This window comes from Somniosus microcephalus, chromosome 10 (genome assembly GCF_052327205.1).
Source record: "Somniosus microcephalus isolate GS21.2 chromosome 10, FLI_Smic_1.0, whole genome shotgun sequence".
Lineage (NCBI taxonomy): Eukaryota > Metazoa > Chordata > Chondrichthyes > Squaliformes > Somniosidae > Somniosus > Somniosus microcephalus.
This window is the reverse complement of record NC_140996.1, coordinates 234,655,342-234,791,990: the sequence shown is the minus strand read 5'-3', so window position 1 is coordinate 234,791,990 and position 136,649 is coordinate 234,655,342. Positions and strand designations below refer to the sequence as shown.

Here is a 136,649-nt window from a genome sequence, read left to right as displayed (position 1 = left end):
TATGCTGCCCCAAAAAGCTGTAGAAGCTACATCATTACATAAATTTAAAACAGAAATAGACAGTTTCCTAGAAACATAGAAGATAGGAGCGGGAGTAGGCCATTCGGCCCTTCGAGCCTGCTCCGCCATTCAACGAGATCATGGCTGATCATCCAAACCCTAGCACCCGGTCCCTACACCGACAGCCATCCCACCCAAGCCCTATCCCCGTAACCCCACGTATTTAATCCCCCCTAACACTAAGGGTCAATTTTTTATCATGGCCAATCAACCTAACCCGCACATCTTTGGACTGTGGGAGGAAACCCACGCAAACACAGGGAGAATGTGCAAACTCCACACAGACAGTCACCCGAGGCCGGATTTGAACCCGGGTCCCTGGCACTGTGAGGCAACAGTGCTAACCACTATGCCACCGTGCTGCCCGGAATTAAGGGAATTAAGGGTTACGGGTTACGGGCAGGAATTTGGACACGAGTCTAGGTTCGGATCGGTCATGGCCCTGTGGGTAGCGGAGCGGGCCCAGGGGCCGTGTAGCCTGATCCTGCTCCTATTTCGTGTGTCTAATTCTGTTAGATTCAGGAGATGGTTCTGTGATAGTGGATTGGCGGTTAGGGTCAGATCAGCCATGATCTTATTGAATGGTGGAGCAGGCTCGAGGGGCCGATTGGCCTACTCCTGCTCCTATTTCTTATGTTCTTAAACTCAGCTTGTGGAACAGAATCAACAACTTGATCATGGTATTGGTTCCAGGCCAGTCACAACAGAAAACCATTAACACAACAAGCCACTCACTGGATCGACAAAGTCGGGGTTCAGGCCGTAGCACAGTTTCTGTATCCGGGAAGTAATCTTGTCAAACATGACTCGCTCCTGACGACCATCTGCAGAACAAAACATTCCAAGTTTCAACACTTTACCTTCCGTCAGGCACTCAACAACAACAACAACTTGCATTTATATAGTGCCTTTAATGTACTAAAACGTCCCATGGTGCTTCACAGAAGCCCTCAAACAAAATCTGACCCCGAATCACTGAAGGAGAAATTACGGCACCCCAGCCCATCGTTCCACTACAGGTTTGCCTGCCAATCTTTGATTCCAGTTTACCCAGGCCAGATCCATTCTCATCCCACTAAAACTGACCTCTCTCCCTCCCTCCACCCCCCAAGTTGTACCAACTTTTAGAAAAATGCCAAGTAATTTGCAACGCAAATGTAAAGAAAGCCACCTGACAGATGGGAAGACAAAGAACTGGAGAGTGATCCCTATACACGGGAGAGGAGCCAGCTCTCCAATCTCACACATTCATTGCGCACTTTTTAAAACTGTTAATTCTCATTTATTCAAAATCAGTCCATTTGTACAGTATGGGGGGGGGGGGGGGGAGGGATTCAGCAACTGTACAATTCCCAATATATCCCAAGAATGCTGGGACCCGTCCCCGAGAGAAGGGCGTGCGAGTGTGAAGAGGATCACAGGGGCAAAAGTTCACTGCGTGACCTGCATGGAGGTAGAATCATAGATTGACACAGCACAGGAGGCCATTCAGCCCATCGGGCCTGCTCTTTGCTAGAGCTATCCCACTAGTCCCAACCCCCCCCACTCTTTCCCCACAGCCCTGTCATTTTTCCCCCTTCCAGTATTTATCCAATCCCCTTTCGAAAGTTACGATTCAATCTGCTTCCACTGCCCTTTCAGGCAGACGTTGAAATCTCCACTCCCAGGACCAGAGCGAAGGCACAAGTCCACGTCCTGTAGCAACTACCAACCTCTACTGCCCGCAGACACCAAGCAAAACACCTCTGCGGTGCCCAAACTTTGCCGGATTCTCAGACCCGCCACCGATTGCCCGCCGTCACAAAGGGTTTGCTTTTGGCAGTTCTCACAACTTGGTGCACCTGCTGTATCTCCATGGCCACCTTCCAGTGGACAAAGGGACCATTCATTATTCACCAACCTCTGTGCTGACCGCTCCAATCTGAAAGCACTTTCTTTAGAATTAAACTTCATGCATTCTGACCCCAGTTAAAAGCTTTTCCTTCATATCATCTCAGGTTTGAGCCAGTTTTAAAATCTTTCTATTCACTTTTTCCTGGATCTGGCTCATTTTTTAAAAACCCTATGCTTACGTTAAAGGCGCTATATAAATACAAGTTGCTATTGCTATGCTTGGGTCTGACTGTTTAAACCCCGATTGTTAGATTACGTTTCCCCAGTGTTTTAAACTTCTAGTTTTAACCTTTCTATCTATTCAGCTTCTCTGGGGCCTGACTCGGTTTGATTTGAAAGCTCTGATTGACACCAGTACCTACCCAGGTCTGACAGCGCTGGAGAGGTTGTGTTCTTTGTTCAGTGCCCCCCTGATGCTGTCTCTCTCTCTCTCTGTGTCTGTCTCTCTGCAGCTTCCCGGGCAGTGACCCAGTTTAGAATCGGTTGGTTACTCACAGTTCCGGGTGTAATTGGCTCGCCCACTTCCCGCCATTCTGTGACAACCCAATGATTCGGCGCCAAATTGAAACTCGGAACAGGCGGGAGAGGGGCCGCGCGGGAAATCAAATACTGCCCGAGAGAAAACAGAACCGGGCAATACATGGAACCGGCAGATCCCCACGGAGAGCCGACATATCAAATCTGCAAATCAATCAATGGGTGATCGCAAACAGCGGCGGCATCACCGCACCTTCCCGCCAGCGCCTCAGAGAAGATTAGAATTAAAATATAAACCATCCAGAAACTAACCGAGCCCCAGTGTAACTGACAGCAGGCAATAAAGACAAGCAGAACCCAACAGATTGGCACAAACTAAGTGCCTTCCTCAGCCCCAGAATAGAGCAGAAATTAAACCAGCAATAGAGACACCAGGTCTATAATCTTCCCAAGGCCAGGAACCGAGGAATTGCCACTCAAAACACGACCAAGGTCCCTCCAGTTCACCCTCTACCAGCAGCCCCACCATCCAGTAATAGAGTCACTGACTGTTCACAGCGATCAGTCTCCATCAATGAGTCTACAACAGACCCAGGCATGAGGCGAGGAAACCTGCCAGTGCTGGAGAGCTTTGGGAACCACAGAATCACAGAAACTTAAGCCACAGCGGGAGGCCATTCGGCCCATCATGTCCGTGCTGGACCCAAAAAAAAACCAATCCAGTCTAATCCCACTTTCCAGCTCTTGGTCCGTAGCCCTGTAGGTTACAGCACTTCAGGTGTATATCCAAGTACTTTTTAAATGTGATGAGGGTTTCTGCCTCTACCACCCTTTCAGGCAGTGAGTTCCAGACCCCCACCACCCACTGGGTGAAAAAAGTCCTCAACTCCCCCCTAATCCTTCTACCAATTACTTTAAATCTCTGTCCCCTGGTTATTGACCGCTCTGCTAAGGAAAATAGGTCCTTCCTATCCACTCTATCTCAGCCCCATAATTTTACACACCTTGATTAAATCTTCCCTCAGCCTCCTCTACTCCAAGGGAAACAACCCCAGCCCATCCAATATTTCCTCGTACAGCACAGGAGACTGCCATAGGTCCAAAGTCACCTGTCCCTCCCGAGCATGCTACACTCCCCACATATCATGCCTCAAACTACTCACATACTGTGTCCCATAGAAACATAGAAGATAGGAGCAGGAGTAGGCCATTCGGCCCCTCGAGCCTGCTCCGCCATTCAATGAGATCATGGCTGATCATCCAAACTCAGTACCCTGTCCCTGCTTTCTCTCCATACCCCTTGATCCCTTTAGCCTTAAGAAATATATCTAACTCCTTCTTGAATATATTTAATGAATTGGCCTCCACCGCCCTCTGTGGCAGAGAATTCCACAGGTTCACCACTCTCTGGGTGAAGAAATTCCTCCTCATCTGTGTCCTAAATGGCTTACCCCTTAGACTGTGACCCCTGGTTCTGGACTCCCCGGCCATCGGGAACATCCTTCCTGCATCTAGTCTGTCTAGTCCCGTTAGAATTTTATAAGTGTTCCCAAAATGTTATTCACTGAAAGAAAACTAACTTGCATTTGAATGAATCAATGCTATTGCTTCCACTGTCTAGGGAGCTTGTTCCATAGATTGATCAGATCACTGGTAATTCTGAAAGTGAGGATGCATTGCATTCTGTGAGAACTAAGTCTCCCTGAGGGGGTGAGGGCTGACAGCTTAAGTGGGCCTGGCAGTCTCCTGAGCTTTTCTGCACATCTAAACGCACTTGGCACCAAGTGGCAGTATAACTACAGTCTAAAAAACACCTGTACCGTTCTTCCTCTGACAAGCTATCAGGAGAGCTGGGATCAGAGCCCCATACTTACAGGGGTCCTACTTCATGTAATCTGTATGGGATTATATATCTGTACATCCTACATACACAAATACAGTCAAAATATCTGAACACAACTTTTTTCCCATTCTAAATATCTGTGCCCACATTTATAATGGAGACTGTATGTAAACATGTCACACCAACACCCGCCCCCCCGAGGTACAGCACCACCACCGGCAGCAGGGGGGTGTTACAGCGTGACAGGTTGACATAGGAGTTTCCAATTTAAATCCAGGCATAGAAATTTAGAATGGATCTATTTAGAAACAAGGACGGATAACATGACTTTAAAATGGATTCCGAATCACATCTGAACACTCCGGCCCAATAATCCCTCGCCTCCAGCTGAAAACTCCAGATCTTCACTCACAGCAGGGGGATTAGTGTAAAACAAAGCAACTTCCCCATCCCTACACCGTCCTGGAGCGGTGTCCGACCCAGTACCGCAGGCCAGTCACACAGGGCATTAGCTCAGGCCCGGCACCCACAGGGGCAGCAGGCATCCAGACTGCGGATATCCCCACTCCCCGCGGTACCCCATCCCCGGCCCCCCACTCTCCCACACTCTTTCCGCGGCCCCGGTGACTCGGGCGGTACCTCTTTTGATGACGAACATGGCGCTGAATGGCGGACCGAGCGTCTCGGGCCGCTTGTCTGCTCCGGGCTGATGGGAGGTCGGGGTCTGGTGCGGGGCTCGGGCCTGGTACCGGGCTGGGGGCTCGGGGCTCGGGGCTGTGTGGGCCGGGGACTCGGGTTCAGTGCCGAGGTTCAGACCTGGTACCGGGCCGGGGACTCGGGCCTGGTGCTGGCCTGGGCGGGGCGGGGCGGGGGACTCGGGTTCGGGCCTGGTGCTGGGCTGGGCGGGGGGACTCGGGTTTCTCCCACTCGCTCTCAGACCAACACCGCGCTCCTCTTTCCCGCCGGAACATTTATAAGCGCCTCATCCGGTAGCGGCTAATCCCTAGATCGGCCAATCAACGTCAGCGTAACATCGTATCGACCAATTAGAATGCGGCTTCAGGCGGCACTAGGGGTGGGTGGAGGGCCAAACCCTCAGCCAATCAGAGCAGAGCCCGCTTGGCAGCGGTTGCCATGGCAGCGCCAGGCCTGCTGGTGCCCGTGAAGCCTGAACCTGGCTTTAGAAGAGTTGCTCAGAGGTAGCACCAGACTGGCCTGGCGAGGGAAACATGCCTTTTTAATCTTGTTAAAGGCTTTTGACCCGAAACGTCGACTCTAATTTCTCTCCACAGATGTTGCCTGGCCTGCTGAGTTTTTCCAGCATTTTCTGTTGTTATTTCAGATTTCCAGCATTTGCAGTATTTTGCTATTGTACTAGTCTTAGATGGAATACTCTGCCTGGATGAGTGCAGCTCCAACAACACTCAAGAAGCTCGACACCATCCAGGACAAAGCAGCCCGCTTGATTGGCACCCCATCCACCACCTTAAACATTCACTCCCTCCACCACCGGCACACCGTGGCTGCAGTGTGTACCATCTACAAGATGCACTGCAGCAACTACGCCAAGGCTTCTTCGGCAGCACCTCCCAAACCCACGACCTCTTCCACCTAGAAGGACAAGGGCAGCAGGTGCATGGGAACACCACCACCTCCAAGTTCCCCTCCAAGTCACACACCATCCTGACTTGGAAATATATCGGCGATTGTTCATCGTCGCTGGGTCAAAACCCTGGAACTCCCTCCCTAACAGCACTGTGGGAGCACCTTCACCACAAGGACAAGGCGGCGGCTCACCACCACCTTCTCGAAGGCAATTAGGGATGGGCAATAATTAGTTAATTAAATAAATCTGGAATAAAAAGCTACTATCAGTAATGGTGACCATGAAACTACCGGATTGTTGTAAAAACCCAGCTCGTTCACTGATGTCCTTTAGGGAAGGAAATCTGCCGCCCTTACCCGGTCTGGCCTATGTGTGACTCCAGACCCACAGCAATGTGGTTGACTCTTAACTGCCCTCTGAAATGGCCGCTCAGTTGGTCACCTTCTCAAGGGCAATTACGGAGGCGCATTAAATGCCGGTCTTGCCAGCGACGCCCACATCCCGTGAATGAATTTTAAAAAACAGGAGGCAGTTATTCAGCCCCTCCAGCCTGTTCTGCCCTTCTATTAGATCTTGGCTGATCTGACAAAAACATCAATTAACAGTCTGCAAGCTAACATCTGAGAAAGTGAGAGGCAGTGGGCAATTTTCTGCAGAGAAATTGTAGGAGAACAAATCTGGCCTTAGATCCACAGTTCGGAGCCGGGGCAAGAACATACTGGCACAGCGTACCATGGGCTACAGTTCAGAGCAAGGCTCCAGCAGCGTTCTTCAAAAGGGTTAGGGTGTTAGAGTTAGATGCATCTGCACTGTCCACATCAGACAGAATCACAAGGAATTCACGAGTATTGTAGTTGGGAAAAATAAGTGGACAGCAACATCCTTACACAGTCACAACTGTCCCAACCGCAGCACTGCCCCTGCAAGTAAGAGAGAGACTGGCAATGCAACTTCTAAAACTGCTGCTGATCTCTGGTTGAGGCTAAGGAAAAGAAAAAGAGTGTATGCAAGAGCAAGTCCCAGGAGAGGTCCGCCCGATGAGATGATGGCCGTGAGGTCTTCTCCAAGTTGTTAGTGCTGGGCTACTTTATAAGATTCTAGCAATCAGCTGTGGCCACAATGAACCATAAACCAGGCAAAGGCCCCAGTGACACGAGTAACTACCAACCTGTCAGCTTGGGAAAGCATCTCCAACATCACTTCAAGGGCATTGCCTTTAAACCAGGCCCAGCAAGGTTCACTGGAGGAAGAAGTACTGGTGGCAACTGCTACATCTGTCAGAGTGCCAACTCCGAGCTGTTAACAAGAAAGGGTGTACATTGATGGTGAACCAGGATGTGGAAAAGGCTTTTGAGAAGGTTTGGCGCAGTGGGCTGAGATTTGCCATCTCCCAGCTTAACATTCCTATTTAGCTGATTTTTTTAATTTGTTCATGGGATTTGGACGTTGTAAGCAAGGCCAGCATTTATTGCCCATCCCTAACTGCCCTTGAGAAGATGCTGAGCCAATGGATAACAAAGTTCCTGTCAGAGCGCACAATTGGTGTCAAGAGTGGGCACATCAATCTCCACCATGTTTTTCCCAAGGATGTGAGTTCCCCAGGGTTTGGTACTCAGCCCACTCCTGTTCCTCATTTACGTCAATGATATTCCCAAACAAAGGATCGAGGTTTCTCACAGTTTGCTTGTGACACCACCATTTGTGAAGCATCAGGAAAGCTCCAGAGAGGTCTGGGTCGTCTGGAGGAATGACTGGCCAATGGGGAATTCTGCTGAGCCCCAGAACATCATAGTGGGAGTTACTCGCCAAAAGAAGTAAAGCACGAAGAACAGGTTGGCAGGATTGAGCTGTTGTCAAAACCAAGCAGGGAGCACAAGTTCCTGGGTATAACTTTACAGGTGTCAGCTGTGGCTCAGTGGGTAGCACTCTCGCCTCGGAGTCAGAAGGTTGTAGGTTCAAGTCCCACTCCAGAGATTTGAGCACGTAATCCAGACTGACACTCCAGTGCAGTACTGAGGGAGCGCCGCACCTTCAGAGGGGCAGTACTGAGGGAGCGCCACACTGTCGGAGGGGCAGTACTGAGGGAGTGCCGCACTGTCGGAGGGACAGTACTGAGGGAGCGCCGCACTGTCGGAGGGGCAGTACTGAGGGAGCGCCGCACTGTCGGAGGGGCAGTACTGAGGGAGCGCCGCACTGTCAGAAGGGCAGTACTGAGGGAGCGCCGCACTGTCGGAGGGGCAGTACGGAGGGAGTGCTGCACAGTGGGAGGGGCAGTACTGAGGGAGCAGTGCACTGTCGGAGGGGCAGTACTGAGGGAGCGCCGCACTGTCGGAGGGGCAGTACTGAGGGAGCGCCGCACTGTCGGAGGGGCAGTACGGAGGGAGTGCTGCACAGTGGGAGGGGCAGTACTGAGGGAGCAGTGCACTGTCGGAGGTGCCGTCTTTTGGGGTGAGACGTTAAATCTAGGCCCTGTCTGCTCTCAGGTGGACGTAAAAGTTCCCACGGCAGTATTTGGAAGAAGAGCAGGGGCGTACTCCCCAGTGTCCTGGGGCCAATATTTAATCCCTTAATCAACATCACTAAAACCGATTATCTGGTCATTATCACATTGCTGTTTGTGGGAGCTTGCTGTGCGCAAATTGGCTGCTGCGTTTCCTACATTACACCAGTGACTACACTTCAAAAAGTACTTCAATGGCTGTAAAGCGCTTTGGGACATCCGGTGGTTGTCAAAGGCGCTGTACGAGATGTTTTTTTTTAAACCAGTACGTTGAGGAGCCAACTAGGGAACAGGCTATCCTAGATTGGGTATTGTGCAATGAGAAGGGGTTAATTAATAATCTTGTTGTGCGGGGTCCTTTAGGGAAGAGTGACCATAACATGATAGAATTCTTCATTAAGATGGAAAGTGAAGAAGTCCAAGCCGAAACTCGGGTCCTAAATCTAAACAAAGGAAACTATGATAGTATGAGGAAGGAGTTGGCTATGATAGATTGGGGAGCTTCATTAAAAGGCATGACGGTGGATAGGCAATGGCTAACATTTAAGGAACGAATGCATGAATTGCAACAGTTATACATTCCTTCCTGGCGCAAAAACACAAAAGGAAAAACGGCCCAACCATGGCTAACAAAAGAAATTAAGGACAGTATTAGATCCAAAGAGGAGTCATATAAAGTTGCCAGAAAAAGTAGCAAGCCCGAGGATTGGGAGCAGTTTAGAGTTCAGCAAAAAAGGACCAAGAGATTGATTAAGAGGGGAAAAATAGAGTATGAGAGTAAACTTTCAAGGAACATAAAAGTGGATTGTAAAAGCTTCTACAAGTATGTAAAAAGGAAGAGATTAGTGAAGACAAATGTAGGTCCCTTACAGTCAGAAATGGGAGAATTTATAATGGGGAACAAGGAAATGGCAGAGCAATTAAACAAATACTTTGGTTCTGTCTTCACGGAAGAGGACACAAATAACTTCCCAGAAATGCTAGGGAACCAAGGGTCTAGTGAGAAGGAGGAATTAAAGGAAAAAGGACTGAAAGCTGATAAATCCCCAGGGCCTGATAATCTGCATCCCAGAGTACTAAAAGAGGTAGCCATAGAAATAGTGGATGCATTGGTTGTCATCTTCCAAAATTCTATAGATTATGGAACAGTTCCTGCAGATTGGAGGGTGGCAAATGTAACCCCACTATTTAAAAAAGGAGGGAGAGAAAAAACCGGGAACTACAGACCGGTTAGCCTAACATCAGTAGTAGGGAAAACGCTAGAGTCTAATATAAAGGATGTGATAACAGGACACTTAGAAAATATCAACAGGATTAGACAAAGTCAATATGGATTTATGAAAGGGAAATCGTGTTTGACAAACCTACTGGAGTTTTTTGAGGATGTAACTGGTAGAATAGATAAGGGAGAACCAGTGGATGTGGTGTATTTGGATTTTCAGAAGGCCTTTGATAAAGTCCCACATAAGAGGTTGGTGTGCAAAATTAAAGCTCATGGGATTGGGGGTAATATACTGGCATGGGTTGAAAATTGGTTAATAGACAGGAAACAGAGTAGGAATAAATGGGTCTTTTTCGGGGTGGCAGGCGGTGACTAGTGGGGTACCGCAGGGATCAGTGCTTGGGCCCCAGCTATTCACAATATATATCAATGATTTAGATGGAGGAACCAAATGTAATATTTCCAAGTTAGCTGACGACACAAAACTAGGTGGGATTATGAGTTGTGAGGAGAATGCAAAGAGGCTTCAAGGCGATTTAGACAAGTTGAGTGAGTGGGCAAAGACATGGCAGATGCAGTATAACGTGGATAAATGTGAAGTTATCCTCTTCGGTAGGAAAAACAGAGAGACAGAGTATTATTTAAATGGTGATAGATTGGGGAATGCTGATGTACAAAAGGGACCTGGGTGTCCTTGTACACCAGTCACTGAAAGCAAACATGCAGGTGCAGCAAGCAGTTAGGAAGGCAAATGGTATGTTGGCCTCCATTGCAAGAGGATTTGAGTACAGGAGCAAAGATGTCTTACTACAGTTGTACAGGGCCTTGGTGAGACCACACCTGGAGTACTGTGTACAGTTTTGGTCTCCTTACCTAAGAAAAGGATAAACTTGCCATAGAGGGAGTGCAGAGAAGGTTTACCAGACTGATTCCTGCGATGGCAGGACTTAGAAACATAGAAGATAGGAGCAGGAGTAGGCCATTCAGCCCCTCGAGCCTGCTCCACCATTCAATGCAATCATGACCGATCATCCAAATTCTGTACCCGGTCCCTGCCTTCTCCCCATACCCCTTGATCCCTTTAGCATTAAGAAATATACCCAACTCCTTCTTGAATATATTTAATGAATTGGCCTCTACGGCCTTCTGTGGTAGAGAATTCCACAGGTTCCCCACTCTCTGGGTGAAGAAATTCCTCCTCATTTCTGTCCTAAATGGCTTACCCCTTATCCTTAGACTGTGACCCCTGGTTCTGGAGGGGTCTTAGACTGTCTTATGAGGAGAGATTGGGTCGACTAGGCCTGTATACACTAGAGATTAGAAGACTGAGAGGGGATCGCATTGAAACGTATACAATTCTGACAGGGCTAGATAGACTGGATGCAGGGAGGATGTTTCCCTGGCTTGGGGGGGTCTAGACCAAGGGTGGTGAACCTGTGGAATTCTACCACAGAAGGCTGTGTAGGCAAGTCACTGAATATATTTAAGGAGGAGATAGATAGATTTCTAGACACAGAAGGCATCAAGGCGTGTGGGAGAGAGCGGGAATATGGTATTGAGATAGAGGAGGAGGCTGTGGTGAAGAGGAGGACGGAGCGGCTGAGGGACATCATGCTCCCACTGCCACGGGAAGCCATTGTATTGACTCTGAACGCGGCGCTGTATGTATAGCTGACGCGTCCCAACGGGGAACAAGCATTCCATTGTACTTGTACTGGTTACATATGGCAAATAAAGCTGAACTGAACTGAACGATCATACTGAATGGTGGAGCAGGCTCGAAGGGCCGATTCCTGCTCCTATTGTTCTATGTCGAAATGCAAATTCTTTCTTTAATTCTTAGATGCTTAAATAGTGAGTGTCAGGAGGCTAATTAGCATCCCATCTTCATCCACCCTGTACACATGCATCTCCCAGCAGGGATTCGTGATCAGCAGTAGAAAATCTCACTGATTGTCCCACCCCTATTCGTGGACCAGAGAAGCCAAGACCAGTTGTAACGCTTCTACAGACACCCTCACCAAGATCAGCTAATCCACCGTAGACCAGGGACTGCGTGGTCTGTATAGCCCATAGAACGATTACAGCATGGAAGGCGGCCATTCGGCCCATTGAGCTCATGCTGACTCTCAGCTAGTCCCACTCCCCCGCCCTTTCCCCGTAGCCCTGCAAATGTTTTTCCTTCAGGTACTTACCCAGCTCCCTGTTGAAAGCCGTGATTGAATCTGCCTCCACCGCCCTTTCAGGCAGCGCATTCCAGATCCTCACCACTCGCTGCGTCGCCTTTGTTTCTTTTGCCGATCACCTTAAATCTGTGTCCTCTGGTCCTCGACCCTTCCGCCAATGGGAACAGTTTCTCTCTATCTACTCTGTCCAGACCCCTCATGATTTTGAACACCTCGATCAAATCTCCTCTCAACCTTCTCTGCTCCAAGGAGAACAACCCCAGCTTCTCCAGTCTATCCACGTAACTGAAGTTCCCTCATCCCTGGAATCATTCTTGTAAATCTTTTCTGCACCCTCTCTAAACCCCGTGTGCTGAACCAGTAGTGCTGGCCTCTGCCAGAGAGGGAGTGCATGTAGAGACCGTTCAATTCACCACAGCCAACATTGCCTTACCCTGACACTCAGTCGCTCCGCTGCAGATCTGCCCGCCCTCTACAATCATAGAATGATACAGCACAGAAAGGAGGCCATTCGGCCCATCGTGCCTGTGCCGGCTCTTTGAAAGGGCTCTCCGATTAGTCCCACTCCCCCCCGCCCTTTCCCCACAACCCTGCAAATTTTTCCCTTCAAGTATTTATCCAATTTCCCTTTTGAAAGTTACTATTGAATCTGCTCCCACCGCCCTTTCAGGCAGCGCATTCCAGATCACAACAACTCGCTGCGTAAAGAACATTCTCCTCATCTCCCCTCTGGTTCTTTTGACAATTATCTTCAATCTGTGTCCTCTGGTTACCGACCCTCCTGCCACTGGAAACAGTTTCTCCTTATTTACTCAATCAAAACCATTGATGATTTTGAACACCTCTATTAGATTGCCCCTTAACCTGCTCTGCTTTAAGAATAAAATTGAAGGTAAAAATAAAATTTAAGGTTAAAATTGAAAAGACAAGATATAACAATTGAAGGTAAATTCTCATATCCAGCTGAGGTGCATTGTCACCAGTGGAGTCTGCTGAGCTTCAATCATTTAGGTATCTTGCTGAACAAAGTTTGCAATTGGCCCCAAGCAGCAGCAGGCTCCAGCAAGCACAATAAACTGGGCTTTCTGGTGAGCCATTAATCCGGGACAAAGTTAATTGGTCTTGGAAAAATATGGGTTGATAAATGAAAGCCAGCCCGGATTTGCTAAAGGCAAATCGTGTTTGATGAACTTGATTGAGTTCTTTAATGAAGTAATGGAGAGGGTTGACAAGGGTAGGGGGACATTTAATAGAGGTGTTCAAAAGCATGAAGGGTGATTGGCAAAAGAGCCAGAGGGGAGATGAGATGTTTTTTTACGCAGCGAGTTGTTGTGATCTGGAATGTGCTGCCTGAAAGGGCGGTGGAAGAAGATTCAATATTAACTTTCAAAAGGGAAATTGGGTAAATACTTGAAGAGGAAAAATTCACAGGGCTGTGGGGAAAGAGCAGGGGGGGGAGTGGGACTAATTGGAGAGCTCTTTCAAAGAGCCGGCACAGGCACGACGGGCCGAGTGGCCTCCTCCTGTGCTGTGTCAGTCTCTGATTCTATCTCACTCTCTCGACACTTTTAAGAAATAAATAAGAGCAAAAGAACTTGCATTTCTATCAGACCTTTTACGCCCTCATGACATCCCAAGGTGCTTCACAGCCAATAAAATACTTTTGAAGTGTTCTGATGTGTAGGGAGACACGTTAAACAATTTGCACACAGCAAGATCCCACAAATGAGAGCAATGACCTGTTTTATTGGTTTTACCCATCTTCCTTGACTTCTTTGCACCTTTGACACGGTCGACAGCATCATCCGCCAACTCCTTTCCTCCGTTATCCAGCTCAGTGGGCCTGCTCTCACTTGGTTCCACTCTTACCTGTCCGAGCATGGCCAGGGCACCTCCAGCAAAGGCGTCTCTTCCCTTACCTACACTGTTACCTCCAGAGGCTCCCAAGGGTCTGTCCTTGGCCCTCTCATCATCTTTCTCCACATCTTCCCTTGATGTCACCATCCACGGACATGAGGTTCAGCTTCCACATTTACGCTGACAACACCCAGTTCTACCCCTCCACCGCCTCCCCTCGACCCCTCCACCGCCTCCCCTCGACTGCCTCCCCTTGACCCCTCCACCCGACTGCCTCCCCTCGACCCCTCCACCGCCTCCCCTCGACTGCCTCCCCTCCACCGCCTCCCCTCGACTGCCTCCCCTCGACCCCTCCACTGCCTCCCCTCGACTGCCTCCCCTCGACCCCTCCACCGCCTCCCCTCGACTGCCTCCCCTCAACCCCTCCACCGCCACATAGAAACATAGAAGATAGGAGCAGGAGTAGGCCATTCGGCCCCTCGAGCCTGCTCCGCCATTCAATGAGATCATGGCTGATCATCCAAATTCAGTACCCTGTCCCTGCTTTCTCCCCATACCCCTTGATCCCTTTAGCCTTAAGAAATATATCCAACTCCTTCTTGAATATATTTAATGAACTGGCCTCCACTGCCTTCTGTGGTAGAGAATTCCACAGGTTCACCACTCTCTGGGTGAAGAAATTCCTCCTCATCTCAGTCCTAAATGGCTTACCCCTTATCCTTAGACTATGACCCCTGGTTCTGGACTCCCCGGCCATCGGAATATCCTTCCTGCATCTAGTCTGTCCAGGCCTGACAGAATTTTATAGGTTTCGATGAGATCCCCTCTCAATCTTCTAAACTCCAGTGAGTACAAGCCCAATCGACCCAATCTCTCCTCGTACGTCATTCCTGCCATCCCAGGTATTAGCCTGGTGAATCTTCGCTGCACTCCTTCCATAGCAAGAACGTCCTTCCTCAGATAAGGCGACCAAAACTGCACACAATACTCAAGATGTGGTCTCACCAAGGCCCTGTACAACTGCAGCAAGACATCCTTGTTCCTGTACTCGAACCCTCTTGCTACGAAGGCCAACATACCATTTGCCTTCTTAACCGCCTGCTGCACCTGCATGCTTACCTTCAGCGACTGGTGCACAAGGACACCCAGGTCTCGTTGCACTTCCCCTTCTCCCATCTATTGCCATTCAAATAATAATCTGCCTTCCTGTTTTTGCCACCAAAGTGGATATCCTCACATTTATCCACATTATAGTGCATTTGCCATGTTTCTACCCAATCACCCAACCTGTCCAAATCATACTGGAGTTTCACAACATCCTCCTCACAGCATACCCTCCTGCCCAGCTTTGTGTCGTCTGCAAATTTGGAGATACTACATCCAATTCCCTCGTCCAGATCATTAATATATATTGTGAACAGCTGGGGTCCGAGGACCGATCCCTGCGGTACCCCACTAGTCACTGCCTGCCACTCGGAAAATGACCCGTTTATTCCAACTCTTTGCTTTCTGTCCGTCAACCAGTTCTCTATCCAAGCCAATACCTTGCCCCCAATCCCATGTGCCTTAATTTTACAAGCTAATCTCTTATTAGCCTCCCCTCCACCGCCTCCCCTCGATCCCTCCATCGCCTCCCCTCGACCGCCTCCCCTCGACCCCTCCACTACCTCCCCTCGACCCCTCCACCGCCTCACCTCGATCCCTCCACTACCTCCCCTCGACCTCTCCACCGCCTCCCCTCCATCGCCTCCCCTCGATCCCTCGACTACCTCCCCTCGACCCCTCCACCGCCTCCCCTCCATCGCCTCCCCTCCATCGCCTCCCCTCTCGACCCTTCCATCGCCTCCCCGCCATCGCCTCCTCTCCACCACCTCCTCTCGATCCCTCCATCGCCTCCCCTCGACCCCTCCACCGCCTCCCCTCGACCCCTCCATCGCTTCCCCTCGATCCCTCCACCGCCTCCCCTCGATCTCTCCACCGCCTCCCCTCCACCGCCTCCTCTCCACCCCTGCACTGCCTCTTGTGTTGCCAGGCTGCTTGTGTGACATCCAGTCCTTGTTGAGCCACACTTTCCTCCAGTTAAACATTGGGAGGACCAAACCCATTGTCTTCAGTCCCCAGCACACACTCCGTTCTCTCGCCACTGATTCCATCCCCCTCCCTGGCCAATGTCTCAGGCTAAACCAGGCGGTTGACAACCTCAACGTCCTACCCCACCTCAAGCTGAACATCCGAGCGCATAAAATCTCCATCACAAAGACCACAAACTTCCACCTCCGTAACATCGCCCCCTGCTCTACTCCGAAATAGGGACTGAAAGACGGCACCTCCGACATTGCGGCGCTCCCTCAGTACTGCCCCTCCGACAGGCGGCGCTCCCTCAGTACTGCCCCTCCGACAGGCGGCACTCCCTCAGTACTGCCCCTCCGACAGTGCGGCGCTCCCTCAGTACTTACCCTCCGACGGTGCGGCACTCCCTCAGTACTGCCCCTCCGACAGTGCGGCACTCCCTCAGTACTGCCCCTCCGACGGTGCGGCGCTCCCTCAGTACTGCCCCTCCGACAGTGCGGCACTCCCTCAGTACTGCCCCTCCGACGGTGCGGCGCTCCCTCAGTACTGCCCCTCCGACAGTGCAGCTCTCCCTCAGTACGGCCCCTCCGACAGTGCGGCGCTCCCTCAGTACTGCCCCTCCGACAGTGCGGCGCTCCCTCAGTACTGCCCCTCCGACAGTGCGGTGCTCCCTCAGTACTGCCCCTCCGACAGTGCGGCGCTCCCTCAGTACTGCCCCTCCGACAGTGCAACGCTCCCTCAGTACTGCCCCTCCGACAGTGCGGCGCTCCCTCAGTACTGCCCCTCCGACAGTGCGGCGCTCCCTCAGTACTGCCCCTCCGACAGTGCGGCGCTCCCTCAGTACTGCCCCTCCGACAGTGCGGCGCTCCCTCAGTACTGCCCCTCCGACAGTGCGGCGCTCCCTCAGTACTGCCCCTCCGACAGTGCGGCGCTCCCTCAGTACTGCCCTGGAGTGTGGGCCTGGATTTTGAGCTGAAGTCTCTGGAGTGGGACTCTAAGGGCTGAGTGGCCTCCTTTTGTGTTTTGTATTTTCACCCTCCCACCACAGAATTAAAATGTTCCACAGACACCAAACACATAACTAATCCAAAAGAGTTGGCGTGAGAACAGTTCTGCCTCTCGTGCTCTGAATTATAATAGTGTGATAAACACAGTGGCCTCCAGGTGTTTTATTACTGTCTCCGTGGAGACAGGTAAGGGGTCATTTTACAGGTGAGACACTGGTGTCAGTCTCAGGGTTGGTGCTGGGAACAGTTCCTGTCAGCACTTCGCTCTCTGCCTGTGGACTGTGCCTTTACTCCAGCTCCATCTTATTTATCTCTTCATGTCAACCGGGAGCAACTTACAGCCGTTCTAAATGAGACTTCTTGAAAAATGGGCAATTACATGAAGAACACAGACAGCATCGGCCAGGAAATAAAACCGTCGGGAGCTCAACAGGTGAGACGGGCTTGGGGGATGGTGGGGAGGGAGAGGGGGGTGGGAGAGAGGGAGGGGGGTGGGAGAGAGGGAGAGGGGGGGAGGGAGGGAGAGGAGGGAGGGAGAGGGGGGTGGGGGGGGGGGAGAGACGAGGGGGGTGGAGAGAGGGGAGGGAGAGGGGGTGGAGAGAGGGGAGGGAGAGAGGGGAGAGAGGGGAGGGAGAGGGGGGGAGGGAGAGAGGGGGGAGGGAGAGAGAGGGGGGAGGGGGGAGGGAGAGAGGGGGGAGGGAGAGAGGGGGGTGGGAGGGAGAGAGGGGGGAGGGGGGTGGGAGGGAGAGGGGGGGGTGGAGGGAGGGAGAGGGGGAGAGGGGGTGGAGAGGGTGGGAGGGGAGAGACGGAGGGGGTGGAGAGAGGGGAGGGGAGAGAGGGGGAGGGGAGGGAGAGAGGGGGGGAGGGAGAGAGGGGGGGAGAGACGAGGGGGGTGGAGAGAGGGGAGGGGAGAGAGGGGGAGGGGAGGGAGAGAGGGGGGGAGGGAGAGAGGGGGGGAGAGAGGGAGGGGAGGGAGAGAGGGGGGGAGGGGGAGAGAGGGGGAGGGGAGGGAGAGAGGAGGGGGGAAGAGAGGGGAGGGGGGAGGGAGAGGGGGTGGAGGAGAGGGGGAGGGGAGGTGGAGGAGAGGGGGAGGGGAGGTGGAGGGGGGGGAGGGGAGGGAGAGGGGGGTGGAGGGGAGGGAGAGGGGCTGGAGCGAGGGGGTGGGAGGGGTGGAGAGGGAGAGGGAGAGGGGAGGGAGCGCTTCGACAGAACTTCTGTTCTAGCTATTGATTGTGAACCCGGAGAGAGTGCTGACTGGCTGTTGGAGGGGAAAGAAGGGCTTTCTATGCCATCAAAAAATCAATCCAAATAGAAATCCCAATTAGCACTTGGCTCAAAATTTTCAAATCAGTAATTGAACCAATTGCACTCTATGGCAGTGAAGTATGGGGACCGCTAACTCAACAAGAATTCGCAAAATGGGACAAACACCCAATTGAGATCCTACATGCAGAATTCTGTAAAAGTATCCTCCGGACTCAAAGGAAAACAGTAAACAATGCATGCAGGGCGGAACTAGGCCAATATCCATTACTAATCACTATCCAAAAAAGAGCCACCAAATTTTGGAACCACCTACAAGTGAGCAACCCCCAATGCTATCACTATGACGCCCTGAAATGCCAAGAGCTGACCATAAAGAAGAATACCCTCAGTCAACTAGTCCTGGGACTCAGTGAAGTAACTACTAACAATACTAACAATAACCAGCCCCAGGACAGTGACAGGGTAACACAAAGAATTCGACCCAACACAATCGTCGCTAAGCAAAAGGAAAAATATCTGACATATTGGGCAGAAACAACAAAAACCCAAAGCAAACTCAATTGCTACTTGGCCCTAAACAGACAATACAACATAGCTGATTACCTGACCATGGTAAAGGATAACAAACTGAGAAGAACCTTGACAAGGTACAGACTTAGCGAACATAGCCTAGCGATCGAAAAAGGCAAACACAGGCAGACCAGGCTGCCAAGAGAAGACAGGATATGCTCTCACTGCAGTCAGGGAGTAGTGGAGACAGAGATGCACTTCCTCACAGCCTGTGGAAAATATCAGGACATTAGGGAGAATTTCTACCAAAAATTCTCACAAATATGCCCTGAATTCAGAAATCTGAATGACAACCAAAAACTCCCATTCCTACTGGGAGAGGAGAGAAGCTGTGTAACACTGGCGGCACACTATGTTACAGCTTGCCATGAACAGAGGGACAACCAGTAAACTAAGAAATGAATATATATAAACAATGCGAATGTATATTTATACACTCAGGGATATACCTGTTTATACACTGTATGAATAGAACCGCGTTTATGTGCTCAACCATAAATGTATTTTGATGCTTTGGCAACATAAGATGTAACTTATCATGCCAATAAAGCGATTTGAATTGTGAATTGTGGTAGAGGCGAAGCGGCTGGTGTTGGAGGACCGGGAGATCACCATTCCTTGTCACACACAGAGGATTAATTTATCTCCTAACCTGTTGTTGGCACCTGATGACTGCCGGATGATCAGGGCGGGGTTAGGGGAAGTGTTTGGAGAGCACGTCACAGGGAGTGACTCACCGGGTGGAACTGAAGTGATGAATGTGAACCGATCAGATCACTGGCCTCTGCTCATTCCTGTGCGTGACAAAAGAAAAACTAATCTGATTTTTTTAGTAACTAGTAGGAACAAGCAGGTGACCTTACATCAGCACATTCCTGCGGCTGTCATCTGCTCACAAGAGAAAGAAAGACTTGGATTTATAGAATCAATAGAATGATGCAGCACAGAAGGAGGCCATTCGGCCCATCGTGCCTGTGCCGGCTCTTTGAACGAGCTCTCCAATTAGTCCCACTCCCCCTGCTCTTTCCCCACAGCCCTGTGAATGTTTCCTTTTCAAATAGTTATCCAATGCCAGTGTGAATGTTATTATTGAATCTGCTCCCACCGCCCTTTCAGACAGCGCGTTCCAGATCACAACGTAACGCCTTTCACAACCTCAGGATGTCCCAAAGTGCTTCACAGCCAATGAAGTACTTCTTGGAATTCTAGTCACTGTTGTAATGTAGGAAACGTTGCAGCCAATCTGTGCACAGCAAGCTCCCACCAACAGCAATGTGATAATGGCCAGGTAACGGCTCTCATCAAAGTCACAAATGACATCCTTTGTGACTGTGACAAAGGTAAACTATCCCTCCTTGTCCTTCTTGACTTGTCTGCAACCTTTGACATGGTTGACCACTCCATCCTCCTCCAACGCCTCTCCACCATCGTCCAGCTGGGTGGGACTGCACTCGCCTGGTTCCATTCTTCTCTATCTAATCGTAGCCAGAGAATCACCTGCAACGGCTTCTCTTCCCACTCCCGCATCGTTACCTCTGGTGTCCCCCCAAGGATCTATCCTTGGCCCCCTCCTATTTCTCATCTACATGCTGCCCCTTGGCGACATGATCCGAAAACACAGTGTCAGTTTCCACGTGTACACTGATGACGCCCAGCTCTACCTCACTACCACTTCTCTCGACTGCTCCACGGTCTAAATTGTCAGACTGCTTGTCCGACATACAGTTCAGGATGAGTAGAAATTAAATATTGGGAAGACTGAAGCCATTGTTTTCGGTCCCTGCCACAAACTCCGTTCCCGAGCCACTGACTCCATCCCTCTCCCTAACATCTGTCTGAGGCTGAACCACACTGTTCACAACCTTGGTGTCATATTTGACCCTGAAATGAGCTTCCGACCACATATCCGCAGCATAACAAAGACCGCCGACTTCCACCTCCGTAACATCGCCCGTAGAGTCATAGGGGGAGAAATTGGGTGAGTAGCGCCACCTGTTAGCGCCTAAAGAGGCAGCTAGTGGCTGTAGCGCCACTGGCTGCGCCTCCCGCGCACCTCTGTCCCCGGCCTCCAGATCCCCGCCCCGCAGCATTGCCAGCTGTTTCCCGAGAGCCCGGCACTTCTCCACGGTGCCGGGCTCTTTTGCCGGCACTCGCGATCGGGGTTCGCGCTGCTGCAGGCCCCTCCCCCTTAACAATGGGAGGAAGGCCTGCAGTACCGCAGCGTACCGTGCTGCAGCGTGTGGCGCTGCGGCACGTTGCGCTGCAAAATTCACTTTCAGCGCCTTAAGAGGGACGCGGAGCGCCTCGAGCCGCGCCCCGTCTCCCTCTAGGGGCACTGAGGCTGAATATCTGACGCTCGCTACTGCTCCGAGCGCTGCGCAAAAATCTGCGCTCAGGCGAACTTGGCGCCAGTTTGGCGCCTCACCCCAATTGCTAGGTCATAGAGTTATACAGCACAGAAAGAGGCCCTTCGGCCCATCGTGCCCGCACCGGCCAGCAAGCCCTGTCTATTCTAATCCCATTTTCCAGCACTTGGTCATTAGCCTTGTATGATAACCGTCTCCGCCCCTGCCTCAGCTCATCCGCTGCTGAAACCCTCATCCATGCCTTTGTTACCTCTAGACTTGACTATTCCAACGCACTCCTGGCTGGCCTCCCACATTCCACCCTACGTAAACTTGAGGTCATCCAAAACTCGGCTGCCCGTGTCCTAACTCGCACCAAGTCCCGTTCGCCCATCACCACTGCGCTTGCTGACCTACACTGGCTCCCGGTTAAGTAGCGCCTCGATTTCACAATTCCCATCCTTATTTCGAAATCCCTCCACGTCCTCGCCCCTCCCTATCTCTGTAATCTCCTCCAGCCCTACAACTCTCCGAGATCTCCACGCTCCTCTAATTCTGGCCTCTTGAGCATCCCCGATTTCCATCACTCCACCATGGGCGGCCGTGCCTTCAGCTGCCTGGGCCCTAAGCTCTGGAATTCCCTCCCTAAACCTCTCCGCCTCTCTCCCCTCCTTTAAGATGCTCCTTAAAACCGACCTCTTTGACCAAACTTTTGGTCACCGGTCCTAATATCTCCTTATGTGGCTCGGTGTCAAATTTTTTGTCTTTTAACACCCCTGTGAAGCACCTTGTGATGTTTTACTACGTTAAAGGTGCTATATAAATACAAGTTGTTGTTGTAATCTGTTTTAGTGATGCTGATTGAGGGATAAATAATGGGCAGGACACTGGGGAGAACGCCCCTGCTCCTCTTCGAGATAGTGCCATGGGATCTTTTACGTCCACGTGAGAGAGCAGACGGGGCCTCGGTTAAGTGAATACTGAGGGACTGCCGCACTGTCGGAGGTGCCGTCTTTCGGACGAGACGTTAAACCGAGGCTCTGGTCATTATCACATTGCTGTTTGTGGGATCTTGCTGTGCGCAAATTGGCTGCCGCATTTCCCACATTACAACAGTGACTGCGCTTCAGAAATATTGTTAAAGGCTCTGTAGAAACGCGAGTCTTTCCTTTTATTGTCCTTCAGGGAAGGGAATGTGCCGACCTGCTCGATATGTGACTCCAGTCCCACACTACATTGTTCAAAGAAAAGAAAAACTTGCATTTATATAGCGCCTTTCTCGACCACCGGACGTCTCAAAGCGCTTTACAGCCAGTGAGCCACAGCTCTCTGAACACCCTCTGAAGTGGCCTAGCAAGCCACTCCGGGATGGACAATGAAGTGTTGCTCACATCGCAAGAATAAATAAAAAAAGCTACTGGTTGTTTTTGTTGCTGAAAGGTCCCTGTGTTGGTGAGGACAGGAATCTGCTGAAAGGTCCCTGTGTTGGTGAGGAGGGGAATCTGCTGAAAGGTCCCTGTGTTGGTGAGGACAGGAATCTGCTGAAAGGTCCCTGTGTTGGTGAGGAGGGGAATCTGCTGAAAGGTCCCTGTGTTGGTGAGGACAGGAATCTGCTGAAAGGTCCCTGTGTTGGTGAGGAGGGGAATCTACTGAAAGGTCCCTGTGTTGGTGAGGAGGGGAATCTGCTGAAAGGTCCCTGTGTTGGTGAGGACAGGAATCTGCTGAAAGGTCCCTGTGTTGGTGAGGAGGGGAATCTGCTGAAAGGTCCCTGTGTTGGTGAGGAGGGGAATCTGCTGAAAGGTCCCTGTGTTGGTGAGGACAGGAATCTGCTGAAAGGTCCCTGTGTTGGTGAGGACAGGAATCTGCTGAAAGGCCCCTGTGTTGGTGAGGACAGGAATCTGCTGAAAGGTCCCTGTGTTGGTGAGGACAGGAATCTGCTGAAAGGTCCCTGTGTTGGTGAGGACAGGAATCTGCTGAAAGGTCCCTGTGTTGGTGAGGAGGGGAATCTGCTGAAAGGTCCCTGTGTTGGTGAGGAGGGGAATCTGCTGAAAGGTCCCTGTGTTGGTGAGGACAGGAATCTGCTGAAAGGTCCCTGTGTTGGTGAGGAGGGGAATCTGCTGAAAGGTCCCTGTGTTGGTGAGGACAGGAATCTGCTGAAAGGTCCCTGTGTTGGTGAGGAGGGGAATCTGCTGAAAGGTCCCTGTGTTGGTGAGGACAGGAATCTGCTGAAAGGTCCCTGTGTTGGTGAGGAGGGGAATCTGCTGAAAGGTCCCTGTGTTGGTGAGGAGGGGAATCTGCTGAAAGGTCCCTGTGTTGGTGAGGAGGGGAATCTGCTGAAAGGTCCCTGTGTTGGTGAGGACAGGAATCTGCTGAAAGGCCCCTGTGTTGGTGAGGAGGGGAATCTGCTGAAAGGTCCCTGTGTTGGTGAGGAGGGGAATCTGCTGAAAGGTCCCTGTGTTGGTGAGGACAGGAATCTGCTGAAAGGCCCCTGTGTTGGTGAGGAGGGGAATCTGCTGAAAGGTCCCTGTGTTGGTGAGGAGGGGAATCTGCTGAAAGGTCCCTGTGTTGGTGAGGACAGGAATCTGCTGAAAGGTCCCTGTGTTGGTGAGGACAGGAATCTGCTGAAAGGTCCCTGTGTTGGTGAGGAGGGGAATCTGCTGAAAGGTCCCTGTGTTGGTGAGGAGGGGAATCTGCTGAAAGGTCCCTGTGTTGGTGAGGACGGGAATCTGCTGAAAGGTCCCTGTGTTGGTGAGGAGGGGGAATCTGCTGAAAGGTCCCTGTGTTGGTGAGGAGGGGAATCTGCTGAAAGGTCCCTGTGTTGGTGAGGACAGGAATCTGCTGAAAGGTCCCTGTGTTGGTGAGGAGGGGAATCTGCTGAAAGGTCCCTGTGTTGGTGAGGACAGGAATCTGCTGAAAGGTCCCTGTGTTGGTGAGGAGGGGAATCTGCTGAAAGGTCCCTGTGTTGGTGAGGACAGGAATCTGCTGAAAGGTCCCTGTGTTGGTGAGGACAGGAATCTGCTGAAAGGTCCCTGTGTTGGTGAGGAGGGGAATCTGCTGAAAGGTCCCTGTGTTGGTGAGGAGGGGAATCTGCTGAAAGGTCCCTGTGTTGGTGAGGACAGGAATCTGCTGAAAGGTCCCTGTGTTGGTGAGGACAGGAATCTGCTGAAAGGTCCCTGTGTTGGTGAGGAGGGGAATCTGCTGAAAGGTCCCTGTGTTGGTGAGGACAGGAATCTGCTGAAAGGTCCCTGTGTTGGTGAGGACAGGAATCTGCTGAAAGGTCCCTGTGTTGGTGAGGACAGGAATCTGCTGAAAGGTCCCTGTGTTGGTGAGGACAGGAATCTGCTGAAAGGTCCCTGTGTTGGTGAGGACAGGAATCTGCTGAAAGGTCCCTGTGTTGGTGAGGAGGGGAATCTGCTGAAAGGTCCCTGTGTTGGTGAGGACAGGAATCTGCTGAAAGGTCCCTGTGTTGGTGAGGAGGGGAATCTGCTGAAAGGTCCCTGTGCTGGTGAGGACAGGAATCTGCTGAAAGGTCCCTGTGTTGGTGAGGAGGGGAATCTGCTGAAAGGTCCCTGTGTTGGTGAGGAGGGGAATCTGCTGAAAGGTCCCTGTGTTGGTGAGGAGGGGAATCTGCTGAAAGGTCCCTGTGTTGGTGAGGACAGGAATCTGCTGAAAGGTCCCTGTGTTGGTGAGGAGGGGAATCTGCTGAAAGGTCCCTGTGTTGGTGAGGAGGGGAATCTGCTGAAAGGTCCCTGTGTTGGTGAGGAGGGGAATCTGCTGAAAGGTCCCTGTGTTGGTGAGGACAGGAATCTGCTGAAAGGTCCCTGTGTTGGTGAGGAGGGGAATCTGCTGAAAGGTCCCTGTGTTGGTGAGGAGGGGAATCTGCTGAAAGGTCCCTGTGTTGGTGAGGACAGGAATCTGCTGAAAGGCCCCTGTGTTGGTGAGGAGGGGAATCTGCTGAAAGGTCCCTGTGTTGGTGAGGAGGGGAATCTGCTGAAAGGTCCCTGTGTTGGTGAGGACAGGAATCTGCTGAAAGGTCCCTGTGTTGGTGAGGACAGGAATCTGCTGAAAGGTCCCTGTGTTGGTGAGGAGGGGAATCTGCTGAAAGGTCCCTGTGTTGGTGAGGAGGGGAATCTGCTGAAAGGTCCCTGTGTTGGTGAGGACAGGAATCTGCTGAAAGGTCCCTGTGTTGGTGAGGACGGGAATCTGCAGAAAGGTCCCTGTGTTGGTGAGGACAGGAATCTGCTGAAAGGTCCCTGTGTTGGTGAGGAGGGGAATCTGCTGAAAGGTCCCTGTGTTGGTGAGGACAGGAATCTGCAGAAAGGTCCCTGTGTTGGTGAGGAGGGGAATCTGCTGAAAGGTCCCTGTGTTGGTGAGGACAGGAATCTGCTGAAAGGTCCCTGTGTTGGTGAGGAGGGGAATCTGCTGAAAGGTCCCTGTGTTGGTGAGGACAGGAATCTGCTGAAAGGTCCCTGTGTTGGTGAGGACAGGAATCTGCTGAAAGGTCCCTGTGTCGGTGAGGAGGGGAATCTGCTGAAAGGTCCCTGTGTTGGTGAGGAGGGGAATCTGCTGAAAGGTCCCTGTGTTGGTGAGGACGGGAATCTGCTGAAAGGTCCCTGTGTTGGTGAGGAGGGGAATCTGCTGAAAGGTCCCTGTGTTGGTGAGGAGGGGAATCTGCTGAAAGGTCCCTGTGTTGGTGAGGAGGGGAATCTGCTGAAAGGTCCCTGTGTTGGTGAGGACAGGAATCGGTTCAGCTGTGCTGCCCCCCACGGTTGAGCAGCCTGTTAACGTTCAGCATTTTTGAAGGATGGCCACATGGAGGGGGAGTGACCAAAGGGCAACCAGTGCCTGTGGAACTGTGCACCAGCACCTTCAACAGAGAAATAAGGAGATGTATGATCAAAAAAAATGAGATAGATTGTGAAAAGTGAGATACGAGCTGATTTTATAAAAATCAAAATGCAATGCTACCCGGACTCCAAGGGTTAAGTTACAAGGCGAGATTATACAAACTAGGGTTGTATCCCCTGGAATTTACAAGGTTAAGGGGTGATCTGATCGAAGTTTTCAGGATATTTAGGTGAACAGAGAGGGTAGAGAGAGAGAAACTATTTCCGCTGGTTGGGGAGTCTAGGACTAGGGGACATCGTCTAAAAATTAGAGCCAGACCTTTCAGGAGTGAAATTAGGAAACACTTCGACACACAAAGGGTGGGAGAAGTTTGGAACTCTCTTCCGCAAACGGCAATTGACGCTAGATCAATTGTTAATTTTAAATCGGAGATTGATAGATTTTTGCTAAGCAAAGTTATTAAGTGATATCGAGCAAAGGATATGGAGTTAGGTCGCCGATCAGCCATGATCTCATTGAATGGCAGAACAGACTCAAGGGGCTGAATGGCTTCCTCCTGTTCCTATGTTCCTATGTGAGAGATGACAGATTTGGCTTACACATCTACTGGGGGTGCTGGCTCACCTGTGTGATAAGTACAGTGTCACCTGTGTGGTGCCTGATTGGCTCAGTTCAGTGCTCTCTATCCTGTGAGCCAAAACAAGGACAAAACAGCCCGCTTGATTGGCACCCCATCCACCACCTTAAACATTCACTCCCTCCACCACCGGCGCACCGTGGCTGCAGTGTGTACCATCTACAAGATGCACTGCAGCAACTCGCCAAGGCTTCTTCAGCAGCACCTCCCAAACCCGCAACCTCTTCCACCTAGAAGGACAAGGGCAGCAGGTGCATGGGAACAGCACCACCTCCAAGTTCCCCTCCGAGTCACACACCATCCTGACTTAGAAGTATATCGCCGTTCCTTCATCGTCGCTGGGTCAAAATCCTGGAACTCCCTCCCGAACAGCACCGTGGGAGCACCTTCACCACACGAACTGCAGCGGTTCAAGAAGGCGGCTCACCACCACCTTCTCAAGAGCAATTAGGGATGGGCAATAAATGGCGGCCTTACCAGGGACGCCCACATCCCATGAATGAATTTTTTAAAAAGAGGCTATGGGTTGGAGCCTTACTCTGGGAGCTGAGCGTGTAATCTGGGCAAACCTGTGGCAGATGGAGTTCAGTGTGGGGAAGTGTGAGGTCATCCACTCTGGACCGAAGAAAGATCGATCAGAGTATTTTCTAAATAGTGAGAAGCTCGGAACTGTGGGTGCGCAGAGAGATTTAGGGGTCCATGTACAGAAATCACTAAAAGCTGGTGGTCAGGTACAAAAAATAATTTCAAAGAATAATAGAATGTTGGCCTTTATCTCGAGGGGGCTTGAATACACGGGAGAAGTGATGCTTCAGTTGTACCGAGCTCTGGTCAGACCCCACCTGGAGTCACTGTGCTCAGTTCCGGGCCCCGCACCTCAGGAAGGATATATCGGCCTCGGAGGGGGAGCAGCGCCGATTCACCAGAATGATACCGGGGCTAAAAGGGTTAAATTATGTGCACAGGTTATATAGAATGGGCTTGTGTACCCCTGAGTTTAGAAGATTAAGGGGTGATCTGATCGAGGTGTTTAAGATGATTAAAGGAGTTGATCGGGTCGAGAGAGAGAAACTCTTTCCTCTGGTGGGGGGAGTCCAGAACAAGGGGGCAGAACCTCAAAATTAGAGCCAGGCCGTTCAGGGGTGATGTCAGGAAGCACTTCTTCACACAAAGGGCGGTGGAAATCTGGAACTCTCTCCCCCAGAAAAGCTGTTGAGGCTGGGGGTCAATTGGAGCTTTCAAGACTGAGATTGATGGATTTTTGTTGGGTCAGGGTATTAAGGGTTCTGGAACCAAGGCGGGTAGATGGGGTTACGATAAGTGAATGGTGGAACAGGCTCGAGAGGCTCAGTGGCCTCCTCCTGCTCGTGTGTTCTACAACGGTTGTGAAGTAGAATCCTGCAATGTTACAGCGCTGGAGGAGGCCGTTCAGCCCAGGTGTCTAAAGGGCCGTTGGGGGTGGAATTCTACACCGGCGGGGGACACAAAACGGGTGGTAATGGACCAGCCGCCCGTTATGATACCGGCCAGACATTTGTTTCCATGGATCAACAGGGCGGGGGATGTGTAACGGGCGCTCCCACTGAAGTTGAATTTCAGCCCCCATCACCCCTTCCCCCACCCCCTGTATGGATTCTGCTCCCTCCCACTACTTCCGTCCGGTCTGGCATTCCATGTCCTAATGACCCACTGCCACTGCCTAACGATAACCCTATCATACTGCAGGAGTGCTGCATTGCCAGCGATACCGTCCTTCAGGTGAGATGTTTGGGCCGAGGCCCCTGGCCCTGGTGCAGAGCTGCTAGTTTTTCCACTGTCAAGACCGACATGCTTCCCTTCACCACTCTCATTGAAACTTATCAAATTCTAACAGGACTAGAGAGACTAGATGCAGGAAGGATGTTCCCGATGGCGGGGGAGTCCAGAACCAGGGGTCATAGTCTAAGGATAAGGGGTAAGCCATTTAGGACTGAGATGAGGAGGAATTTCTTCACCCAGAGAGTGGTGAACCTGTGGAATTCTCTACCACACAGGGCAGTTGAGACAAATTCATTAAATATATTCAAGAAGGAGTTGGATATATTTCTTAAGGCTAAAGGGATCAAGGGATATGGGGAGAAGGCAGGGACAGGGTACTGAATTTGGATGATCAGCCATGATCTCATTGAATGGCAGAGCAGGCTCGAGGGGCCGAATGGCCTACTCCTGCTCCTATCTTCTATGTTTCTATGGCCTAGAAATTCAGTTAGGGGCGCCCAGCTCGCCTGGGTGCCGGAACTACCGCTGCGCGCGGAGCCACTTGCGCCAGCGGGAAATTCAGTTTCAGTGCCCCAAGTTGAAGCCGGCCGCTAAACAAGGGTTTCGGCACCCCGCTTGGGGCGCTGAAACTGAATATCGGCGTGTAAAGTGCCGCAGCGCCACCCGCTGCGGCACGGCAGCCTGCGGTACTGCAGGCCTTCCTCTAATTCTTAAGGGGGAGGTGCCTGCAACAGCGCGATCCCCGCTCGCGAGTGCCGGCAAATGAGCCCGGCACCAAGGAGAAGTGCCGGGCTCTCTGGAAACAGCTGGCAATGCCGCGGGGGGGTGGTGTACGAGGCCGGGGAAGGAGGTGCGGGCAGGCGGCCGCCGAAAAAGCGGCCAGCCGCACCTCCACCTTAAATCGCCCCAGTACCGGCACAGGCAGGCCCCGTGTACCGGTCGCTGTTTGCGGGCGAGGCGGCAGCAACCAAATATGGCCAGCGGGGCGATAGCGGGGCACTGCGCACACCGATGACGTCATCGGTGGCGGCGCAGCGCTAATGGCTAACGCTGCCATTAGCGCCACGCTAAATATCGCGGTAGGTTTGCACAGTGGCGCAAAAGCCCTCTTTGGGCGCAAACTGGTGGCGCAGGCCCCTGAATTTCTAGGCCTATGTTTCTACACTGACTCATCAAAAACTCCCAGGGCAGGTACAGCACGGGTTAGATACAGAGTAAAGCTCCCTCTACACTGTCCCATCAAACACTCCCAGGGCAGGTACAGCACGGGTTAGATACAGAGTAAAGCTCCCTCTACACTGTCCCATCAAACACTCCCAGGGCAGGTACAGCACGGGTTAGATACAGAGTAAAGCTCCCTCTACACTGTCCCATCAAACACTCCCAGGGCAGGTACAGCACGGGTTAGATACAGAGTAAAGCTACCTCTACACTGTCCCATCAAACACTCCCAGGGCAGGTACAGCACGGCTTAGATACAGAGTAAAGCTCCCTCTACACTGTCCCATCAAACACTCCCAGGGCAGGTACAGCACGGGTTAGATACAGAGTAAAGCTCCCTCTACACTGTCCCATCAAACACTCCCAGGGCAGGTACAGCACGGGTTAGATACAGAGTAAAGCTCCCTCTACACTGTCCCGTCAAACACTCCCAGGGCAGGTACAGTACGGGTTAGATACAGAGTAAAGCTCCCTCTACACTGTCCCATCAAACACTCCCAGGGCAGGTACAGCACGGCTTAGATACAGAGTAAAGCTCCCTCTACACTGTCCCATCAAACACTCCCAGGGCAGGTACAGCACGGGTTAGATACAGAGTAAAGCTCCCTCTACACTGTCCCATCAAACACTCCCAGGGCAGGTACAGCACGGGTTAGATACAGAGTAAAGCTCCCTCTACACTGTCCCATCAAACACTCCCAGGGCAGGTACACCACGGGTTAGATACAGAGTAAAGCTCCCTCTACACTGTCCCATCAAACACTCCCAGGGCAGGTACAGCACGGGGTTAGATACAGAGTAAAGCTCCCTCTACACTGTCCCATCAAACACTCCCAGGGCAGGTACAGCACGGGTTAGATACAGAGTAAAGCTCCCTCTACACTGTCCCATCAAACACTCCCAGGGCAGGTACAGCACGGGTTAGATACAGAGTAAAGCTCCCTCTACACTGTCCCATCAAACACTCCCAGGGCAGGTACAGCACGGCTTAGATACAGAGTAAAGCTCCCTCTACACTGTCCCATCAAACACTCCCAGGGCAGGTACAGCACGGGTTAGATACAGAGTAAAGCTCCCTCTACACTGTCCCATCAAACACTCCCAGGGCAGGTACAGCACGGGTTAGATACAGAGTAAAGCTACCTCTACACTGTCCCATCAAACACTCCCAGGGCAGGTACAGCACGGCTTAGATACAGAGTAAAGCTCCCTCTACACTGTCCCATCAAACACTCCCAGGGCAGGTACAGCACGGGTTAGATACAGAGTAAAGCTCCCTCTACACTGTCCCATCAAACACTCCCAGGGCAGGTACAGCACGGGTTAGATACAGAGTAAAGCTCCCTCTACACTGTCCCGTCAAACACTCCCAGGGCAGGTACAGTACGGGTTAGATACAGAGTAAAGCTCCCTCTACACTGTCCCATCAAACACTCCCAGGGCAGGTACAGCACGGCTTAGATACAGAGTAAAGCTCCCTCTACACTGTCCCATCAAACACTCCCAGGGCAGGTACAGCACGGGTTAGATACAGAGTAAAGCTCCCTCTACACTGTCCCATCAAACACTCCCAGGGCAGGTACAGCACGGGTTAGACACAGAGTAAAGCTCCCTCTACACTGTCCCGTCAAACACGCCCAGGGCAGGTACAGCACGGGTTAGATACAGAGTAAAGCTCCCTCTACACTGTCCCATCAAACACTCCCAGGGCAGGTACAGCACGGCTTAGATACAGAGTAAAGCTCCCTCTACACTGTCCCATCAAACACTCCCAGGGCAGGTACAGCACGGGTTAGATACAGAGTAAAGCTCCCTCTACACTGTCCCGTCAAACACTCCCAGGGCAGGTACAGTACGGGTTAGATACAGAGTAAAGCTCCCTCTACACTGTCCCATCAAACACTCCCAGGGCAGGTACAGCACGGCTTAGATACAGAGTAAAGCTCCCTCTACACTGTCCCATCAAACACTCCCAGGGCAGGTACAGCACGGGTTAGATACAGAGTAAAGCTCCCTCTACACTGTCCCATCAAACACTCCCAGGGCAGGTGCAGCACGGGTTAGATACAGAGTAAAGCTCGCTCTACACTGTCCCATCAAACACTCCCAGGGCAGGTACAGCACGGGTTAGATACAGAGTAAAGCTCCCTCTACACTGTCCTATCAAACACTCCCAGGGCAGGTGCAGCACGGGTTAGATACAGAGTAAAGCTGCCTCTACACTGTCCTATCAACCACTCCCAGGGCAGGTACAGCACGGGTTAGATACAGAGTAAAGCTGCCTCTGCACTGTCCTATCAAACACTCCCAGGGCAGGTACAGCATGGGGTAGATACAGAGTAAAGCTCCCTCTACACTGTCCCATCAAACACTCCCAGGGCAGGTACAGCACAGGTTAGATACAGAGTAAAGCTCCCTCTACACTGTCCCATCAAACACTCCCAGGGCAGGTACAGCACTGGTTAGATACAGAGTAAAGCTCCCTCTACACTGTCCCATCAAACACTCCCAGGGCAGGTACAGCATTGGTTAGATACAGAGTAAAGCTCGCTCTACACTGTCCCATCAAACACTCCCAGGGCAGGTACAGCACGGGTTAGATACAGAGTAAAGCTCCCTCTACACTGTCCTATCAAACACTCCCAGGGCAGGTACAGCATGGGTTAGATACAGAGTAAGGCTCGCTCTACACTGTCCCATCAAACACTCCCAGGGCAGGTACAGCACGGGTTAGATACAGAGTAAAGCTCCCTCTACACTGTCCTATCAAACACTCCCAGGGCAGGTACAGCACGGGTTAGATACAGAGTAAAGCTCGCTCTACACTGTCCCATCAAACACTCCCAGGGCAGGTACAGCACGGGTTAGATACAGAGTAACGCTCCCTCTACACTGTCCCATCAAACACTCCCAGGGCAGGTACAGCACGGGTTAGATACAGAGTAAAGCTCCCTCTACACTGTCCCATCAAACACTCCCAGGGCAGGTACTGCACGGGTTAGATACAGAGTAAAGCTCCCTCTACACTGTCCCATCAAACACCCCCAGGGCAGGTACAGCACGGGTTAGATACAGAGTAAAGCTCCCTCTACACTGTCCCATCAAACACTCCCAGGGCAGGTACAGCACGGGTTAGATACAGAGTAAAGCTCCCTCTACGCTGTCCCATCAAACACTCCCAGGGCAGGTACTGCACGGGTTAGATACAGAGTAAAGCTCCCTCTACACTGTCCCATCAAACACCCCCAGGGCAGGTACAGCACGGGTTAGATACAGAGTAAAGCTCCCTCTACACTGTCCCATCAAACACTCCCAGGGCAGGTACAGCACGGGTTAGATACAGAGTAAAGCTCCCTCTACGCTGTCCCATCAAACACTCCCAGGGCAGGTACAGCACGGGTTAGATACAGAGTAAAGCTCCCTCTACACTGTCCCATCAAACACTCCATCGCAGTACTGAGGAAGCACTGCATTGCTGGAGGTGTGAACTGGTTTGGTTGAATAAAAGATCCCACCGCACTATTTGTAGGTGAACAGGAATCTCTCCTGGTGTCCTGGCCAACATTCATCTCCCAACCAACAGCACCAAAAACTGGCCGTTCTTCCTGTATGCCGTTTGTGGGCTCTTGCTGTTCACAAATTGGCTGCAGCATTTACTTAACAATAGCAGTGATTGTGCTTCAAATGTAATTCTTCAGCTGTGACGGGCTTTGGGAGGTCGTGAGGATTGAATGAAGCACTGTGTACTTCTTTACCCAGAGAGTGGTGAGAACGTGGGACTCGCTGCCACAGGGACTGGCTGAGGCGAATAGTATAGATGCATTTAAGGAGACGCTGGATAAACACATGAGAGAGAAAGGAATAGAAGGATATATTGATTGGATGAGATGAGGCTCGTGTGGAGTATAAACACGGCACGGACCAGTTGGGCCGAACGGCCTGTTTCTGTGCTGTACGCTCTATGTACATTCTATGGGCCGATACTCTCTGGAGTTTAGAAGAATGAGAGGTGATCTCATTGAAACATATAAGATTCTGAGGGGGATTGACAGGGTAGATGCTGGAGGGCTGTTTCCCCCTGGCTGGAGAGTCTCGAACTAGGGGACATAGTCTCAGGATAAGGGGTCGGCCATTTAAGACCGAGAAGTAAAATACTCTTGTGCAGCGCTGTAACCGGTTTCTGCGGTGGCCAATTTCCTACGGCCCCTGCCGCAATCGCCAATTATTGTAAGTGGTTTCGCCCCGCCCGTAGCTAGCACGCAAACCCCCTTACTACAAGTTCTGGACGATAGGGATTACTGAGGACAGATTTGAACACGGACAGCGTTTTCAGGCTCGCCCGTACAGTGTTTATTAAGGTTGACAAAAACCACTGCACTCGCATACAGTACGAGCAGTACAAACACAAGAGTACAGTTTAAAACAGTACAACCCTGACTTGTCCAACAAGCCCCTGCCGTGCTGACTTACCACGGTCTAAAAACACCCTCCCGTGAACTAAACTCTCACAGGACCCTTCCAATGCTAAACCCCCTCTGGTTTGGTAGGAACACACAGGCACCCCCTCACACAGCTAAGTGATCTTGTGGGTGTGTAGGCTTGGCAGTGCTCACCTAGATTGCCCTTTTGATCTTGCTTGCAGCTTCCTCCCGTACGTCTTGGCTTCCTGGTTCCATACCAGCCTTGCGGCATGCGAGTCCCAGCCTCAGTCGAAGTCAGTCTCGGTTGGAAGAGCAAGGCTCTGCTCCCCTTGACGTTCCGTTGTGTGGAGGGCAGGAGAGAGAGAACGAGCTATCCAAACTGCTCTTTTTATACGATAGCAAAATACTGCGGATGCTGGAAATCCGAAATAACAACAGAAAATGCTGGAAAAACTCAGCAGGCCAGGCAACATCCGTGGAGAGAGAAATAGAGCCAACATTTCAGTCCTGACGAAGGGTTTCGACCCGAAACGTTGACTCTATTCTCTCTCCACGGATGTTGCCTGGCCTGCTCAGTTTTTCCAGCATTTTCTGTTGTGATTTGCTCTTTTCATACCCCTCCAATACACAGACCGTTGTCTGTGGTTTTAATGGACACATGGCCTGGGGGAATGGGTTTTCGATCTCTTGAATGGTTTGAAATGGTTTTTGATCTCTTTTCGATCTTCCTGCCGATTAACTTAATGAGTTTATCTTGACTAGAACAATGAGTCGTCAGCCTTTGTTAATCAAGACTTGGGAGTGGGCCGCTCGGGCCATTGTTCACAGGACAGTTCGTTTCCATATGAAGGAGTCATCTCCAGCTTACACTGCTCCCCCCCCCCCCCCCACCAAACAGCCTGTCCAGTTTGTAATAGGGGTTAAAAATCCCAAAATCCATGAAGTCTGCGTCGACTGCTACAGTGCCTTGGGACGTTTTACTACAGACTAGGCCTGTATTCACCAGAGTTTAGAAGAATGAGAGGGGATCTCATTGAAACGTATAAAATTCTGACAGGGCTAGACAGACTGGATGCAGGGAGGATGTTTCCCCTGGCTGGGGGGGTGGTCTAGAACGAGGGGTCACAGTCTCAGGATACAGGGTAGGACATTTAGGACTGAGATGAGGAGAAATTTCTTCACTCAGAGGGTGGTGAACCTGTGGAATTCGCTACCACAGAAGGCTGTGGAGGCCAAGTCACTGAATATATTTAAGAAGGAGATAGATAGATTTCTAGACACAAAAGGCATCAAGGGGTATGGGGAGAGAGTGGGAATATAGTATTGAGATAGAGGATCAGTCATGATCATATTGAATGGTGGAGCAGGCTCGAAGGGCCGAATGGCCGACTCCTGCTCCTATTTTTCTATGTTTCTACTATGTTAAAGGCACCGTATAAATACAAGTTCTTGTTGTTGTTGTTGTTGAGATGAGGAGGAATTTCTTCACTCAGAGGTTTGTGAATCTTTGGAATTCTCTGCCCCAGAGGGCTGTGGAGGCTCAGCCGTTGAGTATATTCAAGGCTGAGATCGATAGATTTTTGGACTCTAGGGGAATCGAGGGATATGGGGATTGGGCGGGAAAGTGGAGTTGAGGTCGAAGATCAGCCACGATCTTATTGAATGGCGGAGCAGGCTCGAGGGGCCGAATGGCCGACTCCTGCTCCTGATTCTCATGTTCTGATGTAATTCTATATAAATGCAAGATCTTTCTTTGATGAGATTAATGGTCTTTTCATGTCCCTACCTTCTTGCACTCAACCCACTTCATGAGTGCTCAATTTACCCACCCCCTCCCCTAGGCTAAAGAACACAAGCCTTTGGTTGCCATAACGCTGATTTTCATAGATCCTATTTCCTTCTCAATTCCCGTGAGTGGGAGAAGCTGATTTACTTCATCCGTCGAATTCCAGTATTGGTGGCCAGGATAGTTTTGACAGTTTCACACGCGCTCCATCAGTCAGAGACTGGACATTAAAGGTCGTTGTGTAAATTGTCTTTGTTGAGCAGTGACTGTCCAAACACGTCTGGACTGTGAGAAGCACAGTGCTCGCCCAGAGTGTGCACCTTCAAGGAACACCCGCTCAGCGTTGTCTGAGCTGCATAACAGATATGGCATTGTTGTGGTTCTGTTACTGGACTAATAATCCAGGGAGCGTGAGGTCAAGTCCCACTAGGGCAGTTCAAGAATTCAAATTCAGTTTAAAAGTTTGGAACTAAAAGTTGGTCTCAGTAAAAAATGACCTCGAAACTGTCGGACTGTAGTTAAAAACTCACCTGGTTCACTAATGCCCCGTCAGGGAAGGAAACCTGCCGGCCTTGCCAGTGACACCCATATCCTGAGAACAAAACAAAACACTTAGGTAGGCCTGTAAACCATCTCAGAGAAAGTTAAGGGGAGATTTAATCAAGGTGTTTGAAATTATGATGTGTTTTGATGGAGTAAATAAGGAGAAACTGTTTCCAGTGGCAGGAGGGTCGGTAACCAGAGGACACAGATTGAAGATAATTGGCAAAAGAACCAGAGGGGAGATGAGGAGAATGTTTTTTACGCAGCGAGTTGTTGTGATCTGGAACGCGCTGCCTGAAAGGGCGGTGGAAGCAGATTCAATAGTAACTTTCAAAAGGGAAATTGGAGAAATACTTGAAAGCAAAACATTTGCAGGGCTGTGGGGAAAGAGCAGGGGGAGTGGGACTAATTGGAGAGCTCGTTCAAAGAGCCGGCACAGGCATGATGGGCCGAATGGCCTCCTCCTGTGCTGTATCAGTCTATGATTAAATGATTCACAGGAGGCCATTCAGCCCCTCGAGCTGTTCTTAGATTTCATGGCTGATCTGTATCTTAACTCCATCTACCCGCTTTGGTTCCTTAACCCTTAACACCCTGACCCAACAAAAATCCATCAATCTCAGTTTTGAAATTGTCAATTGACCCCCAGCCTCAACAGATTTTTGCAGGGAGAGAGTTCCAGATTCCCACCACCCTTTGTGTGAAGAAGTGCTTCCTGACATCACCCCTGACCGGCCTGGCTCTAATTTTAAGGTTCTGCCCCCTTGTTCTGGACTCCCCCCCCACCAGAGAAAATAGTTTCTCTCTCTCTACCCGATCGAATCCTCTAATCATCTTAAACACCTCGATTAGATCACCCTCTAAACTCGAGGGAATACAACACCCTTGTCATTAAACCCGCTGACAAGGGTGGTGCTGTTGTTGTTTGGCGAACCGACCTCTACCTAGCGGAAGCTGAACACCAACTCTCCTCCTACCTCCACCTGGACCATGACCCCACTACCAAACATCAAACCATCGTTTCCAAGACTGTCACTGACCTCATCTCCTCTGGAGATCTTCCCCCCACGGCCGCCAACCTCATAGTTCCCCAACCTCGCACAGCCCGCTTCGACCTCCTTCCCAAGATCCACAAACAGGACTGCCCTGGTAGACCCATCGTTTCAGCCTGTTCTTGCCCCACGGAACTTATCTCTTCCTATCTCGACTCTATATTTTCTCCCCTTGTCCAGTCTCTTCCCACCTACATCCGTGACTCTTCGGACGCCCTCCGCTACTTTAACAGTTTCCAGTTTCCTGGCCCCAACCGCTTCCTTTTCACCATGGACGTCCAATCCCTCTACACCTCCATCCCCCACCAGGATGGCCTGAGGGCGCTCCGCTTCTTCCTTGAACAGAGGCCCAATCAGTCCCCATGCACCACCACCCTCCTCCGCCTGGCTGAACTTGTTCTCACATTGAACAACTTCTCCTTTGACTCCACTCATTTCCTCCAAATTAAAGGTGTTGCTATGGGTACCCGCATGGGTCCTAGCTATGCCTGCCTTTTTGTGGGATATGTGGAACACTCTTTGTTCCAGTCCTACTCAGGTCCCCTCCCTCACCTCTTTTTCCGGTACATTGATGACTGTATCGGTGCCGTTTCCTGCTCTCGCCCTGAACTAGATAATTTCATTCACTTTGCCTCCAATTTCCACCCTTCCCTCACCTTCACATGGTCAATCTCCGACTTGTCCCTTCCTCGACTTCTCCGTCTCCATCTCTGGGGATAGGTTATTGACCAACATTCACTACAAGCCCACTGACTCCCACAGCTACCTGGACTACACTTCCTCCCATCCCGCCTCCTGTAAGGACTCTATTCCATTCTCCCAGTTTCTCCGTCTCCGCTGCATCTGCTCCGACGATGCCACCTTCCACACCAGTGCTTCCGACATGTCTTCCTTTTTCCTCAACCGAGGATTCCCCTCTACCGTGGTTGACACGGCCCTCGACCGTGTCCGTTCTGTCTCCCGCACTTCTGCCCTCACCCCTGCCCCTCCCTCCCGGAACCATGATAGAGGTCCCCTTGTCCTCACCTTTCACCCCACCAGCCTCCACATTCAACAGATCATCCTCCGCCATTTCCACCACCTCCAACGTGATCCCTCCACCAAACGCATCTTCCCCTCGCCTCCCCTTTCAGCATTCCGTAAGGACCGCGCCTTCCGAGACACCCTAGTCCACTCCTCTATCGCCCCCAACACCCCTTCCCCTTCGCCCGGCACCTTCCCGTGCAAGCGCAGGAGTTGCAACACATGCCTTTATACCTCCCCCCTTCCCACTGTCCAGGGCCCCAAACACCCCTTCCAGGTGAAACAGCGATTTTCTTGTACTTCTTGCAATCTAGTATACTGTATTCGCTGCTCACGATGTGGTCTCCTCTACATTGGGGAGACCAAACGCAGATTGGGTGACCGCTTTGCGGAAAACCTCCGTTCAGTCCGTAAGGGTGACCCCGAGCTTCCGGTCGCCTGTCACTTTAATTCACCGCCCCATTCCCACTCGGACCTCACCGTACTCGGGCTCTTGCATTGTTCCACGGAAGCTCAGTGCAAGCTCGAGGAACAGCACCTCATCTTCCGATTAGGCACTTTACCGCCTTCCGGACTCAATATCGAGTTCAACAATTTCAGATCATAACCTCGGCCCCTATTACATTTTTATATATTTTTTATCCACACTTTTGGTTTGTGCCTTTTCCTTTTTCTCTCTCCCACATGGCAGCTGTCTCTCACTCTGCCAGCGCATTTCACACTTCATCCAGAGCCATTCTTTGTCTCTTTACCTGTCCTATTACCATCTCGTCTCACCTTGAATATCTCTTAATGTCTCTTCACCTCTCCCAGACCTTCCCTTTTGTTCTTTTATCCCCTTCCCCATTTCCCAGCCCCCAAACTGGCTTCTTAATCTGTTTCATTTCCTGCTTTTTTCTCAGTCCTGACGAAGGGTTTCGACCTGAAACGTTGACTCGGTTTCTCTCTCCACGGATGTTGCCTGGCCTGCTGAGTTTCTCCAGCATTTTCTGTTGTTATTTCGAGGGAATACAAGCCCAGTCTGTGCAACCTGTCCTCGTAATTTAACCCTTTCAGCCCCGGTATCATTCTGGTGAATCTGCGCTGCTCCCCCTCCAAGGCCGAGATATCCTTCCTGAGGGGCGGGGCCCGGAACTGAACACAGTGGCCCCATGGGGTCTAACCAGAGCTCTGTACAGCTGTAACAGAACTTCCTCCCCTCTGTATTCCAGTCCCCTTGAGATAAAGGCCAACATTCTATTAGATTTTTTAATTAGTATGGTTGTATGATGATATTTCAGCCTGAGGCTGCATTACTAACGTTCATTTAGCTCTTTTTTTTCCCCGCACAGTCTCCTGCGACTCTAAGCAGCGGAAACTTGGAGAACAATGTCAGGGCCCAGGAGGGTACCGAGCCGCAGCCCCCCTCTGATACCCCAGCGCCTGCTCCCAAGGAAATGCCAGCCCGAGGCACCTGGGGCGGAAAGCACGAGTTCTTGCTGTCCTGTATCGGATACTGCGTGGGACTGGGCAACGTCTGGCGGTTCCCCTACCTCTGCTATCGCAACGGAGGAGGTAGGAAACGGGCGGCCTTCCATCTGGGGGATGGCCGACACAGTTTTTAACTCTCCCTACTTTTCCTTTCTGCTCAGTGTCAAATGTTCCCTCCACAACCATCCCCCTGCCAACGCCTTGTAAATCTCCCTGAAAAGTCTCTGTAGGCGATGAGCACTACAGAAATGTAAGAAACATAGAAACATAGAAGATAGGAGCAGGAGTCGGCCGTTCGGCCCCTCAAGCCTGCTCCGCCATTCAATGCGATCATGGCTGATCATCCAAATTCAGTACCCGGTCCCTGCCTTCTCCCCATATCCCTTGATCCCCTTAGCCTCAAGAAATATATCCAACTCCTTCTTGAATATATTTAATGAATTGGCCTCCACTGCCTTCTGTGGTAGAGAATTCCACAGGTTCACCACTCTCTGGGTTACCGTTACAAGCTAATGCAGATCCACAAGCCACCGAGCAGGAGAGGTTGGTACCCAGGCTCACTCTCTCCAATCCCCTTTATCTCCAGTGGGGCTGGACTACAAGGGGGAGGAAGTGATGCTCTAGTTGAACAGAGTCAGACCCCATGTGGAGTAACTGTGTTTAGTTCTGGGCCCCGCACCTCAGGAAGGATAAGAACATAAGACGTAGGAGCAGGAGTCGGCCATTCGGCCCCTCGAGCACTGCTCCACCATTCAATAAGATCATGGCTGATCCAATCTTGGCCTCAACTCCACTTTCCTGTCCGCTCCCCATAACCCTCGACTCCCCTGTAGCTCAAACATCTGTCTATCTCCGCCTTGAATATATTCACTGACTCCGCCTCCACAGCTCTCTGGGGAAGAGAATTCCAAAGATTCACGGCCCTCAGAAGAAATTCCTCCTCATCTCCGGTTTAAAAGGGTGCCCCCTTATTCTGAAACTATGCCCCCTAGTTCTAGATTCCCCCACGAGGGGAAACATCCTCTCTGCATTTACCCTGTCGAGCCCCCTCAGAATCTTATATGTTTCAATAAGATCACCTCTCATTCTTCTAAACTCCAATGAGTATCGGCCCAACCTGCTCAACCTTTCTTCATAAGACAACCCCTTCATCTCCGGAATCAACCTCGTGAACCTTCTCTGAACTGCCTCCAATGAAAGTATATCCTTCCTTAAATAAGGAGACCGAAACTGTACGCAGTACTCCAGGTGTGGTCTCACCAACGCCCTGTACAGTTGTAACAGGACTTCCCTACTTTTATACTCCATCCCCTTTGCAATAAGGGCCAACATTCCATTTGCCTTCCTAATTACTTGCTGTACCTGCATGCTAACTTTTTGGGCTCGAATTTCCAAGCCCCTTGGAGGCGGGAGTGGGGGGAAAATTGCAGAATTGGGGGGCATGAACCCTTCCCGCCCCCAACCCGCCTCCATACCCGTTTCCCAGGAGGCGGGTACCCGACCTGTGCTGGGAGCCGCCTCCCCGAGGCGGGAAGGGGATTAGTGCCAATTAACTGCCTGTTAACAGGTAGTTAACAGGTAGTTTTTAGTCTAATCCCTATTTTTAGCCCTGAAGTGTGGGCTGCCCAACGGCTCAAAACCACGGCAAGTTAGCGAGGCGGACCGTCGGGCTGAAGGGCTTGGAGGGGTCGAGATGTCCGGTGTTCAGGTGAGTGATGGGTGCATGAGTGCAGAGGTAAGTGTGTTTGGTGTGTGTAAAGTGTTTAAATAAGTTTTACTTACCTTTACTTACTAATGCAGGCTTCCTTCCTTCAGGTCTCAGGAGTCCCTCATCTCACCGGCACAGAAAGCAGAATGGCTGCGAGCTGTCAAAAGCTGCAGCCTCTGCTTTCTGGTCTGGAGAGATTTCTAACTGAGTCTGTGGAGAAGGACTCAAGTTAGAAGACAGATTGTCAGTGTTTGACAGCTTCACAGAGCTGTCAAACGCTGATATTTCATCTGTCAAAAGCTCTTGACAGATGAAATGTCAATCACTGACGTCACCAGTAACCGGGTGTCCCTTAATTGGCCTGCTGAGCCTGCTGGGCGGGCCCAACAAGGTCAATCAAGGGAAAATCGCGTGGGTTGGCCACAAATCGATGGAGGCGGGACTACAACCCAAAAGGTGGGAGTCCCGCCTCCATCACGTCCCCATTGACAAAATCCAGCCCTTTGTGTTTCATGTACGAGGACCCCCAGATCCCTCTGTACCGCAGCATTCTGTAATCACTCTCCATTTAAATAATTATTTGCTTTTTTATTCTTCCTACCAAGTTCGATAACCCCACATATTTTCCCACATTATACTCCATCTGCCAAATTTTTGCCCACTCAACCTATCTATTCTCTTCTCTTCTCAGGCAGTCCCTCGGAACCGAGGATGACTTGCTTCCACACTAACAATGAGTTCTCAGGTGACTGATGAGTCCAATGTGGGACCGACAGTCTCTGTCACAGGTGGGGCAGACGGTGGTTGAAGGGGCGGGTGGGTGGGGTGCTTGGGTTGACGTGCGCTCCTTCCGTTGTTTGCGCTTGGCTTCCGCTTGCTCCCGGCGAAGAGACTCGAGGTGTTCGGCACCTTCCTGGATGCTTCTCTTCCACTTTGTGCGGTCTTGGGCCAGGGATTCCCAGATGTCGGTGGGGATGTTACACTTTTTCAAGGAGGCTTTGAGGGTGTCCTTGAAACATTTCCTCTGCCCACCTGGGGCTCTCTTGCCGTGCCGGAGCTCCGAGTAGAGCGCTTGTTTTGGGAGTCTCGTATCGGGCATGCGGACAATGTGACCCGTCCATCGGAGCTGATCGAGCGTGGTCAGAGCTTCGATGCTGGGGATGTTGGCCTGAGCAAGAACACTGACATTGGTGTGCCTATCCTGCCAATGTATTTGCAGGATCTTGTGGAGGCAGCGTTGGTGGTACCTCTCCAGCGCTTTGAGGTGCCTGCTGTACATGGTCCATGTCTCTGAGGCATACAGCAGGGCGGGTATCACTGCTGCCCTGTAGACCATGAGCTTAGTGCCGGGTTTGAGGTCCTGGTCTTCAAACACTCTCTTCCTCAGGCGACCGAAGGCTGCACTGGCACACTGAAGGCAGTGTTGGACTTCGTCGTCGACATCTGCCCTTGTTGACATTAGGCTCCCGAGGTATGGAAAGTGGTCCACGTTGTCCAAGGCCTTGTCGTGGATTTTGATAATCGGGGGGCAGCACTGTGTGGAGGGGGCAGGTTGGTAGAGGACCTTTGTCTTACGGATGTTTAGTGTAAGGCCCATGCTCTCGAACGCTTCGGTGAAGGTGTTGATGATGGTTTGGAGTTCGACCTCCGAGTGAGCGCAGACGCAAGCATCGTCTGCATACTGTAATTCGACGACAGAGGATGGGACGACCTTGGATCTGGACTGGAGGCGACGGAGGTTGAACAGTTTCCCGTTTGTTCTGTAAATTAGCTCCACTCCAGTGGTGAGCTTACTGAGGGTGAGATGGAGCATTGCAGCAAGGAAGATCGAGAAGAGCGTTGGTGCGATGACACAGCCCTGCTTTACCCCGGTTCGTACTTGAATTGGGTCTGTGGTGGAACCGTTGGTCAGGATCACGGCTTGCATGTCTTCGTGAAGCAGGCGGATGATAGTGACAAACTTTTGAGGGCAGCCGAATTTGAGGAGGACACTCCATAATCCCCCATGGTTGACAGTGCCGAAGGCCTTTGTGAGATCAAAGAAGGCCATGTACAGTGGTTGGTGCTGTTCCCTGCATTTCTCTTGTAATTGACATGTGGTGAAGATCATGTCCATTGTGCCCCTTAGTGGGCGGAATCCGCATTGCGACTCTGGGAGGAGCTCTTCGGCCACTGGGAGATGGCGATTGAGGAGGATTCTTGCGATGACTTTCCCTGTGGCAGACAGCAGGGAAACTCCTCTGTAATTACCGCAATCGGACTTGTCACCTTTCTTGAAGATGGTCACAATTACGGCATCTCTTAAATAATAATTTGCTTTTTTATTCTTCCTACCAAGTTGGATAACCCCACATATTTTCCCACATTATACTCCATCTGCCAAATTTTTGCCCACTCAACCTATCTATATCCCTTTGCAGACTGTGTCCTCTTGCTTTTCGACCTATCTTTGTATCATCAGTAAATTTGGCTACAGTACTCTCGGTCCCTTCATCCAAGTCATTAATATAGATTGTAAATAGTTGAGGCCCCAGCACTGATCCCTGCGGCACCCCACTAGTTATAGTTTGCTAACCTGAAAATGACCCATTTATCCCGACTCACTGTTTTCTGTTAGTTAGCCAATCCTCTATCCAGTCTAATATATTACCCCCAACCCCGTGAGCTCTTATCTTGTGCAGTAATATTTTATGTGACACCTTATCGAATGCCTTCTGGAAATCCAAATACACCACATCCACTGGTTCCCCTTTATCCACCCTGCTCGTTACATCCTCAAAGAACTCTAGTAAATTTGTCAAACATTCCCTTTCATAAAACCACGCTGACTCTGCTTGACTATATTATGATTTTCTAAATGTCCTGCTATCACTTCCTTAACAATGGATTCCAGCATTTTCCCAATGACAGATGTTAGGCTAACTGGTCGATAGTTTCCTGCTTTCTGTCTCCCTCCTTTCTTAAATAGAGGCGTTACATTTGCGGTTTTCCAATCCGCTGGGACCTCTCCAGAGTCCAGGGAATTTTGGTAGATTACAACCAATGCATCCACTATCTCTGAAGCCACTTCTTTTAAGACCCTGGGATGCAGACCATCGGGTCCAGGGGACCTGTCCACCTTTAGTCCCATTATTTTGCTTCGTACTTTTTCCCTAGTGATAGTGCTTGTTTTAAGTTCCTCTCTCCCTATAGCCCCTTGATTATCTATTATTGGGATGCTTTTAGTGACTTCTACCATGAAGACTGATACAAAGTATTTGTTCAATGTCTCTGCCATTTCCTTGTTTCACATTATTAATTCCCCAGTCTCATCCTCTAAGGGACCAACGTTTACTTTAGCTACTCTCTTCCTTTTTATGTACTTGTAGAAGCTCTTACTGTCTGTTTTTATATTTTTGCCAGTGTACTCTCATAATCCATCTTCTCCCTCTTTATTACTTTTTTAGTCGTCCTTTGCTGGTTTCTAAAAATATCTCAATCCTCTGGCCTTTCACTATTCTTTGCATCATTGTATGCCTTTTCTTTCAATTTTTGACACCATCCTTTACTTCCTTAGTTAGCCACGGATGGTTCATCCTTCTCGTAGAGCCTTTCTTTCTCACTGGAATAAACCTTTGCTGAGAGTTATTAAATATCTCCTGAAATGTCTGTCACTGCTGATCTACCGTCTTACCCTTTAATCTATTTCACATAAGAACATAAGAAACAGGAGCATGAGTCGGCCATTCGGCCCCTCGAGCCTGCTCCACCATTTAATAAGATCATGGCTGATCTGATCTTGGGCTCAGCTCCACCTTTAGTCCCATTACTTTACCGAGTACTCTTTCTGTAGTGATAGTGATTGTTTTAAGTTCCTCTCTCCCTATAGCCCCTTGATTATGTATTATTGGGATGGTTTTAGTGTCTTCTACCGTGAAGACTGATACAAAATATTTGTTCAAAGTCTCTGCCATTTCCCTGTTTCCCATTATTAATTCCCCAATCTCATCCTCTAGGGGACCAACGTTTACTTTAGCTACTCTCTTCCTTTTTATGTACTGTAGAAGCTCTTTTTCCAGTCCACTTTAGCCAACTTTGTCTTCCTACCCTTGTAATTCCCTTTATTTAAGTTTAAGACACTAGTTTCAGACCCAAGTTTCTCACCCTCAAACTGAATTTGAAATTCTATCATGCTGTGATCACTCTACCCTAGAGGATCCTTTACAATGAGATCATTAATTAATCCTGTCTCATTACACATTACCAGATCTGAAATAGCCTGCTCCCTGGTTGGTTTCACAACATATTGTTCTAAGAAACCATCCCGAATACACTCTATGAACTCGTCCTCAAGGCTACCCTTTGCCAATTTGATTTGCCCAATCTATATGAAGATTAAATCACCCACGATTATTGCAGTACCTTTCTTACAAGCCCCCATTATTTCTGCAACATATTGACTTTGGAGGGGGGCAGCACAGATTCACCAGAACGATACCGGGACTAAAAGGGTTAAATTACAAGGACAGGTTGCCCAGACTGGGCTTGTATTCCCTCGAGTTTAGAAGATTAAGGGGTGATCTGATCGAGGTGTTTAAGATGATTAAAGGAGTTGATGGGGTCGAGAGAGAGAAACTATTTCCTCTGGTGGGGGGAGTCCAGAACAAGGGGGCAGAACCTTAAAATTAGAGCCAGGCCATTCAGGGGTGATGTCAGGAAGCACTTCTTCACACAAAGGGCGGTGGAAATCTGGAACTCTCCCTCAAAAAGCTGTTGAGGCTGGGGGTCAATTGGAAAGTTCAAGACTGTGATTGATAGATTTTGTTAGCCAAAGGTATTAAGGGTTATGGAACCAAGGCGGGTAGATGGAGGTAAGATACAGATCAGCCAGGATCTAATGGAATGGTGGGACAGGCTCGAGGGGCTGATTGGCCTCCTCCTGTTCCTATGTTCTACCTGTCCTAATATCATCTTCTGTGGTTCGGTGTCAAATTTTATCTGATAGGATATGGGAGTGTTTGATGGGACTGTGTAGAGAGAGGCCTGGTGTGTTCCTGATCACGTACTCTGTGTAGAAACATAGAAACATAGAAGATAGGAGCAGGAGTAGGCCATTCAGCCCCTCGAGCCTGCTCCGCCATTCATTGCGATCATGGCTGATCATCCAAATTCAGTACCCTGTCCCTGCCTTCTCCCCATATCCCTTGATCCCTTCAGCCTTAAGAAATATATCCAACTCCTTCTTGAATATATTTAATGTATTGGCCTCTACTGCCTTCTGTGGTAGAGAATTCCACAGGTTCACCACTCTCTGGGTGAAGAAACTCCTCCTCATCTCTGTCCTAAATGGCTTACCCCTTATCCTTAGACTGTGACCCCTGGTCCTGGACTCCCCAACCATCGGGACCTGCATCTAATCTGTCCAGTCCTGTCAGAATTTTATAAGTTTCAATGAGATCCCCTCTCATTCTTCTAAACTCCAGCGAGTACAAGCCCAATCGTCCCAATCTCTCCTTATACGTCATTCCTGCCATCCCAGGTATCAGCCTGGTGAATCTTCGCTGAACTCCTTCCATGGCAAGAACATCCTTCCTCAGATAAGGTGACCAAAACTGCACACAATACTCAAGATGTGGTCTCACCAAGGCCCTGTACAACTGCAGCAAGACATCCTTGTTCCTGTACTCAAATCCTCTCACTATGAAGGCCAACATACCATTTGCCTTCTTAACCGCCTGCTGCACCTGCATGCTTACCTTCAGCGACTGGTGCACAAGGACACCCAGGCCTCGTTGCACTTCCCTTTCTCCCAATCTATTGCCATTCAGATAATAATCTGCCTTCCTGTTTTTGTCACCAAAGTGGATAACCTCACATTTATCCACATTATATTGCATCTGCCATGCTTTTGCCCAATCACCCAACCTGTCCAAATCATCCTGTAGTTTCTCGGCATCCTCCTCACAGCACACACGCCCACCCAGCTTTGTGTCATCTGCAAATTTGGAGATATTACATCTAGTTCCCTTGTCTAGATCATTAATATATATTGTGAATAGCTGGGGTCCAAGGACCGATCCCTGCGGTACTCCACTAGTCACTGCCTGCCACTCGGAAAAAAAACCGTTTATTCCAACTCTTTGCTTTCTATCTGCCAACCAGTTCTCTATCCAAGTCAATACCTTGCCCCCAATCCCATGTGCCTTAACTTTACACGCTAATCTCTTATGTGGGACCTTATCGAAAGCCTTCTGAAATTCCAAATACACCACATCCACTGGTTCTCCCTTATCTATTTTACTAGTTACATCCTCAAAAAATTCCAGTAGATTTGTCAAGCACGATTTACCTTTTGTAAATCCATGTTGACTTTGTCCGATCCTGTCACTGTTTTCCAAGTGCTCTGCTATTACATCTTTTATAATGGACTCTAGCATTTTCCCCACTACCGATGTCAGGCTTACCGGTCTGTAATTCCCCGTTTTCTCTCTACCACCTTTTTTGAATAGTGGGGTAACATTAGCTACCCTCCAATCCATGGGAACTGTTCCAGATTCCATCGAATGCTGGAAGATGATCAGCAATGCATCTATTATTTCTAGGGCCACTTCCTTAAGTACCCTAGGATGTAGATTATCAGGCCCTGGGGATTTATCGGCCTTCAATCCCATCAATTTTCCTAACACCATTTCCCTACAAATACTGATTTCTTTCAGTTCCTCCCTTTCATCAGACCCTATGTTCCCCGGCATCTCTGGGAGGTTATTTGTGTCCTCCTTTGTGAAGACAGAACCAAAATATGTATTTAATTGGTCTGCCATTTCTTTGTTCCCCATTATAAATTCCCCTGATTCTGACTGCAAGGGACCTACGCTTAACTTCACCAATCTTTTTCTCTTCACATATCTATAAAAGCTTTTACAGTCAGTTTTTATGTTCCCTGCAAGCTTACTCTCAGATTCTATTTTCCCTTTCTTAATTAATCCCTTTGTCCTCCTTTGTTGAATCCTAAACTGCTCCCAATCATCTGGTTTACTGCTTTTTCTGGCCAATTTATATGTCCTCTCCTTGGATCTTATGCTATCCCTAATTTCCCTCGTTAGCCATGGTTGATTCACCTTTTTTGTTTTATTTTTATGCCAAACTGGGATGAACAAATTCTGTAGTTCATCCATGCGGTCTTTAAATGTTTGCCATTGCCTATCCACCGTTAACCCTTTGAGTGACATTCCCCAATCAATCCTACCCAACTCGCGCCTCAGACCATCGTAGTTTCCTTTATTTAAATTCAGGACCCTAGTCTCTGAGTCAACTATTTCATTCTCCATCTTAATGAAGAATTCGATCATATTATGATCGCTCTGACCCAAGGGGCCTCGTACAACAAGATTGCTAATTAATCCTTTCTCGTTACATAATACCCAGTCTAAGATGGCCTGATCTCTGGTTGGTTCCTCAACATATTGGTCCAGGAAACCATCCCGTAAACACTCCAGGAATTCCTCCTCCACAGTATTGTTACTAATTTGGTTGGCCCAATCTTTATGTAGATTAAAGTCACCCATGATGAATGCTGTGCCCTTATTGCACGCTTCTCTAATTTCCCTTTTAATGCCATCCCCAACCTCCGCATTACTGTTTGGAGGTCTATATACCACTCCCACTAACGTTTTTTCCCCTTGGTATCTCTCAGTTCTACCCATACAGATTCCACATCATCAGAGCTAATATCCTTCCTTACAATTGTATTAATCCATTCTTTAACCAGTAATGCTACCCCACCTCCCTTTCCTTTTTGCCTATCTTTCCTGACTATCGAATACCCCTGGATGTTGAGTTCCCAGTCTTGGCCATCCTGGAGCCATGTTTCCGTAATCCCAACCAAATCGTATTCGTTTACCTCTATTTGCGCAGCTAATTCATCCACCTTATTACTGTGTCTGTTCCAGGTGTGTTCCTAATCCCGTACTGCATCATGATGCTGTTTACAGGATTGCCGCTGTTCCTGATGGAGCTGAGTTTGGGACAGTACGGAGGAGCTGGGCCGATAACCGTGTGGAAATGCTGCCCTCTGCTGAAAGGTTCAGTATATTGCAGCCTGTCAATTTTCATTCCCAGTGTTATTTTGCGCTTGTGTAGATACTGACCCCTCCTCCTGCTGGGTACAGTTCCACAGGTCAGAGGTCAGCTCTCTCGGACAAGAACAAGCTTAGAAGGTCATGGTTCAAGCCCCACTCCAGAGACTTGAGCAGATGAGGGAGCACGGCACTGTCGGAGGGGCAGTACCGAGGGAGCGCCGCACTGTCGGAGGGGCAGTACTGAGGGAGCGCCGCACTGTCGGAGGGGCAGTACCGAGGGAGCGCCGCACTGTCGGAGGGGCAGTACTGAGGGAGTGCCGCACTGTCGGAGGGGCAGTACTGAGGGTGCACCGCACTGTCGGAGGGGCAGTACTGAGGGTGCACCGCACTGTCGGAGGGACAGTGCTGAGGGAGCGCCGCACTGTCGGAGGGGCAGTACTGAGGGAGCGCCGCACTGTCGGAGGGGCAGTACTGAGGGAGCGCCGCACTGTCGGAGGGGCAGTACTGAGGGAGCGCCGCACTGTCGGAGGGACAGTGCTGAGGGAGCGCCGCACTGTCGGAGGGGCAGTACTGAGGGAGCGCCGCACTGTCGGAGGGGCAGTACTGAGGGAGCGCCGCACTGTCGGAGGGGCAGTACTGAGGGAGCGCCGCACTGTCGGAGGGGCAGTACTGAGGGAGCGCCGCACTGTCAGAGGGGCAGTACTGAGGGAGCGCCGCACTGTCGGAGGGGCGGTACTGAGGGAGTGCTGCCCTGTCTGAGGGGCAGTACTGAGGGAGCACTGCACTGTCGGAGGGGCTGTACTGAGGGAGTGCTGCACTGTCGGAGGGGTAGTACTGAGGAAGCGCCGCACTGTCGGAGTCTTTTGGAAGAGATGTTAAACCGAGAGTCTGGCAGTTGCCTGCCAGGAGTAATTTCTTCACTCAGAGGGTGGTGAATCTTTGGAATTCTCTACCCCAGAGGGCTGTGGAGGCTCAATCGTTGAGTATATTCAAGGCTGAGATCGATAGATTTTTAGACTCTAGGGGAATCAAGGGATATGGAGATCGGGCAGGAAAGTGGAGTTGAGGTCGATGATCAGCCGTGATCTTATTGAATGGCGGAGCAGGCTCGAGGGGCCGAATGGCGGAGCAGGCTCGAGGGGCCGAATGGCCTGCTCCTATTGCTTATGTTCTAAAAGCCAGCTGCCAGGTTATAGGAGGAGGCCATTCAGCCCCTCGAGTCTTTCCCGCCACTCGATTAGATCATGGCTGATCTGTACCTTAACTTTAGTCTTGGAAAATCTCAATTGACCCTCAGTATCCACAGCGTTTTGGGGCAGAGAGTTCCAGATTTCCACCCCGCTTTGTGTGAAGCACCTCTACTCCAGAGTGGCCAGGACCTGCAGGGCTGCTGATGCGAGAGCATTCGTTGCCCATCGCCAGTTACCCTGAGGGCATTAAGCACGATGGTGTTACCCAGTGAAGCTTGACGTTCGTCCCCTTCCTGCTTTCCCAGGGATTGGAATCGGAATGCTCGTTGTCGCCTCGCTAGTCTCACTTTACTACAACGTGATCATCGCCTGGACATTCTACTACCTGGGAAACTCCTTCCAGAACCCTCTGCCCTGGTCGTGTGAGGCCCCAGCAAACATTCACCTGTGTCAGGTGAGGAGTGGCCCCGGTCCCGGGTCCCGGCCATCCCAGGAGGGTGGGGCTATCTGTGGGGAGTGAGGGGGGAATAGAGAGTGACAGGACCTCCTTCTATAGAGACAGCCTACCGCACCACACAGTGCTTCACACACACAGCGAGCAGGGGAATGACTGCCGAACTGGCTTTTGTTGGTTGAGGGAGGACAGGACACCGGGAGAGCCCCCAACTCGCCTTCCAACACTGCCGTGGCATCGCTAACAGCCACCAGGACAGGTAGCTGGGACACCAGTTTAACGCCTCATCCAAGAAACGGCACCTCTGACACTACAGGGCAGGGCCAAGGGTCACAGTGCAGGACAGGGTCATGGGTCACAGTGTAGGGCAAGGTCAAGGGTCACAGTGTAGGACAGGGTCAAGGATCACAGGGCAGGGCCACAGTGTAGGACAGGGTCAAGGGTCACAGTGTAGGGCAAGGTCAAGGGTCACAGTGTAGAACAAGGCCAAGGGTCACAGTGTAGAACAAGGCCAAGGGTCACAGTGTATGACAGGGCCAAGGGTCACAGTACAGGGCAGAGTCAATGGTCACAGTGCAGGACAGGGCCAAGGGTCACAGTGCAGGACAGGGCCAAGGGTCACAGTGCAGGACAGGGCCAAGGGTCAGAGTGCAGGACAGGGCCAAGGGTCACAGTGCAGGACAGGGCCAAGGGTCACAGTGCAGGACAGGGCCAAGGGTCACAGTGCAGGACAGGGCCAAGGGTCAGAGTGCAGGACTGGGCCAAGGGTCAGAGTGTAGGAAAGGACTGAGTATGGAAAGGTAAGAGTGATGAGATGAGTGGATCAGTGATTCGATGACGCTAAGCTTGGGATGTAAACGTCTGGATGTTGTGGACTGTAACCACTCTCTCATTTTCTGCAGAATCTGACTGCCAACCAAACTCATCAGAGTGCCAGCGAAGTCTTCTGGAAGTAAGTTGTATCTTTCCTTCCCTGTTGCTCCAGTTTTATCACTGATCGTGTTACTACCGCAGTATTAGACTGATAGAAAGCCTTGCATTATACAGCACCTTATCACATCTCAGAAACATCTCACTTACATCGAATAACCTCGAGTGTACAGCACAGAAACAGGCCATTTGGCCCAACTGGTCCGTGCCGGTGTTTATGCTCCACACGAGCCTCCTCCCACCCCTCTTCATCTCACCCCATCACCATATCTTTCTATTCCTTTCTCCCTCAGCAGCAGCCAGTTTGCACACAGCAAGCTCCCACAAACAGCGATGCAGTAATGACCCAGGATGCCCCTTCGCTGGCTTGCTGAGCCATTTGTGTTGGTGCTGAAGCACTTTTCCCCTTTTTTTTTAAGGAGTGGAAGGCAATTCAGCTTTAAGAGCTGAAAACTGCCATTTGGGAATTCTTTTTAATGTTAATGTTTTCCCCCCAGAAGGCAGTTGAGATGCAAGGGCTAAAAACTGCCCATTTTTACATGATTTTTATTTTTTTCATTTCAGAAGGCAGTTCCCCTTTGAGAGACCGAACTGCTTTCTGAAATGGCAGCCTCGCTTTAAGAGCAGGCTGTTCTTGCTGCAGTGACGCTACGGCCGCGCGACACTGGGGCCTCCTGCCGGGACCAACGCCACCAGGACGGCCGTGCACGGTGAGTTTAGCGCCGGGTTAATCCCCAGCATCAATTTACCGGATCCGACGGTGGCTCCATTCTCGGCGGCCATACTTTCTTGGGTTAGGTAGCGAGACCGGCAGCCCGTTTTACACTCCATCTGGTTTTCTTTTCCGTTGAGCGGGCGGCCGATTCGCCCTCGCGCATTTTGTGCTCCCGCCTGTTATAAATCTCATCATCATCAAGAAACTACTTGATTGTGGATGCATTGGTAATAATTTTCCAAAACTCCCTGGACTCGGCAAAGGTCCCGGCAGACTGGAAAACTGCTAATGTAACGCCCTTATTTAAAAAGGGCAGTAGACAGAAGGCTGGAAACTATAGACCGGTTAGCCTAACATCTGTGGTAGGTAAAATTTTGGAGTCCATTATTAAGGAGACAGTAACAGGACATTTGGATAATCATAATTTAATAGGACAAAGTCAGCATGGTTTTATGAAGGGGAAGTCATGTTTGACAAATTTGCTGGCGTTCTTTGAGGAAGTAACATATAGGGTGGATAAAGGGGAACCAGTGGACGTAGTGTATTTAGACTTCCAAAAGGCATTTGACAAGGTGCCACACAAAAGATTATTGCTTAAGATAAAAAATCATGGGATTGGGGGTAATATTCTGGCTATCTAACAGAAGGCAGAGAGTTGGGATAAATGTTTCATTCTCAGACTGGCAACCAGTAACTAGTGGTGTTCCGCAGGGGTCAGTGCTGGGTCCCCAACTCTTTACAATCTATATTAACGATTTGGAGGAGGGGACCGAGTGTAACATATCAAAGTTTGCAGATGATACTAAGATGGGAGGAAAAGTAGTGAGTGAGGAGGACATAAAAAACCTGCAAGGGGACATAGACAAGCTAGGTAAATGGGCAGAGATTTGGCAGATGGAATACAATACTGGAAAGTGTGAGGTTATGCACTTTGGCAGAAAAAATCGTCGAGCAAGTTATTATCTTAATGGCAAGAAACTGGAAAGTACTGAAGTACAAAGGGATCTGGGGGTCCTGGTGCACGAAACTCAAAAGGTTAGTATGCAGGTGCAGCAAGTGATTAAGAAGGCCAATGGAATGTTGACTTTCATTGCTAGGGGGATAGAATATAAAAATAGGGAGGTATTGCTTCAGTTGTACAAGGTATTGGTGAGACCGCACCTGGAATACTGCGTACAGTTTTGGTGTCCATACTTAAGAAAAGACATACTTGCTCTTGAGTCAGTACAAAGAAGGTTCACTCGGTTAATCCCGGGGATGAGGGGATGGACATATGAGGAGAGGTTGAGTAGATTGGGACTCTACTCATTGGAGTTCAGAAGAATGAGAGGCGATCTTATTGAAACATATAAGATTGTGAAGGGGTTGGATCGGGTGGATGTGGGGAGGATGTTCCCGATGATGGGTGAAACTAGAACTAGGGGGCATAGTCTTAGAATAAGGGGCTGCTCTTTCAAAACTGAGATGAGGAGGAACTACTTCACTCAGAGGGTGGTAGGTCCATGGAATATGCTGCCCCAAAAAGCTGTAGAAGCTACATCATTACATAAATTTAAAATAGAAATAGACAGTTTCCTAGAAGTAAAGGGAATTAAGGGTTACGGGGAGCGGGCAGGAATTTGGACATGAGTCTAGGTTCGGATCGGTTATGGCCCGGTGGGTAGCGGAGCGGGCCCAGGGGCCGTGTAGCTTGATCCTGCTCCTATTTCGTGTGTCTAATTCTGTTAGATTCAGGAGATGGTTCTGTGATAGTGGATTTGAGGTTAGGATCAGATCAGCCATGATCCTATTGAATGGCGGAGCAGGCTCGAGGGGCCGATTGGCCTACTCCTGCTCCTATTTCTTATGTTTTTATGTTCTTATGAAATAACGCTGGGCGGCCAGCTGGTGGCGCCGTCCAAGGAGTATAAATACTCGGGTGTTGGCCCCAGCTTGACCAGGGACATTTTGTAAGACAAGGAACTAGTGAAGTACAACTAGCCCTCCATGTTCTGAAACAAGTTGATTCAAGCCTTGCTTTATACTCAAACCAAGTGCGTAGTGAGGTTTATTACGTCAACGCCCATGCTTGAATGTCTACCCCATTGTGTGGCGGCTGGAAGATATCACATAGAATATTTTTGAATAGAATTTACAACACAGAAACAGGCCATTTGGCCCAGCTGGTCCACGCCAGTGGTTGTGCTCCAGGTGATCGTAAATTAACAGGAGAACGGGACGTTGAACCGGTGATGGTGGTGAACCAGCCTGGTTTAGTGATTCCCTGTAGACACCGTGACTCTTTGCCCAGATCTCAGTGTCACTCTCTGCTGCAGTGATGGCCGTGGCACAAACGTCTGATGCGGTGAGCTCCTTGTTTTGCAGCGAGCGTGTCCTGGGACTGTCGAGGAGCTCGGGCCTACAGGACCCAGGCCCTGTCCGTTGGCAGCTGGCCATTTGCCTTCTGGTCGCCTGGTTCATCATCTTCTTGTGCTGTCTGAAAGGGATACGCAGCTCAGGCAAGGTGAGTCGACCACAGAGAAATCTGTTTCATGGGAAGAACCCCAGAGAAAGAACATGGGCTGTGCAGCTGACGAGAAAAGACCACACAGCCCATCGAAGCCCATCCCTCCAGTCCCCTAACTCTCCCATCGAAGCCCATCCCTCCAGTCCCCTAACTCTCCCATCGAAGCCCATCCCTCTAGTCCCCTAACTCTCCCATCGAAGCCCATCCCTCCAGTCCCCTAACTCTCCCATCGAAGCCCATCCCTCTAGTCCCCTAACTCTCCCATCGAAGCCCATCCCTCCAGTCTCCTAACTCTCCCATCGAAGCCCATCCCTCCAGTCCCCTAACTCTCCCATCGAAGCCCATCCCTCCAGCCCCCTAACCCTCCCATTGAAGCCCACCCCTCCAGTCCCCTAACTCTCCCATCGAAGCCCATCCCTCCAGTCCCCTAACTCTCCCATCCAAGCCCATCCCTCCAGTCCCCTAACTCTCCCATCGAAGCCCATCCCTCCAGTCCCCTAACTCTCCCATCGAAGCCCATCCCTCCAGTCCCCAACTCTCCCATCGAAGCCCATCCCTCCAGTCCCCTAACTCTCCCATCGAAGCCCATCCCTCCAGTACCCTAACTCTCCATCGAAGCCCATCCCTCTAGTCCCCTAACTTTCCCATTGAAGCCCATCCCTCCAGTCCCCTAACTCTCTCATCAAAGCCCATCCCTCTAGTCCCCTAACTCTCCCATCGAAGCCCATCCCTCCAGTACCCTAACTCTCCCATCGAAGCCCATCCCTCCAGTCCCCTAACTCTCCCATCGAAGCCCATCCCTCCAGTACCCTAACTCTCCATCGAAGCCCATCCCTCTAGTCCCCTAACTCTCCCATCGAAGCCCATCCCTCCAGTCCCCTAACTCTCCCATCGAAGCCCATCCCTCCAGTCCCCTAACTCTCCCATCGAAGACCATCCATCTAGTCCCCTAACTCTCCCATCGAAGCCCATCCCTCTAGTCCCCTAACTCTCCCATCGAAGCCCATCCCTCCAGTCCCCTAACTCTCCCATCGAAGCCCATCCCTCCAGTCCCCTAACTCTCCCATCGAAGCCCATCCCTCTAGTCCCCTAACTCTCCCATCGAAGACCATCCCTCCAGTCCCCTAACTCTCCCATCGAAGCCCATCCCTCCAGTCCCCTAACTCTCCCATCGAAGCCCATCCCTCCAGTCCCCTAACTCTCCCATCGAAGCCCATCCCTCCAGTCCCCTAACTCTCCCATCGAAGACCATCCATCTAGTCCCCTAACTCTCCCATCGAAGCCCATCCCTCTAGTCCCCTAACTCTCCCATCGAAGCCCATCCCTCCAGTCCCCTAACTCTCCCATCGAAGCCCATCCCTCCAGTCCCCTAACTCCCATCAAAGCCCATCCCTCCAGTCCCCTAACTCTCCCATCGAAGACCATCCATCTAGTCCCCTAACTCTCCCATCGAAGCCCATCCCTCCAGTCCCCTAACTCTCCCATCGAAGCCCATCCCTCTAGTCCCCTAGCTCTCCCATCGAAGCCCATCCCTCCAGTCCCCTAACTCTCCCATCGCTCTAGTCTCCGAACTCTCCCATCGAAGCCCATCCCTCTAGTCCCCTAACTCTCCCATCGAAGCCCATCCCTCTAGTCCCCTAACTCTCCCATCGAAGACCATCCCTCTAGTCCCCTAACTCTCCCATCGAAGCCCATCCCTCTAGTCCCCTAACTCTCCCATCGAAGACCATCCCTCCAGTCCCCTAACTCTCCCATCGAAGCCCATCCCTCCAGTCCCCTAACTCTCCCATCAAAGCCCATCCCTCCAGTCCCCTAACTCTCCCATCGAAGACCATCCCTCCAGTCCCCTAACTCTCCCATCGAAGCCCATCCCTCCAGTCCCCTAACTCTCCCATCGAAGCCCATCCCTCCAGTCCCCTAACTCTCCCATCGAAGACCATCCATCTAGTCCCCTAACTCTCCCATCGAAGCCCATCCCTCTAGTCCCCTAACTCTCCCATCGAAGCCCATCCCTCCAGTCCCCTAACTCTCCCATCGAAGCCCATCCCTCCAGTCCCCTAACTCCCATCAAAGCCCATCCCTCCAGTCCCCTAACTCTCCCATCGAAGACCATCCATCTAGTCCCCTAACTCTCCCATCGAAGCCCATCCCTCCAGTCCCCTAACTCTCCCATCGAAGCCCATCCCTCTAGTCCCCTAGCTCTCCCATCGAAGCCCATCCCTCCAGTCCCCTAACTCTCCCATCGCTCTAGTCTCCGAACTCTCCCATCGAAGCCCATCCCTCTAGTCCCCTAACTCTCCCATCGAAGCCCATCCCTCTAGTCCCCTAACTCTCCCATCGAAGACCATCCCTCTAGTCCCCTAACTCTCCCATCGAAGCCCATCCCTCTAGTCCCCTAACTCTCCCATTGAAGCCCATCCCTCCAGTCCCCTAACTCTCCCATCGAAGGCCCATCCCTCCAGTCCCCTAACTCTCCCATCGAAGCCCATCCCTCCAGTCCCCTAACTCTCCCATCGAAGCCCATCCCTCTAGTCCCCTAACTCTCCCATCCAAGCCCATCCCTCTAGTCCCCTAACTCTCCCATCGAAGACCATCCCTCTAGTCCCCTAACTCTCCCATCGAAGACCATCCCTCTAGTCCCCTAACTCTCCCATCGAAGCCCATCCCTCCAGTCCCCTAACTCTCCCATCGAAGCCCATCCCTCTAGTCCCCTAACTCTCCCATCGAAGGCCCATCCCTCCAGTCCCCTAACTCTCCCATCGAAGCCCATCCCTCTAGTCCCCTAACTCTCCCATCCAAGCCCATCCCTCTAGTCCCCTAACTCTCCCATCGAAGGCCCATCCCTCCAGTCCCCTAACTCTCCCATCGAAGCCCATCCCTCTAGTCCCCTAACTCTCCCATCGAAGCCCATCCCTCTAGTCCCCTAACTCTCCCATCCAAGCCCATCCCTCTAGTCCCCTAACTCTCCCATCGAAGACCATCCCTCCAGTCCCCTAACTCTCCCATCGAAGACCATCGCTCTAGTCTCCGAACTCTCCCATCGAAGCCCATCCCTCTAGTCCCCTAACTCTCCCATCGAAGCCCATCCCTCTAGTCCCCTAACTCTCCCATCGAAGACCATCCCTCCAGTCCCCTAACTCTCCCATCGAAGACCATCGCTCTAGTCTCCGAACTCTCCCATCGAAGCCCATCCCTCCAGTCCCCTAACTCTCCCATCGAAGCCCATCACTCTAGTCCCCTAACTCTCCCATCGAAGCCCATCCCTCCAGTCCCCTAACTCTCCCATCGAAGACCATCCCTCCAGTCCCCTAACTCTCCCATCGAAGACCATCGCTCTAGTCTCCGAACTCTCCCATCGAAGCCCATCCCTCTAGTCCCCTAACTCTCCCATCGAAGCCCATCCCTCTAGTCCCCTAACTCTCCCATCGAAGACCATCCCTCCAGTCCCCTAACTCTCCCATCGAAGACCATCCCTCCAGTCTCCGAACCCTCCCATTGAAGCCCATCCCTCCAGTCCCCTAACTCTCCCATCGAAGCCCATCCCTCTAGTCCCCTAACTCTCCCATCCAAGCCCATCCCTCTAGTCCCCTAACTCTCCCATCGAAGCCCATCCCTCTAGCACTCCCAGATCCTGCACAACAACCAGTTGCTGTTTCCGAGCAATCTACCTCCATTCTGACCTCAGAACTCCGCGCCCTACTGCACCAATGAGATTGGCAATTTAGTGCCAATTGGAGATAGGTTTGTGCTGCAGGACCGAGTCACTAGGATTTAGTTTGAGGTTGCCTCACACTGATTCCACACAGACCTCTTACAGCCGGCAGACAGATGAGGTGTTCATTCCATCAACCTGGGCTGGCTTGGACCCAGGCCCCAAACATGAATGGCCAGTGTCTCACTCCGCCACTTGGTCACTGCACACTGTGTATTGTGTGGGAAAGAATCAGCCGGACTCCTTCCAACACTTCCCTCAGCTCGATGCCGCGTGCTTGCCGTTCTGGTGTTGGTTTGTCCTGATGTCCTCCTGTCTCTGTGCGTTTCAGATCGTTTACGTTACTGCGACGTTCCCCTACCTGGTCCTGATCGTGCTGATTATCCGTGGTGCCACGCTCAAAGGCTCCTTACAGGGGGTGAAATTCTACCTCAGCACCAACTGGAAGCGTCTGGGAAGTGCTCAGGTACAAAGCAGATCTCGAATCCACAAACTCTTCCTCCCCCCAACACCTTCCCTGTGTTAAAGTCGAGGCGCCGCGCACGCTCTCCCACTCAAACTCTTTCTCAACCTGGCTTTCAACACTCTGAAACTCTTTCAGACTCAGTCTTCCTCCCACAACCTACTGGCTTCTAAAACCCATGTTTGGCATCAAAAACACACTACTTGTCTTCGCTCCAACTCAGGAAGGATATATCGGCCTCGGAGGGGGAGCAGCGCAGATTCACCAGAATGATTCCGGGGCTAAAAGGGTTAAATTATGAGGACAGGTTGCACAGACTGGGCTTGTATTCCCTCGAGTTTAGAAGATTAAGGGGTGATCTGATCGAGGTGTTTAAGATGATTAAAGGAGTTGATCGGGTCGGTAGAGAGAAACTATTTCCTCTGGTGGGGGGAGTCCAGAACAAGGGGGCAGAACCTTAAAATTAGAGCCAGGCCGTTCAGGGGTGATGTCAGGAAGCACTTCCGCACACAAAGGGCGGTGGAAATCTGGAACTCTCCCCCCCAAAGGCTGTGGGTGCTGAGGGTCAATTGAAGCTTTCAAGACTGAGATTGATGGAGTTTTGTTGGGTCAGAGTATCGAGGGATATGGAGCAAAGGTGGGTAGATGGAGTTCAGGTGCAGATCAGCTGCGATCTAATTGACTGGCGGGGCAGGATCGAGGGGTTGAATGGCCTCCTCCTGTTCCTCCTTGTCTTCTCTCCTACCTTTCCCAGCCTGGGTGTTGTCCTGCACCGTGAGCCTTGGCCCTTCACCTGGGAATCTCAGTAATAAAACAATATCAATTGTAAAGCATGAAGATTCACTTGATAATTCAGCACCTTCTCCTCTCCAACAACAACAACAACTTGCATTTATATAGCGCATTAACCTAGTAAAACGTCCCAAGGTGCTTCACAGGAGCGATTTATCAAACAAAATTTGACACCGAGCCACATAAGGAGACATTAGGACAGGTGACCAAAAGCTCGGTCAAAGAGGTCGGTTTTAAGGAGCGTCTTAAAGGAGGAGAGAGAGGCGGAGAGGTTTAGGGAGGGAATTCCAGAGCTCAGGGCCCAGGCAGCTGAAGGCACGGCCACCAATGGTGGAGCGATTATAATCGGGGATGCTCAAGAGGCCAGAGTTGGAGGAGCGCAGAGATCTCGGGGGGTTGTGGGGCTGGAGGAGGTTACAGAGATAGGGAGGGGCGAGGCCACGGAGGGATTTGAAAACAAGGATGGGAATTTTAAAATTAAGTTCCCGTATTCCAGACAAGCTAAACGGCAAATTTAATGTGTGGGCTGTGCAGTGTGTGACTGGTATTCTGTAGAGCCTGTTTTTAATGAATTAATTCTTGGGATGTGGGCGTCGCTGGCAGGGTCAGCATTTATTGCCCGCCCCTAGTTTGCCCTGAGGAGGTGGTAGTGACAGGAATAAAGAAAGTATGGAGCGGGAATGAACCATATGACTCGGATTCTCCAGCTCGCAGTGCCCGCTGGGAGTGAGTATTCACTCAATTACCTCCACTAAGGGCTCCTGCCACACAGAATTTGGATGAGACATTAAACCGAGGCCCCGTCTGCTCTCAGGTGGACATAAAAGATCCCATGGCACTGTTTTGAAGAAGAGCAGGGGAGTTCTCCCCGGTGTCCTGGGCCCAATATTTATCCCTCAACCAAAATCACTAAAATAGATGATCTGGTCATTATCACATTGCTGTTTGTGGGAGCTTGCTGTGCGCAAATTGGCTGCCGTGTTTCCTACATTACAACAGTGACTACACTTCAAAAAGTACTTCATTGACTGTAAAGCACTTTGGGACATCCGGTGGTCGTGAAAGGCGCTATAGAAATGCAAGTCTTTCTTTCTTTCTTATTTCTTTTATTTTGCGATGTCTTTGATTTCGCAGTGGGTTGGGTGGGGAGGTGCTGAGGAGAAGCGGGACGGAGACGGGGCTCATTCACTGTGGTCCCAACTCTCCAACCCAGACTCCCCCCAATGAGTGCGGCTCCCTGGAGGGAGTGTGGGATCTGGGCTCAGCTCCTGGTGTCCCATCACTGGCCTTCCATCACTGGCCTTCCATCGCTGGCCTTTCGTCACTGGCCTTTCATCGCTGGCGTCCCATCGCTGGCGTCCCATCACTGGCCTTCCATCACTGGCGTCCCATCACTGGCCTTCCATCACTGGTGTCCCATCACTGGTGTCCCATCACTGGCATCCCATCGCTGGCCTTCCATCGCTGGCCTTCCATCACTGGTGTCCCATCGCTGGCCTTCCATCACTGACCTTCCATCACTGGTGTCCCATCACTGGTGTCCCATCACTGGCCTTCCATCACTGGCCTTCCATCACTGGCCTTCCATCGCTGGCCTTCCATCACTGGCGTCCCATCACTGGCCTTCCATCACTGGCCTTCCATCACTGGCCTTCCATCGCTGGCCTTCCATCTCTGGCGTCCCATCACTGGCCTCCAATCACTGGCCTTCCATCACTGGCCTTCCATCACTGGCCTTCCATCGCTGGCCTTCCATCGCTGGCCTTCCATCGCTGGCCTTCCATCGCTGGCCTTCCATCGCTGGCCTTCCATCGCTGGCGTCCCATCGCTGGCCTTCCATCACGGGCCTTCCATCACTGGCCTTCCATCACTGGCCTTCCACCGCTGGCCTTCCATCGCTGGCCTTCCATCGCTGGCCTTCCACCGCTGGCCTTCCATCGCTGGCCTTCCATCGCTGGCCTTCCATCGCTGGCCTTCCATCGCTGGCCTTCCATCGCTGACCTTCCATTGCTGGCGTCCCATCGCTAGCCTTCCATTACTGGCCTTCCATTACTGGCCTTCCACCACTGGCCTTCCATCGCTGGCCTTCCATCACTGGTGTCCCATCGCTGGCCTTTCATCACTGGCCTTCCATCACTGGTGTCCCATCGCTGGCCTTTCATCGTTGGTGTCCCATCGCTGGTGTCCCATCGCTGGTGTCCCATCGCTGGCCTTCCATTTCTGGTGTCCCATCGCTGGTGTCCCATCGCTGGTGTCCCATCGCTGGTGTCCCATCGCTGGTGTCCCATTGCTGGTGTCCCATTGCTGGTGTCCCATTGCTGGTGTCCCATTGCTGGTGTCCCATTGCTGGTGTCCCATTGCTGGTGTCCCATTGCTGGTGTCTCATTGCTGGTGTCCCATTGCTGGTGTCCCATCGCTGGTGTCCCATCGCTGGTGTCTCATCGCTGGTGTCCCATCGCTGGTGTCCCATCGCTGGTGTCCCATCGCTGGTGTCCCATCGCTGGTGTCCCATCGCTGGTGTCCCATTTCTGGTGTCCCATTTCTGGTGTCCCATCGCTGGTGTCCCATCGCTGGTGTCCCATCGCTGGCCTTCCATTGCTGATGTCCCATCGCTGGTGTCCTATTGCTGGTGTCCTATTGCTGGTGTCTCATTGCTGGTGTCTCATTGCTGGTGTCCCATTGCTGGTGTCCCATCGCTGGTGTCCCATCGCTGGTGTCCCATCGCTGGTGTCCCATCGCTGGTGTCCCATCGCTGGTGTGCCCATTACTGGTATCCCATTACTGGTGTCCCATTGCTGGTGTGCCCATTACTGGTATCCCATTACTGGTATCCCATTGCTGGTGTGCCCATTACTGGTATCCCATTACTGGTGTCTCATTGCTGGTGTGCCCATTACTGGTATCCCATTACTGGTGTCTCATTGCTGGTGTGCCCATTACTGGTATCCCATTACTGGTATCCCATTGCTGGTGTGCCCATTACTGGTATCCCATTACTGGTATCCCATTGCTGGTGTGCCCATTACTGGTATCCCATTACTGGTATCCCATTGCTGGTGTGCCCATTACTGGTATCCCATTACTGGTGTCCCATTACTGGTGTCCCATTACTGGTGTCCCATTGCTGGTGTGCCCATTACTGGTGTCCCATTACTGATATCCCATTACTGGTGTCCCATTACTGGTGTGCCCATTGCTGGTGTCCCATTACTGGTGTCCCATTACTGGTGTGCCCATTACTGGTGTCCCATTACTGGTGTCCCATTACTGGTGTCCCATTGCTGGTGTGCCCATTACTGATATCCCATTACTGGTGTCCCATTACTGGTGTCCCATTACTGGTGTGCCCATTACTGGTGTCCCATTGCTGGTGTGCCCATTACTGGTGTCCCATTACTGGTGTCCCATTACTGGTGTGCCCATTACTGGTGTGCCCATTACTGGTGTCCCATTACTGGTGTCCCATTACTGGTGTCCCATTACTGGTGTCCCGTGCCAGTGCAGGGGCGGGAATTCCTCTCTAACCTTTTCATTATTGGTCCTAGGTGTGGAATGACGCTGCCTCCCAGATATTCTACTCCCTGGGGATCGGTTTTGGAGGCTTGCTTTCAATGGCATCTTACAACAAGTTTGACAACAATGTTGTCAGGTAATAAAGGCACAGAACGAGGATGATACAGGGCAGGTACAGCACGGGTTAGATACAGAGTAAAGCTCCCTCTACACTGTCCCATCAAACACTCCCAGGGCAGGTACAGCACGGGTTAGATACAGAGTAAAGCTCTCTCTACACTGTCCCATCAAACACTCCCAGGGCAGGTACAGCACGGGTTAGATACAGAGTAAAGCTCTCTCTACACTGTCCCATCAAACACTCCCAGGGCAGGTACAGCACGGGTTAGATACAGAGTAAAACTCCCTCTACACTGTCCCATCAAACACTCCCAGGGCAGGTACAGCACGGGTTAGATACAGAGTAAAGCTCCCTCTACACTGTCCCATCAAACACTCCCAGGGCAGGTACAGCACGGGTTAGATACAGAGTAAAGCTTCCTCTACATTGTCCCATCAAACACTCCCAGGGCAGGGACAGCACGGGGTTAGATACAGAGTAAAGCTCTCCCTCTACACTGTCCCATCAAACACTCCCAGGGCAGATACAGCACGGGTTAGATACAGAGTAAAGCTCCCTCTACACTGTCCCATCAAACACTCCCAGGGCAGGTACAGCACGGGTTACCTACAGAGTAAAGCTCCCTCTACACTGTCCCATCAAACACTCCCAGGGCAGGTACAGCACGGGTTAGATACAGAGTAAAGCTCCCTCTACACTGCCCCATCAAACACTCCCAGGGCAGGTACAGCACGGGTTAGATACAGAATAAAGCTCCCTCTACACTGTCCCATCAAACACCCCCATGGCAGGTACAACACGGGTTAGATACAGAGTAAAGCTCCCTCTACACTGTCCCCATCAAACACTCCCAGGGTAGGTACAGCACGGGTTAGATACAGAGTAAAGCTCCCTCTACACTGTCCCATCAAACACTCCTAGGGCAGGTACAGCACGGGTTAGATACAGAGTAAAGCTCCCTCTACACTGTCCCATCAAACACTCCCAGAGCAGGTACAGCACGGGTTAGATACAGAGTAAAGCTCTCCCTCTACACTGCCCCATGAAACACTCCCAGGGCAGGTACAGCACAGGCTTAGATACAGAGTAAAGCTCCCTCTACACTGTCCCATCAAACACTCCCAGGGCAGGTACAGCACGGGTTAGATACAGAGTAAAGCTCCCTCTACACTGTCCCATCAAACACTCCCAGGGCAGGTACAGCACGGGTTAGATACAGAGTAAAGCTCCCTCTAGACTGTCCCATCAAACACTCCTAGGGCAGGTACAGCACAGGCTTAGATACAGAGTAAAGCTCCCTCTACACTGTCCCGTTAAACACTCCCAGGACAGGTACAGCACGGGTTAGATACAGAGTAAAGCTCCCTCTACACTGTCCCATCAAACACTCCCAGGGCAGGTACAGCACGGGTTAGATGCAGAGTAAAGCTCCCTCTACACTGTCCCATCAAACACTCCCAGGGCAGGTACAGCACGGGTTAGATGCAGAGTAAAGCTCCCTCTACACTGTCCCATCAAACACTCCCAGGGCAGGTACAGCACGGGTTAGATACAGAGTAAAGCTCCCTCTACACTCCCATCAAACACTCCCAGGGCAGGTACAGCACGGGTTAGATACAGAGTAAAGCTCCCTCTACACTCCCATCAAACACTCCCAGGGCAGGTACAGCACGGGTTAGATACAGAGTAAAGCTCCCTCTACACTGTCCCATCAAACACTCCCAGGGCAGGTACAGCACGGGTTAGATACAGAGTAAAGCTCCCTCTACACTCCCATCAAACACTCCCAGGGCAGGTACAGCACGGGTTAGATACAGAGTAAAGCTCCCTCTACACTGTCCCATCAAACACTCCCAGAGCAGATGACCAAAAACTTGGTCAAAGAGGTACGTTTAAAGGGGTGTCTTACTGACCGAGCTGGCCGAGTCCTGAAAGACATCGCTGCCAATCTGGGCCTGCGACAGGTGGTGAGAGAACCAACACAAGGGGGAAAAACCTTCTTGGCCTCGTCCTCACCAATCTACCTGTCACAGATGCATGTGTCCATGACAGTATTGGTAGCAGTGGTCACTGCTACCATCATTGTTGTGTGGCACTACCACCATGCTAAATGGGATAGATTCAGAACAGATCTAGCAGCTCAAAACTGGGCATCCATGAGGCGCTGTGGGCCATCAACAGCAGCAGAATTGTATTCCACCACAGTCTGTAACCTCATGGCCCGGCATATCCCTCACTCTACCATTACCATCAAGCCAGGGGACCAACCCTGGTTCAATAAGGTGTGTAGAAGAGCATGCCAGGAGCAGCACCAGGTGTACCTAAAAATGAGGTGCCAACCTGGGGAAGCTGCAACACAGGACTACATGCACGCTAAACAGCGGAAGCAGCATGCGATAGACAGGGCTAAGCGATCCCACAATCAACAGATCAGATCAAAGCTCTGCAGTCCTGCCACATCCAGTCGTGAACGGTGGTGGACCATTAAACAACTAACGGGAGGAGGAGGCTCCATGAATATCCCCATCCTCAATGATGGTGGAGCCCAGCACGTGAGTGCAAAAGACAAGGCTGAAGCGTTTGCAACCATCTTCAGCCAGAAGTGCCGAGTGGATGATCCATCTCAGCCTCCTCCTGAGGTCCTCACCATCACCGAAGCCAGTCTTCAGCCAATTCGATTCACTCCACGTGATATCAAGAAACGGCTGAGTGCACTGGATACAGCAAAGGCTATGGGCCCCGACAACATCCCGGCTATCGTGCTGAAGACTTGTGCCCCAGAACTAGCCGCGCCTCTAGCCAAGCTGTTCCAGTACAGCTACAACACTGGCATCTATCCGACAATGTGGAAAACTGCTCAGGTATGTCCTGTCCACAAAAAGCAGGACAAATCCAATCCGGCCAATTACCGCCCCATCAGTCTACTCTTAATCATCAGCAAAGTGATGGAAGGTGTCATCGACAGTGCTATCAAGCGGCACTTACTCACCAATAACCTGCTTACTGATGCTCAGTTTGGGTTCCGCCAAGATCACTCGGCTCCCGATCTCATTACAGCCTTGGTCCAAACATGGACAAAAGAGCTGAATTCCAGAGGTGAGGTGAGAGTGACTGCCCTTGACATGAAGGCAGCATTTGACCGAGTGTGGCATCAAGGAGCCCTAGTAAAACTGAAGTCAATGGGAATCGGGGGGAAAACTCTCCACTGGCTGGAGTCATACCTAGCACAAAGGAAGATGGTTGTGGTGGTTGAAGGTCAATCATCACAGCCCCAGGACATCGCTGCAGGAGTTCCTCAAGGCAGTGTCCTAGGCCCAACCATCTTCAGCTGCTTCATCAATGACCTTCCTTCCAACAGGTGGTCAGAAATGGGGATGTTCGCTGATGACTGCACAGTGTTCAGCGCCATTCACAACTCCTCAGATAATGAAGCAGTCCATGCCTGCATGCAACAAGACCTGGATGACGTTCAGGCTTGGGCTGATAAGTGGCAGGTAACATTCACGCCACACAAGTGCCAGGCAATGACTATCTCGAACAAGCGAGAGTCTAACCACCTCCCCTTGACATTCAACGGCATTACCATCGCTGAATCCCCCACCATCAACATCCTGGGGGGTTCACCATTGACCAGGAACTTAACTGGATCAGCCAAATAAATACTGTGGCAACAAGAGCAGGTCAGAGGCTGGGTATTCTGCGGTGAGTGTCTCACCTCCTGACTCTCCAAAGCCTTTCCACCATCTACATGGCACAAGTCAGGAGTGTGATGGAATACTCTCCACTTGCCTGGATGAGTGCAGCTCCAACAACACTCAAGAAGCTCGCCACCATCCAGGACAAAGCAGCCCGCTTGATTGGCACCCCATCCACCACCTTAAACATTCACTCCCTCCACCACCGGCGTACCGTGGCTACAGTGTGTACCATCTACAAGATGCACTGCAGCAACTCGCCAAGGCTTCTTCAGCAGCACCTCCCAAACCCGCGACCTCTTCCACCTAGAAGGACAAGGGCAGCAGGCGCATGGGAACACCACCACCTCCAAGTTCCCCTCCAAGTCACACACCATCCTGACTTAGAAATATATCGCCGATCCTTCATTGTCGCTGGGTCAAAATCCTGGAACTCCCTCCCTAACAGCACTGTGGGAGCACCTTCACCACACGGACTGCAGCGGTTCAAGAAGGCGGCTCACCACCACCTTCTCAAGGGGCAATTAGGGATGGGCAATAAATGCCGGCCTTGCCAGCAACGCCACTCACCCCATAAACAAATTTTAAAAATCTCCATGTATGAGTCAGAAAGTCATAGGTTCAAGACCCACTCCAGAGACTTCAGATTCTAGAATGGTCCCAGCGGATTGGAAGGTAGCAAATGTAACCCCGCTATTCAAGAAGGAGGGAGTGGAAAAACAGAATTGTAGGCCAGTTAACCTGACATCAATTATAGGGAAAATACTAGAATCTGTTATTAGGGATGGGGTAACAGGGCACTTAGAAAATCATAATATGATTAGTCAGAGTCAACATGGTTTTATGAAAGGAAAATCGTTTTTAACAAATTTATTTGAGGATGTAACTCGCAGGGTAGATAAAGGGGAACCATTAGATGTAGTATATTTGGATTTCCAAAAGGCTTTCGATAAGGTGCCACATTAAAGGTTGCTACTCAAGATAAGGGCTTTTGGGGTTGTGGATAATATATTAGCGTGGATAGAGGATTGGTTTACGGACAGAAAACAGAGAGTAGGGATAAACGGGTCATTTTCAGGTTGGCAGGCTGTAACTAGTGGGTTGCAGCAAGGATCAGTGCTTGGGCCTCAGCTATTTACAATCTATATTAATAAGAACATAAGAAATAGGAGCAGGAGTCGGCCATTCGGCCCCTCCAGCCTGCTCCGCCATTCAATAAGATCATGGCTGATCTTCTACCTCAACTCCACTTTCCTGCCCGATCCCCATATCCCTTGATTCACTTAATATCCAAAAATCTATCGATCTCTGTCTTGAATATACTCAACGACTGAGCCTCCACAGCCCTCTGGGGTAGAGAATTCCAAAGATTCACCACCCTCTGAGTGAAGAAATTCCTCCTCATCTCAGTCCTAAATGGCCGACCCCTTATCCTGAGACTGTGACCCCTGGTTCTAGACTCTCCAGCCAGGGGAAACATCCTCCTTGCATCTACCCTGTCAAGCCCTGTAAGAATTGACTTAGATGAAGGGACCGAGTGTAATGTATCCAAGTTTTCTTACGATACAAAGCTAGGTGGGACAGTAAGCTGTGAAGAGGACACAAAAAGTCTGCAAAGGGATATAGGCAGTTTAAGTGAGTGGGCAGTAAGGTGGCAGATGGAGTATAATGTAGGGAAATGTGAGGTTATTCCCTTTGGTAGGAAGAATAGAAAAACAGAATATTTTTTAAATGGTGAGAAACTTTCAAATGTTGGTGTTCAGAGAGATTTGGGTGTCCTCGTGCAAGAAACACAGAAAGCGAGCATGCAGGTACAGCAAGCAATTAGGAAGGCAAATGGCCTGTTGGCCTTTATTGCAAGGGGGTTGGAGTATAAGAGTGAGGAAGTCTTGCTCCAATTGTACAGGGCCTTGGTGAGACCACACCTGGAGTACTGGGCACAGTTTTGGTCTCCTTATCTAAGGAAGGATATACTTGCCTTGGAGGCGGTGCAACGAAGGTTCACTAGATTGATTCCTGGGATGAGAGGGTTGTCCTATGAGGAGAGATTGTGTAGAATGGGCCGATACTCTCTGGAGTTTAGAAGAATGAGAGGTGATCTCATTGAAACATACAAGATTCGGAGGGGGATTGACAGGGTAGATGCTGAGAGATTGTTTCCCCCTGGCTGGAGAGTCTAGAACCAGGGGTCACAGTCTCAGGATAAGGGGTCGGCCATTTCAGACTAAGGAGGAGGAATTTCTTCACTCAGAGGGGGGTGAATCTTTGGAATTCTCGACCCCAGAGGGCTGTGGAGGCTGAGTCGTTGAGTATATTCAAGGCTGAGATCGATAGATTTTTGGACTCTAGGGGAATCGAGGGATATGGAGATCAGGCAGGAAAGTGGAGTTGAGGTCGATGATCAGCCATGATCTTATTGAATGGCGGAGCAGGCTCGAGGGGCCGAATGGCCGACTCCTGCTCCTACTTCTTATGTTCAAAATCCAGGCTGACACTCCCAGTGCAGTACTGAGGGGGCGCCGCACTGTCGGAGGGGCAGTACTGAGGGAGCTCCGCACTGTCGGAGGGGCAGTACTGAGGGAGCTCCGCACTGTCGGAGGGGCAGTACTGAGGGAGCTCCGCACTGTCGGAGGGGCAGTACTGAGGGAGCTCCGCACTGTCGGAGGGGCAGTACTGAGGGAGCGCTGCACTGTCGGAGGTGCCGTCTTTCGGATGAGACGTTAAAACGAGGCCCCATCTGCTCTCTCAGGTGGATGTAAAAGATCCCCTGGCACTATTCGAAGAAGAGCAGGGGAGTTCTCCACGGTGTCCTGGGCCAATATTTATCCCTCAACCAACATCATTAAAACAGATTATCTGGTCATTATCACATTGCTGTTTGTGGGAGCTTGCTGTGCGCAAATTGGCTGCCACGTTTCCTACATTACAACAGTGACTACACTCCAAAAAGTAGCTCATTGGCTGTAAAGCGCTTTGGGATGTCCCGAAAGGTGCTGTAGAAATGCAAGTCTTTCATTCTTTTACTGAGAGTAACTCTGATTTCCATGCGAGCCCGTGAGATAGCATGACGGAGGGAGGCGGTTTCTGTGCTGTGTGGTGACTTTAACCATCAGTAACCGAGGCTCTGTCTCCTAGGGACACCTTGATCATAGTGACCGGCAACTGCGTCACGAGCTTCTTCGCAGGATTCGCCATATTCTCTATCCTGGGTCACATGGCATGGAAGAAAGGCGTGGCGGTGGAAGACGTGGCCGACTCTGGTGAGGACATTGGTCAACCGTCATCTCCAACCAGCCGCACCCTCCCTCAGGGCACAGCACGGGTTAGATAGAGAGTAAAGCTCCCTCTACACTGTCCCATCAAACACTCCCAGGGCAGGTACAGCACGGGTTAGACACAGAGTAAAGCTCCCTCTACACTGCCCCATCAAACACTCCCAGGGCAGGTACAGCACGGGTTAGATACAGAGTAAAGCTCCCTCTACACTGTCCCATCAAACACTCCCAGGACAGGTACAGCACGGGTTAGATAGAGAGTAAAGCTCCCTCTACACTGTCCCGTCAAACACTCCCAGGGCAGGTACAGCACGGGTTAGATACAGTGTAAAGCTCCCTCTACACTGTCCCCATCAAACACTCCCAGGGCAGGTACAGCACGGGTTAGATACAGAGTAAAGCTCCCTCTACACTGTCCCATCGAACACTCCCAGGGCAGGTACAGCACGGGTTAGATACAGAGTAAAGCTCCCTCTACACTGTCCCATCAAACACTCCCAGGGCATGTACAGCACGGGTTAGATACAGAGTAAAGCTCCCTCTACACTGTCCCATCAAACACTCCCAGGGCATGTACAGCACGGGGTAGATACAGAGTAATGCTCCCTCTACTCTGTCCCATCAAACACTCCCAGGGCATGTACAGCACGGGTTAGATACAGAGTAAAGCTCCCTCTACACTGTCCCATCAAACGCTCCCAGGGCAGGTACAGCACGGGTTAGATACAGAGTAAAGCTCCCTCTACACTGTCCCATCAAACACTCCCAGGGCAGGTACAGCACGGGTTAGATACAGAGTAAAGCTCCCTCTACACTGTCCCATCAAACACTCCCAGGGCAGGTACAGCCCGGGTTAGATACAGAGTAAAGCTCCCTCTACACTGTCCCATCAAACACTCCCAGGGCAGGTAGAGCACGGGTAAGATACAGAGTAAAGCTCCCTCTACACTGTCCCATCAAACACTCCCAGGGCAGGTACAGCACGGGTTAGATACAGAGTAAAGCTCCCTCGACACTGTCCCATCATACACGCCCAGGGCAGGTACAGCACGGGTTAGATACAGAGTAAAGCTCCCTCTACACTGTCCCATCAAACACTCCCAGGGCAGGTACAGCACGGGTTAGATACAGAGTAAAGCTCCCTCTACACTGTCCCATCAAACACTCCCAGGGCAGGTACAGCACGGGTTAGATACAGAGTAAAGCTCCCTCTACACTGTCCCATCAAACACTCCCAGGGCAGGTACAGCACGGGTTAGATACAGAGTAAAGCTCTCTCTACACTGTCCCATCAAACACTCCCAGGGCAGGTACAGCACGGGTTAGATACAGAGTAAAGCTCCCTCTGCACTTTCCCATCAAACACTCCCAGGGCAGGTACAGCTCGGGTTAGATACAGAGTAAAGGTCCCTCTACACTGTCCCATCAAACACTCCCAGGGCAGGTACAGCACGGGTTAGATACAGAGTAAAGCTCCCTCTGCACTGTCCCATCAATCACTCCCAGGGCAGGTGCAGCACGGGTTAGATACAGGGTTTCCTTCTCCAGTCACATAACTCACTACACTACAGTACCCATAAGTACCAAGGCAGCATTTCGTGACCAGGACCACCGTTATATTAACCCGAGCGCTGACCATCTCAACCAGCAAACAGATTGCCCTTGACCCTTGAGATAAAGGGTCAATGTCTGGCCTACTGCACCCCTCAGTCTCTGTGAATAGTTGTCCTTAAGTTGAGACTAGTCATTATCGCAACTACTGAGGCCTTCGCTTGAACATGGTCGGTCTCTTTGTCTGAGGGTAAAATGTGGAACTCGCTACCACAGGGAGTGGTTGAGGCGAATAGTATCGATGCATTTAAGGGGAAGCTGGATAAACACATGAGGGAGAAAGGAATAGAAGGATATGTTGATGGGGTGAGATGCAGAGGGGTGGGAGGAGGCTGGTGTGGAGCATGAACACCGGCACGGAGCGGTTGGGCTGAATGGCCTGTTTCTGTGCTGTACACTCGATGTAACTCGATGTTTGTTCACTGTAGGTCCAGGGTTGGCGTTCGTTGCTTACCCAGAAGCCCTTGCACTGCTGCCCGGTTCGTTCATTTGGTCGATCCTCTTTTTCCTGATGCTCTTCACTCTGGGGATCGATACACTGGTAACTATGGCCCACGGCACCAGCTGAGGGGGAGCCCCTGCTCCCCACTGATAATATTGGGGTGGAATCTGCCCGCCCAATCAAATCACTGTTTCTGCAATTCCAGGAGCCACGGTAACTGATGGGATGGCCCAGGGAACCACGGTGATTGATGGGATGGCCCAGGGAGCCACGGTAACGGATGGGATGGCCCAGGGAACCACGGTGATTGATGGGATGGCCCAGGGAACCACGGTGATTGATGGGATGGCCCAGGGAACCACGGTGATTGATGGGATGGCCCAGGGAGCCACGGTGATTGATGGGATGGCCCAGGGAGCCACGGTGATTGATGGGATGGCCCAGGGAGCCACGGTAATGGATGGGATGGCCCAGGGAACCACGGTGATTGATGGGATGGCCCAGGGAACCACGGTGATTGATGGGATGGCCCGGGGAACCACGGTGATTGATGGGATGGCCCAGGGAGCCACGGTGATTGATGGGATGGCCCAGGGAGCCACGGTAATGGATGGGATGGCCCAGGGAGCCACGGTAACGGATGGGATGGCCCAGGGAACCACGGTGATTGATGGGATGGCCCAGGGAACCACGGTGATTGATGGGATGGCCCGGGGAACCACGGTGATTGATGTGATGGCCCAGGGAACCACGGTGATTGATGGGATGGCCCAGGGAACCATGGTGATTGATGGGATGGCCCAGGGAACCATGGTGATTGATGGGATGGCCCAGGGAACCATGGTGATTGATGGGATGGCCCAGGGAACCACGGTGATTGATGGGATGGCCCAGGGAACCATGGTGATTGATGGGATGGCCCAGGGAGCCACGGTGATTGATGGGATGGCCCAGGGAGCCACGGTGATTGATGGGATGGCCCAGGGAACCACGGTGATTGATGGGATGGCCCAGGGAGCCACGGTAACTGATGGGATGGCCCAGGGAGCCACGGTGATTGATGGGATGGCCCAGGGAACCACGGTGATTGATGGGATGGCCCAGGGAGCCACGGTGATTGATGGGATGGCCCAGGGAGCCATGGTGATTGATGGGATGGCCCAGGGAGCCACGGTGATTGATGGGATGGCCCCGGGAACCACATGATTGATGGGATGGCCCAGGGAGCCACGGTGATTGATGGGATGGCCCAGGGAACCACGGTGATTGATGGGATGGCCCAGGGAGCCACGGTGATTGATGGGATGGCCCAGGGAGCCACAGTGATTGATGGGATGGCCCAGGGAGCCACGGTGATTGATGGGATGGCCCAGGGAACCATGGTGATTGATGGGATGGCCCAGGGAGCCACGGTGATTGATGGGATGGCCCAGGGAGCCACGGTGATTGATGGGATGGCCCAGGGAGCCACGGTGATTGATGGGATGGCCCAGGGAACCATGGTGATTGATGGGATGGCCCAGGGAGCCACGGTGATTGATGGGATGGCCCAGGGAACCATGGTGATTGATGGGATGGCCCAGGGAGCCACGGTGATTGATGGGATGGCCCAGGGAACCATGGTGATTGATGGGATGGCCCAGGGAACCATGGTGATTGATGGGATGGCCCAGGGAGCCACGGTAACTGATGGGATGGCCCAGGGAGCCACGGTGATTGATGGGATGGCCCAGGGAGCCACGGTGATTGATGGGATGGCCCAGGGAACCACGGTGATTGATGGGATGGCCCAGGGAACCATGGTGATTGATGGGATGGCCCAGGGAGCCACGGTGATTGATGGGATGGCCCAGGGAACCACGGTGATTGATGGGATGGCCCAGGGAACCATGGTGATTGATGGGATGGCCCAGGGAACCATGGTGATTGATGGGATGGCCCAGGGAGCCACGGTGATTGATGGGATGGCCCAGGGAGCCACAGTGATTGCCCCTCACCCATCCGACCATTCTTCATACCAGAGAAGAGACAGTGATCGCTAGCAAGCTATTCAACTGTTGGGTGGGTGTAACACAACTGTCTTGACCCATTGCCTGCACACCCCTGTACTACCCACCTGGGGTCACGGGGTAGGGATGAGGTGCAAGAACCCTGACTGATTTTCTCTCCTCCCTAACCCAGAGGGCGCTGTCTGTTAAAAGAGTAACATAGAAACATAGAAGATAGGAGCAGGAGTCGGCCATTCGGCCCTTCAAGCCTGCTCCGCCATTCAATGCGATCATGGCTGATCATCCAAATTCAGTACACGGTCCCTGCTTTCTCTCCATATCCCTTGATCCCTTTAGCCTTAAGAAATATATCCAACTCCTTCTTGAATATATTTAATGAATTGGCCTCAACTGCCTTGTGTGGTAGAGAATTCCACAGGTTCACCACTCGCTGGGTGAAGAAATTCCTCCTCATCTCAGTCCTAAATGGCTTACCCCTTATCCTTAGACTGTGACCCCTGGTTCTGGACTCCCCAACCATCGGGAACATCCTTCCTGCATCTAGTCTGTCCAGTCCTGTCAGAATTTTACCAAAAGATCCGCAAGTATTGAAACAAGATCAAAGTCCGACTCAGTACATTGAGCTCAAAGTCTTGACGTGACGTTGTGTGACGTTGACTTCATGTAGTGAGCTGATACCTCCGCCTGTGAGGCAGGGCAGGGCTGTCAGTGCCCAACACGAGGACTGGTTCCCCCGAACCTGCACTGAGGAATTTCACCTCGGCAGACTCAGTCAGCCTCCACGGGACAGGGACAGGAGGAGGCCATTCGACCCCTCGAGCCTGTTCCACCATTCTGTCATGGCTGACCTGTAGCTCAGCTTCATTTATCTGGCTTGGCTCCAAATCCAGTGATACCCCTGACCCAAAAAATATTTCCCAATCTCAGTCTTGAAAGCTCCAATTGACCCTCAGCATCCACAGCCTTTTGGGGGAGAGAGTTCCAGATTTCCACCCCCCTTTGTGTGAAGAAGTGCTTCCTGACATCGCCCCTGAACGGCCTGGCTCTAATTTTAAGGTTCTGCCCCCTTGTTCTGGACTCCCCCCACCAGAGGAAATAGTTTCTCTCTCTCGACCCGATCGAATCCTTTAATCATCTTAAACACCTCGATCAGGTGGTGTAGTGGGTTATGTCACTAGACTAGTAAGCCAGAGGCTCAGTCAAATGCTCTGAGGATCTGAGGATATGGGTTCATAATCCCACCACGGCAGCTGGTGGAATTTAAATTCAATTTAATTCTGGAATTAAATATTAGTCTTAGTAATGGCGACCATGATACCATTGTCGATTGTTGCAAAAACCCATCTGGTTCACTAATTTCCTTTAGGGAAGGAAATCTGCCGTCCTTACCTGGTCTGGCCTACATGTGACTCCAGACCCACAGGAATGTGGTTGACTTTTAATGCCCTCTGAAATGGCCCAGCAAGCCACTCAGTTGTAAACAACCGCTACGAAAAACAATAAGAATAAAACCGGACGGACCACCCGGCATCGACCGCGGCACCGGAAACGACAACGGCAACGGCAAACCCAGCCCCGTCGACCCTGCAAAGTCCTCCTTACCAACATCTGGGGGCTTGTGCCAAAATTGGGAGAGCTGTCCCACAGACTAGTCAAGCAACAGCCTGACATAGTCATAATTACCGAATCATACCTTACAACCAATGTCCCAGACACCACCATCACCATCCCTGGGTATGTCCTGTCCCACCGGCAGGACAGACCCACCAGAGGTGGTGGCACCGTGGTATACAGTCGGGAGGGAGTAGCCCTGGGAGTCCTCAACATTGACTCCGGACCCCATGAGGTCTCATGGCAGCAAGTCAAACATGGGCAAGGAAACCTCCTGCTAATTACCACCTACCGCCCTCCCTCAGCTGATGAATCAGTACTCCTTCATGTTGAACACCAATTGGAAGAAGCACTGAGAGTAGCAAGGGCACAAAATGTCCTATGGGTGGGGGACTTCAATGTCCACCACCAAGAGTGGCTCGGTAGCACCACAACTGACCGAGCTGGCCGAGTCCTAAAGGACATAGCTGCCAGACTGGGTCTGCGACAGGCGGTGAGGGAACCAACAAGAGGGAAAAACCTACTTGATCTCGTCCTCACCAATCTACCTGTTGCAGATGCATCTGTCCATGACAGCATTGGTGGAAGTGACCACCGCACAGTCCTTGTGGAGACGAAGTCCCGTCTTCATGTTGAGGATACCCTCCACCGTGTTGTGTGGCACTACCACCGTGCTAAATGGGACAGATTTCGAACAGATCTGGCATCTCAAAACTGGGCATCCATGAGGCGCTGTGGGCCATCAGCAGCAGCAGAATTGTATTCAACCACAATCTGTAACCTCATGGCCTGGCATATCCCTCACTCTACCATTACCATCAAGCCGGGAGATCAACCCTGGTTTAATGAAGAGTGCAGGAGAGCATGCCGGGAACAGCACCAGGCATACCGAAAAATGAGGTGTCAACCTGGTGAGGCTACAACACAGGACTACTTGCATGCCAAACAACAGAAGCAACATGCGATAGACAGAGCTAAGCGATCTCACAACCATCGGATCAAATCAAAGCTCTGCAGTCCTGCCACATCCAGTCGTGAGTGGTGGTGGACAATCAAACAGTTAACAGGAGGAGGAGGCTCCAAAAATATCCCCATCCTCAATGATGGTGGAGCCCAGCACGTGAGTGCAAAGACAAGGCTGAAGCATTTGCAACTATCTTCAGCCAGAAGTGCCGAGTGGATGATCCATCTCGGCCTCCTCCTGAGGTCCCCAGCATCACAGATGCCAGTCTTCAGCCCATTCAATTCACTCCACGTGATGTCAAGAAACGGCTGAAGACACTGGATACTGCAAAGGCTATGGGCCCTGACAACATTCCGGCAATACTACTGAAGACTTGTGCTCCAGAACTAGCTGCGCCCCTAGCCAAGCTGTTCCAGTACAGCTACAACACTGGCATCTACCCGGCAATGTGGAAAATTGCCCAAGTATGTCCTGTCTACAAAAAGCAGGACAAATCCGACCCGGCCAATTACCGTCCCATCAGTCTACTCTCAATCATCAGCAAAGTGATGGAAGGTGTCGTCGACAGTGCTATCAAGCGGCACTTACTCAGCAATAACCTGCTAACTGACTCCCAGTTTGGGTTCCGCCAGGGCCACTCAGCTCCTGACCTCATTACAGCCTTGGTCCAAACATGGACAAAAGAGCTGAACTCAAGAGGTGAGGTGAGAGTGACTGCCCTTGACATCAAGGCAGCATTTGATCGAGTGTGGCATCAAGGAGCCCTAGTAAAACTGAAGTCAATGGGAATCAAGGGGAAAACTCTCCATTGGTTGGAATCATACCTAGCACAAAGGAAGTTGGCTGTGGTTGTTGGAGGTCATTCATCTCAATCACATGACATCACTGCAGGAGTTCCTCAGGGCAGTGTCCTAGGCCCAACCATCTTCAGCTGTTTCATCAATGACCTTCCCTCCATCATAAGGTCAGAAGTGGGGATGTTCGCTGATGATTGCACACTGTTCAGCACCATTCGAGACTCGTCAGATACTGACGCAGTCCGTGTCCATATGCAGCAAGACCTGGACAACATTCAGACTTGGGCTGACAAGTGGCAAGTAACATTCGCACCACACAAGTGCCAGGCAATGACCATCTCCAACAAGCGAGACTCTAACCATCTCCCCTTGACATTCAATGGCATTACCATCGCTGAATCCCCCACTATCAACATCCTGGGGGTTACCATTGATCAGAAACTGAACTGGACCAGCCATATAAATACTGTGGCTACAAGAGCAGGCCAGAGGCTGGGAATTCTGCGGCGAGTGTCTCACCTCCTGACTCCCCAAAGCCTTTCCACCATCTACAAGGCACAAGTCAGGAGTGTGATGGAATACTCTCCACTTGCCTGGATGAGTGCAGCTCCAACAACACTCAAGAAGCTCAACACCATTCAGGATAAAGCAGCCCGCTTGATTGGCACCCCATCCACCACCTTCAACATTCACTCCCTCCACCACCGGCGCACTGTGGCTGCAGTGTGTACCATCTACAAGATGCACTGCAGCAACTCGCCAAAGCTCCTTCAACAGCACCTTCCAAACCCGCAACCTCTACCACTTAGAAGGACAAGGGCAGCAGACGCATGGGAACATCACCACCTCCAAGTTCCCCTCCAAGCCACACACCATCCTGACTTGGACTTGTATCGCCGTTCCTTCACTGTCGCTGGGCCAAAATCCTGGAACTCCCTTCCTAACAGCATTGTGGGTGTACCTACACCATATGGACTGCAGCGGTTCAAGAAGGAGGCTCACCACCATCTTCTCAAGGGCAATTAGGGATGGGCACTAAATGCAGGCCTAGCCAGCCAGCGACGCCCACATCCCATCAATGAATTAAAAAAAAGATCACCCCTTAATCTTCTAAACTCGAGGGAATACAAGCCCAGTCTGTGCAACGAATATAAAGGATATAAATGTGTGTTAGACAGGGGCCCAACTGATCTGGGAGGGATTCCGGGGCGACTAACCTTGGCTAATGTAATTCAAGAGACAAAAATCCAACTTCAGACTAACCTTGAGACGGAAGCAAACTACTGCGGATGCTGGAAATCTGCAATAAAATCAGGAAATGCTGGAAATACTCAGCAGGTCAGGCAGCATCCGCAGAGAGAGAGAGATACAGTTCACGTTAACCCTGTTCCTCTCCCCACAGCTGCTGCCTGACCTGCTGAGCAACGTTCCCGCTAAGTTGAGCGGCCGCGCAGCGGTCTGGTGGTCCCGCGCAGGCCACTCATCGGCATTTATACGGGAACATTTGAATGGGCTGTGCAGCCCGTTAAAGGGCCCGCGCACCGAAAACAATAATAAGAGGGAACCATTGCTGCTGATTATTTCCAGCATTTTCTGTTTTTATTGCAGGTTAGCCTTTCCTGATTATCCAACTTCCCCTTTACTGAGCGGTGTGGTGCAGTGGTGGTCTTTGGCCACCGGGTGTCAGCAGTGCTCCTCAGTCAATCGGCAAGTTTACCCGGCTGAAACTGTCACAAGTCCTTTCACACCCGACCTTCTCGCTAAAAGAGGGACCTGAAAGATTGGCGACCGTTCAAATTTTCAGGATCAAAAGGGGGCAGAGGAGAGATCTGCGGCACGAGACCTGCGTAAATCCTTCCGGTTTAAAGGAGTCTTTCTGCGAGGAGGCGGTGCTGAAAGAGGGGGAGGGCGGATGAGTCCAGCGTTCCCTCTGCTTTCATAAACAGAATGTTTGACTTGGACTGCGAGCAAAGACTTCGAGGGCACGGATGCAAAGGGAGATGAGATGAGACTGGCGAATGTTGCATAGGATATACGGCCCAGAAACAGGCCATTCGGCCCGAACAGTCCATGCCGGTGTTTATGCTCCACTCGAGCCTCCTCCCGTCTTTCCTCATCTACCTCTATCAGCGTAACCCTCGATTCCCTTCTCCCGCATATGCTTGTCCAGCCTCCCCTTAAATGCATCGATACTATTCGCTTCAACCACTCCCTGTGGTAGCGAGTCCTGTGTAATGAGACAGGATTAATAAAAAATGTCCTAGTAAAGGATCCCCTTGGAATGAGTGACCATAACATGGTTGAATTCCAAATTCAGTTTGGGTGTGAGAGAGTTGGATCTCAAACCAGCGTACTAAGCTTAAATAAAGGAGACTATGAAGGTATGAGAGTAGAATTGACTAAAGTGGACTGGGAAAATAAATTAAGGTGTAAGACGGTACAGGAGCAGTGGTGTACATTCAAGGAGATATTTCACATCTTTCAAGAAAAATATATTCCACTGAGGAAAAAGGGGCGTAAAAGAAAAGACAGCCATCCGTGGCTAAGTAAAGTAATAAAGGATAGTATCCGACTGAAAACAAGGGCATATAAAGTAGCCAAATCTAGTGGGAGAATGGAAGATTGGGAAGCATTTAAAAGCCAGCAAAGAATAACTAAAAGATTAATTAAGAAAGGGAAGATAGATTATGAAAGTAAACTAGCAAAAAATATAAAAACAGATAGCAAGAGTTTCTACAGTTATATAAAAAGAAAAAGTGTGGCTAAAGTGAACGTTGGTCCCTTAGAGGATGGGACCGGAAAACTAGTGGTGGGGAACATGGAGATGGCAAAGACGCTGAACAAGTATTTTGTATCAGTCTTTACAGTAGAGGACACTAAAAATATCCCAACACTGGACAAACAGGGGGCTATGGGGGGGAGGAGCTAAACACGATTAAAATCACTAAGGAGATGGTACTCGGTAAGATAATGGGACTTAAGGCGGATAAATCCCCTGGACCTGATGGCCTACATCCTAGGGTCTTGAGAGAAGTAGCGGTAGGGATTGCGGATGCATTGGTGGTAATTTTCCAAAACTCCCTGGATTCAGGAAAGGTCCCAGCAGGTTGGAAAACTGCTAATGTAACGCCCTTATTTAAAAAGGGAGGTAGACAAAAGGCTGGAAACTATAGACCAGTTAACCTAACATCTGTGGTTGGTAAAATGTTGGAGTCCATTATTAAGGAAGCAGTAACAGGACATTTGGATAAGCATAATTTAATCGGACAGAGTCAGCATGGTTTTATGAAGGGGAAGTCATGTTTGACAAATTTGCTCGAATTCTTTGAGGACGTGACAAACAGGGTGGATAAAGGGGAACCAGTGGATGTGGTGTATTTGGACTTCCAAAAGGCATTTGACAAGGTTCCACACAAAAGAGTACTGATCAAGATAAGAAATCACGGGATTGGGGGTAATATACTGGCATGGGTGGAAGATTGGCTATCTAACAGAAAACAGAGAGTTGGGATAAATGGTTCAGTCTCGGGTTGGCAATCAGTAACTAGTGGTGTTCCGCAGGGGTCAGTGCTGGGACCCCAACTCTTTACAATCTATATTAACGATTTGGAGGAGGGGACCAAGTGCAATGTATCCAAGTTTGCCGACGATACAAAGATGGGAGGGAAAGCAGTGAGTGACGAGGACATAAATAACCTGCAAAAGGACATAGACAGGCTAAGTGAGTGGGCAGAAATTTGGCAGATGGAATATAATGTTGGAAAGTGTGAGGTTATGCACTTTGGCAGAAAAAATCAAAGAGCAAGTTATTATCTAAATGGAAAGAAACTGCAAAGTGCTACAGAGAAAGGGATCTGGGGGTCCTGGTGCATGAAACACAGAAGGTTAGTATGCAGGTGCAGCAGGTGATCAGGAAGGCCAATGGAATCTTGGCTTTTATTGCAAGGGGGTTGGAGTATAAAAGCAGGGAAGTCTTGCTTCAGTTATACAGGGTACTGGTGAGGCCACACCTGGAATACTGCGTACAGTTTTGGTTTCCATATTTAAGAAAAGATATACTTGCTCTCGAGGCAGTTCAGAGAAGGTTCACTCGGTTGATTCCGGAGATGAGGGGGTTGACGTATGAGGAAAGGTTGAGTAGGTTGGGACTCTACTTATTGGAATTCAGAAGAATGAGAGGCGATCTTATCGAAACATATAAGATTGTGAGGGGGCTTGATCGGGTGGATGCGGGGAGGATGTTTCCACTGATGGGTGAGACTAGAACTAGGGGCATAATCTTAGAATAAGGGGCTGCCCTTTCAAAACTGAGATGAGGAGACACTTCTTCACTCAGAGGGTAGTAAATCTATGGAATTTGCTACCTCAGAGAGCTGTGGAAGCTGCGACATTAAATAAATTTAAAATGGAGATAGACAGTTTCCTAGCTGATAAGGGAATTAGGGGTTACGGGGAGAGGGCAGGGAAGTGGACGTGAGTCTAGGTTCGGATCAGCCATGATCCTATTGAATGGCGGAGCAGGCCCGAGGGGCCGTATGGCCTACTCCTGCTCCTACTTCTTATGTTCTTATGTTCTACATTCTCACCACTCTCTGGGTAAAGAACTTTCTTCTGAATTTCCTATTGGATTTCTTGGTGACTATCTTATATTGACGGCCTCTAGTTTTGCTCTTCCCCACAAGTGGAAACACTCTCTCTGTATCCACTCTATCAAAACCTTTCATAATTTTAAAGACCTCTATTAGGTCATCCCTCAGCCTTCTTTCAAGAGAAAAGAGACCCAGCCTGTTCATCCTTTTCCTGATATGTATAACCTCATATTTCTGGTATCATCCTTGTAAATCTTCTCTGCACCCTCTCCAGTGCCTCTATATCCTAATGTGGAATAGATTCCAAGAAAAAAGGCAGTGGATTCTGTCCTGTCCCTTCAGCAGGAGCTGGATCAATACCTGGCTGGGAATGGGATCAGAGGATATCGGAATAGGGACAGATTGAACGGTTCATGGACTCAAAATAGACGAGGCTGATCGGATCAAACACACCCAGGATGCAATGGGGGTGGCAAGGGGCAAAGGGTAATTCCCGGAGGACTGCAGGTCCAGGTGGAAGAGCGGAGAGGGGAGGTGGAGAGGGCGCAAGAAGGATCTGACCCATTGCTCGATTCCCTTTAGGGATCAAGGAATATTTGTAAAGGACTTTTCCTCAGACCATTCAATGGGTGGGTAGAGTCCGTGATAGGGGAGAGTGTCCATGGGCTGTGGGAGGAGATTAAATGGGTGGGTAGAGTCCGTGATAGGGGAGAGTGTACATGGGCTGTGGGGGGAGATTAAATGGGTGGGTAGAGTCCGTGATAGGGGAGAGTGTCCATGGGCTGTGGGGGGAGATTAAATGGGTGGGTAGAGTCCATGATAGGGGAGAGTGTCCATGGGCTGTGGGAGGAGATTAAATGGGTGGGTAGAGTCCGTGATAGGGGAGAGAGTCCATGGGCTGTGGGAGGAGATTAAATGGGTGGGTAGAGTCCGTGATAGGGGAGAGTGTACATGGGCTGTGGGAGGAGATTAAATGGGTGGGTAGAGTCCGTGATAGGGGAGAGTGTACATGGGCTGTGGGAGGAGATTAAATGGGTGGGTAGAGTCCATGATAGGGGAGAGTGTCCATGGGCTGTGGGAGGAGATTAAATGGGTGGGTAGAGTCCGTGATAGGGGAGAGTGTCCATGGGCTGTGGGAGGAGATTAAATGGGTGGGTAGAGTCCGTGATAGGGGAGAGTGTCCATGGGCTGTGGGAGGAGATTAAATGGGTGGGTAGAGTCCGTGATAGGGGAGAGTGTCCATGGGCTGTGGGAGGAGATTAAATGGGTGGGTAGAGTCAGTGATAGGGGAGAGTGTACATGGGCTGTGGGAGGAGATTAAATGGGTGGGTAGAGTCCGTGATAGGGGAGAGTGTCCATGGGCTGTGGGAGGAGATTAAATGGGTGGGTAGAGTCCGTGATAGGGGAGAGTGTCCATGGGCTGTGGGAGGAGATTAAATGGGTGGGTAGAGTCCGTGATAGGGGAGAGTGTCCATGGGCTGTGGGAGGAGATTAAATGGGTGGGTAGAGTCCGTGATAGGGGAGAGTGTCCATGGGCTGTGGGAGGAGATTAAATGGGTGGGTAGAGTCCGTGATAGGGGAGAGTGTACATGGGCTGTGGGAGGAGATTCAATGGGTGGGTAGAGACCGTGATAGGGGAGAGTGTCCATGGGCTGTGGGAGGAGATTAAATGGGTGGGTAGAGTCCGTGATAGGGGAGAGTGTCCATGGGCTGTGGGAGGAGATTAAATGGGTGGGTAGAGTCCGTGATAGGGGAGAGTGTACATGGGCTGTGGGAGGAGATTCAATGGGTGGGTAGAGTCCATGATAGGGGGAGTTTACATGGGCTGTGGGAAGAGATTGAATGGGTGGGTAGATTCAATAATAGGGGAGAGTGTACATGGGCTGTGGGAGGAGATTAAATGGGTGGGTAGAGTCTGTGATAGGGGAGAGTGTACATGGGGTGTGGGAGGAGATTTTTGGGTGGGGAGAGTCCATGATAGGAGAGAGTGTACATGGGCTGTGGGAGGAGATTCAATGGATGGGTAGAGTCCATGATAGGGGAGAGTGTACATAGAAACATAGAAGATAGGAGCAGGAGTGGGCCATTCAGACCCTTGAGCCTGTTCTGCCATTTAATGAGATCATGGATGATCATCCAAATTCAGTATCCTGCCCCTGCTTTCTCCCCATATCCCTTGATCCCTTTAACCTTAAGAAATATATCTAACTCCTTCTTGAATATATTTAATAAGTTGGCCTCAACTGCCTTGTCTGGTAGAGAATTCCACAGGCTCACCACTCTCTGGGTGAAGAAATTCCTCCTCCTCTCAGTCCTAAATGGCTTACCCCTTATCTTTAGACTGTGACCCCTGGTTCTGGACTCCCCTGCCATCGGGAACATCCTTCATGCCTCTAGTCTGTCTAGTCCTGTTAAAATTTTATAAGTTTCAATGAGATCCCCTCACATTCTTCTAAACTCTAGCGAATATAAGCCCAATCGACCCAATCTACATAAGAACATAAGAACATAAGAAATAGGAGCAGGAGTAGGCCAATCGGCCCCTCGAGCCTGCTCTGCCATTCAATAAGATCATGGCTGATCTGATTCTAACCGCCAATCTACTATCACAGAAATATCTCTTCATACTTCATTCCTGCCATCCCAGGTATCAGTCTGGTGAATCTTCGCTGTACTCCCTCCATGGCAAGAACATCCTTCCTCAGATAAGGCGACCAAAACTGCACACAATACTCAAGCTGTGGTCTCACCAAGGCCCTGTACAACTGCAGCAAGATATCCTTGTTCCTGTACTCAAACCCTCTCGCTACGAAGGCCAACATACCATTTGCCTTCTTAACCGCCTGCTGCACCTGCATGCTTACCTTCAGCGACTGGTGCACAAGGACACCCAGGTCTCGTTGCACTTCCCCTTCTCCCAATCTATTGCCGTTCAGATAATAATCTGTCTTACTGTTTTTGCCACCAAAGTGGATAACCTCGCATTTTCTTTTATAATGGACTCTAGCATTTTCCCCACTACCGATGTCAGGCTTACCGGTCTATAATTCCCCGTTTTCACTCTACCACCTTTTTTAAATAGTGGGGTTACATTAGCTACCCTGCAATCCATGGGTACTGTTCCAGAGTCTATAGAATTTTGGAAGATGACCAGCAATGCATCTACTATTTCTAGGGCCACTTCCTTAAGTACCTTAGGATGTAGATTATCAGGCCCTGGGGATTTATCAGCCTTCAATCCCATCAATTTCCTTAACACCTGTGGGAGGAGATTATTGGGTGGGGAGAGTTTGTGATACGGGAGAGTGTACAGGGGCTGTGGGAGGAGATTATTGGGTGGGGAGAGTTTGTGATACGGGAGAGTGTACAGGGGCTGTGGGAGGAGATTATTGGGTGGGGAGAGCTTGTGATACGGGAGAGTGTACAGGGGCTGTGGGGGGAGATTATTGGGTGGGGAGAGTTTGTGATACGGGAGAGTGTACAGGGGCTGTGGGGGGAGATTATTGGGTGGGGAGAGTTTGTGATACGGGAGAGTGTACAGGGGCTGTGGGGGGAGATTATTGGGTGGGGAGAGTTTGTGATACGGGAGAGTGTACAGGGGCTGTGGGGGGAGATTATTGGGTGGGGAGAGTTTGTGATACGGGAGAGTGTACAGGGGCTGTGGGGGGAGATTATTGGGTGGGGAGAGTTTGTGATACGGGAGAGTGTACTGGGGCTGTGGGAGGAGATTATTGGGTGGGGAGAGTTTGTGATACGGGAGAGTGTACAGGGGCTGTGGGGGGAGATTATTGGGTGGGGAGAGTTTGTGATACGGGAGAGTGTACAGGGGCTGTGGGGGGAGATTAAATGGGTGGGGAGAGTTTGTGATACGGGAGAGTGTACAGGGGCTGTGGGAGGAGATTATTGGGTGGGGAGAGTTTGTGATACGGGAGAGTGTACACGGGCTGTGGGGGGAGATTAAATGGGTAGGTAGAGTCAGTAATAGAAACGTAGAAGATAGGAGCAGGAATAGGCCATTCGGCCCCTCTAGCCTGCTCCGCCATTCAATGCGATCATGGCTGATCATCCAAGTTCAGTACCCGGTCCCTGCTTTCTCCCCATACGCCTTGATCCCTTTAGCCTTAAGAAATATATCCAACTCCTTCTTGAATATATTTAATGAATTGGCCTCTACTGCCTTCTGTGGTAGAGAATTCCACAGGTTCACCACTCTCTGGGTGAAGAAATTCGTCCTCATTTCTGTCCTAAAAGGCCTACCCCTTATCCTTAGACTGTGACCCCTGGTTCTGGATTCCCAGACCATCGGGAACATCCTTCCTGCATCTAGTCTGTCCAGTCCTGCCAGAATTTTATAAGTTTCAATCAGATCCCCTCTCATTCTTCTAAACTCCAGCGAGTACAAGCCCAATCGACCCAATCTCTCCTCATACGTCATTCCTGCCATCCCAGGTATCAGCCTGGTGAATCTTCGCTGAACTCCTTCCATGGCAAGAACATCCTTCCTCAGATAAGGCGACCAAAACTGCACACAATACTCAAGGTGTGGTCTCACCAAGGCCCTGTACAACTACAGCAAGACATCCTTGTTCTTGTACTCAAACCCTCTTGCTATGAAGGCCAACATACCATTTGCCTTCTTAACTGCCTGCTGCACCTGCATGCTTACCTTCAGCGACTGGTGCAGAAGGACACCCAGGTCTCATTGCACTTCCCCTTCTCCCAATCTATTGCCATTCAGATAATAATCTGCCTTCCTGTTTTTGACACCAAAGTGGATTACCTCACATTTATCCACGTTATATTGCATCTGCCATGCTTCTGCCCAATTGCCCAACCTATCCAAATCATCCTGTAGTTTCTCGGCATCCTCCTCACAGCACACACGCCCACCCAGCTTTGTGTCATCTGCAAATTTGGAGATATTACATCTAGTTCCATTGTCTAGATCATTAATATATATTGTGAATAGCTGGGGTCCAAGGACTGATCCCTGCGGTACCCCACTAGTCACTGCCTGCCACTCGGAAAAAGACCCGTTTATTCCAACTCTTTGCTTTCTGTCTGCCAACCAGTTCTCTATCCAAGTCAATACCTTGCTCCCAATCCCATGTGCCTTAACTTTACACGCTAATCTCTTATGTGGGACCTTATCGAAAGCCTTCTGAAAGTCCAAATACACCACATGCACTGGTTCTCCCTTATCTATTTTACTAGTTACATCCTCAAAAAATTCCAGTAGATTACTCAAGCACGATTTACCTTTTGTAAATCCATGTTGACTTTGTCCGATCCTGTCTCTGTTTTCCAAGTGCTCTGCTATTACATCTTTTATAATGGACTCTAGCAGTTTCCCCACTACTGATGTCAGGCTTACCGGTCTGTAACTCCCCGTTTTCACTCTACCACCTTTTTTAAATAGTGGGGCAACATCAGCTACCCTCCAATCCATGGGAACTGTTCCAGAGTCTATAGAATTTTGGAAGATGACCAGCAATGCATCTACTATTTCTAGGGCCACTTCCTTAAGTACCCTAGGATGTAGATTATCAGGCCCTGGGGATTTATCGGCCTTCAATCCCATCCCATAGGGGAGAGTGTACATGGGCTGTGGGAGAAGATTGATTGGGTGGGGAGAGTCTGTGATAGGGGAGAGTGTACATGGGCTGTGGGAGTAGATTGAATGGGTGGGTAGAGTCAGTGATAGGGGAGAGTGTCCATGGGCTGTGGGAGGAGATTGAATGGGTGGGTAGAGTCAGTGATAGGGGAGAGTGTACATGGGCTGTGGGAGGAGATTGAATGGGTGGGTAGAGTTGGTGATAGGGGAGAGTGTCCATGGGCTGTGGGAGGAGATTGAATGGGTGGGTAGAGTCAGTGATAGGGGAGAATGTACATGGGCTGTGGGAGGAGATTGAATGGGTGGGTAGAGTCAGTGATAGGGGAGAGTGTACATGGGCTGTGGGAGGAGATTGAATGGGTGGGTAGAGTCCATGATAGGGGAGAGTGTACATGGGCTGTGGGAGGAGATTGAATGGGTGGGTAGAGTCCGTGATAGGGGAGAGTGTACATGGGCTGTGGGAGAAGATTGAATGGGTGGGTAGAGTCCGTGATAGGGGAGAGTGTCCATGGGCTGTGGGAGGAGATTGAATGGGTGGGTAGAGTCCGTGATAGGGGAGAGTGCACATGGGCTGTGGGAGAAGATTGAATGGGTGGGTAGAGTCCGTGATAGGGGAGAGTGTCCATGGGCTGTGGGAGGAGATTGAAAGGGTGGGTAGAGTCCGTGATAGGGGAGAGTGTACATGGGCTGTGGGAGAAGATTGAATGAGTGGGTAGAGTCCGTGATAGGGGAGAGTGTCCATGGGCTGTGGGAGGAGATTGAATGGGTGGGTAGAGTCAGTGATAGGGGAGAGTGTCCATGGGCTGTGGGAGGAGATTCAATGGGTGGGTAGAGTCCGTGATAGGGGAGAGTGTACATGGGCTGTGGGAGGAGATTGAATGGGTGGGTAGAGTCAGTGATAGGGGAGAGTGTCCATGGGCTGTGGGAGGAGATTGAAGGGGTGGGTAGAGTCCGTGATAGGGGAGAGTGTACATGGGCTGTGGGAGGAGATTGAATGGGTGGGTAGAGTCAGTGATAGGGGAGAGTGTACATGGGCTGTGGGAGGAGATTGAATGGGTGGATAGAGTCGATGATAGGGGAGAGTGTCCACGGGCTTCACAATTCTAATTGGGCATGCGGATGAGCACGACAGTACCCAGCACAATAGCTTATTGCGCACAGAACATTACTGACTAATGGAAGCTCTCAGACTGTTACTGTCTCATTGCCTGTTGTTTCTATGTTTTGTTTGCAGTTTGGGAACATGGAGGGAATCACCACAGCGTTCCTCGATGAGTTCCCAATGTTACGGGAGTCGAAGCGGAAGGTGATATTCCTGGCTGTGCTCTGCTTCGTATTCTACCTCCTGGGGCTGCTGCTCATCACTGAGGTACAGAACAGAGTGAGCCCGGAACATGGGGACAACCCCAACATAGGAACCAATAGGAATATAGCGACAACCCCAACATAGGAACCAATCGGAACATAGGGTCAACCCCAACATAGGAACCAATCGGAACATCGCGACAACCCCAACATAGGAACCAATCGGAACATAGGGACAACCCCAACATAGGAACCAATCGGAACATAGCGACAACCCCAACATAGGAACCAATCGGAACATAGCGACAACCCCAACATAGGAACCAATCGGAACATAGGGTCAACCCCAACATAGGAACCAATCGGAACATAGCGACAACCCCAACATAGGAACCAATCGGAACATAGGGACAACCCCAACATAGGAACCAATAGGAATATAGCGACAACCCCAACATAGGAACCAATCGGAACATAGCGACAACCCCAACATAGGAACCAATCGGAACATAGGGTCAACCCCAACATAGGAACCAATCGGAACATAGGGACAACCCCAACATAGGAACCAATCGGAACATGGGGACAACCCCAACATAGGAACCAATAGGAACATAGGGTCAACCCCAACATAGGAACCAATCGGAATATAGGGTCAACCCCAACATAGGAACCAATCGGAACATAGCGACAACCCCAACATAGGAACCAATCGGAACATAGGGACAACCCCAACATAGGAACCAATCGGAATATAGGGACAACCCCAACATAGGAACCAATCGGAACATAGGGACAACCCCAACATAGGAACCAATCGGAACATAGGGACAACCCCAACATAGGAACCAATCGGAACATAGCGACAACCCCAACATAGGAACCAATCGGAACATAGGGACAACCCCAACATAGGAACCAATAGGAACATAGGGTCAACCCCAACATAGGAACCAATCGGAACATAGGGACAACCCCAACATAGGAACCAATCGGAATATAGGGACAACCCCAACATAGGAACCAATCGGAACATAGGGACAACCCCAACATAGGAACCAATCGGAACATGGGGACAACCCCAACATAGGAACCAATCGGAACATAGGGACAACCCCAACATAGGAACCAATCGGAACATAGGGACAACCCCAACATAGGAACCAATTGGAATATAGGGACAACCACAACATAGGAACCAATAGGAATATAGAGTCAACCCCAACATAGGAACCAATAGGAACATAGGGTCAACCCCAACATAGAAACCAATCGGAATATAGGGTCGACCCCAACATAGGAACCAATCGGAACATGGGGACAACCCCAACATAGGAACCAATCGGAATATAGGGTCAACCCCAACATAGGAACCAATAGGAACATAGTGTCAACCCCAACATAGGAACCAATCGGAATATAGGGTCAACCCCAACATAGGAACCAATAGGAACATAGTGTCAACCCCAACATAGGAACCAATAGGAACATAGGGACAACCCCAACATAGGAACCAATAGGAACATGGGCCAATAATAAATAATAAATACCCAAACACAGTAACCCACAGAAATACGGGATATTCCCAATAAAATAACCAATGGGAATATAGGGGGTCGATCCCAAGATAGAGCTCGGGCTAATCGGAGGCTCATTCCCCACACAGAACACAATGTGTTGGTGTGTTTTCCCAGACCCGGTTGAACAGCTCTGTCTCTTGCCCTTCTCACACAGGGCGGCATCTATTGGTTCACTCTGATCGACGCGTACAGCACCAGCTTCGGACTCATCATCATCGCCCTCTTCATGTGCCTGGGGATCGCATTCTTTTACGGTAAACCCCTGAGCAGGTTGGGCCGATACTCTCTGGAGTTTAGAAGAATGAGAGGTGATCTCATTGAAACATACAAGATTCTGAGAGGGATTGACAGGGTAGATGCTGAGAGGATGTTTCCCCCTGGCTGGAGAGTCCAGAACCAGGGGTCACAGTCTCAGGATAAGGGGTCGGCCATTTAGGACTGAGATGAGGAGGAATTTCTTCACTCAGAGGGTGGTGAATCTTTGGAATTCTCTACCCCAGAGGGCTGTGGAGGCTCAGTCATTGAGTATATTCAAGGCTGAGATCGATAGATTTTTGGATTCTAGGGGAATCGAGGGATATGGGGATCGGGCGGGAAAGTGGAGTTGAGGTCGATGATCAGCCCTGATCTTATTGAATGGCGGAGCAGGCTCGAGGGGCCGAATGGCCGACTCCTGCTCCTAATTCATAGGTTATTGTGTTCTCACCTAGAAACTTCTAGAAACGGAGGCGTCAATGCCCAATGAACTGGATTTAGGAAATATCGAGCACCGTGACTGTTCTTAAAAAAAAAAAAAAAAATCTTTTTTAGTGAATTTTTTGTACTCGTCAAGTGAAGGATGTTAGTGAGGGGGAACGGAATAATTTGTTGTGATCTGGAATGCGCTGCTTGAAAGGGCGGTGGAAACAGATTCAATAATAACTTTCGAAGAATTGGATAAATTCTTGAAGGGAAAAATTCACAGGGCTGTGGGGAAAGAGCAGGGGGAGTGGGACTAATTGGACAGTTCTTTCAAAGAGCCGGCACAGGCACGATGGGCCGAATGGCCTCCTGTGCTGTATCGTTCTATGAGTCTGATGTTAATGTCCCGTTTAGACAGCCAGTGTCGGTATCACGCTCCCCACCCTAGCAGGAGTCAATAACATCAACTGCAGGCCTTTATACAGAGCCGTTAGTGAAGAAAAATATCTCATGGGACAGAGCGAAAAAATTAACACCGAGCCACACAAGGAAATATTAGGGCAGGTGACCAAGAGCTTCGTCAAAGAGGTCGGTTTTAAGGAATGTCTTAAAGGAGGAGAGAGAGGCGAAGAGGTTTAGGGAGGGAATTCCAGAGTTTAGGGCCCAGGCAGCAGAAGGCACGGCCGCCAATGGTGGAGCGAAGGCAGTGGGGGTTGTGAAAGAGGCAAGAGTCGGAGGAACGCAGAGATCTGGGAGGGTTTGCAGGGCAGGAGAAGGTTAGAGGTCAGGAGGGGCGAGGACTGAAGGGATTTGAACACAAGGATGAAAATTCTAAATTTGAGGTGTTGCCGGACCGGGAGCCAATGTAGGTCAGTGAGCACCGGGGGCAATGGGTGAACGGGACTTGGTGTGAGTTAGGACACGGGGCAGTGAGCACAGGGGGTGATGGGTGAACGGGACTGGGTGTGAGTTAGGACACGGGGCAGTGAGCACCGGGGGTGATGGGTGAACGGGACTGGGTGAGAGTTAGGACACGGGGCAGTGAGCACAGGGGGTGATGGGTGAACGGGACTGGGTGTGAGTTAGGACACGGGGCAGTGAGCACAGGGGGTGATGGGTGAACGGGACTGGGTGTGAGTTAGGACACGGGGCAGTGAGCACAGGGGGTGATGGGTGAACGGGACTGGGTGTGAGTTAGGACACGGGACAGTGAGCACAGGGGGTGATGGGTGAACAGGACTGGGTGCGAGTTAGGACACGGGGCAGTGAGCACAGGGGGTGATGGTTGAACGGGACTGGGTGTGAGTTAGGACACGGGGCAGTGAGCACAGGGGGTGATGGGTGAACGGGACTGGGTGAGAGTTAGGACACGGGGCAGTGAGCACAGGGGGCGATGGGTGAACGGGACTGGGTGAGAGTTAGGACACGGGGCAGTGAGCACAGGGGGTGATGGGTGAACGGGACTGGGTGTGAGTTAGGACACGGGGCAGTGAGCACAGGGGGCGATGGGTGAACGGGACTGGGTGCGAGTTAGGACACGGGGCAGTGAGCACAGGGGGTGATGGGTGAATGGGACTGGGTGTGAGTTAGGACACGGGGCAGTGAGCACAGGAGTGATGGGTGAACGGGACTAGGTGCGAGTTAGGACACGGGGCAGTGAGCACAGGGGGTGATGGGTGAACGGGACTGGGTGTGAGTTAGGACACGGGGCAGTGAGCAAGGGGGTGATGGGTGAACGGGACTGGGTGTGAGTTAGGACACGGGGCAGTGAGCACAGGGGGTGATGGGTGAACGGGACTGGGTGTGAGTTAGGACACGGGACAGTGAGCACAGGGGGTGATGGGTGAACAGGACTGGGTGCGAGTTAGGACACGGGACAGTGAGCACAGGGGGTGATGGTTGAACGGGACTGGGTGTGAGTTAGGACACGGGGCAGTGAGCACAGGGGGTGATGGGTGAACGGGACTGGGTGAGAGTTAGGACACGGGGCAGTGAGCACAGGGGGCGATGGGTGAACGGGACTGGGTGAGAGTTAGGACACGGGGCAGTGAGCACAGGGGGTGATGGGTGAACGGGACTGGGTGTGAGTTAGGACACGGGGCAGTGAGCACAGGGGGCGATGGGTGAACGGGACTGGGTGCGAGTTAGGACACGGGGCAGTGAGCACAGGGGGTGATGGGTGAATGGGACTGGGTGTGAGTTAGGACACGGGGCAGTGAGCACAGGAGTGATGGGTGAACGGGACTAGGTGCGAGTTAGGACACGGGGCAGTGAGCACAGGGGGTGATGGGTGAACGGGACTGGGTGTGAGTTAGGACACGGGGCAGTGAGCAAGGGGGTGATGGGTGAACGGGACTGGGTGTGAGTTAGGACACGGGGCAGTGAGCACAGGGGGTGATGGGTGAACGGGACTGGGTGTGAGTTAGGACACGGGGCAGTGAGCACAGGGGGTGATGGGTGAACGGGACTGGGTGTGAGTTAGGACACGGGGCAGCGAGCACAGGGGGTGGTGGGTGAACGGGACTGGGTGTGAGTTAGGACACGGGGCAGTGAGCACAGGGGGTGATGGGTGAACGGGACTGGGTGCGAGTTAGGACACGGGGCAGTGAGCATCGGAGTGATGGGTGAACGGGACTGGGTGTGAGTTAGGACACGGGGCAGTGAGCACAGGGGGTGATGGGTGAATGGGACTGGGTGCGAGTTAGGACACTGGGCAGTGAGCACCGGGGGTGGTGGGTGAACGGGACTGGGTGTGAGTTAGGACACGAGGCAGCGAGCACCGGAGTGATGGGTGAACGGGACTGGGTGTGAGTTAGGACACGGGGCATTGAGCACGGGGGTGATGGGTGAACGGGACTGGGTGTGAGTTAGGACATGGGGCAGTGAGCACGGGGGTGATGGGTGAACGGGACTGGGTGTGAGTTAGGACACGGGGCAGTGAGCACAGGGGGTGATGGGTGAACGGGACTGGGTGTGAGTTAGGACACGGGGCAGTGAGCACAGGGGGTGATGGGTGAACGGGACTGGGTGTGAGTTAGGACACGGGGCAGTGAGCACAGGGGGTGATGGGTGAACGGGACTGGGTGTGAGTTAGGACACGGGGCAGTGAGCACAGGGGGTGATGGGTGAACGGGACTGGGTGCGAGTTAGGACACGGGGCAGTGAGCACAGGGGGTGATGGGTGAATGGGACTGGGTGTGAGTTAGGACACGGGGCAGTGAGCACAGGGGGTGATGGGTGAACGGGACTGGGTGAGAGTTAGGACACGGGGCAGTGAGCACAGGGGGCGATGGGTGAACGGGACTGGGTGAGAGTTAGGACACGGGGCAGTGAGCACAGGGGGTGATGGGTGAACGGGACTGGGTGTGAGTTAGGACACGGGGCAGTGAGCACAGGGGGCGATGGGTGAACGGGACTGGGTGCGAGTTAGGACACGGGGCAGTGAGCACAGGGGGTGATGGGTGAATGGGACTGGGTGTGAGTTAGGACACGGGGCAGTGAGCACAGGAGTGATGGGTGAACGGGACTAGGTGCGAGTTAGGACACGGGGCAGTGAGCACAGGGGGTGATGGGTGAACGGGACTGGGTGTGAGTTAGGACACGGGGCAGTGAGCAAGGGGGTGATGGGTGAACGGGACTGGGTGTGAGTTAGGACACGGGGCAGTGAGCACAGGGGGTGATGGGTGAACGGGACTGGGTGTGAGTTAGGACACGGGGCAGTGAGCACAGGGGGTGATGGGTGAACGGGACTGGGTGTGAGTTAGGACACGGGGCAGCGAGCACAGGGGGTGGTGGGTGAACGGGACTGGGTGTGAGTTAGGACACGGGGCAGTGAGCACAGGGGGTGATGGGTGAACGGGACTGGGTGCGAGTTAGGACACGGGGCAGTGAGCATCGGAGTGATGGGTGAACGGGACTGGGTGTGAGTTAGGACACGGGGCAGTGAGCACAGGGGGTGATGGGTGAATGGGACTGGGTGCGAGTTAGGACACTGGGCAGTGAGCACCGGGGGTGGTGGGTGAACGGGACTGGGTGTGAGTTAGGACACGAGGCAGCGAGCACCGGAGTGATGGGTGAACGGGACTGGGTGTGAGTTAGGACACGGGGCATTGAGCACGGGGGTGATGGGTGAACGGGACTGGGTGTGAGTTAGGACATGGGGCAGTGAGCACGGGGGTGATGGGTGAACGGGACTGGGTGTGAGTTAGGACACGGGGCAGTGAGCACAGGGGGTGATGGGTGAACGGGACTGGGTGTGAGTTAGGACACGGGGCAGTGAGCACAGGGGGTGATGGGTGAACGGGACTGGGTGTGAGTTAGGACACGGGGCAGTGAGCACAGGGGGTGATGGGTGAACGGGACTGGGTGTGAGTTAGGACACGGGGCAGTGAGCACAGGGGGTGATGGGTGAACGGGACTGGGTGCGAGTTAGGACACGGGGCAGTGAGCACAGGGGGTGATGGGTGAATGGGACTGGGTGTGAGTTAGGACACGGGGCAGTGAGCACAGGGGGTGATGGGTGAACGGGACTGGGTGTGAGTTAGGACACGGGGCAGTGAGCACGGGGGTGATGGGTGAACGGGACTGGGTGTGAGTTAGGACACGGGGCAGTGAGCATCGGAGTGATGGGTGAACGGACTGGGTGTGAGTTAGGACACGGGGCAGTGAGCACAGGGGGTGATGGGTGAACGGGACTGGGTGCGAGTTAGGACACGGGGCAGTGAGCACAGGGGGTGATGGGTGAACGGGACTGGGTGCGAGTTAGGACACGGGGCAGTGAGCACAGGGGGTGATGGGTGAACGGGACTGGGTGCGAGTTAGGACACGGGGCAGTGAGCACAGGGGGTGATGGGTGAACGGGACTGGGTGTGAGTTAGGACACGGGGCAATGAGCACAGGGGGTGATGGGTGAACGGGACTGGGTGTGAGTTAGGACACGGGGCAGTGACCACAGGGGGTGATGGTGAACGGGACTGGGTGCGAGTTAGGACACGGGGGAGTGAGCACAGGGGGCGATGGGTGAACGGGACTGGGTGTGAGTTAGGACACGGGGCAGTGAGCATCGGAGTGATGGGTGAACGGGACTGGGTGTGAGTTCGGACACGGGGCAGTGAGCACAGGGGGTGATGGGTGAATGGGACTGGGTGTGAGTTAGGACACGGGGCAGTGAGCGCAGGGGGTGATGGGTGAACGGGACTGGGTGTGAGTTAGGACACGGGGCAGCGAGCACCGGAGTGATGGGTGAACGGGACTTGGTGCGAGTTAGGACATGGGGCAGTGAGCACAGGGGGCGATGGGTGAACGGGACTGGGTGTGAGTTAGGACACGGGGCAGTGAGCACAGGGGGTGATGGGTGAACGGGACTGGGTGTGAGTTAGGACACGGGGCAGTGAGCACAGGGGGTGATGGGTGAACGGGACTGGGTGCGAGTTAGGACACGGGGCAGTGAGCATCGGAGTGATGGGTGAACGGGACTGGGTGTGAGTTAGGACACGGGGCAGTGAGCACAGGGGGTGATGGGTGAATGGGACTGGGTGCGAGTTAGGACACTGGGCAGTGAGCACTGGGGGTGATGGGTGAACGGGACTGGGTGTGAGTTAGGACACGGGGCAGCGAGCACCGGAGTGATGGGTGAACGGGACTGGGTGTGAGTTAGGACACGGGGCAGTGAGCACGGGGGTGATGGGTGAACGGGACTGGGTGTGAGTTAGGACATGGGGCAGTGAGCACAGGGGGTGATGGGTGAATGGGACTGGGTGTGAGTTAGGACACGGGGCAGTGAGCACAGGGGGTGATGGGTGAACGGGACTGGGTGTGAGTTAGGACACGGGGCAGTGAGCACAGGGGGTGATGGGCGAACGGGACTGGGTGTGAGTTAGGACACGGGGCAGTGAGCACAGGGGGTGATGGGTGAACGGGACTGGGTGTGAGTTAGGACACGGGGCAGTGAGCACAGGGGGTGATGGGTGAACGGGACTGGGTGTGAGTTAGGACACGGGGCAGTGAGCACAGGGGGTGATGGGTGAACGGGACTGGGTGTGAGTTAGGACACGGGGCAGTGAGCACAGAGGGTGATGGGTGAACGGGACTGGGTGCGAGTTAGGACACGGGGCAGTGAGCATCGGAGTGATGGGTGAACGGGGCTGGGTGTGAGTTAGGACACGGGGGAGTGAGCATAGGGGGTGATGGGTGAACGGGACTGGGTGCGAGTTAGGACACGGGGCAGTGAGCACAGGGGGTGATGGGTGAACGGGACTGGGTGTGAGTTAGGACACGGGGCAGTGAGCGCAGGGGGTGATGGGTGAACGGGACTGGGTGTGAGTTAGGACACGGGGCAGTGAGCACAGGGGGTGATGGGTGAACGGGACTGGGTGTGAGTTAGGACACGGGGCAGTGAGCACGGGGTGATGGGTGAACGGGACTGGGTGTGAGTTAGGACACGGGGCAGTGAGCACGGGGTGATGGGTGAACGGGACTGGGTGTGAGTTAGGACACGGGGCAGTGAGCACAGTGGGTGATGGGTGAACGGGACTGGGTGTGAGTTAGGACACGGGGCAGTGAGCACAGGGGGTGAGGGGTGAACGGGACAGGATGCGAGTTAGGACACGGGGCAGTGAGCACAGGGGGAGATGGGTGAACGGGACTGGGTGTGAGTTAGGACACGGGGCAGTGAGCACAGGGGGTGATGTGTGAATGGGACTGGGTGTGAGTTAGGACACGGGGCAGTGAGCACGGGGGGTGATGGGTGAACGGGACTGGGTGTGAGTTAGGACACGGGGCAGTGAGCACAGGGGGTGATGGGTGAACGGGACTGGGTGTGAGTTAGGACACGGGGCAGTGAGCACAGGGGGTGATGTGTGAATGGGACTGGGTGTGAGTTAGGACACGGGGCAGTGAGCACGGGGGGTGATGGGTGAACGGGACTGGGTGTGAGTTAGGACACGGTGCAGTGAGCACAGGGGGTGATGTGTGAACGGGACTGGGTGCGAGTTAGGACACGGGGCAGTGAGCACAGGGGGTGATGGGTGAACGGGACTGGGTGTGAGTTAGGACACGGAGCAGTGAGCACAGGGGGTGATGGGTGAACGGGACTGGGTGTGAGTTAGGACACGGGGCAGTGAGCACAGGGGGTGATGGGTGAACGGGACTGGGTGTGAGTTAGGACACGGGGCAGTGAGCAAGGGGGTGATGGGTGAACGGGACTGGGTGTGAGTTAGGACACGGGACAGTGAGCACAGGGGGTGATGGGTGAACGGGACTGGTTGTGAGTTAGGACACGGGGCAGTGAGCACAGGGGGTGATGGGTGAACGGGACTGGGTGTGAGTTAGGACACGGGGCAGTGAGCACAGGGGTGATGGGTGAACGGGACTGGGTGTGAGTTAGGACACGGGGCAGTGAGCACAGCGGGTGATGGGTGAACGGGACTGGGTGTGAGTTAGGACACGGGGCAGTGAGCACAGGGGGTGATGGGTGAACGGGACTGGGTGTGAGTTAGGACACGGGGCAGTGAGCATCGGAGTGATGGGTGAACGGGACTGGGTGTGAGTTAGGACACGGGGCAGTGAGCACAGGGGGTGATGGGTGAACGGGACTGGGTGTGAGTTAGGACATGGGGCAGTGAGCACAGGGGGTGATGGGTGAACGGGACTGGGTGTGAGTTAGGACACGGGGCAGTGAGCACGGGGGTGATGGGTGAACGGGACTGGGTGTGAGTTAGGACACGGGGCAGTGAGCACGGGGGTGATGGGTGAACGGGACTGGGTGTGAGTTAGGACATGGGGCAGTGAGCACAGGGGGTGATGGGTGAACGGGACTGGGTGCGAGTTAGGACACGGGGCAGTGAGCATCGGAGTGATGGGTGAACGGGACTGGGTGTGAGTTAGGACACGGGGCAGTGAGCACAGGGGGTGATGGGTGAACGGGACTGGGTGTGAGTTAGGACACGGGGCAGTGAGCACAGGGGGTGATGGGTGAACGGGACTGGGTGTGAGTTCGGACACGGGGCAGTGAGCACAGGGAGTGATGGGTGAACGGGACTGGGTGTGAGTTAGGACACGGGGCAGTGAGCACAGGGGGTGATGGGTGAACGGGACTGGGTGTGAGTTAGGACACGGGGCAGTGAGCACAGGGGGTGATGGGTGAACGGGACTGGGTGTGAGTTAGGACACGGGGCAGTGAGCACAGGGGGTGATGGGTGAACGGGACTGGGTGTGAGTTAGGACACGGGGCAGTGAGCACAGGGGGTGATGGGTGAACGGGACTGGGTGTGAGTTAGGACACGGGGCCGTGAGCTCAGGGGGTGATGGGTGAACGGGACTGGGTGTGAGTTGGGACACGGGGCAGTGAGCACAGGGGGTGATGGGTGAACGGGACTTGGTGCGAGTTAGGACACGGGGCAGTGAGCACAGGGGGTGATGGGTGAACGGGACTGGGTGTGAGTTAGGACACGGGGCCGTGAGCTCAGGGGGTGATGGGTGAACGGGACTGGGTGTGAGTTGGGACACGGGGCAGTGAGCACAGGGGGTGATGGGTGAACGGGACTGGGTGCGAGTTAGGACACGGGGCAGTGAGCACAGGGGGTGATGGGTGAACGGGACTGGGTGCGAGTTAGGACACGGGGCAGTGAGCACAGGGGGTGATGGGTGAACGGGACTGGGTGTGAGTTAGGACACGGGGCAGTGAGCACAGGGGGTGATGGGTGAACGGGACTGGGTGTGAGTTAGGACACGGGGCAGTGAGCATCGGAGTGATGGGTGAACGGGACTGGGTGTGAGGACACGGGGCAGTGAGCACAGGGGGTGATGGGTGAACGGGACTGGGTGCGAGTTAGGACACGGGGCAGTGAGCACAGGGGGTGATGGGTGAACGGGACTGGGTGTGAGTTAGGACACGGGGCAGTGAGCTCAGGGGGTGATGGGTGAACGGGACTGGGTGTGAGTTAGGACACGGGGCAGTGAGCATCGGAGTGATGGGTGAACGGGACTGGGTGTGTGTTAGGACACGGGGCAGTGAGCACGGGGTGATGGGTGAACGGGACTGGGTGTGAGTTAGGACACGGGGCAGTGAGCACAGGGGGTGATGGGTGAATGGGACTGGGTGCGAGTTAGGACACTGGGCAGTGAGCACCGGGGGTGATGGGTGAACGGGACTGGGTGTGAGTTAGGACACGGTGCAGTGAGCACAGGGGGTGATGGGTGAACGGGACTGGGTGAGAGTTAGGACACGGGGCAGCGAGCACAGGGGGTGATGGGTGAACGGGACTGGGTGTGAGTTAGGACACGGGGCAGTGAGCACGGGGGTGATGGGTGAACGGGACTGGGTGTGAGTTAGGACACGGGGCAGTGAGCACAGGGGGTGATGGGTGAATGGGACTGGGTGCGAGTTAGGACACTGGGCAGTGAGCACCGGGGGTGATGGGTGAACGGGACTGGGTGTGAGTTAGGACACGGGGCAGTGAGCACAGGGGGTGATGGGTGAACGGGACTGGGTGAGAGTTAGGACACGGGGCAGCGAGCACAGGGGGTGATGGGTGAACGGGACTGGGTGTGAGTTAGGACACGGGGCAGTGAGCACGGGGGTGATGGGTGAACGGGACTGGGTGTGAGTTAGGACACGGGGCAGTGAGCACGGGGGTGATGGGTGAACGGGACTGGGTGTGAGTTAGCACACGGGGCAGTGAGCATCGGAGTGATGGGTGAACGGGACTGGGTGTGAGTTAGGACACGGGGCAGTGAGCACAGGGGGTGATGGGTGAACGGGACTGGGTGTGAGTTAGGACACGGGGCCGTGAGCTCAGGGGGTGATGGGTGAACGGGACTGGGTGTGAGTTGGGACACGGGGCAGTGAGCACAGGGGGTGATGGGTGAACGGGACTGGGTGCGAGTTAGGACACGGGGCAGTGAGCACAGGGGGTGATGGGTGAACGGGACTGGGTGCGAGTTAGGACACGGGGCAGTGAGCACAGGGGGTGATGGGTGAACGGGACTGGGTGTGAGTTAGGACACGGGGCAGTGAGCACAGGGGGTGATGGGTGAACGGGACTGGGTGTGAGTTAGGACACGGGGCAGTGAGCATCGGAGTGATGGGTGAACGGGACTGGGTGTGAGGACACGGGGCAGTGAGCACAGGGGGTGATGGGTGAACGGGACTGGGTGCGAGTTAGGACACGGGGCAGTGAGCACAGGGGGTGATGGGTGAACGGGACTGGGTGTGAGTTAGGACACGGGGCAGTGAGCTCAGGGGGTGATGGGTGAACGGGACTGGGTGTGAGTTAGGACACGGGGCAGTGAGCATCGGAGTGATGGGTGAACGGGACTGGGTGTGTGTTAGGACACGGGGCAGTGAGCACGGGGTGATGGGTGAACGGGACTGGGTGTGAGTTAGGACACGGGGCAGTGAGCACAGGGGGTGATGGGTGAATGGGACTGGGTGCGAGTTAGGACACTGGGCAGTGAGCACCGGGGGTGATGGGTGAACGGGACTGGGTGTGAGTTAGGACACGGGGCAGTGAGCACAGGGGGTGATGGGTGAACGGGACTGGGTGAGAGTTAGGACACGGGGCAGCGAGCACAGGGGGTGATGGGTGAACGGGACTGGGTGTGAGTTAGGACACGGGGCAGTGAGCACGGGGGTGATGGGTGAACGGGACTGGGTGTGAGTTAGGACACGGGGCAGTGAGCACAGGGGGTGATGGGTGAATGGGACTGGGTGCGAGTTAGGACACTGGGCAGTGAGCACCGGGGGTGATGGGTGAACGGGACTGGGTGTGAGTTAGGACACGGGGCAGTGAGCACAGGGGGTGATGGGTGAACGGGACTGGGTGAGAGTTAGGACACGGGGCAGCGAGCACAGGGGGTGATGGGTGAACGGGACTGGGTGTGAGTTAGGACACGGGGCAGTGAGCACGGGGGTGATGGGTGAACGGGACTGGGTGTGAGTTAGGACACGGGGCAGTGAGCACGGGGGTGATGGGTGAACGGGACTGGGTGTGAGTTAGCACACGGGGCAGTGAGCATCGGAGTGATGGGTGAACGGGACTGGGTGTGAGTTAGGACACGGGGCAGTGAGCACAGGGGGTGATGGGTGAACGGGACTGGGTGTGAGTTAGGACACGGGGCAGTGAGCACGGGGTGATGGGTGAACGGGACTGGGTGTGAGTTAGGACACGGGGCAGTGAGCACAGGGGGTGATGGGTGAACGGGACTGGGTGTGAGTTAGGACACGGGGCAGTGAGCACAGGGGGTGATGGGTGAACGGGACTCGGTGTGAGTTAGGACACGGGGCAGTGAGCACAGGGGTTGATGGGTGAACGGGACTGGGTGTGAGTTAGGACACGTGGCAGTGAGCACAGGGGGTGATGGGTGAACGGGACTGGGTGTGAGTTAGGACACGGGGCCGTGAGCACAGGGGGTGATGGGTGAGCGGGACTGGGTGCGAGTTAGGACACGGGGCAGTGAGCACAGGGGGTGATGGGTGAACGGGACTGGGTGCGAGTTAGGACACGGGGCCGTGAGCTCAGGGGGTGATGGGTGAACGGGACTGGGTGTGAGTTGGGACACGGGGCAGTGAGCACAGGGGGTGATGGGTGAACGGGACTGGGTGCGAGTTAGGACACGGGGCAGTGAGCACAGGGGGTGATGGGTGAACGGGACTGGGTGTGAGTCAGGACACGGGGCAGTGAGCACAGGGGGTGATGGGTGAACGAGACTGGGTGCGAGTTAGGACACGGGGCAGTGAGCACAGGGGGTGATGGGTGAACGGGACTGGGTGTGAGTTAGGACACGGGGCAGTGAGCACAGAGGGTGATGGGTGAACGGGACTGGGTGTGAGTTAGGACACGGGGCAGTGAGCACAGGGGGTGATGGGTGAACGGGACTGGGTGTGAGTTAGGACACGGGGCAGTGAGCACAGGGGGTGATGGGTGAACGGGACTGGGTGCGAGTTAGGACACGGGGCAGTGAGCACAGGGGGTGATGGGTGAGCGGGACTGGGTGTGAGTTAGGACACGGGGCAGAGAGCACAGGGGGTGATGGGTGAACGGGACTGGGTGTGAGTTAGGACACGGGGCAGTGAGCACAGGGGGTGATGGGTGAACGGGACTGGGTGCGAGTTAGGACACGGGGCAGTGAGCACAGGGGGTGATGGGTGAACGGGACTGGGTGCGAGTTAGGACACGGGGCCGTGAGCTCAGGGGGTGATGGGTGAACGGGACTGGGTGTGAGTTAGGACACGGGGCAGTGAGCACAGGGGGAGATGGGTGAACGGGACTGGGTGCGAGTTAGGACACGGGGCAGTGAGCACAGGGGGTGATGGGTGAACGGGACTGGGTGTGAGTCAGGACACGGGGCAGTGAGCACAGGGGGTGATGGGTGAACGGGACTGGGTGCGAGTTAGGACACGGGGCAGTGAGCACAGGGGGTGATGGGTGAACGGGACTGGGTGCGAGTTAGGACACGGGGCAGTGAGCACAGGGGGTGATGGGTGAACGGGACTGGGTCTGAGTTAGGACACGGGGCAGTGAGCACGGGGTGATGGGTGAACGGGACTGGGTGTGAGTTAGGACACGGGGCAGTGAGCACAGGGGGTGATGGGTGAACGGGACTGGGTGTGAGTTAGGACACGGGGCAGTGAGCACAGGGGGTGATGGGTGAACGGGACTGGGTGTGAGTTAGGACACGGGGCAGTGAGCACAGGGGGTGATGGGTGAACGGGACTGGGTGTGAGTTCGGACACGGGGCAGTGAGCACAGGGGGTGATGGGTGAACGGGACTGGGTGTGAGTTAGGACACGGGGCAGTGAGCACAGAGGGTGATGGGTGAACGGGACTGGGTGCGAGTTAGGACACGGGGCAGTGAGCATCGGAGTGATGGGTGAACGGGACTGGGTGTGAGTTAGGACACAGGGCAGTGAGCACAGGGGGTGATGGTGAACGGGACTGGGTATGAGTTAGGACACGGGGGAGTGAGCACAGGGGGCGATGGGTGAACGGGACTGGGTGTGAGTTAGGACACGGGGCAGTGAGCATCGGAGTGATGGGTGAACGGGACTGGGTGTGAGTTCGGACACGGGGCAGTGAGCACAGGGGGTGATGGGTGAACGGGACTGGGTGCGAGTTAGGACACGGGGCAGTGAGCACAGGGGGTGATGGGTGAACGGGACTGGGTGTGAGTTAGGACACGGGGCAGTGAGCACAGAGGGTGATGGGTGAACGGGACTGGGTGCGAGTTAGGACACGGGGCAGTGAGCATCGGAGTGATGGGTGAACGGGACTGGGTGTGAGTTAGGACACGGGGCAGTGAGCAGAGTGGGTGATGGATGAACGGGACTGGGTGTGAGTTAGGACACGGGGCAGTGAGCACAGGGGGTGATGGGTGAACGGGACTGGGTGTGAGTTAGGACACGGGGCAGTGAGCACAGCGGGTGATGGGCGAACGGGACTGGGTGTGAGTTAGGACACGGGGCAGTGAGCACAGGGGGTGATGGGTGAACGGGACTGGGTGTGAGTTAGGACACGGGGCAGTGAGCACAGGGGGTGATGGGTGAACGGGACTGGGTGTGAGTTAGGACACGGGGCAGTGAGCACAGGGGGTGATGGGTGAACGGGACTGGGTGTGAGTTAGGACACGGGGCTGTGAGCACAGTGGGTGATGGGTGAACGGGACTGGGTGTGAGTTAGGACACGGGGCAGTGAGCACAGGGGGTGATGGGTGAACGGGACTGGGTGTGAGTTAGGACACGGGGCAGTGAGCACAGGGGGCGATGGGTGAACGGGACTGGGTGTGAGTTCGGACACGGGGCAGTGAGCACAGGGGGTGATGGGTGAACGGGACTGGGTGTGAGTTAGGACACGGGGCAGTGGGCACGGGGTGATGGGTGAACGGGACTGGGTGTGAGTTAGGACACGGGGCAGTGAGCACAGGGAGCGATGGGTGAACGGGACTGGGTGTGAGTTAGGACACGGGGCAGTGAGCACAGGGGGTGATGGGTGAACGGGACTGGGCGTGAGTTAGGACACGGGGCCGTGAGCACAGGGGGTGATGGGTGAACGGGACTGGGTGTGAGTTAGGACACGGGGCAGTGAGCACAGGGGGTGATGGGTGAACGGGACTGGGTGTGAGTTAGGACACGGGGCAGTCAGCACGGGGTGAGGGGTGAACGGGACTGGGTGCGAGTTAGGACACGGGGCAGTGAGCACAGGGGGTGATGGGTGAACTGGACTGGGTGCGAGTTAGGACACGGGGCAATGAGCACAGGGGGTGATGGGTGAACGGGACTGGGTGTGAGTTAGGACACGGGGCAGTGAGCACAGGGGGTGATGGGTGAACGGGACTGGGTGTGAGTTAGGACACGGGGCAGTGAGCAGAGGGGGCGATGGGTGAACGGGACTGGGTGTGAGTTAGGACACGGGGGCAGTGAGCACAGTGGGTGATGGGTGAGCGGGACTGGGTGTGAGTTAGGACACGGGGCAGTGAGCACAGGGGGTGATGGGTGAACGGGACTGGGTGTGAGTTAGGACACGGAGCAGTGAGCACAGGGGGTGATGGGTGAATGGGACTGGGTGTGAGTTAGGACACGGGGCAGTGAGCACAGGGGGTGATGGGTGAATGGGACTGGGTGTGAGTTAGGACACGGGGCAGTGAGCACAGGGGGTGATGGGTGAACGGGACTGGGTGTGAGTTAGGACACGGAGCAGTGAGCACAGGGGGTGATGGGTGAACGGGACTGGGTGTGAGTTAGGACACGGGGCAGTGAGCACAGGGGGTGATGGGTGAACGGGACTGGGTGTGAGTTAGGACACGGGGCAGTGAGCACGGGGGGTGATGGGTGAACGGGACTGGGTGTGAGTTAGGACACGGGGCAGTGAGCACAGGGGGTGATGGGTGAACGGGACTGGGTGCGAGTTAGGACACGGGTCAGTGAGCACAGGGGGTGATGGGTGAACGGGACTGGGTGTGAGTTAGGACACGGGGCAGTGGGCACGGGGTGATGGGTGAACGGGACTGGGTGTGAGTTAGGACACGGGGCAGTGAGCACAGGGGGTGATGGGTGAACGGGACTGGGTGTGAGTTAGGACACGGGGCAGTGAGCACAGGGGGTGATGGGTGAACGGGACTGGGTGCGAGTTAGGACACGGGGCAGTGAGCACAGGGGGTGATGGGTGAACGGGACTGGGTGCGAGTTAGGACACGGGGCAGTGAGCACAGAGGGTGATGGGTGAACGGGACTGGGTGTGAGTTAGGACACGGGGCAGTGAGCACAGGGGGTGATGGGTGAACGGGACTGGGTGTGAGTTAGGACACGGGGCAGTGAGCACAGAGGGTGATGGGTGAACGGGACTGGGTGTGAGTTAGGACACGGGGCAGTGAGCACAGGGGGTGATGGGTGAACGGGACTGGGTGTGAGTTAGGACACGGGGCTGTGAGCACAGTGGGTGATGGGTGAACGGGACTGGGTGTGAGTTAGGACACGGGGCAGTGAGCACAGGGGGTGATGGGTGAACGGGACTGGGTGTGAGTTAGGACACGGGGCAGTGAGCACAGGGGGCGATGGGTGAACGGGACTGGGTGTGAGTTCGGACACGGGGCAGTGAGCACAGGGGGTGATGGGTGAACGGGACTGGGTGTGAGTTAGGACACGGGGCAGTGGGCACGGGGTGATGGGTGAACGGGACTGGGTGTGAGTTAGGACACGGGGCAGTGAGCACAGGGAGCGATGGGTGAACGGGACTGGGTGTGAGTTAGGACACGGGGCAGTGAGCACAGGGGGTGATGGGTGAACGGGACTGGGCGTGAGTTAGGACACGGGGCCGTGAGCACAGGGGGTGATGGGTGAACGGGACTGGGTGTGAGTTAGGACACGGGGCAGTGAGCACAGGGGGTGATGGGTGAACGGGACTGGGTGTGAGTTAGGACACGGGGCAGTCAGCACGGGGTGAGGGGTGAACGGGACTGGGTGCGAGTTAGGACACGGGGCAGTGAGCACAGGGGGTGATGGGTGAACTGGACTGGGTGCGAGTTAGGACACGGGGCAATGAGCACAGGGGGTGATGGGTGAACGGGACTGGGTGTGAGTTAGGACACGGGGCAGTGAGCACAGGGGGTGATGGGTGAACGGGACTGGGTGTGAGTTAGGACACGGGGCAGTGAGCAGAGGGGGCGATGGGTGAACGGGACTGGGTGTGAGTTAGGACACGGGGGCAGTGAGCACAGTGGGTGATGGGTGAGCGGGACTGGGTGTGAGTTAGGACACGGGGCAGTGAGCACAGGGGGTGATGGGTGAACGGGACTGGGTGTGAGTTAGGACACGGAGCAGTGAGCACAGGGGGTGATGGGTGAACGGGACTGGGTGTGAGTTAGGACACGGGGCAGTGAGCACAGGGGGTGATGGGTGAATGGGACTGGGTGTGAGTTAGGACACGGGGCAGTGAGCACAGGGGGTGATGGGTGAACGGGACTGGGTGTGAGTTAGGACACGGAGCAGTGAGCACAGGGGGTGATGGGTGAACGGGACTGGGTGTGAGTTAGGACACGGGGCAGTGAGCACAGGGGGTGATGGGTGAACGGGACTGGGTGTGAGTTAGGACACGGGGCAGTGAGCACGGGGGGGGTGATGGGTGAACGGGACTGGGTGTGAGTTAGGACACGGGGCAGTGAGCACAGGGGGTGATGGGTGAACGGGACTGGGTGCGAGTTAGGACACGGGTCAGTGAGCACAGGGGGTGATGGGTGAACGGGACTGGGTGTGAGTTAGGACACGGGGCAGTGGGCACGGGGTGATGGGTGAACGGGACTGGGTGTGAGTTAGGACACGGGGCAGTGAGCACAGGGGGTGATGGGTGAACGGGACTGGGTGTGAGTTAGGACACGGGGCAGTGAGCACAGGGGGTGATGGGTGAACGGGACTGGGTGCGAGTTAGGACACGGGGCAGTGAGCACAGGGGGTGATGGGTGAACGGGACTGGGTGCGAGTTAGGACACGGGGCAGTGAGCACAGAGGGTGATGGGTGAACGGGACTGGGTGTGAGTTAGGACACGGGGCAGTGAGCACAGGGGGTGATGGGTGAACGGGACTGGGTGTGAGTTAGGACACGGGGCAGTGAGCACAGAGGGTGATGGGTGAACGGGACTGGGTGTGAGTTAGGACACGGGGCAGTGAGCACAGGGGGTGATGGGTGAACGGGCCTGGGTGTGAGTTAGGACACGGGGCAGTGAGCACAGGGGGTGATGGGTGAACGGGACTGGGTGTGAGTTAGGACACGGGGCTGTGAGCACAGTGGGTGATGGGTGAACGGGACTGGGTGTGAGTTAGGACACGGGGCAGTGAGCACAGGGGGCGATGGGTGAACGGGACTGGGTGTGAGTTAGGACACGGGGCAGTGAGCACAGGGGGCGATGGGTGAACGGGACTGGGTGTGAGTTCGGACACGGGGCAGTGAGCACAGGGAGCGATGGGTGAACGGGACTGGGTGTGAGTTAGGACACGGGGCAGTGAGCACAGGGGGTGCTGGGTGAACGGGACTGGGTGTGAGTTAGGACACGGGGCAGTGAGCACAGGGGGTGATGGGTGAACGGGACTGAGTGTGAGTTAGGACACGGGGCAGTGAGCACAGGGGGTGATGGGTGAACGGGACTGGGTGTGAGTTAGGACACGGGGCAGTGAGCACAGGGGGTGATGGGTGAACGGGACTGGGTGCGAGTTAGGACATGGGGCAATGAGCACAGGGGGTGATGGGTGAACGGGACTGGGTGCGAGTTAGGACACGGGGCAGTGAGCACAGGGGGTGATGGGTGAACAGGACTGGGTGTGAGTTAGGACACGGGGCAGTGAGCACAGGGGGTGATGGGTGAACGGGACTGGGTGTGATTTAGCACACGGGGCAGTGAGCACAGGGGGTGATGGGTGAACGGGACTGGGTGTGAGTTAGGACACGGGGCAGCCGAGTGTTGGATGAGTTGAAGTTTACGGAGAGCGGAAGGTGGGAGGATAGGGATCATTACCTGGATCTTTCACCTTCATTGGCACGAGCTGTTGAGCAGCTCTCCTTGGCCTGTCACCTCTGGCTCAATGGGTGGCACTCTCACCTCTGAGTCACAAGGTCATGGGTTCAAGTCCCACTCCAGAGACTTGAGCCCATAATCCAGGCCAACACTCCCGGTGCAGTACTGAGGGATCGCCACACTGTCAGAGGGGCAGTGCTGAGGGAGCGCCGCACTGGCGGAGGGGCAATATTGAGGGAGTGCCGCACTATCAGAGGGTCAGTACTGAGGGAGTGCCGCACTGTCGGAGGGGCAGTATTGAGGGAGTGCCGCACTATCAGAGGGTCAGTACTGAGGGAGTGCCGCACTGTCGGAGGGGCAGTATTGAGGGAGTGCCGCACTATCAGAGGGTCAGTACTGAGGGAGCGCCGCACTGTCGGAGGGACAGTATTGAGGGAGCGCCGCACTGGCGGAGGGGCAGTATTGAGGGAGCGCCGCACTGTCGGAGGGGCAGTATTGAGGGAGCACCGCACTGTCGGAGGGGCAGTACTGAGGGAGCGCCGCACTGTCGGAGGGGCAGTACTGAGGGAGCACCGCACTGTCGGAGGGGCAGTACTGAGGGAGCGCCGCACTGTTGGAGGGGCAGTGCTGAGGGAGCGCTGCACTGTCGGAGGGGCAGTACTGAGGGAGCGCCGCACTGTCGGAGGGGCAGTACTGAGGGAGCGCCGCACTGTCGGAGGGGCCGTACTGAGGGAGTGCCGCACTATCAGAGGGTCAGTACTGAGGGAGTGCTGCACTGCCGTAGGTGCCGTCTTTTGGATGAGACGTTAAACCGAGGCCCCGTCTGCCCTCTCAGGTAGATGTAGAAGATCCCACGGCACTATTCTGGAGCACAGCAGGTGGGAGTTCTCCCTGGTGTCCTGGACCAATATTTATCCCTCAATCAACATCAATAAAACAGATGATCTGGTCATTTCTCTCATTGCTGTTTGTGGAAGTTTGTTGTGTGTAAATTGGCTGCTGCGTTTCCTACATTACAACAGTGACTACACTTCAATGGCTGTGAAGCGCTTTGGGACGTCCTGACGTGGTGCGAGGCGCTGGAGAAATGTGAGTCCTTCTTTCTCCTTACTCTGCTGTCTCTCCCTCAGGTGTTAACCAGTTCTGCAACGACATTGTCGACATGCTTCGCCTTTGCCCCCCGTGGTGTAGCAAGCTGTTGCTGTATTTCAAGGCGTGCTGGGCCCTCTTCACACCGCTGCTCCTCCTGGTAAGTCTGTAAATCTACTCACTGTTTAAAATGATTCGGGCCCTTTTTCCATCACAGTTCCCTCCCCTTCGCTCCTCTATTCCTGAAACATAGAAACAAAGAAGATAGGAGCAGGAGTAGGCCATTCGGCCCCTCGAGCCTGCTCCGCCATTCAATGAGATCATGGCTGATCATCCAAACTCAGTACCCTATAGAAACATAGGAGATAGCCTGGGCCTGGCTTGGGCACGGTTCCTGTGGCTCCCGTCCCCCCCACTGATTCAGTGGCCAATCTCTACACAAACCCAGTCAGCCAGTGTCCATGATCGGAGGCGGGAAACACCCTCTCCAAACCCGTCTGTCCACTGACTGTCACGCCAGCACACAACTAGCAATGCTCATTGGCTGCCAGTCATGAGCTGAAACCCTGCCTGATGTTTACCCTCTCGTGACCCAGGGCACTGCGGCAAACTTAATTCAGACACGGTGGCAGCGCGGTTATGGTGCTGGACCAGCAAACAAGAGGCCGTGAGTTGAAATCCCACCATGGACACTTCAATACCGCGCCAAGAAAAGTGTCACGAAACCCCAACTGCAGGGCAGGAGAAGGTTAGAGGTCAGGAGGGGCGAGGGATGATGGGATTTAAAGACAAGGATGAGAATTTTAAATCGAGGCCTTGCCGGACCGGGGGATCAGTGAAGGTCAGCGAGCACAGTGGGTGATGGGTGAACGGGACTGGGTGTGAGTTAGGACACAGGGGGTGATGGGTGAACGGGACTGGGTGTGAGTTAGGACACAGGGGGTGATGGATGAACGGGACTGGGTGTGAGTTAGGACACGGGGGTGATGGGTGAGGGACTGGGTGTGAGTTAGGACACGGGGGGTGATGGGTGAGGGGGACTGGGTGTGAGTTAGGACACGGGGGGTGATGGGTGAGGGGGACTGGGTGTGAGTTAGGACACGGGGGGTGATGGGTGAGGGGGACTGGGTGTGAGTCGGGACACGGGGGGTGATGGGTGGGGGGACTGGGTGTGAGTTAGGACACGGGGGGTGATGGGTGAGGGGGACTGGGTGTGAGTTAGGACACGGGGGTGATGGGTGAGGGGACTGGGTGTGAGTTAGGACACGGGGGGTGATGGGTGAGGGGGACTGGGTGTGAGTTAGGACACGGGGGGTGATGGGTGAGGGGGACTGGGTGTGAGTTAGGACACGGGGGTGATGGGTGAGGGGACTGGGTGTGAGTTAGGACACGGGGGGTGATGGGTGAGGGGGACTGGGTGTGAGTTAGGACACGGGGGGTGAGGGGTGAGGGGACTGGGTGTGAGTTAGGACACGGGGGTGATGGGTGAGGGGGGACTGGGTGTGAGTTAGGACACGGGGGGTGATGGGTGAGGGGACTGGGTGTGAGTTAGGACACGGGGGGTGATGGGTGAACGGGACTGGGTGTGAGTTAGGACACGGGGGTGAGGGGTGAGGGGACTGGGTGTGAGTTAGGACACGGGGGGTGAGGGGACTGGGTGTGAGTTAGGACACGGGGGGTGAGGGGACTGGGTGTGAGTTAGGACACGGGGGGTGAGGGGACTGGGTGTGAGTTAGGACACGGGGGGTGATGGGTGAGGGGACTGGGTGTGAGTTAGGACACGGGGGGTGATGGGTGAGGGGACTGGGTGTGGGTTAGGACACGGGGGGTGAGGGGTGAGGGGGGACTGGGTGTGAGTTAGGACACGGGGGGTGATGGGTGAGTGGACTGGGTGTGAGTTAGGTCACGGGGGGTGATGGGTGAGGGGGACTGGGTGTGAGTTAGGACACGGGGGGTGATGGGTGAGGGGACTGGGTGTGAGTTAGGACACGGGGGGTGAGGGGTGAGGGGACTGGGTGTGGGTTAGGACACGGGGGGTGATGGGTGAGGGGACTGGGTGTGAGTTAGGACACGGGGGGTGAGGGGTGAGGGGACTGGGTGTGAGTTAGGACACGGGGGGTGATGGGTGAGGGGGACTGGGTGTGAGTTAGGACACGGGGGGTGATGGGTGAGGGGGACTGGGTGTGAGTTAGGACACGGGGGGTGATGGGTGAGGGGACTGGGTGTGAGTTAGGACACGGGGGGTGATGGGTGAGGGGACTGGGTGTGAGTTAGGACACGGGGGGTGATGGGTGAGGGGGACTGGGTGTGAGTTAGGACACGGGGGGCGATGGGTGAGAGGGACTGGGTGTGAGTTAGGACACGGGGGGTGAGGGGACTGGGTGTGAGTTAGGACACGGGGGGTGATGGGTGAGGGGACTGGGTGTGAGTTAGGACACGGGGGGTGATGGGTGAGGGGACTGGGTGTGAGTTAGGACACGGGGGGGTGATGGGTGAGGGGGGACTGGGTGTGAGTTAGGACACGGGGGATGATGGGTGAGGGGACTGGGTGTGAGTTAGGACACGGGGGGTGATGGGTGAGCGGGACTGGGTGTGAGTTAGGACACGGGGGGTGAGGGGTGAGGGGACTGGGTGTGAGTTAGGACACGGGGGGCGATGGGTGAGGGGACTGGGTGTGAGTTAGGACACGGGGGGTGATGGGTGAGGGGACTGGGTGTGAGTTAGGACACGGGGGGTGAGGGGTGAGGGGACTGGGTGTGAGTTAGGACACGGGGGGTGATGGGTGAGGGGACTGGGTGTGGGTTAGGACACGGGGGGTGAGGGGTGAGGGGGACTGGGTGTGAGTTAGGACACGGGGGGTGATGGGTGAGGGGACTGGGTGTGGGTTAGGACACGGGGGGTGAGGGGTGAGGGGGACTGGGTGTGAGTTAGGACACGGGGGGTGATGGGTGAACGGGACTGGGTGTGAGTTAGGACACGGGGGGTGATGGGTGAGGGGACTGGGTGTGAGTTAGGACACGGGGTGATGGGTGAGGGGGACTGGGTGTGAGTTAGGTCACGGGGGGTGATGGGTGAGGGGACTGGGTGTGAGTTAGGACACGGGGGGCGATGGGTGAGGGGACTGGGTGTGAGTTAGGACACGGGGGGTGATGGGTGAGGGGACTGGGTGTGAGTTAGGACACGGGGGGTGATGGGTGAGGGGACTGGGTGTGAGTTAGGACATGGGGGGTGATGGGTGAAGGGGACTGGGTGTGAGTTAGGACACGGGGGTGATGGGTGAGGGGACTGGGTGTGAGTTAGGACACGGGGGTGATGGGTGAGAGGGACTGGGTGTGAGTTAGGACACGGGGGGTGATGGGTGAGGGGACTGGGTGTGAGTTAGGACACGGGGGGTGATGGGTGAGGGGGGACTGGGTGTGAGTTAGGACACGGGGGGTGATGGGTGAGGGGACTGGGTGTGAGTTAGGACACGGGAGGGTGATGGGTGAGGGGGGACTGGGTGTGAGTTAGGACACGGGGGGTGATGGGTGAACGGGACTGGGTGTGAGTTAGGACACGGGGAGTGATGGGTGAGGGGACTGGGTGTGAGTTAGGACACGGGGGGTGATGGGTAAGGGGACTGGGTGTGAGTTAGGACACGGGGGGTGAGGGGTGAGGGGACTGGGTGTGAGTTAGGACACGGGGGGTGATGGGTGAGGGGGACTGGGTGTGAGTTAGGACACGGGAGGGTGATGGGTGAGGGGGGACTGGGTGTGAGTCGGGACACGGGGCGTGATGGGTGAACGGGACTGGGTGTGAGTCGGGACACGGGGGTGTAATGGGTGAACGGGACTGGGTGTGAGTCGGGACACGGGGGGTGAGGGGACTGGGTGTGAGTCGGGACACGGGGGGTGATGGGTGAGGGGACTGGGTGTGAGTCGGGACACGGGGGGTGAGGGGACTGGGTGTGAGTTAGGACACGGGGCGTGATGGGTGAGGGGGGACTGGGTGTGAGTCGGGACACGGGGGGGTAATGGGTGAGGGGGACTGGGTGTGAGTCGGGACACGGGGCAGCAGAGGTTTGGATGAGCTGAGGTATACAGAGGGTGGGAGGCTGGGGATCGCCGTTGACCTTGATTGGTGCGAGTGTTGAGGGGCTCTCCTTGGCCTGTCAGCCGTGGCTCAGTGGGCAGCACTCTCGCCTCTGAGTCACAAGGTTCGAAGTCCCACTCCAGAGACTCGAGCCCATAATCCAGGCTGACACTCCCAGTGCAGTGCTGCCCCGGCCTGCCTCGCTCAGCTCCTTACAGCCTGAACTCCCTGTGCCACACAGAACGACTCAGGCTCTGGACTCTGCTCTTAACCCTCAGATGATCCATCACCTTAAAAGTTCTGGCCTAATCCGTCATTGCTAAACTGGTTTTCAGCTGAGCGTATGTTACGCTTCTCATAGAATGATCCAGCACAGGAGGAGGCCATTCGGCCCATCGTGCCTGTGCCGGCTCTTTGAACGAGCTCTCCAATTAGTCCCACTCCCTGCTTTTTCCCCACAGCCCTGTGAATTAATCCTCTTCCAGTATTTATCCAATTGCCTTTTGAAAGTTATTATTGAATCTGCTTCCACCGCCCTTTCAGGCAGCGCATTCCAGATCACAACAACTCGCTGCGTAAAAAAGTTTTCTTTTCTGTCGCCTCTGGTTCTTTTGCCAAACACCTTGGGCTAGATTTTCCTGGAGCCGTCAGGCGGGATTTCAGGCGTGTCGGCGGGGGGGGAGGAAATCCCGAATTCGGGGGCCCCGACACCATCCCGCCCAAAACCCCGCCCCACACAACTTTCAGGGGCGGCGTGTACCCGCCCCGCACTGGGACCCGCCTAAACCAGGCGGGAAGGGATTAGTGCCAATTAACTGCCTGTTAACAGGTCATTAACAGGCAGTTTTTAGCCTAATCCCTATTTTGAGGGGTGTCGTGTGGGATTCCCAACAGCTCCAAACCACGCCAGGTTAGAGCAGGCGGGCCGTCGGGTTGAAGGACTTGGAGGGGTCGCGATGTCGGTGCTCAGGTGAGTGATGGGTGCATGAGTGCAAAGGTAAGTGTGTTTGGTGTGTCTAAAGTGTGTAAAGAACTTTTACTTACCTGTACTTACCTTAACAGCCTTTCTTCCTGTAGCCGTCTGGAGCGCATCACTCAGCCGGCACTTAAAGCTGAACGGCTGCGATCTGTGAAAAGTGACAGCCTTCAGCTTTGAGTGCTGCTGAGAGTTCTAACTGAGTCTGTGCAGAAGGACTCAGCTTAGAAATCAGACTGTCAGTGTTTGACAGCTTCAAACAGCTGTGAAACACTGATATTTCATCTGTCAAAAACTCTTGACAGATGAAATTGCAGTCTGTGACGTCACCTGTTGCCGGGTGGCCCTTAATTGGCCTGCTGAGCCCGCTGGTCAATCAAGGGAAAATCACGCGGATTGGCCGGACGTCGAAGTAGGCGGGTCAAAAACCCGAAAGTTGTAGTCCCGCCTTCTTCCCGACAGCTTCGGGAAAATCTACCTCCTTGAATCTGTGTCCTCTGGTTATCGACCCCTCAGCCATTGGAAACAGTTTCTCCTTATTTACCCTGTCAAAACCCTTCAAGTGCGGAGCCGTGAATTGGACCCAATCCTCCAGCTGGGGCCGAGTCAGTGTTTATAAAGGTTTAGCGTCACTTCCTGGCTCTCTGCCCCTATTTATTAAGCCCAGGATCCCGTGTGCTTCATTAACGGTTTTGATAACCTGTCCTGCCTCCTTCAAAGGTTTTTGCCACAAACAAATTGGCGGGAGGGTGGGTAACCAGAGGACACAGATTGAAGGTGACTGGTGAAAGAACCAGAGGGGACGCCAGGGGAATATTTAGAATGCAGCGAGTGGTTAGGGTTTGGACGCGGAGTGCTGTGTGCTGGTGGTGCTTGCTGTGTGTTCTATCTGTGCTGGTGTGGGGAGTAACAGGCAGGTGTATTATATCTGAGCCCCTGTGATACATTTCTCTCTCTATTCCAGTTCATCCTGATGTACGTATTTGTTGAGATGTACAACACGCCGCTGCACTATGGCTCCTATGAGTTCCCGCTGTGGGGGAAGGCACTGGGAGTCTGTTTGGGGGTGTTGTGCTGTATACAGATCCCCCTCTGGGCCGTGATTGCTGTACTGAAGGAGTCAGGAACATTGCGAGATGTAAGGACCTTTTCTCATTCCTGCGTGTGGTGTCGTTTAGTTATTAGATTAGAAGAACCGGCCTCCTGTCCTGTCAGAAAGGAAGGAAGAATAAGGCATTTACAGAGTGCTTTATCATGTCGGGACGTCCCTTATACAGCAAATTATTCCGGAGGTGCAGTGACAGTTGTTCAGTAGGTAAATTTGGCAGCCAATCTCCAACAACAACAGTGAGATGAAAGGCCTCCGACAGTGCGGCGCTCCCTCAGTACTGCCCCCCCGACAGTGCAGCGCATCCTCAGTACTGCCCCTCCGACAGTGCGGCGCTCCCTCAGTACTGTCCCTCCGACAGCGCAGCACTCCCTCAGTACCGCCCCTCCGACAGTGCAGCACTGCCTCAGTACTGCCCCTCCGACAGTGCGGCGCTCCCTCAGTACTGTCCCTTCGACAGCGCAGCACTCCCTCAGTACCGCCCCTCCGACAGTGCAGCACTGACTCAGTACTGCCCCTCCGACAGTGCGGCGCTCCCTCAGTACTGTCCCTCCGACAGTGCAGCGCATCCTCAGTACTGCCCCTCCGACAGTGCAGCACTCCCTCAGTACCGCCCCTCCGACAGTGCAGCGCTCCCTCAGTACTGTCCCTCCGACAGTGCAGCACTCCCTCAGTACAGCCCCTCCGACAGTGCGGCGCTCCCTCAGTACTGCCCCTCCGACAGTGCAGCGCTCTCTCAGTGCGACCCCTCCAACAGTGCGGCGCTCCCTCAGTACTACCCCTCCGACAGTGCAGCACTGCCTCAGTACTGTCCCTCCGACAGTGCAGCGCATCCTCAGTACTGCTCCTCCGACAGTCCAGCGCTCCCTCAGTATTGCCCCTCTGACAGTGCGGCGCTCCCTCAGTACTGCCCCTCTGACAGAGCAAGGCTCCCTCAGTACTGCCCCTCCGACAGTGTAGTGCTCCCTCGGTACTGCCCCTCCGACAGTGCGGCGCTCCCTCAGTACTGCCCCTCCGACAGTGTAGTGCTCCCTCGGTACTGCCCCTCCAACAGTGCGGCGCTCCCTTAGTACTGCCCCTCCGTCAGTGCAGCGCTCCCTCAGTACTGCCCCTCCGACAGTGCAGCGCTCCCTCAGTACTGCCCCTCCGACAGTGCGGCGCTCCCTCAGTACTGCCCCTCCGACAGTGCAGCACTCCCTCAGGACTGCCCTCTGACAGTGCTGCGCTCCCTCAGTACTGCCCCTCCGACAGTGCAGCACTCCCTCAGTACTGCCCCTCCAACAGTGCGGCGCTCCCTCAATACTGCCCCTCTGACAGTGCGGCGCTCCCTCAGTACTGCCCCTCCGACAGTGCAGCACTCCCTCAGTACTGCCCCTCCGACAGTGCGACGCTCCCTCAGTACTGCCCCTCCGACAGTGCGGCGCTCCCTCAGTGCGACCCCTCCAACAGTGCGGCGCTCCCTCAGTACTGCCCCTCCAACAGTGCAGCACTCCCTCAGTACTGCCCCTCCGACAGTGCGGCGCTCCCTCAGTACTGCCCCTCCGACAGTGCGGCGCTCCCTCAGTACTGCCCCTCTGATAGTGCGGCGCTCCCTCAGTACTGCCCCTCCGACAGTGCGACGCTCCCTCAGTACTGCCCCTCCGACAGTGCAGTGCTCCCTCAGTACTGCCCCTCCGACAGTGCGGAGTTCCCTCAGTACTGCCCCTCCGACAGTGCAGTGCTCCCTCGGTACTGTACTGGGAGTGTGAGCCTGGATTATGGGCTCAGGCCTCTGGAGTGGGACCTTCTGACTCAGGCGAGAGTGCTGCCCACTGAGCCACGGTTGGTGGGCAGTACGGTGATGGGAGAGGTACTGAGGGAATTTCCCCCACATTCCCCACTGAACCCCTCAGTATTCCATGGCGTGAATATCCGATGATCGCACTGCTGGCTCCAGTCCTCCGTTATAAGTCTCACTTCACTGTCATCCTCTCGCAGATTTCAGCCCCAAACCCTCAATTATTTGCGGTGGGTGGGTTCGCAGTGGAGGCCAATCTCACCCCCATCCTACCGCCTCGCACCCTCCCAATTTCCTGCAGGAGCCAGTGGATAGTGATCTGGGTATCGGGTGGGGACCCTGCGGGTTCCTCCAATGACCGACTTACCTCTACTCACTGTGCCCAGGGAAAGTACTTCAATCCTCTGTCTAAGGCTGGATTGACCCCACGCCTCAGAGGGTGAAAGGTCAGATGCTGACCGACTGCCCCACCCAGTTCTACATCACCTTTAAGCGGCAGAAACCACAGTCTGGTTGAAACCCGGCCCTCTGTTGTGCTTCGTTGTCATTATTGACCCGGTCAACATAAGACAAGACATGAGAAATAGGAGCAGGAGTCGGCCATTCGGCCCCTCGAGCCTGCTCCGCCATTCGGCCCCTCGAGCCTGCTCCGCCAATCGGCCCCTCGAGCCTGCTCCGCCAATCGGCCCCTCGAGCCTGCTCCGCCAATCGGCCCCTCAAGCCTGCTCCGCTACACGGCCCCTCGAGCCTGCTCCGCTACACGGCCCCTCGAGCCTCCTCCGCCATTCGGCCCCTCGAGCCTGCTCCGCCAATCGGCCCCTCGAGCCTGCTCCGCCAATCGGCCCCTCGAGCCTGCTCCGCCATTCGGCCCCTCGAGCCTGCTCCACCATTCGGCCCCTCGAGCCTGCTCCGCCATTCGGCCCCTCGAGCCTGCTCCGCCACACGGCCCCTCGAGCCTGCTCCGCCAATCGGCCCCTCAAGCCTGCTCCGCTACACGGCCCCTTGAGATTCCTCCGCCATTCGGCCCCTCGAGCCTGCTCCGCCATTCGGCCCCTCGAGCCTGCTCCGCCATTCGGCCCCTCGAGCCTGCTCCGCCACACGGCCCCTCGAGCCTGCTCCGCCACACGGCCCCTCGAGCCTGCTCCGCCAATCGGCCCCTCAAGCCTGCTCCGCTACACGGCCCCTTGAGATTCCTCCGCCATTCGGCCCCTCGAGCCTGCTCCGCCATTCGGCCCCTCGAGCCTGCTCCGCTACACGGCCCCTCGAGCCTCCTCCGCCACTCAGCCCCTCGAGCCTGCTCTGCCACACGGCCCCTCGAGCCTGCTCCGCTACACGGCCCCTCGAGCCTCCTCCACCAATCGGCCCCTCGAGCCTCCTCCGCCATTCGGCCCCTCGAGCCTCCTCCGCCATTCGGCCCCTCGAGCCTGCTCCGCCATTCAATGCGATCATGGCTGATCATCCAAATTCAGTACCCTGTCCCTGCTTTCTCCCATATCCCTTGATCACTTTAGCCTTAAGAAATATATCCAACTCCTTCTTGAATATATTTAATGAATTATTTAACCCTCTGAGTGAAGAAATTCCTCCTCATCTCAGTCTTAATTGGCCAATCCCTTATCCTGAGACTTTGCCCCCTGGTTCTAGACTCCCCAGCCAGGGGAAACAACCTCTCGGCATCTACCCTGTCAAACTCTCAAATGATTAACATGTTTGTGTCAAGTTCCCGTTGCCCGCCATTTTAACGGAGGCGCTAACACATTTACAACACTTGGGCCGAGACCGCGTATAAGTAGCAGAGAGAGGAACCGGGCACCAAACCGCTGAGACAGCGCGGGTGGTAGAATTCCCTCGCGGCGGGGACGTGGGTTTCTGATCGGGTGAATGACGATACCTGTTACCTTTCACCTCCAGCGGTTTAGGAAAGCCATCCGACCCCTGAACTCCTGGAAGGTCACCGGGGGTGACAGGACGTTCGCCCAGGACACGGTGGACGTGTCGTTCTCAGTGACGCTGACCGATCACGACTTCAACCAGCTGCAAGCCCCAACGCCCGAGCTCCGCCAGCAGCCGTGAGGGTCCTCGCACGGGGAGGGTCTCAGCCGCAGACCCTCTCCCCAGCTCCGGGGAGAGAGAGAGAGAAGACGGGCTCCTGTCGATAGCGCTGCGGTTACAAGAAGACCATCGAGGACGGAGACGGCCAGAGTACCGGGGAGGGCAGCCCCGGGTTACACCTCCGAGCAGAGAGCGCGCCGGACAATACAGGACTGCCACAGTGCTACCGAACTGCGAGTGGGGTTACCAGGACCAGGGGTTATCCTCCACCTTCCCCTCCCCCTCTCCGACACGCCTCGTGTCCCGGGAGGCGACGCTCCATCGGCATCACTCTCCCTCTCGTGGGACGATGTCCACTGGTCACCGAACGCTCCGGGTCCTGTTGGGACGCACTTGGAACGTCAGTGCATCACGAGGGAACCTTCCCACCAGCATCGCAATGTCGACAACACGCGCCGGTCAAGCAGGAATCTGGCCCCAGTCCCGGTTCTAGTCCCTGTCATTCTGCTGAATTTATTTTAAAAAACGTCACATTCCTTTTCTCTCCACGCACTTTCTCGGATTCTTGCAGCTTCCTCTTGGTGCTGGGGGTGAGGTTTAAATTGTCTCTCCGCCCCTTCCCCCATCCCACCCCACCTCATCCTCTCCTGAAGGCACCGACTATTGCAATGTAGGAATCGTGGCTGCCAATTTGCACACAGCAAGATCCCACAAATAGCAACGTGATAATGACCAGGTCATCTGTTTCAGTGATGGTGGTTCAGGGATAAATGTTGTTCCCAGGACACCGGGGAGAACTCCCCTGCTCTTCTTCCAATAGCGTCATAGCATCTTTTACGTCCACCCGAGAGGGCAGACGGGGCCTTGGTTTAACGTCTCATCCGAAAGATGGCACCTTTGACAGTGCAGCACTCCCTCAGTACTGCCCCTCCGACAGTGCGGCGCTCCCTCAGTACTGCCCCTCCGACAGTGCAGCACTCCCTCAGTACTGCCCCTCCGACAGTGCGGCGCTCCCTCAGTACTGCCCCTCCGACAGTGCGGCGCTCCCTCAGTACTGCCCCTCCGACAGTGCAGCACTCCCTCAGTACTGCCCCTCCGACAGTGTGACGCTCCCTCAGTACTGCCCCTCTGATTGCGCAGCACTCCCTCAGTACTGCCCCTCCGACAGTGCAGCGCTCCCTCAGTACTGCCCCTCCGACAGTGCGGCGCTCCCTCAGTACTGCTGCTCCGACAGTGCGGCGCTCCCTCAGTACTGCTGCTCCGACAGTGCGGCGCTCCCTCAGTACTGCCTGTCCGACAGTGCGGCGCTCCCTCAGAATTCACTGGGAGTGTAGAGCTGGACTATGTGCTCAAGTCTCTGGAGCGGGAATTGAACCCGCAATCTCCTGACACAGAGGTGAGAGTGCTACCCACTGAGCCCCGGCCATAGATTTGCTGCTACGTGAGGTGGTGGTGAGGAGGGCTGCCCTTTGTGTCACTCCCCCCAGCACCATCTCCATAGGTCAGCATCGCAGTGTGGCCCATCCCGGATCTGGGCCGAGCCTCAGGCCACAGATGACCAGTACTGTCACTGGGCATGCCAGTCTGTTGCTGACGCCGCGGTGGCTATGGATTCCCTTGCAGCAGCTGGCCCTGCCCCACCTCTGCTTGCAGCTGACTGGGACCCTGAGCGGACAGACCCCCCCCCCGTTGTCATTGCCAGCTAGGGATCAGCAGAAATGCCTGGGTGCAGACAATCGAGGCGACACTGGCTCTTGATCCTCTTGGCACTGGCTCCTTCCATGCATTGGCACACAAAGCATGGCACTGGGGTGCTTCCAAGGATCACGGTTATTCAGCCATCCAAGCGATACCATTTGCTCTGCCGTATCATCTGGGAGTCTCCCCTTGCGCTAATCCCCACGTAGTGAGGTACACTGAGCTGTGTTTGCAGATGTGAGTAGTCACAGAGCCCCTCTAGTGGAGCCTGACCATCCTCATCCCGCTCCTCCTCGTCCTCTTTCAAGCCCTTCAGAGAGGGGAATTCCCATTGGGAAGCCCATTGGTGCCAACAATGGTACTGAAGACAAAAACGGATACAATGAACAGCGGGCACAAAGGCCCACAAGGATAAAATAAATTCAGTTAATGGTTGATGTTACATTTTTGGCAGTTAACAAACGTGCAAGTTCCAAAAGACAGTCCGTACTCGAAAGGGTTAATCGGCGCCCTTTCATTTCAGCGATGTTTGCCAGTAGCAAAGCACTTGCTTTGGGTTTTATTTATTTATTGCCGTTCACTGCTGTTGCGATGAGTTTACTTTGAACATTCCCCCTTTGTGTGAATCTGATTGGACGTTAGTGAATCGGGAAGTTGAACTTGCATGGCCTTCCCCTTTACATCAATGTGTACTTTCCACGATCAATGATATACTTGCCATCGCCTAGCAACCCGGGAAGCCCCTATCACAAGGGCAGGTTTCCATTTGTCGTTCTGTACGTCGGGGGTTCTCAACCTTTTTGCTTCTGAGGCCCCCCTCCCCCGCCGTGTTATAAAAATTCCACGGACCCCCCCGTAACACAAGTATTTTTTCTGTATAAAGATCCTCTCCGCGCTGCTCCCACTCACCCGTGTTACTGCTGCTGCTGCTGTCCCAGCACCGCGGAAAATACTGCTCCCCACACCCGCCCATCCCACTCCCTCGTTCCCTCCACATGAGCCCCAATCACCTCCCCCCCACCACCCCCAGTCTCCCTCTATTCCCCCGCAACCCCCGACTCCCTCACCGACTGTTCCCGGCACATCAGCCGGTCCCGGTTCTCTGCTTGATTGTCTCCCCGCTCTCCAATATAACTGATAAACAAAAGTGCTCAATGAAAATGAAAAAACACCATTTTTTTTAAGGCCCGTATGATTTTTCTTCCAAATTGCTGCCAGCAGTGTCCAGATTAATGTTTTATTCCTGGGAGTTAATGTGCATTAGTCCCTGAAGGTGGCGGGACATATTGAGAGAGTGGTTAGCAAAGCATATGGGATCTTGGGCTTCATAAATAGAGGTATTGAGTACAAAAGTAGAGAAGTTATGCTGAACCTTTATAAAGCGCTGGTTAGGCCACAGCTGGAGTATTGCGTCCAGTTCTGGTCCCCACACTTTAGGAAGGATGTGAAGGCCCTTGAGAGGGTGCAGAGGAGATTTACCAGAATGGTTCCGGGGATGGGGGATCTTAGCTACAAGGGCAGGTTGGAGAAGCTGGATTTGTTTTCATTAGAGCAAAGGAGGTTGGGGGGTGATTTGATAGAGGTGTACAAGATTATGACGGGTTTGGATAGGCTAGACGGGGAAAGGCTGTTCCCACTAGTTGATGGTACAAGGACTAGGGGACACAGATTTAAGGTTTTGGGCAAGAGATACAGGGGGGATGTGAGGAAAAACTTTAACACAGCGAGTGGTGAGGACCTGGAACTCGCTGCCGACGGAAGTGGTGGAGGCGGAGACACTCAATGTTTTCAAGGGGAGACTGGATAGGCACTTGAGGGAAATAAACTTGCAGGGCTACAGGGATAGAGCGGGGGAATGGGACTGACTGGATTGCTCTACAGAGAGCCGGTACGGACTCGATGGGACGAATGGCCTCCTTCTGTGCCGTTCTGACTCCTGGCAACTTCAGGACAATCCTGGAGGGTTGGAACTCGCGCTGGTGGCCAGCGATGGGTGTGAACGATCAGGTCTGTCGGCGATGCCCTCCTCGGTAGAGCACGACCGCTAACACACAAGGTAGAGGCTCGCAGGGGAAGAGTGAATGAGGTGAGGCACCAAAGGGCAGCCAGCACCCTTCTGACTATACTGCAGTGTGAAGACAGTGGGGGAGAACATGGGGGGAAATTAGAGAGTGCAGAATATTTAAATGAGTTTGCAAACTGTTTGAGCTTTGCTGGTAATAAGTGTCGATCCTAATAGTTTCTGAATGTTGACATATTCCGCTCTTCGTCCTCCACGAGTACAGCGACTCGCTCTCCGACCCCGGCAGCTGCTCTCCGACCCCGGCAGCTGCTCTCCTCCGCGCAGCTCAGAATCACACAGAATCACAGAAACCCCACAGTGCAGATAGAGGCCTGCACCGACACATATCCCACCCGATCCCCGTAACCCCACGTATTTAATCCCCCTAACACTAAGGTCAATTTATCATAGCCAATCAACCTAACCCGCACATCTTTGGACTGTGGGAGGAAACCGGAACACCCGGAGGAAACCCACGCAAACACGGGGAGAATGTGCAAACTCCACACAGACAGTCACCCGAGGCCGGATTCGAACCCGGGTCCCTGGCGCTGTGAGGCAACAGTGCTAACCACTGTGCCACCGTGCTGTCTCCTGTTTCCTTGCCCTTTCTTCATTTGATTGACAGTTGCGACGGTGCGCAAAGCAAAGCGAGGACAAAAAGGAAGAAGCGGAACCAACGTCGGCGCTGGCGGGGCCGCCAGTGGCTGATTTCAATATCCGCGGGATACTTGCGCTGAACGGGTTACGGTTGCCGCTGGTGCCATACGCCAGCCACCAGATTGCTCAGCTCAATCCCACCTTTACGCGACGGTGAATTTAAAAAAAAGTGATTTTGTTTTAAATCCTGGTGGTTATTTATGGCGGCCCCCTTGGAACCTCGCGGACCCCCTGCTGTACATCACAACAACAGGAAACGACACGGCAAGTGGACACGCCCCCAAATTAATATTTAAATGCAATGGAAAATCTGGCTTACGGGACCACAAGACTCCAGACCCCAGGCCTCGACATAAGAAATAGGAGCAGGAGTCGGCCATTCGGCCCCTCGAGCCTGCTCCGCCATTCAATAAGATCATGGCTGATCATCCACCTCATCTCCCCTCTCTCGCTCAATCCCCATATCCCTCGACATGTCCATCCATGCAACACTCAGCCCCCAACACCAAGTGTAAGGTTAACCGACTCTTTGTCACTCGATGGGAAGATTCTCGACTGTCAGTCCAATAGCCAATTTTTCCCCCATCTCCAATATATTCCTACAACTGAAAAATGAAAGTGCTGGGAAAGTAAATGAAAACAACATATCATTTTTTTTACTGTCCCTGTGAGTTTTCTCCTGCGAGTTTGCTCGGCGCAGTGTCCCAGAGACTAACCGTTAGTTCCTAGAGACTCCAGGCCAATCCTGGAGGTCTGGCTACCCTGTAATGGAGAGGCAGAAGGGTTATGAAACTGGTACTGCGCGTGTGTCTTGAATATATTGCCCACGGAAGGGAACGCGGACACTTACGCTGCCAGAGTTTAGATCAGACTCGGAGCTGGACTTGGACTCTACACAGTCAATTCAATTTCAATTCAAATCGCTTTATTGGCATGACAAGTTACATCTTATGTTGCCAAAGCATTGGAAAACATTCATGTTTGTTCACAAAAATACAGACCTATCCATACAGTGTATAGACAGATATATCCCTGAGTGTATAAATATACTTTCATATAATTTATATATACTCTTATCTTATCTTTAGTGGTTGTCCCTCTGTTTCTCTTTACTCTTTACTCTTTACTCTGCTGGGTGTGATCTCGGTACCTGTCACTCTCGGCAGTCTGTACACAACAGCTAGACGGCTCATCAATACAATACAATACAATACAAATCGCTTTATTGGCATGATAAGGTACATCTTATGTTGCCAAAGCATCAAAATACATTTATGGTTGAACACATAAACGCGGTTCCATTCATACAGTGTATAAACAGGTATATCCCTGAGTTTATAAATATATTTTTGCCTTGTTTATATATACTCTTGTCTTAGTTTACTGGTTGTCCCTCTGTTCATGGCAAGCTGTAACATAGTGTGCCGCCAGTGTTACACAGCTTCTCTCCTCCCCCAGTAGGAATGGGAGTTTTTGGTTGTCAGTCAGATTTCTGAATTCAGGGCATATTTGTGAGAATTTTTGATAGAAATTCTCTCTGATGCCCTGATATTTTCCACAGGCTGTGAGGAAGTGCATCTCTGTCTCAACTACTCCCTGACTGCAGTGAGAGCATATCCTGTCTTCTCTTGGCAGCCTGGTCTGCCTGTGTCTGCCTTTTTCGATCGCTAGGCTATGTTCGCTAAGTCTGTACCTTGTCAAGGTTCTTCTCAGTTTGTTATCCTTTACCATGGTCAGGTAATCAGCTATGTTGTATTGTCTGTTTAGGGCCAAGTAGCAATTGAGTTTGCTTTGGGTTTTTGTTGTTTCTGCCCAATATGACAGATATTTTTCCTTTTGCTTAGCGACGATTGTGTTGGGTCGAATTCTTTGTGTTACCCTGTCACTGTCCTGGGGCTGGTTATTGTTAGTATTGTTATTAGTTACTTTATTGAGTCCCAGGACTAGTTGACTGAGGGTATTCTTCTTTATGGTCAGCTCTTGGCATTTCAGGGCATCGTAGTGATAGCATTGGGGGTTGCTCATTTGTAGGTGATTCCAAAATTTGGTGGCTCTTTTTTGGATAGTGATTATTAATGGGTATTGGCCTAGTTCCGCCCTGCATGCGTTGTTTACTGTTTTCCTTTGAGTCCGGAGGATACTTTTACAAAATTCCGCATGTAGGATCTCAATTGGGTGTTTGTCCCATTTTGCAAAATCTTGTTGTGTTAGTGGTCCCCAGACCTCACTGCCATAGAGTGCAATTGGTTCAATTACTGATTTGAAAATTTTGAGCCAAATGCTAATTGGGATTTCTATTTGGATTGATTTTTTGATGGCATAGAAAGCCCTTCTTGCTTTCTCTTTCAGTTCATTCACAGCCAGTTTGAAGTTTCCCGTAGAACTGATTTTTAAGCCCAAGTATGTGTAGTGAGTGGTTTGTTCAATTTTGGTTGTTCCTACTGTGAAATTTATTGTGGGTCCATGTTGTATGGATCTTTGCTGGAACACAAGGACTTTGGTTTTTTGGGGATTTATTGTCAGGGCCCAAGTCTGGCAGTACGACTCCAGCAGGTCCAGGTTCTGCTGTAGACCCTCCTTAGTTGGTGACAGCAGAACCAGGTCGTCGGCATAGAGGAGGAATTTAACCTTGGATTCATATAGGGTGAGGCCGGGTGCTGTAGATTGTTCAAGTAGTTTTGCCAATCCATTAATGTAAATATTAAAGAGTGTCGGTGAGATTGGCGAGCCCTGCGTCACCCCCCGCCCCTGTGGGAAGTATTTTGTTTGTTTGTCTCCAATTTTAACTGCACATTTATTGTTTGTATACATTGATTTAATTACATCATATGTTTTCCCTCCTACCCCGCTTTCGATAAGTTTCAGGAATAAACCGTCATGCCAGATGGAGTCGAAAGCCTTCTGGAAATCTACAAAGCATGCGTAGATTTTGCTTTTGTTATGGTGAACGTGTTTGTCAATTAGGGTCTGTAGGGTGAAGATATGATCGGATGTTCTATAGTTTGGCAGGAATCCAATTTGGCTTTTACTCAAGACATTGTGCTCTTCAAGGAAGTTTATAAGTCTTTTGTTTATGATGCTACAGAATACCTTCCCCAGGTTACTGTTTACACAGATGCCTCGATAGTTGTTTGGGTCGATTTTGTCCCCACTTTTGTATATGGGTGTTATGAGTCCTTTGTTCCAGATGTCAGGGAAATAACCGACACTCAGAACCAAGTTGAAGAGTTTTAGGATAGCCAGTTTCAGTTTGTCGTCTGCGTGTTTAATCATCTCGTTTAGTATGCCGTCTGTCCCGCAAGCTTTTCCTGGTCGCAGGTCCTTGAGTTTTTCAAGAAGTTCTTTTTCTGTTATTATGGCGTCTAGCGGGTTTTGGTTATCTTTTATGGCCATTTCAAGCTTTTCAAGTTTTTTGCGTATTTGGTGTTGCTCTGGTCCGAGTGTGTTTTTCTGGTATAATTTTTCAAAGTGGTTTACCCATGTGTCCCCATTTTGAATGGACAAATCGTCGTGTTGTTTTTTGTGTAGTGTTTTCAAGTTGTCCCAGAAACAATTCGACTCAATGGATTCCTCCATGGAGCTGAGTGTATTCTTAATAAATTGCTCTTTTTTGGTCCTGAGTGTGTTTCTGTATTGTGTTAGCGTCTGACAATAAGTAAGGCGTAATTCCTCGTTTTCTGGATGTCTGTGTTTTTGGTTTGATAGTTTTCTAAGTTTTCTAAGTTTTTTCCTCTGCAATCCACGCCTCCTCCCACAGCACACAACCCAAGCACAGTCAGCTCATGGCTCTCGCACCAAGGCCTCCACTCCCGAGAAAATACTAGAAGGGAAGCATCGTTCCCATCCCCCACTGACCTCCCTCCCAGACCCTGTGCCCCGAGCTGTGTTGCGGGATGTAATTAGAGTCAATGCTTGGGGCAGGAGACTGGTTACTGTACAACCAGTTAATTGGTTGTACAGTATATTTATACACTCAGGGATATACCTGTTTATACACTGTATGAATAGAACTGCGTTTATGTGCTAATCCATAAATGTATTTTGATGCTTTGGCAACATAAGATGTAACTTGTCATGCCAATAAAGCGATTTGAATTGAATTGAATTGAATTGAATTAATTGTATTACTGAGGGAGCTTTGCGCGGGGTCGTATGATCTCGGGATGTGGGCGTCGCTGGCAAGGCCAGCATTTATTGCCCATCCCTAGTTGCCCTTGAGAAGGTGGTGGTGAGCTGCCTTCTTGAACCGCTGCAGTCCGTGTGGTGAAGGTACTCCCACAGTGCTGTTAGGGAGGGAGTGCCAGGATTTTGACCCAGCGACAATGAAGGAACGGTGATATATTTCTAAGTCAGGATGATGTGTGACTTGGAGGGGAACTTGGAGGTGGTGGTGTTCCCATGCGCCTGCTGCCCTTGTCCTTCTAGGTGGAAGAGGTCGCGGGTTTGGGAGGTGCTGCCGAAGAAGCCTTGGCGAGTTGCTGCAGTGCATCTTGTACATGGTACACACTGCAGCCACGGTACGCCGGTGGTGGAGGGAGTGAATCCAGTGGGGTTGGGGATATGAGGCAAAGGTCGGTAGGTAGGGTTGGGAGATATGAACATAAGAAATAAGAGCAGGAGTCGGCCATTCGGCCCCTCGAGCCTGCTCCGCCATTTAATGAGATCATGGCTGATCATCCAAATTCAGTACCCTGTCCCTGCCTTCTCCCCATATCCCTTGATCCCTTTAGCCTTAAGAAATATATCTAACTCCTTGAATATATTTAATGAATTGGCCTCAACTGCCTTCTGTTGTAGAGAATTCCACAGGTTCACCACTCTGGGTGAAGAAATTCCTCCTCATCTCTGTCCTAAATGGCTTACCCCTTATCCTTAGACTGTGTCCCCTGGTTCTGGACTCCCCCGGCATCAGGAACATCCTTCCTGCACCTAGTCTGTCTAGTCATGTTAGAATCTTATAAGTTTCAATGAAGCCTCTTTGCATCCTCCTCACAACTTACATTCCCACCCAGCTTTGTATCATCAGCAAACTTGGATATATTACATTTGGTCCCCTCATCCAAATCATTGATGTAGACTGTGAATAGCTGATATGGAGAGGAGGTGGGTAGGTGGGGTTGAGGGATATGGGGAGAAGGTGGGTGGGGTTGGGGGAGAAGGTGGGTGGGGTTGGAGGAGATGGTGGGTAGGTGGGGTTGGGGGATATGGGGAGAAGGTGGGTAGGTGGGGTTGGGGATATGGGGAGAAGGTGGGTAGGTGGGGTTGGGGGATATGGGGAGAAGGTGGGTAGGTGGGGTTGGGGGATATGGGGAGTAGGTGGGGTTGGGGGATACGGGGAGTAGGTGGGGTTGGGGGATATGGTGAGTGGGTGGGGTTGGGGATATGGGGAGAAGGTGGGTAGGTGGGGTTGGGGGATATGGGGAGAAGGTGGGTGGGGTTGAGGGATATTGGGAGAAGGTGGGTGGGGTTGGGGGATACGGGGGGAAGGCGGGTAGGTGGGGTTGGGGGATATGGGGAGAAGGTGGGTGGGGTTGGGGGATACGGGGAGAAGGTGGGTGGGGTTGGGGGATATGGGGAAGGTGGGTGGGGTTGGGGGATATGGGGAGAAGGTGGGTGGGGTTGGGGGATACGGGGAGAAGGTGGGTGGGGTTGAGGGATATTGGGAGAAGGTGGGTGGGGTTGGGGGATACGGGGAGAAGGTGGGTGGGGGGGATACGGGGAGAAGGTGGGTGGGGTTGGGGGATACGGGGAGAAGGTGGACAGGTGGGGTTGGGGGATATGGGGAGAAGGTGGGTGGGTTTGGGGGATATGGGGAGAAGGTGGGTGGGGGGGATACGGGGAGAAGGTGGGTGGGGTTGGGGGATACGGGGAGAAGGTGGGTAGGTGGGGTTGGGGGATATGGGGAGAAGGTGGGTGGGGTTGGGGGATACGGGGAGAAGGTGGGTGGGGTTGAGGGATATGGGGAGAAGGCGGGTGGGGTTGGGGGATACGGGGAGAAGGTGGGTGGGTGGGGTTGGGGGATATGGGGAGAAGGCGGGTGGGGTTGGGGGATACGGGGAGAAGGTGGGTGGGGTTGAGGGATATTGGGAGAAGGTGGGTGGGGTTGGGGGATACGGGGGGAAGGCGGGTAGGTGGGGTTGGGGGATATGGGGAGAAGGTGGGTGGGGTTGGGGGATACGGGGAGAAGGTGGGTGGGGTTGGGGGATATGGGGAGAAGGTGGGTGGGGTTGGGGGATACGGGGAGAAGGTGGGTGGGGTTGAGGGATATTGGGAGAAGGTGGGTGGGGTTGGGGGATACGGGGAGAAGGTGGGTGGGGGGGATACGGGGAGAAGGTGGGTGGGGTTGGGGGATACGGGGAGAAGGTGGGTGGGGTTGAGGGATATTGGGAGAAGGTGGGTGGGGTTGGGGGATACGGGGAGAAGGTGGGTGGGGTTGAGGGAGATGGGGAGAAGGTGGGTGGGGTTGGGGGATATGGGGAGAAGGTGGGTAGGCAGGGAGTTGGGGAGAAGGTGGGTGGGGTTGGGGGATATGGGGAGAAGGTGGGTAGGCAGGGAGTTGGGGGATATGGGGAGAAGGTGGGTAGGCAGGGAGTTGGGGGATATGGGGAGAAGGTGGTGGGTTGGGGGATATGGGGAGAAGGTGGGTGGGGTTGAGGGAGATGGGGAGAAGGTGGGTGGGGTTGGGGGATATGGGGAGAAGGTGGGTGGGGTTGAGGGAGATGGGGAGAAGGTGGGTGGGGTTGAGGGATATGGGGAGAAGGTGGGTGGGGTTGGGGGATATGGGGAGAAGGTGGGTGGGGTTGGGGGATATGGGGAGAAGGTGGGTAGGCAGGGAGTTGGGGGATATGGGGAGAAGGTGGGTGGGGTTGGGGGATATGGGGAGAAGGTGGGTGGGGTTGAGGGATATGGGAGAAGGTGGGTGGGGTTGAGGGATATTGGGAGAAGGTGGGTGGGGTTGGGGGATATGGGGAGAAGGTGGGTGGGGTTGGGGGATACGGGGGGAAGGTGGGTAGGTGGGGTTGGGGGATATGGGGAGAAGGTGAGTAGGTGGGGTTGGGGGAGAAGGTGAGTAGGTGGGGTTGGGGGATATGGGGAGAAGGTGGGTGGGGTTGAGGGATATTGGGAGAAGGTGGGTGGGGTTGGGGATATGGGGAGAAGGTGAGTAGGTGGGGTTGGGGGAGAAGGTGAGTAGGTGGGGTTGGGGGATATGGGGAGAAGGTGGGTAGGTGGGGTTGGGGGATACGGGGAGAAGGTGAGTAGGTGGGGTTGGGGGATATGGGGAGAAGGTGGGTAGGCAGGGAGTTGGGGGATATGGGGAGAAGGTGGGTGGGGTTGAGGATATTGGGAGAAGGTGGGTGGGGTTGAGGGAGATGGGGAGAAGGTGGGTGGGGTTGGGGATATGGGGAGAAGGTGGGTAGGCAGGGAGTTGGGGGATATTGGGAGAAGGTGGGTGGGGTTGGGGGATATGGGGAGAAGGTGGGTAGGCAGGGAGTTGGGGGATATGGGGAGAAGGTGGGTGGGGTTGGGGGATATGGGGAGAAGGTGGGTAGGCAGGGAGTTGGGGAGAAGGTGGGTGGGGTTGGGGGAGATGGGGAGAAGGTGGGTGGGGTTGGGGGATATGGGGAGAAGGTGGGTGGGTGGGGTTGGGGGATACGGGGAGAAGGTGGGTAGGCAGGGAGTTGGGGGATATGGGGAGAAGGTGGGTGGGGTTGGGGGATATGGGGAGAAGGTGGGTGGGGTTGGGGGATATGGGGAGAAGGTGGGTGGGGTTGAGGGAGATGGGGAGAAGGTGGGTGGGGTTGGGGGATATGGGGAGAAGGTGGGTAGGCAGGGAGTTGGGGAGAAGGTGGGTGGGGTTGGGGAGATGGGGAGAAGGTGGGTAGGCAGGGAGTTGGGGGATATGGGGAGAAGGTGGGTAGGCAGGGAGTTGGGGAGAAGGTGGGTGGGGTTGGGGGATATGGGGAGAAGGTGGGTAGGCAGGGAGTTGGGGGATATGGGGAGAAGGTGGGTAGGCAGGGAGTTGGGGGGATATGGGGAGAAGGTGGGTGGGGTTGGGGGATATGGGGAGAAGGTGGGTGGGGTTGAGGGAGATGGGAGAAGGTGGGTGGGTTGGGGGATATGGGGAGAAGGTGGGTGGGGTTGAGGGAGATGGGGAGAAGGTGGGTGGGGTTGAGGGATATGGGGAGAAGGTGGGTGGGGTTGGGGATATGGGGAGAAGGTGGGTGGGGTTGGGGGATATGGGAGAAGGTGGGTAGGCAGGGAGTTGGGGGATATGGGGAGAAGGTGGGTGGGGTTGGGGGGATATGGGGAGAAGGTGGGTAGGCAGGGAGTTGGGGGATATGGGAGAAGGTGGGTGGGGTTGGGGGATATGGGGAGAAGGTGGGTGGGGTTGAGGGATATTGGGAGAAGGTGGGTGGGGTTGGGGGATATGGGGAGAAGGTGGGTGGGGTTGAGGGATATTGGGAGAAGGTGGGTGGGGTTGGGGGGATATGGGGAGAAGGTGGGTGGGGTTGGGGGATACGGGGGGTAGGTGGGGTTGGGGGATATGGGGAGAAGGTGAGTAGGTGGGGTTGGGGGAGAAGGTGAGTAGGTGGGGTTGGGGGATATGGGGAGAAGGTGGGTGGGGTTGAGGGATATTGGGAGAAGGTGGGTGGGGTTGGGGGATATGGGGAGAAGGTGAGTAGGTGGGGTTGGGGGAGAAGGTGAGTAGGTGGGGTTGGGGGATATGGGGAGAAGGTGGGTAGGTGGGGTTGGGGATACGGGAGAGAAGGTGAGTAGGTGGGGTTGGGGGAGAAGGTGAGTAGGTGGGGTTGGGGGATATGGGGAGAAGGTGGGTGGGGTTGAGGGATATGGGGAGAAGGTGGGTGGGTTTGGGGGATATGGGGAGAAGGTGGGTGGGGTTGGGGGATATGGGGAGAAGGTGGGTGGGTTGGGGGATATGGGGAGAAGGTGGGTGGGGTTGGGGGATATGGGGAGAAGGTGGGTGGGGTTGGGGGATATGGGGAGAAGGTGGGTGGGGTTGGGGGATATTGGGAGAAGGTGGGTGGGGTTGAGGGATATTGGGAGAAGGTGGGTGGGGTTGGGGGATATGGGGAGAAGGTGGGTAGGCAGGGAGTTGGGGGATATGGGGAGAAGGTGGGTGGGGTTGAGGGATAATGGGAGAAGTGTGGGTGGGGTTGAGGGAGATGGGGAGAAGGTGGGATGGGGATAGGGGAAGGTTGATGGGGATATGGGGAAGGTGGAGAGGAGTTGGGGATATGGGGAAGGTGGGTGGGGTTGGGGATAGGGGAGAGGGAGTTGGTAGGCAGGGAGTTGGGGAGAAGGTGGGTGGGGTTGGGGGAGATGGGGAGAAGGTGGGTGGGGTTGGGGGATATGGGGAGAAGGTGGGTGGGTGGGGTTGGGGGATACGGGGAGAAGGTGGGTAGGCAGGGAGTTGGGGGTTATGGGGAGAAGGTGGGTGGGGTTGGGGGATATGGGGAGAAGGTGGGTGGGGTTGGGGGATAAGGGGAGAAGGTGGGTGGGGTTGAGGGAGATGGGGAGAAGGTGGGTGGGGTTGGGGGATATGGGGAGAAGGTGGGTAGGCAGGGAGTTGGGGAGAAGGTGGCGTGGGGTTGGGGGAGATGGGGAGAAGGTGGGTAGGCAGGGAGTTGGGGGATATGGGGAGAAGGTGGGTAGGCAGGGAGTTGGGGAGAGAGGTGGGCTGGGTTGGGGGATATGGGGAGAAGGTGGGTAGGCAGGGAGTTGGGGGATATGGTGGAGAAGGTGGGTAGGCAGGGAGTGGGGGATATGGGGAGAAGGTGGGTGGGGTTGGGGGATATGGGGAGAAGGTGGGTGGGGTTGAGGGCGATGGGGAGAAGGTGGGTGGGGTTGGGGGATATGGGGAGAAGGTGGGTGGGGTTGAGGGAGATGGGGAGAAGGTGGGTGGGGTTGGGGATATGGGGAGAAGGTCGGTGGTGGGGTTGGGGGATATGGGGAGAAGGTGGGTGGGGTTGGGGGTATGGGGAGAAGGTGGGTAGGCAGGGTAGTTGGGGGACTCTTGGGGAGAAGGTGGGTGGGGTTGGGGGATATGGGGAGAAGGTGGTAGGCAGGGAGTTGGGGGATATGGGGAGAAGGTGGGTGGGGTTGGGGGCTATGGGGAGAAGGTGGGTGGGGTTGAGGGATCTTGGGAGAAGGTCGGGTGGGGTTGGGGGCATATGGGGAGAAGGTGGGTGGGGTTGAGGGATATTGGCGAGAAGGTGGGTGGGGTTGGGGGATATGGGGAGAAGGTGGGTGGGGTTGGGGGATACGGGGGGAAGGTGGGTAGGTGGGGTTGGGGGATATGGGGAGAAGGTGGGTAGGCAGGGAGTTGGGGGATATGGGGAGAAGGTGGGTGGGGTTGGGGGATATTGGGAGAAGGTGGGTGGGGTTGGGGAGATGGGGAGAAGGTGGGTAGGCAGGGAGTTGGGGAGAGGTGGGTGGGGTTGAGTGAGATGGGGAGAAGGTGGGTAGGCAGGGAGTTGGGGAGAAGGTGGGTGGGGTTGAGGGAGATGGGGAGAAGGTGGGTAGGCAGGGAGTTGGGGATATGGGGAGAAGGTGAGTAGGTGGGGTTGGGGGAGAAGGTGGGTGGGTGGGGTTGGGGGAGATGGGGAGAAGGTGGGTAGGCAGGGAGTTGGGGGATACGGGGAGAAGGTGGGTAGGCAGGGAGTTGGGGAGAAGGTGGGTGGGGTTGAGGGAGATGGGGAGAAGGTGGGTAGGCAGGGAGTTGGGGGATATGGGGAGAAGGTGAGTAGGTGGGGTTGGGGGAGAAGGTGGGTGGGTGGGGTTGGGGGAGATGGGGAGAAGATGGGTAGGCAGGGAGTTGGGGGATACGGGGAGAAGGTGGGTAGGCAGGAGTTGGGGGATATGGGGAGAAGGTGGGTGGGGTTGGGGGATATGGGGAGAAGGTGGGTAGGTGGGGTTTGGGGGATACGGGGGAGAAGGTGAGTAGGTGGGGTTGGGGGGAGAAGGTGGGTAGGTGGAGTTGGGGGATATGGGGAGAAGGTGGGTGGGGTTGGCGGATATGGGGAGAAGGTGGGTAGGTGGGGTTGGGGGATACGGGGAGAAGGTGAGTAGGTGGGGTTGGGGGAGAAGGTGGGTAGGTGGGGTTGGGGGATATTGGGAGAAGGTGGGTGGGGTTGGGGGATAC

At 53.4% G+C, this 136,649-nt stretch overlaps 1 protein-coding gene across 1 annotated transcript; it reads left to right on the top strand.

Moving 5' to 3' along the window:
• Nucleotides 1-16,845: 16,845 nt before the first annotated feature.
• On the top strand, nt 16,846-122,108 carry slc6a7 (solute carrier family 6 member 7). The gene is made up of 15 exons (XM_085999821.1): nt 16,846-17,154; nt 39,523-39,745; nt 49,298-49,429; nt 50,922-51,070; nt 51,973-52,022; nt 55,080-55,218; nt 59,265-59,399; nt 63,734-63,837; nt 70,653-70,777; nt 72,832-72,944; nt 89,664-89,798; nt 91,469-91,568; nt 111,123-111,241; nt 117,093-117,266; nt 120,925-122,108. The coding sequence occupies exons 1-15, from the start codon at nt 17,089-17,091 to the stop codon at nt 121,084-121,086; spliced, it is 1,926 nt and encodes a 641-aa protein (XP_085855947.1). The 5' UTR covers nt 16,846-17,088; the 3' UTR covers nt 121,087-122,108.
• Nucleotides 122,109-136,649: the final 14,541 nt, after the last annotated feature.

Bases quoted from the DNA above. Each gene is read 5' to 3' on its own strand.
- slc6a7 (XM_085999821.1), top strand. From the start codon at position 17,089: ATGGGCAATTACATGAAGAACACAGACAGCATCGGCCAGGAAATAAAA. The intron at 89,799-91,468 runs GTACAGAACAGA...CTTCTCACACAG, and splicing joins GGCTGCTGCTCATCACTGAG to GGCGGCATCTATTGGTTCAC. The intron at 91,569-111,122 runs GTAAACCCCTGA...TCTCTCCCTCAG, and splicing joins GGGGATCGCATTCTTTTACG to GTGTTAACCAGTTCTGCAAC.